The following is a 142,252-nucleotide window of genomic DNA, read 5'->3' on the forward strand; positions in this document are numbered from 1 at the left end:
TGCTGTCCATTGGTATATCATTGTCTCCATGTCCCACACCAAGTTGTTACAGGCAGCAGATGACATTTTAGGAAAGAGTTGAATGGATCCTTCACAGCCAAGTCCTACACACTGAATCTGACCTGGTGAGCCTTCCATTTTAGCTGTGGGGGGAAGGGAAATCCTACAGACCGGGGCAGAGACCCAGGAACTGCAAGGCATGGAGGGCACAGGAGTCTAGAGGGAGTGTGTGTGTGTGTGTGTGTGTGAGAGAGAGAGAGAGAGAGTGTGTGTACCCAAGGGGAGCTGGCCTACTGAGGCAGCGGCCTAGAGTCACAATCCTGCCGAAGCTTGTGTCTCAGGCTGATTCATGGTCCCATAGCAGGCCACAAACGTAAGCTTTTTGACTCCACTTACAGGCCACACCAAGCTTCTGCGTGCATCAAGAATGACATGGTACCTGGTGCCCATGTGTCTGCTGGCTCTTCTCTTTTCTCCCTAAACACCATCCTGCCTTTTCAGCAGAATAGAGCTTCTTCACTGCTTTGGGGGTCACTGATATCTTGGGGGCGATAATAAGAGACGATGCTGCCCATCTTTACTGAACTGAGCCCAGCGTGGCGCATGCATTATGTCATTTAATCCTCAACAGGTCCTGTTCTACACCCATTTTACACGTGAGGAAAGAGAGGCTCAGGCAAGTTAAGGACATGCTCAAGGTCACATAGCCCATATGTGGTGGATTCAGATTCAAACCCAGGTCTGGGGCCCCACAACCTGACTTTGAGCCACTCCCTGAATCGAGGAGACCTGGGATCCTCTCCTGAGTGGCTAGCCTGTCCCCCTCTGCACACAGTGGGTCTGCAAATACGCAGACTCCTGAAATTCCTGCAAGAAAGCCCAGAAGTGACTCCTTTTTTTTTTTTTTTTAAGATTATTCATTTATTTATTTATTTGTCATAGAGAGAGAGGGAGAGCGAGCTAGCACAGGCAGACAGAGAGGCAGGTTGAGGCAGAAGGAGAAGCAGGCTCTCTGCCCAGCAAAGAGCCCGATGTGGGACTTGATTCCAGGATGCTGGGATCATGACCTGAGCTGAAGGCAGCCTCTTAACCAACTGAGCCACCCAGGCGTCCCTAGATGTGACTCCTTAAGGGGTAAAGGGGCCCCAAAAGGACCTGGGGCTTTGTGTGTATGTTCCCCTTCCTGTGTCCTGACACGCAGGCTTGCTAGGTGACATACCCTGGTCTCTCTCCTCTGTCCCCAGAGGCTGAATACCCGGCAGTGGCCAACCCCCGTATCTGTGCCAGACTCAGAGCCGGGCCTTGCTACCCATGCAGTCTCATGGTATTCATCTGACCTCTCCCGGTGATTCCACACTCAGAGGGACCTGCTATTTCTAAAAAGATCAGTAATAACCACTAGGTTTGAATGGCCTGGACTTGTTTCTACTGGAGATGTGGTTGAGCTCACTGGGTCAGAGCAGGGGCCTGGCAGACCTTGTCACGGTCGGCAGGATAACCAGCTTTGGGCTTTCTGGGGAAGACAGCAATCCATCACAGGTTAGTGGGCAGTTTGAGGCTTCTTCCAAGTGGCAGTCTTGTTGGGCCTTTGAGGGGGTACTTCCTTGCTACATGCAGACTGCAACATTCCAACTCCAGCACCGATGGTTGGTTCCGGGAACCCCGCCACACAGCACATACAAGCCAGGGAGTGCTGGGGAGACAGGGGACCCCTTAGGGAGTCCTCTGCCACACCTGTCCCAGAAGGGGCAGTAGCCTGGTGTTCGGCAGATTGTGCAAGTACTTCCCCGGAAGTATCAAAAATGTGTTGACAAAACGCTGGGCCAAGTACAGGACATCAAAACCAGAACTAAGCTTCTGGAACCCTTTCCGGGGCACATCGCTGTGGGAACCCTAGACAAGGGTGGATTTTCCCCCTCCTCTCTGTACCTCCTTCCCCTTTCTCTTTTCTTCTTTCTTAAATCCTTACCCTTCTCCCTGCCTTCCTCCCTCCTCTCTTCTCCCTGCTCCAGGCTTTTGGGGGAGCTCCAGGGGCTCCAGGGATCCCTGGATAAAGACGGCGGGGGGGGGGGGGGGGGGGGGGGGGGGGGCGTGTGAATTTCTTCTCCACCCTCAGGGTCTGTGCTTGCTGCGCCTCCTCCCAGGGACCCCCACAGCCCTGGCCTCTGGGCTCTGCATCCCGCCAGGACAGCCTTTTCTAAACTCTAGGGCTCAGGCTCTTCCTGGGGCCAGGGCAGACCACCCGCTCCAACCGCGCGCGCCCCGCGAGTCTCCCGGGCTTACCTGTGAGCTGCGCGGCCAGGAGGAGCCAGAGCCCCGGCTGCATCTTGGCACGCCCCGGCGACACCTGGTCCCCGCGGCACGCTGCTGAGACCGTCCAGGCTGGCAGTGGGTGGGGAGCGGGGCGGGGCAGCTGGGGTGGGTTGAGGGAGGAGGGGTGGGAAGGACCGGACGGGGCGGGGGAGGGGAGGGAGTCCGGTGTGAGGTTGGCAAGCTCTGCGCCCTCATTCTCCCCGCATTTCCAAGGTCTCGGGTGCCTTTCCAAAGAGCACGCTAGAACCTTCCGCTTTGCTTTCCGGGGAGGAGGTGACACTGCTGTCCAGCGCCAAACAATGGCATGTATGTGACCTTTATGTGTATGTGCCAGTCCAGCCCTGGCAGGGTCAAGACTCCCCGCGACAGTTGAGGCCACTGAGACTTAGAGAAGTCAGGATCCTCAAAGTCCCACAGACGTGAAGGGTGGGGCTGGACCCTAATTGTGGTCACTCTTTTCTCTTCGGTCTTGCGTTCACCTACTCCTCCCTCTGCCTTTGTTTTGTTTTGTTTTAAACTTCTTTTCTTTTGGAGAGGCCCTCCGGCTCAGTGGTGCCTAGAGTGACCAAGACTGAGGCCTTGCCCTGAGAAGACATGAGCAGACATTTCTCTGAAGAAGATGTACAAATGGCCAACAGACACATGAAAAAAAAAATATATCACATCACTCAACATCAGGGAAATACAAATCAAAACCAGTGAGATACCATATCACACTGGTCAGATTGGCTAAAATGAACAAGTCAGGAAATGACAGGTGTTGACAAGGATGCAGAGAAAAGGGAACCCTCTTATACTGTTGGTGGGAATGCAAGCTTGTGCAGCCACTCTGGAAGATAGTACAGAGATTCCTCAAAAAGTTAAAAATAGAGTTACCCTACCACCCAGCAATTGCACTACTGGGTATTTACTCCAAAGATTCAAATGTAGTGATCTGAAGGGGCACTCAGGGTCTGTGCTTGCTGCGCCTCCTCCCAGGGACCCCCACAGCCCTGGCCTCTGGGCTCTGCATGTTTGATTCCATTTATATGAGATGTCTGAATAGGTAAATCCTGAGAGACCAGGTGAAGATTTATAGCAGCATGTTTATAGCAGCATGTCCACAATAGCCAAACTATGGAAAGTGCCCAGATGTCCAACAACAGATGAAAGGATAATGAAGATGTGGTGTATATAGATACATATATACATACATACACAATGGAATATTATTCAGCCATCAAAAAAATGAAATCTTGCCATTTGCAACCATGTGGCTGGAACTAGAGGGTATTACGCTAAGCAAAATAAGCCAGTTAGAGAAAGACAAGTACCATAATATTTCACTCGTATATGGAATTTAAGAAACAAAACAGATGAACATAGGGGAAGGAAGGGAAAAATAAAATAAGATGAAAACTGAGAGGGAGACAAACTGTAAGAGATGCTGAACTGTAGGAAGCAAACTGAGGGTTGCTGGAAGGGGGGATGGGGTAACTGGGTGATGGGCATTAAGGAGGGCACGTGTTGTGATGAGCACTGGGTGTTCTATGCAACTGATGAATCACTAAATTGTACCTCTGAAACTAATTTAAAAAAAAACAAAACAAACAAACAAAAAAAAAAAAACACCCAGATCTTGCCCTGAAGGGCGCACCCTTGTGAAGGAGGAAGGGCTGCTCCTTCAGCCCAGCCAGAGGCCAGAGTCTCCCTCAAATTCTCCTTGTTTCCATGAGCAAGTGTGAGGCTGAGCATACACAAGGCAGACAGCCCTGGTGTCTAGTGTAAGCTTTTTTTCCTCCTTAATTGAAATGAAATTCACATAACATAAGGTTAACCATTTTAAAGGATACCATCCAGTGGTCTTCACATTGTCATGCAACCAGCACCTACTTCTATCTAGCTCAAAAACACTTTTGTCTCCCCAAAAGAAATCTCTGTACCCATTATGTAGTCACGTTATACTTCCCCCCTCCTCAAATCTTCACCTGGTCTCTCAGGATTTACCTATTCAGACATCTCATATAAATGGAATCAAACAATATGTGGCCTTTGGTGTCTGGCTTCCTTCACTTAGCATAACGTTTTTGAGGTTCATCCATGCTTTGGCATGTATCAGTACTTCATTCCTTTCTATAGTTGCAGTATTCTGCTGTATGTATATAAGATGACTTGTTTATAGAGTCACCTATTACTGGACATTTGGGTTATTTGTACTTTGGGCTGTTGTGAATAAGACTGCTATAAACATTCTTGTACAAATACATATTTGAGTACTTGTTTTCAATTCTCTCAGGTATATACGTAGGGGTGTAATTGCTCTGTTGTATGGTATTCCTATGTTTAACTTTTTGAGGAACTGCCCAACTGTTTTCCATGGAGCTGCTCCATTTTACATCCCTACCAATAGTGGATGAGGGCTCTAATTTCCCACATCCTCACTGACACTTGTTACTTTTTTTTTTTTTTAAATATATCCCTTTTAGTGGCTGTGATGTGATATCTCATTGTGGTTTTAATTTGCGTTTCCCAAATGATTAACATTAGACATCTTTTCATGTGTTTATTGGCCATTTGTATCTCTTCTTTGTGTGGCTATTCAAATTCTTTACTCATTTAAAAAATTGAGTTGCCTTTTTTGTTATTGAGTTATAAAAGCTCTTTATATATTTTAGATACTAGATCCTTCTCTGATATACGATTTGCAAATATTTTCTCTTGTACTGTTGGTTGTCTTTTCCCTTTTAATGTCCTTTAGTGCACAAAACTTTTAAATTTTGATGAAGTTCCATTTAGGTACTTTTTTCTTTTGCTGTTCATGCTTTTGGGGTCATATCTCAGCATCCATTGCCAAATCCTAGGTCATACATATTTACTTTGATGTGTCTTTCTAAGAGTTTTATAATTTTAGCTTTTGTATTTCCATTGCTGATCTACTTTGAGTTTGTTTTCGTAGGTGTGAGGTAGGGATCCAACTTCATTTGCCAGCAGAACACTGTTTTGATTGCTGATGGGATGGTTAATTTTATGTCACCATGGTTAGGCCACAGATGCCCAGGTTTCTGATTAAACTTTATTTCTGGGTGTGTCTGTGACGTTCTTTCTGGAAGAGATTAACATTTGAATTGGTGTACTGAGTAAAGTCAATGCCTTTCCCAATATGGGTGAGTATCCTCCAATTCACTGAGGGCCTGAATAAAACAAAAAGGTGGAGGAAAGTTAGATTTGCCCTCCCTCTGCCTATCTGCCTGAGCTGGGACACCACACTCCTGGTTCTCTGACCTTTGAACTTTGACTGGAATTTACATCAGTGGCCCTTAGGCTCTTAGGTCTTCAAACAACACTGTCTGCTCTCCTGGGTATCCAACTTGCAGACAGCATTACAAGACTTCTCAGTCTCCATAATTCCGTAAGCTAAAAACCTTATAATACAGTGTGTGTATATATATATACACACACATATATATGTGTGTATATATTTATCAGGTATCCTATATATATGTGTGTGTGTGTGTATATATTCTCCTATTGATTCTATATCTGTGGAGATAGTACATGTAACTTTCTAATAAATTTTAAAATCAGGAAGTGTGAAAAAAATTGGGAAGTGTGAGTTATTCAACTTCTTTCTTCTTTTTAAATGTTTTTTATGGGTACCATAGTCACTTAAACGGATGCCTTTGGCTCAGGTCATGATCCTAGGGTCCTGGGATCCAGTCCTGCATAGGGCTCCCTGCTCAGGGGGTAATCTGCTTCTCCCCATGCCCCTCCCTACTGCTCTGATCTCTCTCGCTCTCCAACTAAATAAAATCTTAAAAAAAAAATGTTGTTTTAACTATTTGGGGCCCCTTATATTTTCGTATGAATTGGAGAATCATCTTCTCCATTTCTGCAAAAAAGCCTATTGGAATTTTGATGGGATTGCATTTAACTTGTAGATTGCTTGGGATAGTTTTGTCATCAACAATATTAAGTTTTACAATCCATGAACACAAGATGTCTTTCCATTTATTTGAATCTTCTTTAGTTTCCTTCAGCAGCATTTTTTAGTTTGCAATATAATATAGTTTGCAGTACAATATAATATAGTTTGCAGTATAATCTTTGACCTTCTTGGTTAAATTTATTCTTTGGTATTTTTGGAGAGGTTTCTATTATAAATGAAATTTAAAAAATTTTTCCTTTTTAGATTGTTCACTGCTGGGGTATAGAAACACAGCTGATTTTTGTGTGTCGCGTTTGTACCCTACAACTTCGCTGATTTTATTAGCTCTAGCAGTTTTGTGGTTTTTTTGTAGATTGAGATTTTTCTATATATAGGATCATGCCATGTGAGAGTAGAGATAGTTTTATTTTTTTCTTTCCAATATGAATGCATTTAATTCTTTTTCTTTAATTGTTCTGGTAAAACTAGCAATATGTTATTGAGTAAGAGTGATGAGAGTATGTATCTGTACCTCTTTGCTGATCTTAGAGAAGTTTTTAGTCTTCTATCATTGAACATGATGTTAGCTATGACTTTTCAAAAGTGTATTTTATCATGGTGAGGAAGTCCCATCTATTGTCAGTTTTCTGAGTATTTTTTAACCATGAAAGGGTATTGGATTTCATCAAATGCCTTTTCTGCTTCGACTGAGGTTTTTTTCATTTTGTTCTATTAATACAGTATATTGATTGATTTTCTTATGTCGAACCAACCTTGCATTCCTGGAGGGGGGGTCTCACTCCTTGCACTGAATGGAGACTTTCTTCTTGCAGGGCATATAGGGGGAAAGAGAACAAAGTGAGTAACCTCCTTTTGTCATTTCTTGTGTCTGTGCATTACTTAAAGTAACATTTGGAAACAAAGCTGGATGGAAAGAACAGTGGGTCAGGTCACAGAGCATCTTGATTAGAATAATTTCTTGGTTCTTCCAGCCTCCAGGCCTCGATTTCCTCATCTGATAAGTGGGGTTAAGATACCAGCCTTTTCCTACATAACTGGGTTGTCATCAAGGACAAAGGAAATCAGGGCTCTGATTTTTAAACTGTCAGTTGAATTTCCAGAAGCTAAGTTAGGCTGTCTCTGAGTGAGTAGGAACCTCTGGAAGGGGGCACGTTTTGTAAATTTATGGGAGCCTATGTTGATTGTCTCAACACGTAGTTGACGTGAAACAGTTACTGACATTTTGTAGGTGGAATTAGGGATGCCAGATGTTCAACAACTGTGGGATGGTACCAGTCAGCAGACAACGAATACTCCCACAACCTTCAAGATTCTCAAATTCTTTCCAGGCCTACATCAAGGTGAGTTACCTGCTCATCAGGACTCAAGCCCAGAAATGAGCTCCATTTTATATATCAAAAAAGCCTTCTTTTCTTTCAGTCTTTGTATCTTATTTGTATTTCATTCTCCGCTTTATCCTTAGTACCTGGAACAATAACTGGAATTTAATATTTGTTAACTGAATGTATACGTAAATGCCTATTTTCCTGTTGAGTTGTTTATATTTTCTTATTAATTGGTAGATACTGTTGGTCTATTAGGGCTCTATTAGTTGGGGCTCAATCAGAACACAAACCATTCTAGTAATTTAAAGAAAGAAAATTAAATAAAAACAAAATTAAACTAATAAAATGTTGTTAACTACTAAAACTAGTACAAGGAGAGTCTGAAACAGGGATTGACAAACTTTTTCTGTAAAAGGCCAGGTAGTAAATATCTTAGGCTTTGTGGAATATTTATGTATAACAATACAGAATACAAATCTCCACGACTTTTGTATTGATAAAATTTAAAATATAATAGTAGGGGCGCCTGGGTGGCTCAGTCAGTAAAGCAACTGACTCTGGATTTTGGCTCAGGTCATGATCTCAGGATTGTGAGATAGAGCCCTGAGTGAGGTTCTGGGTTTGGGGTGGAGTCTGCTTAAGATTTTCTCCCTCAGCCCCTCGCCCATTTGCACTTGCACTCACACTCTTTCTCAAATAAATAAATAAAATCTTCAAAAAATAATAAAAAATATAATAGTACAACCTTTGGAATAAAGTTCTTTAATGAGGAGAATGGGATCCATTCTATTCTAAGAATAGATCCATTAAGAACTATTCTTAGATGGGGGGCAGTACAAAAACAGGCAGGGGGCTTTGGACTGCAGACTGTAGTTTGCCTACCCTTGACCCTTGAGGGAGGTGAACATGGAAGAAAGAGAGAAACCTGGAAGAGGGTCTCCCCACATGACTGAGATCTGGACCGCTGCGGAGAGAATATGGAACGCACAGATCACACAGGTCACCAGGGACAAAAAAAAAAAAAAAAAATTGTCACATGGTGTGAACTGCAGCTACGTCCCACATACAAAGGCAAGGACTTGCTGCTAGGGGAAACCAGCAACCTCAGGAAAAGGAAGAAAAGTCCCTCCTGCTCCCAGTTTATAATGTCCCTCTAGCGCCCTCTACTGGCAGAGAATAACACCAAGGCAGCGCGCAAAGGAGACCAGTTTCGATTGTCCAGTTTCACAAAGACTGGCAAAGAAGCTGTTTGGAGATAAGAAGCAATAATTTGATAACTGACACAGGAGATATTAATACAGAGTGTTGCAAATATTTTTTGCCAGTGTGTTGCTTTCCTGTTAAAAATATTTATTTAAAAGGTATTAATCTTGGGGTACCTGGCTGGCTCAGTGGGTAGAGAGAGCAACCCTGAGATCAAGGGCTGAGTTCAAGGCAGGGTGTAGAGATTACTTAAAAATTTTAAAAATCTTTTTTTTTTTTTAAAGTAGTGGATACTACCTAATTCAAAATAGAAAAAAATAAACACTTTTAAAAGCCTGCGACCTCTGTCCCCCACCTACTTGGTTTTTGCCCCCAGAGCCAACAGTTCAGTGTATCTTCCTGGAGGTTCTATGCCTATATACAATACTTATCTTTTAATTTATTCTTAAAAAAATTTACAAAAAGATGTTCTGTTCTACAGATTTTAAATGTTTCTGCAATTACACTTATTATTTTTTCACCTTTATGGATTCTGAATAATGTATCTCATTCAAGAAGGCCATTCACACTCCAAAACTAATTTTCCTATATTTTCTCCTAATAGTTTTATACTTTAGCTTTTACACTGACATCATTAAGCCATCTGTATTTTATATTCGAATATAAACCTGAGGTGGGGGTCAAGTTTTATTTTCTTCCAAGTGGTGGTCATAGAATTGCTTCATCCAAATCATTTACTATCAGGGGCCCCAAATCCCCACCATCAGTAACAACTGCCGAGGATGGCTTCATCCCACAAGTCCCTCTCTTGCATGCTTTCTTTGCCAGGTTGCTGGGACCCTCTTCCCTCCTTTGTGATATCTTGGTGGCTCCTCTTTCTGTGTTTGGGCTTTTCCACACTGATTGGCTGCACCTTGGCCTTTTCCTTGTTCTCTTTATGGGAATCTCCATCCTCACGATGCTTCGTCTTCCCCTCTCCCAGCTCCTCCTTGTCGCATTCTCCTCTTCCCTCCTCCCTGAACCTTCTGCCCTGATCGCCAGCCTGATGAGCTCTGGTGGGATCCTCCTCCCAGAGGTGGCTGGTATCTTTCCTGCATTGTGCAGTATGGAGTTCAGGGGTCTTTCCTTGCACGGGTGGGCTTGGAAGCCACAGATTCTTGGAGAAATGGTCCTGTGTTTTCTGACAGTGGTTTAGAGATTCCAGTCTTTGCTTGGAGTGATGAAGTTTGGACCTCGGGGGTAACTGATTTTCTTCTGTTCTCTGCCTTGGGTGGGAACTGGAGAATGTGTGGGTCCTCGTGAAGGAGGGTCCCTGCTCCAGCATTAGAGGTCTGGGTGCAGTGTGGCCTCTGTCTTTGTACTCAGAATCTTCTGTCACCTTTCTAAAGCAAACCTCTGGTTGTAATCCTCTGGCTTTCTGCTTTCTAACATAATCCTCAAGTTCATGTTGAAAAGAGTCATAAATCTTAGAATTTTCTATTATGTTGACTATGGATGAATCTCTGCTAGGGAAGATGGAGGAAGAAATTTCTGTTAAATGTGTCATTTTGCTACAGATGTGTTCTTTGTCATTGAAGGGATAGGCTCTCATGCTGAGCGGTGTGAAGCAGGGCCTGCCTAGAAAGGTCTCAGGTGCTGGCAGAAAATGTCTGTATTGTGAGATCCATTTAACCTTTGAAAGGCCCCTGGAATTTACCCCCTGCCTTCCATCTTTGCTGCTCCCTCCCCTGACTGAGCCCCGCTTCTCTCACTGTGCTGCTTCAGGTGCTACAACTCAGCGAGCCTTCGAGCCTTCGTGCTCGCTTTAACACACCCTTGAGTCACACTCCAGGAAGCAGCCAGAGGAATTGTGTATTTTTTTCAGAGTCAGTCTTCCTTCCTTCCTTCCTCTCTCTCTTCCCCTCTCTCTTTCTTTCTCTCTCTTTCTTTCTGTCGGTCTGATTCTTCTTCCTATAGCCAAACCCCTTGGGTTCCCTATTGTTTTAAAATAGTCCTTATTAAGTCCCTGAGGCCACCCCCGGCTGGCCTGGACCTATCCTCAGTCTCCAAGCACCAGCCACAACTGCGGTCCCCCCTTTTTTCCAGCCCCTCTGTAACAGCCATGCTCCCTCAGGCCCTGAAACCTCTGCTCAGGCCCTTCCTGAGTCCTTACCTCAGCTGCTACTTTTCTCCACAGTCTGCTAGCTTGTCATGGCCCTGCCTGCTTCTGTGCCTCCTCTCTGCTTTGTTTTTCCTTCTGGCTTTGTTTTCTTAGTTGGGGTGCTATCTGTTAAGACAAACTGTTAAGACAGGCTGCTGCAGAGCAAACAGGTACACCCTGACCTCAGGGCCTTTGCCCTTCTCTGTCTGAAGCCTACAAAGCCCTTTATCTATTTAATCAGGAATGTCAGCTCTCACAGTTTCAATGGACACCCTCAACCTCTGGGACCACCCCTAGGTCCCTTCCCTACTCTGTTTTTCTCCAGGGCACTTTCTAAGACCTGATGCTGTGCTTTGAGATAATTGTGAAAATGCTGATTCTGAACCACTGGTCTGGGATGGGGCCCAAGACTCTGCATTTCTACCAAACTCCCAGGTGATGCTGATGCTGCTTGTTCCCAGGCTCCATGTTGAGCAGCAAGCATCTAAGTAGAATTTAACTTGGGAATCTGGTCTATCTCCAACCCTGGAATAGAAGTTCCTTACCATATCAAAATGTGTTTGACATAAAGTCAAGGCTTAATGCATACTGATGAGTATGAATCCGTGAGTGACGAGAGGCCCTGACCTCTCCTGACACTTCAGGTTCAGTGTGCGGGCCCACTAGGAAGCCCAGATCCAGGAAGTTCCCCCCTCCCCTCCCCACCTCTTCAGGTTCACACCTCAGCCACCGTCCCCCTCAACGAGCGCTCCAAATGCCACCACACGGAGCAGCAGACAAACGTGTTTGGTTCGCCTCTTACTAGGAACATACTAGTTTACTGAGAGAAATTTCCACATACAGATGCAACCTTCATCTCCTCAAGTTCGTAAGTTCTTGAGGTGGTGTAAGGAGAAGTCCTGTGGGTCCACAGGGAACAGAGGCCACTGGGCTAGAATCTCAAGAGGAAGTGAGGAGCCTAATGGAAAGTGTGTTTCACTCTGAGCTCCAGGAGAAGAATCCCGGCTTCCTCCTTGCTCAGAGGTCTCAGCAGCCCGGGGAGCCAGGAAACAGCAGGCCTCACCCTTTCCTTTGTCTTGGCTTTTGGGTTTTAGACCTCCTCATCCTATAGACCCAGGCTATCAGGAGAAACAAATCCTTTCAAGTTTTCAAGGTGATTCAGGAACACCTAAGCCAATCTTATCACCTTGGAATGCACTGTCCTGCAACCTAATCAACATTCTCCTATCTTGTTTGAAGTTTATTGTGAGAAAAATTTTAAATAAAATCCACCATCCTTAAATTGTAAAGTGTAGCACACATGCAGAAATAAAAAGCACAATGATTCATCACAAAGGAAATGCCCACCAACGCACATTCAGGTCAGTAAAGAGACACTGCCCACAGTCCAGAAGTCTGTCTAGTTCCCCTCCACATGTTAACTGTGGGGCACTAACTTGACCTCTGTGGTAATCTTGTCCTTCTGTATAGCTTATCACTTAAGACATCTCGAAATAAGGTAGTTTAGTTTTTTACTATGATTTTATTTATTTTTAAAAAAGTTTTATTTGAGAGAGAGTGAACATGGGGGTGGGTGGGTAGAGGGAAGGGGAGAAGCAGGCTCTCCACTGAGTGGGGAGCCTGACACATGCTTAGTGGACTGAGCCACCCAGGTGCCCCTTGTTTTTTTTTTTTTTTTGTCTGAACTTTACATAGGTGGAATCATACACAATGTACTTCTTTTGTTCAGCATACTTTTGAATTTTACCGCAATGTGTTCTTTTTCATGGTTGTATGGTTTTGCATTCTGTTGAACTACATAATCACAGGTCATGTATCCATTCAAGGACTTACACATGTTTCTATTCTAGTCTAAGAGCAGAATCACTGGGTGACATGGCATTGCTTATTCGGCATTATCAAACACAGTAACACCAAATATTTTTTGAAAGAGGCTCTACCAGTTGAAATCCTCCCGCAGAAGTGTTTGATTGCTTTTCATTCTTTCTAATGCTTAGAATGATCAGACCTTAAATTCTGTATCTCATTTTAATAGTTAAAGTAAAATTCAGAGTAACCAAAAGCAAAACAAACCAAAACCAAACACAGGCATTTCTTAGTTTCCAAGGATACCGAGTACCTTTTGTAATAACCACTGGCTTTTTGGATGTTTCTCTCTTGTGAAGTTCTGGTGGAGGTCTCCTGAACATTTTCCTGCTGCCTTTATTGCATTTTCCCTATATTGTGCCAATGAGCCCTTTGCTGGTTCTACAGGTGTGAGATCTCCCACTCTTTGTCTTGAATTTTCATTCTCCTTGTGGCATCTTTTGATGGACAGCTAATGATAACGGGTGAAATTTCATGTGCTTGGCTCTATTCTCCCCATTTGGAGGGGGGACCTTTGAGACCACCCAGTCCAATGTCCTCTTTTTCTGTCCAGAAACAGCCCATTACACCCTTTCCTATTAGACCAAGACTATGACCTCACTGTGCCCTTACGTTCTCTGCATATTCTTACATACACGCTGAGGTGACTCCCTCCTTCCCTTTAAGGTCTATGGTAAACCTGTTTTCCGCACTCTTGGCCCCTCCAGGAAGCCCCTAGATCCTGTGAAGTCCAGCCAGTACCCATCTGTCAGGTACCCCTACCCAACACACTTCCTCCTGATTCTATCCCAGCTCCCTAAATGGCTAGGGTTCAAACCTCAAACCTGGGAGGAGACAGGGCTGGCCTCCAGTGTAGCCTTGGACAAATTACTTTGAATGATTCTCAGTCTCAGCTTTCTTCCATGTGAAATGGTGGGAGCAATGGTGATGAGGGAGTAGGAGGCTGGCTGAGAACGAAGCAGGGGCTGGCACCTTGCACCCCCTCTCCACCCACGCCCCTTGGTAATATGTGTGACATTCCACAGGCATCCCTGACTGCCCTAAAAGAAGAACACATGGTTATCTTGCAGAGATCACAGTCCTGCAAGGCAGGAGTCTCTCTTGGTTTACAAATGTCCTTGAGATTTACAACAAAGAAGTTACCTTATCAATAGCCCAATTTCCAAAGATACATAACTCAGTTCCTCAAGCCCTAACGTCACCCTCCCCTCTATAAAAAACCGAAGGAGATGGAGGTAGAAGGAAAAGTAAATAAAGTTAAATTTCTTTTAAAACCTAAATCTCACTAACAAGGACGTTTGATAGCAGGAATGTAACATCCCACGAGGAGACTCCCAATTGTCTTTATGTTAGTGCCTCATTAGAGGGAAAGTGGCCTTGGCTTGATAGTAACCAGGCCTTCAATATCCTGACAGTCTTCTTTACCCCAATAGCCCTTCTGAACAACCCTTTGTCCTCACCTACCCAACTCCTGTGTATATAACCAGCCACTCCTCACATGCCCGGCGCAGCAGCTCTTCCTGCCCACGGGTCCTGTCCCTGTGCTTTAATAAACCACCATTTTGCACCAAAGATGTCTTAAGAATTCTTTCTTTAGTCGTCAGCTCCAAACCTCACCCCACCGAACCTGACTTAGGTTCTGGAACTTCATCAATGGCAGTTCCTTCTTTGATAGCTTTGGGGATGAGATGGACACCAATGTCACAAGCGCCCAGGCAGCATCCATTGTTATTAGGGGCTCTGGTCTCCAGGCAATCCAAGACACACTGGGATATCCGTACTGCCTGTGAGGGTTGTCCTTTTCTTTGGTTTGTTTCCTGTCCATTGGAGGTCCATACTTTATGGTCGCAGAGGAGCCTCCCAAGATGCTGAGTGCCCTTGGCAGCCAATGTTTCCAGGGCAGATAGCATGGGGGTGGGTGGCAGGGCAAAGACTAGAGTGCAGCCCTTCTCCTCCATGATTAGTGCACCCTCATATCATGGCCTCTGCTGCCGCATCCTTCCAGTTCTTTCACATGCTTTCCTCTGGCATTCTAGGTATGAGGACTGCTTACAAAGTACTGGATCAGTGTGCTCCAGCCTGAGGACTGCCCTCATGCCAGTCTGTGGAGGTTGTTTTTAATTATGTTGAATGTTTACATTGTGCCAAGCACTTTATATCCTCTTATTTAATCTTCACAATAGCCCTGCTTGGGTACATCTCTTATCTCCAGATTAAGAAACTCACCTAAAATCATGAAGTGTGTAAGTTAGCTTTTGCTGCCTCACAAACCACCCAACAACTTACGATTTAAAACAGCAAGCATTTATTTTTCACCATTTTGTAAGCTGGCCGGCCTGGCTCAGTGGGGGTCTGAAGGCCAAGGAACCTGGTATTTGGGGAAGAGGAAGAGTTAGTTCAAGGTCAACTGGGTGACGGAAACATGGCCACAAGTCTCTTATGATTCAACAGGGCCTGTACAAGGTGGCTGAGTAACAGAAGTAGCATGAAGGCAAGCAGGGGCACTTTCCAAATCTAGCTTGCGTCATATTTGCTGTTCTCCCTTTGGCCAAACCAAGTCCCATGGCCAAGCCCAGCAGTATGGGAAGGGACTACCTCAGGGGTGGCAAGGGGAGGGGGGGGCGGAATTATTGCTGTCATTGGCCCGACAAGAAATGTACAACATAGCTTATAAGTGTCCAGCTGGAGTTCAAAACCAAGTTCGTTAGATCTGAAAGTTCAAAACTGTCTTGGGAGTTATTGCCCAGGGTCTGAGAATCCAGAATACTTCATGCATTGCCTAAACAAGTCAACAGACTTTTGCATGCACACCTGTAACTGTTTTGCATATGTATATACATAGTGCCATTAATAGACAAAAAATACACCTCAGTAAACATAGAAGCGTTTGTTCTGCTTCATTGCTTGTTTCCTTGTTTAGAGATTCCAAATATATTTGATTTACTTTTTATCACCTTCTTGCAAGTCTTTTGTATTATTTTCCTTACTTTTTTTTTGGCATTATCTTCATTATTCTCCTTTTTACACTTTATATCCTTTTTCTATGTTGTCTCTACTCTCCTGTATTCTTTTTATTTCCTAAATGCTTTTATTTCCCTGTTGCTATTTTTTTCCTGTGTCTGTCAGGGTCATTGTTTTGTAATCACGTCTAGCTGAAATTTGATGCTCCATGAATATTTCTGACTGAAAAAATAGAATTACTTTTTTTTTCTTTTTGCTGCATTACATTTTGTTTTCCCTGCAATTAATAATTATTTTTCTTTTTCAGTTGTGTAATTGTCTGGCCATTTTATTCCAGAGCTATTTTTCTAGTTGACGTGCTTTTCTCAAAGCTTTCATTAATATCTTATTTCAGCTCTTTCTGAAGTGTTAGGGCAGAATTTTAATCTGTTTTGTGTCTGCCTTTTTTCAGTGTCTTCCTGTCAAAATAGTTCATAGTTCATTTTTCTCTTACAATATTTTATGCATGCAAGATCACATTTTCCTCCTCTTTTCCAAAATTTAAATGAAATGTATTAACCCTGACCAGTGGAAGGACATTTCTAAGGACAAGGGAATGGCCTGGGGTACCTTTCTCAGCTTCACAACTCAGGGCTCCCTCTTTGTTATTGTGAAGGGTGCCAAACATGGTTACTTCTCGCCTCTCAGGGCTAAGCCTGCTGCAGAAAATTCTGCTCTATTCCCTATTGGCCTCTGGGCCTTGCCTGTCAAAATACAAGATGTTGTATTTTGCTGTTATAGTCATTTCTGGGCTTTGCTTCCTCTGGAACCTTTTCCTGCTCCCTATTTGAGCCTACTCTTCTTCTTACTCCTAGTGTTACTTCCCTGCTTGATTTGGTTACTCAGCCTAGCAGGTTTTTTGTTTTGTTTTGAGGCAAGGTTTTGTCCTTCTGAAGGGAATGGTTGCTGGGGTCTTGCTGAAATCTTCAGGGTGTTGATTGCCTGGTGCTTCTGTTTCAGTTTTGCACTCACCAACTCAGAACCTGTGATGAGTTCTTCCAGTCTTGCAGTTCTTTTTAGACTTTTCTGGTTTAGTGCAAGGATAAATGATGGTTTGGGACAGGGCGGTGTCAAGGAAGATGCAGAGAACTGGACAATAGGAGAGAGAATTCGATAATTTAACCAGGAGGAATTACTGATAGGGTTGACGTAGGAGAGGAAGGGTTGAACACCTGATTCGGTGTTGTTCGTCACAGAGCTGGGGAAACTGGGTGGGGAGGAGGCGGGGAGGAATGACTGGTGATGAGGGAAGCAAGTACTCCTTTCCATTTCTAAGTGGAAATATCAACAAATGCAGTTGGATAGGAGTCTAGAACTCACAGAGAAGATCTAGTCTAGAAATAGAAATTTAGAGGTCATCAACTGTCTTACCATACGCCAGGTGGCTGAGCTAGCTGTCTGGCCTCTTCTTACAAAGGCATTAATCCCATTCATGAAGGCTCAATCCTCATGACCTAATTACCTCCTAAAGACACCATCTCCATATACCATGACACTGGGGATTAGATTCCAACATATGAATTTGAAGGGTGGGAAACATGTAATCAACAACATACAGGTAAGTTTAAAGCCATGGGCCTGGGTAAGATCACTTAGGATGTGTGATTGCAGAGTAGTAGGCTAGCTCTGGTCCCCGATGCACCATATGTGATGATGCACTTAGAGGTAGGTGGGGGAGGAGGAGCCAGGAAAGGAGCCCATGGGAAGGAGGAGCTCTTAGAGGTAAAGAAAATCGGGAGAATGTGGTGCTATGAAGGCTGGGGGAAGAGCATTTCAAAGAGAGATTGATCAACCAGATGGGAGGGCTGAGAGGCTGAGCTGAATACAAATAAAAAATACCCATTGGATTTGACAACATGGAGGCCATTGGAGACCTTGACAAGAACAGCTTCAGAGAAGCAGTAGGGACAGAAAATTAGGTGGAATAGGAGAAAGAGAGATGGAGAGGTGACCAAGTATGTGGACAGCAGGTGTAGACAAGGTTTGATGTGAAAGGGAAAAGAGGTAGCTGCAAGAGGATATGGCAGTGAAAGGAGTTGTTTTTTATTCTTTGTAAAGGGGAAACAGAAACCTGTCTGCATACTAATGGAATAATCCAGACCTGGAGAAGGTGAGAGGGTATAGGATCCACTGCATGAGGAGAGACTCGTTTTTAGTAAGAGCAGGGACACCTTCATTGTAATAGGAGGGAAGACCAAGAACCAAATTCTTGAGGGGAGTTCATAAATCTGGTGGTATGGCAATGAGTTAAGGCCCCTTCTGAAGGCTTCTATTTTCTCACTGGAGTGTGAGTTGAAGTCAGGAGCTGAGAAAGGAGGCCTATGGGAGGTGTGAGGAAGGGAAAGGTTTGAGGAGAGAGAATATAAAAGCGGTACCTTGGAGTGGGAAACTTACTAAGGAAACTTGATGGATTGGAGCTTTGTGGTTATTAGTTTAAAATAAAATGGGCCATCTACCTTCTCTCCCTCTTTCCTCCCCTTCTTTCCTTCTTTGCTATTTGGGGCCCAGGGCAGTAGGAGCCCAAGTAAGGTGGTGTGACCCAGAGATGGGCCAGGGCTGAGTAAGGCAACAGCTCAGCAAGGGTAGGGAGATTGGTTCATGCAGGAGGAAGGGTTGAGGGGGATAGATATATTGATATATTTTATTATATTTATATATCTTTTAGTGTACAAGCTAAAAATGTTTTTAGCAAAAATAATTCTGAAGTTAATATTAAAATTCACAACATTGTGAATGCAGACTTTTCATACCACAGAATCTTGTTATCCAAAGCGTATTTGATAATGAGGAAAATGAAGTTAAGCAACTCCCCCAAGTCACGTAACAATTTGATGTCATAGTTGAGATTAGAATTCTGGGATTCAGATTCACAGGCCATAGTTCTTTCTACAAGATACTGATGTTCAAATATTTGATATACTTATCATAAAAAAGGGAATTATCAGAATGAAAGCATCGGTTAGGAAAGAATAATCTGCTAGCATTTTATTTCTTATGAATTCCTCTCTTCAATTTCAGCTTTTTGGAAAAATTGTCATCAATAATAGATCTCTGTCCTAAAAAGTGGGTTTAAATACGAATGAGCAAGGTATAGTAAAGAATTTTTACAATTGCAAAGTGTGACCTACCCAAAAGATCTTGCCTCTTAAGTACAAACTGCTTAGTTTGATTTCTCTTCCACAAGAAAATCATTGTTGAATGGGGACAGATCATCAACACAGAACAACAAAATGCAGAAATTAGAACACTTTATTATAAATATTTCCAGAATATAAACTGATTTTGCATAAAGACTCTTTGAAACTTTAAAAACTATATGTAACTTTAGCTTATTATTATTATAATGAATTCCATTCTCCACTTTCCAATCTAGAAAATACACTGCAAGTTAAATCAAAAAGGGAAAAAAAAATCAGTCTAAATTGTATCATAGAGAAAACTAATGAATATAAATATACCTCATTCAAAACTAAAACAAACCCAATCAAGAAACTTTAAATTTTCCAATTTAAAGTAAATGACCTCCCAAGGGAATAATACTTCTACTATCATAGCAATGTGATGAGTAAAAGCAGAGCCACTCTCATTAAGGGAAATTACACCTTATACACGAAAAATGTAAGGATGCATGTAGAAAATGAGGAAAAGTAATTTCCGTGATGGAGAGTAAGCATATTAAATACTTCCTGTTCACTGCCTGTTGTTAGAAGTTCAAGTACCTGCTCACATGAAAAAAACTGGTAAGAACATGAACATCAGAAAACCAGGCCCCTCAGCTATTTTTTCAATTTAACCTCAGGAGAACCAACCCAGGAGCTTCAAAATCCGAGGATAGACTGGTCCCAAAGCATCTCCTCCTCTGTTCTCTCTTTACCTTGTTCCTTTTTCTCTTTTCTCCGCTTCCGTTCCTCTTTCTTAGAGGCTCCATCTCGGCTTTTTTTCTCCTTTCGATTCTTAAGCTTCCCTGTGCTGATCCTGTCTGCTTCCATCTGTGTTTTGCTGGTTTGGAAGTTCTTCTGTTTATCTAAATCTATTTCCTCGCAACCTTTTTTTCTCTTATGCTTGGGCCGCTCCTCCTCTGGTTTTTCTCTGCCTTCTTCCAGGTGCCTTTTCCCCTTCTGATGTAGCCGTTTATGATGGGCTGGATGGCCACTGGCACGGTTTGCTGAGGAGAGGCGACTGTGAACTCCAGATTCTACACTGTATGAGTTATAGTTATACTCTTGCTGACTAAGGTTCAGGGGCCCTGGTTTCTCTGAGAAATAGTCCCTTGTGAACTGACAGTAGCTCAGGGAGTCTGGTCTTAGCCTGCTGTCATGAGCTGGTAGCCACTGAGGTAAGCGGGTTTCCACTTTTTGTGAACTAGGGCATGATCTTGGGTAGGTCTGCCTGGTTTCAGAAGAGAGTCTTTGATCAAACATTCTATACCTTGGTCGGTAATCTGCCTCTTCTCTGTATCCACAGGTTTCCAAACAGTTGTCTCTCATCTTTCTGAAACAAGTCTTTGGCTCTAAGCCTCTGGCTTTCTGCACTTTGATATAATCTTCAAGTTCATCTTGAAAAGAATCATATGTCTTCTTTGAATGCTTCATTAGGTTGAGACCAAGGGATTCTCTGTAGAGAAGATGGGAGAAAATTCTTCTTACTAGATTATTTTATTCTAAATATCTCCTTTGCTCTTGAAGAGAGCTTCAAAAAACAAAACAAAGAAGCCCAAGCAAATTAAAACTGAATTTGGTATAAGTTAAATACCATGAAATTATATGTCAAAAAGGTGCAATAGGATAGTCAAATATTGGGTGCCTGGGTAGCTCAGTGGTTGGGTGACTGCCTTTGGCTTGGATCACGATCCTGGAGTCCCAGGATCAAGTCCTGCTTCGGGCTCCCTGCTCAGCAGTGACTCGGCTTCTCCCTTTGATCCTCCCCTTCTCGTGTTTTCTCTCTCTCTCTCAAATAAATAAACAAAATCTTAAAAAATAAAAGGGTAGTCAAATATCTCCTAGACCACTCAGAAGTAGCTTTTTCTTTCTCAGACGTGGGATGAAGGCAGAAAGGAGATGGAATATAGGGTTCTGTTGTATAGCTAAAAATTTAAGACATATAGGAATGTGTAGATAAAGACTACACATTCCTGACAAGTGGCCTGATCAAGTGCTCATATATTTTCTAAAGTTCTGATTTAATAAATTTCTTGTATATTGTTTTCTAAGAGAATTAATAGAACCATATAGAAGTAATTTAATTTCTAAACTCTTCCTTTTACTCAAACAAAATAAAATAAACATACATACTTACCTGACTAGAGTACTATAAGACTTAATGTTTACAAAATAGTTTGGGAATACTGGAAACTAGAAATTCACCTATAAGAAGAAACTACTCTTTTGTATACGGCATGAGAGAAGATGAGGGAACAGAGTTCTGTACCTTCTATATAGGGCTTGGATTTCATTCTATTACTTCTGATTGGTGAAGAGAGCATTCTAGAATGTCTTCTGCTTTGTTTTCTAACATAAAGTACTGGTGGGAGGGTTAAGGGAGGAAATGGAGGTGAGAGCTGAGACAGTGTCAGACTGACACAGAGAAAAGTTTCAGAAGAAATATAAAGTAGATACACTAGTTTTTTTGTTGGCATGTTTGATTCTTTTGGTGGGGGCAGCACTATTCCTGATTTATTTCTTTCCCCTCCCTCAAATTCAGAAAACACTTACTACAAGATGATGATGCCCTAGATATTTTTGGTGACTTACTCTGTCTCCAAAAATTAGGAGGCTGCATAATCCATGCAGAAGAGTGTATTTCTTCCCTTCAACAGAAATAAGCCTGACAATAGCACTCTAGAGTCATTAATGAGCAGTTATCTTTTCTGGAAACTTGAGATTAAAAACAATGTTTAAATGAAGCCTCATTTGGTGAGTCAGAAAATTTAGCTCCTATTCAACTTAAATAGTATAAAAATTCTAACTAGAAGAAAACAATTTAACAAATATTTGATTAAATATAGGTAAAAGATTTGAATAGACACCTCAGAAAAGAATATATACAAATAGCCAATGAGCACATGAAAAGATACCATAAGTCATCAAGTCAATGTCCATTAAAATCAAAATGAGATACCAGTATGAGCACTCACTAGAATGACTGAGATCAAAAGAATAACATTATCTGTGTTGGTGAGGATGTGGAACAGCTAGAATTCTCATACGTTGCTAGTTAGTGATGTAAAATGGTACAACCACTAACAAAAGTTTGGTAGTTTCTGAGGAATTTAAACATTTACCTACTGTATGATCTAGTTAGTCCATTCCTAGATACCTCCCTGAAAAGAAAAGGAAATATACATCCATACAAAGACTGATACATGAATATTCATAGCAATTTTATTTGTAATATCCCCAGAAAGGAAAACACCAAAATGATGATCGACAGGTAAATGGAACTATCAAATAGTGGTATATCCATACAATGATTTATTATCAGTGATAAAAAGGAATGAACTACTGATACAGTCAGCAATATGGATGAATCTCAAAATAATTATGTTGTACATATATATTATATACATATGTATATGTACACGTGGATCTATGTTGATGGTATAATTCTAAACTTTGTACATAATATATTGTACATAATATACACACATAATATATGTTTCCATTAAATAAAACTCTAGAAAATGTAAACTAATCTATAGTAAATGTAAACTAATCTATAGTAACAGTGTTTGCCTGGGGATCAGGCAGGAAGGGGTGGGTGGGATGATTATAAATGGTATCTTTTGGGGTCTGGATATATGTTTACTATATTGATCATTTGAAGGTATATACATCTGTCAAAACCCATCAAATTTTATATTTTAAATATGTATGGTTAAAAAAATAAATATGGTTTATTATATGTTTTTTTTTTTTTTTTTTTTTTTTTTTAAGATTTTATTTATTTATTTGACAGAGAGAAATCACAGTAGACAGAGAGGCAGGCAGAGAGAGAGGAAGCAGGCTCCCTGCTGAGCAGAGAGCCCGATGCGGGACTCGATCCCAGGACCCTGAGATCATGACCTGAGCCGAAGGCAGCGGCTTAACCACTGAGCCACCCAGGCGCCCGGTTTATTATATGTTAACTATACTTCTATAAACCTGCTTTTACAAAGTCACTAACAAGATTAAAAAGATGTTGATAACTGTTGAAACTGGATGATGGGTATATGAAGGCTCACTATCCTATTTTCTCTACTTTTATGTTTAAAAATTTCTGATGCTTTGTACCCACAAAGATGGCTAAAATAAAAAAAAGGCAGATGACATTAAGTGTCTGCAAGGATGTGGAAAATTGGTAAATTCATTCATTGCTTGTGGGGATGTAAAGCACACGGTTGTTTTGAAAAATAATCTGGACTTCTGGCCCTGTGCACACAGGTCTGAGCCTACCCGGAGCCAGGTAGATGGTCACCAGGAAGTTCAACCCCTTTGTGATCTCAGACAGCAGCAGAAACCCCAAATGCCACTTTAGTGCCCCCTTGCACGTGTGCAGGAAGATCCTGTCATCCCCACTCTCCAACAAGCTGTGGGGAAAGTACCTCTGCTCCATGCCCAACCACCTGATGAGGTCCAGGTGGTTTGAAGACACTATAAAGGTCAACAAATCAGCAAGGCTGTCCAGGTGTACAGAAAGAAATAGGTCATCTACATCAAGTGTGTACAATGTGTGAAAGCTAATGGCACAACTGTCCATGTGGACATTCACCCAAGCAAGGTGGTTATCACCAGGCTAAAAATGGACAAAGATCAGAAAAATATTCTTAAACGAAAGGCCAAATTTTGACAAGCTGGAAAACAGAAAGGCAAATATAAGGAAGACCTTATTGAGGAAAATGTAGGAATGAATATAACCTGTTGTGCAACCATAGTGTAACTGTAGATTTTTTAGCCTGGTATGTATTCTTTTGAAACTTCTCAAGATATCTCTATCTCTTGAATATTTCATTTCCTTCTTGTCTTCTTATTGATATATAGCTCTGTAAATCTACTTTTTCTGTTTTGATGAATACTTTTATGAATAACCACTGGAAATATTTCCTAATTAAAAAAATTAAGAGAAAGAAAAACAATATGGCAATTCCTCAAACATTAAACAGTGTTGCTGTATGATCCAGCAATTTCATTCCTAAGTACACAATCCAGAGAACTGAAAACCTTTGTTTACACAAAAACTTAACACCAATGTTCACAGCAGCAATATTCATAAGAGGTAAAAAGTAGAAACAACTCAATGTCCATTACTGCTGAAGGAATAAGTAAGGCACGGTATCTTCATACAATGGAATATTATTCAGCAATAGAAAGGAATGGAGTGCTGATACACAGTACAACACGGATGAACCCTGAAGGCATGACAAGTGAGAAAAGTGTCCCCATAGTCCACAGATCATGCAGAGATCAATAAAGAGGTGAATGGGAACTTACCCTTCTCAGGCTGAGAACTTGGTGAAGAAATCTGATCATAGTCACCCATTAATTGCTTCAGTTTTCTAGCATGAACTTTCCCCACATGGAGAGACTGTGCAACAACCAGGAAGCTAAAAACACAATGCAGAGATCCCCAAATCGATTTTTGTCTAATACTCTGCTCCCAGTCATCTGAAGCCAACTGCAATCTTGTTATAAAAATTAAATAGTTCAAAGTTTAGAATTACACCATCAACATAGATCCATCATCTGAAAATTCACACATCTCCCATTTCTTATCATCTTACTTCCTATAAGTCTAAAAGTTAGGCTAACTCTTTGAGCATGTATTTTACCCCTGAAAAACAAATAATATTTTGTTTTAGAATAAAGTGACCCCAAATTTCCACATCCAAATTTGCAGATAGACATTCATGATTTTTAGTTTATTTAGTCTCAACTAAGAGTGTACAAAGCATTTTGCTCGCTTCCAAGTCAGCTTCATAGAAATAATCCTATGATCTAGAAGATCACTATTTTCTACCTACCTCATAATGTGAAATGCTTTGCAATTCAAACTATATCCCTATTCCCTATACTCCTTTTATAAGGGGAACCAGGAAAGTTCAATATTTGTTCATTCAATGTGGTACCTATGAATAAAATAAAGGGGGGGTAAGATAGAAATTACATTAAAGATACATTAAAGGTAATATTTTCGATCTTTAAATAGACATCATTTCATATACCATCTCAAATTTTAATTTCCTGGATGCTTGCAAGGCTACATACTAGCTTTTTGCTAATTAGAATGAAATTTTAGTATGAAAACATTTAGTCAGCCTCTAATCTTGAATATGGTAATATATTTTTATTTAGTCCAGAAAATACCATTCTAAAAGAGAAGTTACTGGGTCACCAGTCTGGACTTTATTGAAAGATAGGACTAAGGGGGGGGGGGCACCTGGGTGGCTCAGTAGGTTAGGTGACTGCCTTTGGCTCAGGTTATGATCCCGGAGTGCTGGGATCGAGTCCCACATAGGGCTCCCAGCTCCATGGGGAGTCTGCTTCTTCCTCTGACCTTCTCCCCTCTCATGCTCTTTCTCACACACTCACTCTCTCTCTCAAATAAATAAATCTTTAAAAAAAAAAAAAAGGTTGGACTAAGAAATCTGGCCTTGGCATTTTTGTGTTTTACAGTAGACAATTTCAAAGCATGCAGTTTGTTTTAAGATAGTCTCTGATTCTAGCTATACCCCTAATGTCATTTGGGAATCACACAGAGGAACCACAAATCACTTTACCTGTGACAGGAAACAGTCCTCCACAGTTGGGACAAACATGATCACAAGCAAGGCTCACTAAACCAGGCTCAGATAACCCACTTGTCAAAACTATAGTCATGTTCACATATTAATTTCTAGAACTTTTGTTCGAAGCCTTTCTCACCAGAATAAATAATCTGTACCAAAATGACCACATTTATACTTGAGGTCTATGTTACTATCTAAAAGTTCTTAGGGGCGCCTGGGTGGCTCAGTGGGTTAAGCCACTGCCTTCGGCTCAGGTCATGATCTCAGGGTCCTGGGATCGAGTCCCGCATCAGGCTCTCTGCTCAGCAGGGAGCCTGCTTCCTCCTCTCTCTCTCTCTCTCTGCCTGCCTCTCTGCCTACTTGTGATCTCTCTCTGTCAAATAAATAAATAAAAAATCTGAAAAAAAAAAAAAGTTCTTAACAGCTGAAATTTATTTTATGGAAATTTAGTCATTTATAAATGTGATTATCAAAAATTGGAACATCAAAATTGTACTTCCTATGCAGCCATTTAAATGAATGTACAGTCTAGGAGAAATGTCCATTATATATTAAGGGGGAAAATGAGACCACCTATTTACCTATCTATTAAGTAATCTTAAATCCAATCTTAGTGTAAAAACACTCAACATACAGAACCAAAAAAACCTAAACATATTCATATATGTTTATTGTAAGGAGGAGTTAAAAGAACTGCTCTACAACCCATTTACTTCCTTTCCTGGGGCTGGGGGAGAGGGTAGAAGGTAGGTGACTTCTGGACCTCTGACTGAAGAGACCAATGATATTAGCTAGGAGAAAGGGAACTTATATTTGACATGTCCTTAGCAAGATGTCCCTGGCTAAGGATTATCTATAGTAAATAAATTCAGGATTAATGAGGCATAGCTTTCTGAAGAATGTCACGTAAGCTAGGAGGTATAAAATGGAGATGATTCATAATTTAAATACTCCCATTGGCTGAGGTGACCCTCATTTAGAAATCTCATGTTATTTTGGGCCAGAGATGAATGACCAATGTAGGAAAACATGGTTTGCGGAGCCATCTTTCATGTCCTAGATATCTCCGCTTCTTTAATAGAGTTGCGTGGTCCCTTGTATCCTTGAAATACTTAGTAAATGTTGATACTAGGTAATATTACTGATTTGTGTTAGTTTGATCTGACAGTCTGATCTTGTATATTGCAATATCCATAGGAAAAAAATCAGAAAAGATATACACTAAACTTAATGGGATTTGGGAAATGGGTTTAGGAAAGAAGCAATACACAATACTTAATATTTTGCTCTCTGAACATGTCTGTATTGTTTTAATTTCTGCAAAAGCATTACTTTGTAACTGAAAGCTCTATAAAAATTTAATTTAAATGTTCTACAGAGTATCTTCATATTAAGCTTAATTTTTAGTACCAGCATATAGATTAAAAAGGTTTGCTTAAAAATATTATGAGTTTGGGATGCTTGGGTGGCTCAGTTGGTTAAGCATCAGGGATCGAGCCCTGTGTCAGGTTCCCTGCTCAGAAAGGAACCTGCTTTTCCCTCTCCCTCTCCACTTCCCCAGTGCTCATGTGCTCTCTCTCAAATAAATAAATAAAATATTTTAAAAAATTTGAGTTTAAGAACTGTAAATCAGAAACACTTTAGAAACGATGAATATTTAAACATGTTTATTATATATCTCTCTGAATTATTTGAGTTGTTTTAAGGTATGTAACTTAATTACATATGACTCCAAAGTTAAAATGAAAAGCAAGCTATAAACTAGGAGAAAATATTTCCAACTCACATATCAGGCGAAGGACTTATATCTAGAATACATAAAGAACTTTTATGACTCAATAAGACAAATTCAAATTTAAATGGGCAAAAGATTTGGACATCTCAAAAAATAATTTATGTATATAAATATGACTTGAAACCCTACACCATCACTGGAAATCATTAAAATTAATAGGACTGAAAATACCTAATGTTGGTAAGGATGCTGAACAACCAGACTTCTCATATGTTACTAGCTAGAATTTAAAATGCTACAAGTTTACAAAGCAGTTTGGTAATTTCTTTAAACATTAAACATCTACCATATGACCCAGTCATTTTGCCTGTATGTATTAGTCCAAGAGAAGTGAAAACATACATCCACACAAAGACCTGTACATGAATGTTCATAGCAGATGTATTTGTAATAGCCCCAAATTGAAACAATCCTGTCTGCCAATAGGCTGATAAACAAAATACGGTTTATCTATACAATATATTTATTCTGCAACAAAAAGAAACAAAACAGCAATATATAGATAATATGGATGAATCTCAAAATCATGCTTAGTGTAATACACAAGAGTACCTACTGCATGACTCTATATTTGTAAAAAGTTCTAGACATGTAAACCAATCTATAGTGAGAGAAAGCAGATTAGTGGTTGTTGGGAACAAGAGTAGAGGGTGGGATGGATTATAAAGAGGCCAGAGAAAACTTTTGATGTTAACAGAGGTTATTGGTGTTTTGTTTACAATGGTTGCTTGGGAGTATACACCTGTCAAAAACTCATTTTCTTGTATACTTCAAATATGTGTATATTTTAAGTGTATCTCCCATCCAAGTACTAACCAGGCTGGACCCTGCTTAGCTTCCAAGATCAGGTGAGATTGGGTGTGTTCAGGGTGGTATGGCCGCAGACAGTAAAGTGCATCTCAATAAAGTGTGCCAGAGGAGCTTAAGGATCTTTAACAGATGTTTTGGAAAAAGGAGTAATTTTGCCTTAATTTGTTCAACTAGATTTTTAAAGATTTTATTTAGTTATTTGACAGAGAAAGATCACAAGTAGGCAGAGAGGCAGGCAGAGAGAGAGAGGAGGAAGCAGGCTCCCTGCTGAGCAGAGAGCCCGATGTGGGACTCCATCCCAGGACCCTGAGATCATGACCTGAGCTGAAGGCAGAGGCTTTAACCCTCTGAGCCACTCAGGCACCCTCAACTAGATTTTTAAATGTTGAGTTTATTTCCAGAAAAATCATTCACCTAACAAAGGCCAACTTATCTACACAGAACTACTGCCAATTTATGTCACTTAATCTCATTGCTCCTAGGGCCAGACATAGGGACTCTGGAGTCAGTGCTGGCACTTCTTAGCTATGTAAGCTTGGTTAAATTCTCAACCTTTTCGTGCTTCAAGTTCCTCATCTCTAAAATAAGGATATAATATATGCCTCAAAGAGCTGTTGTGAGCCTTAAGGAAATGAATACATATACAATCCTTAGAGGAGTATACGGCACAAGGTAGGTGCTGAATCAATGAGCTACTTTTATTAATCCTCAGGATTTCATCTATTTAACTGACATAGTGAAATATTCTCCCACTCAATTATTCTCATAACTACATAAAACCAAATAAAGGAAAGATTATAAGTAAACAGAGCAAGAGTGCCTGTCAGGAGTACCTAAATCTTTTTATTTCAAGCTAACTCGTGTTTCAGAGGGACTTCTTAAAAATGAAAACTGAGGGGGCACCTGGTGCTCAATTGACTAAGCGTCTGACTCTTGATTTCAGCTCAGGTCATGATCTTGGGGTCATGAGATTGAGCTCCGAGTCAGGCTCCCGGCTGCTTGGGATTCTCTCTCTCCTTCTGCCCCTCCCCCTGCTCTCTCCCTCTCAAATAAATAAATCTTTATTTTTTAAAAAAGATTTTATCTATTTAAGAGAGAGAGAGAGAGAGAACATGAGAGAGCACGAGCAGGGAGAGGGGCAGAGGCAGAGGGGAAAGAGACTCCCCACTGAGCAGGGAGGTTGTCCTCCAGCTTGATCCCAGGACCCTGGATCATGACCTGAGCCAAAGGCAGGTGCTTCACCAACTGAGGCACCCAGGCACCCCTGTAGTAAACAAATCTTTTAAAAAATAATAATAAAAATGAAAACAGAAGATTAGACTTGATCACTGTCCTTTGCGATTGTTCTAATTTTGAACCAATTCTTTGAAGATTTCAGTTTAAATTGTTAATGTGTGTCATGTACAATACTCAAAAGGGTATGGAGTATCAGGCAGAAACACCTAGGATACAAGCTAATTTTACCATTTATAGGCTGTATTAGGTCCCATCTTGAGTATTTTTTTAAGACATACCTTCTAGTATTTTTGAAACAAATCTAGGAAAATTCTGAAATCTTGAGTTCCTATTTATACTGCACATACACCACAAGCCTAGTTATAGATGAACACCCACAGAGTACTACTTACTTGCTCATTTAGTTCGAGAAAAGTACCATAGTGAAAAGAGCAAAAATATGGAATCTTTTATTTTGAAGAAATGAAACTATGTAGGTTATTCAGTAGCTGGAGGTTTGATCTTTTTTATTTCAGTAAAAATATGGAAAGTCATTGTGAAAGTTAAATAAATACATCATATATCAACTATTGTGTTAAATATGAAACACATGAGTAATATGAGTTACTCTTAATTCAAAATTGCCTAAAATAGCTTCATATCTTAATAAAAAAACTAAGAGCCACTCAAATTCTAGAACTGTCAGAATTTGCTACATTCCAACCACCCATTTAGAAATTGTAAAACTTGAACTTCTGCATTGTGTAAAATGTTTTTAATAAGTCTTGGGTTTGGTGAATAAATCAAGTGAATTTAAGTTAAAAAAAATCTAATAAAACGTTTATGCCCCACAAGCACATCATTTGTGTTGTGACATGGCATTTAAACATCATACAGTATGAAGGTCTTAAAAAATGTTTATTAAATATCTCTGAAGAAAAAATGGGCAAAATTAGGATGTTAATCCGGTTAGTTTTAGCTCAATTCTTTCCCTTTAAAAAAATACACCAAAGAACATGGTCTTACACTTTTAAACCTAATTCACAAAGCACTAAGAGATGTTTTGTATTTTTCCATTCTCTGCATCTTTTTCTTAGAGATGTTATGTAGCATTCTCTGTATTCTGTTAAAGCTATCTAAAAGTATTTTGGCTTTTTTTTTTTTTTTTTTTTTGGATGCAGCAGTAAATACTATTTTTTAAAATCTAAACTTACTAAATGTTTGTTGCTAACATTTAAAATGTTATTGATTTTGTATATGGGCCTTAAATTTTACCCCCTTGCTAAACTTGTTCTAGTAGCCTTTTCCTAGATTCCTTGCTGTTTCCTACATGTATGATCATATCATCTGCAAATAGAGACAGCATTACTTCTTTCTCACCAATCTGAACACCTTTTGTTTTTCTTTTTAAAAATATACTTTTAAAGATTTTTATTTACTTGTCAGAGAGAAAGAGAGAGAGCACACAAGCAGGGGGAGCAGCAGGCAGAGGGAGAAGCAAACTCCTCTGCAGAGCAGGGAGCCTGATGCAGGACTCAATCCCAGGACTCTGGGAAGATGATCTGAGCTAAAGGCAAGCACCTGACCCACTGAGCCACGCCGGTATCCCACCCTTTGCTTTTCTTGTCTGACTGTAAAGGCTAGGACCTCCAGTACAATACTGAATAAAAGTGGTAAGACTGGATATCCTTCCCTTGTTCCTGCTCTTGAGTTCTGCAATCTTTTAACATTACTACTATCTCAGGAAAGACTAAACAGAACATCCATTAAATTTAGACTAGGTAACTGATTCTATTACCTTAGCTATCTTTTAAACTATTTGTTGTCTTTGCAACAATTTTTTTACCTTTATTTATTTATTTATTTATTTATTTTCCTATTTAAGTGTTCTTTAGAAATCTTAATTGTAGTACAAATGCAGCCCTATGGGGAGGCTGGATGGCTCCGTTGATTAAGCATCTGCCTTTGGCTCAGGGCACAGTCTCCGGATCCGGATTAAAGCCCTGGATCAGGCTCCCTGCTCAGCGGGGTGTCTGTTCCCTCTCCTCTTCCCCTTGCTTGTTCTAATAAATAAATAAAATCTTAAAAAAGAAAGAAGGAAAGAAAGACAGAGAGACAGAGAGAGAGAGAGAAAGAAAGAAAGGAAAGAAAGAAAGAAATAGATAGATGCAGCCCTGTACCTGTCACCATCATACTCTTAGCTATGTTGGTTATTAACCTTGCCTTTTCAGGAAATGAGATTAGTATCTGATGTAGGAGTTTGCCAGGCTCTAGCTATTTTACACTAACACAACAATCACAAAAATAACTAAGGGTTTACTACTATGGTATATTTCCAATGATAAAATACCAAAAAATTAACAAAATCCTTAACTGGGAGTATCTCACATTTAATAGTTAACACATTTAATACAACATTTATGTCTTCATATCTAAACTAAGTCTTTTAACACCAATAAACATTAAGGACTCTATGGCTAGCTAGCTCAAGGATCATGCTTGTGAAGTTAATTTGACTTGGACCCAAGGCAGACATCCTTCATCAGAATGCCACCAAATGTATTCCATTCCTTCCAAAGGGCTGGTAAATGTGAATGGGTCTTAAAGGGGGGAAAAACCCCAATGCTCATGTCCTAACGTATATTTAATGAATATAGTAGGGGAAATCTTGTTAGTTGTTTTAACATGCTTAGTCACTATTCTCATATATGGACAGCTAATAAAGGCAACAAACCTGAAAATCACAAATAATCATTAGTGTCTCTCCAGACATCTTCCTCCCCAACCATTCTATCCAGCCGTCAGTTTTAGATTTACAACATAACATGCTCTGGTGTGCATGTAGCAAATACATCTTGAGCAGAGCACAGATTCACATAAAACAATGAACGACTTCTGATTATTCCAGGAGTCCTGGCTGATCTACATTTACACCTGCACTTTCTTCAATGTGCTTAGCCTGCTATCTCTTACCCATTTTAGAGGCTGTCTATTAACCTGTCTCTCCCACCCACCAAGGAGAATTTGACTGCCTTACACTACTATCCTGTATTTCCTCTGCAGCCATTTCAGACTCACAGACGGAAGTTGTTAATGTCAGAAATGGCAAAGCAGCCATGCCAGGTCTGGAGCACTTACCTTTACTGTAATTTGAGAGAGAAATAAACTTATTTATTATTATTATTTTTAAAGATTTTACTTATTTATTTGACAGAGATCACAAGTAGGCAGAGAGAGAGAGGGCGGGAAGCAATGCGGGGCTAGTTTCCAGGACCCCAGGACCATGACCTGAGCAGAAGGCAGAGGCTTTAACCCACTGAGCCACCCAGATGCCCTGAGAGATAAATGAACTTTAGTGTGTTTAAAAGAAACACTGTGTTTTTCTCCATTTTTCTTTCTTTTTCTAATTTCACTAACAAACATTACTCCTACCAACCTCTTTAAAAGGGCTGTACCTAATTATCTGTATATCCTTGTACTGAGCAGATAACTGGTACGTAGCAGGAGCTCAATAAATGTTTTCTGAATAAATGTCAACATGTTAGCTATTAGCTAGATTTTGTCATTTGATCCAGATCTCTGCTTAGTATCATGAAAACAAAGGAAAACATTTAGGCAAGTGCTATGTAAATGGGTTAATGATTCAATAAGGAGTCAAAAATATCCTTTATTCTAAAACTGAGTCCATTTAATTTTTTTTCTTAAAGAGAAGCAAATAAGCAAGAATTGTTTGTTGCAGTGTTGTTTTTACTGATCCCTCAGGAATATCACTACCAGGTGAAAATTTTTCTGTCAAAAATATTTGAAGAACATCACTGAATGAATTACAGTGTCCTGGAAAATCTTATGACAACTTCACCATAAATTCTATGTATATTTCTTTTCATGTAAGTCTGGTCATGTGGTATTATTTTTTGGTGACTGAGTTTAATTTCACAATTTCCTATTTGTAATCTTATACCTTGTGTACATTTCCTACTTGCCAATATTTAATCCTTACATCTGTTCATTATCAAGTCCAATACAGAAGAGCTCCCCTTAGGAGTGTTACAGCTATAGGTGAAAATGAATTAGATGTTCTTCAAATCAGTTTTAATTGTCCTATCAGGATCTTGAAAGTGACTGGAATTTTAGTAACTGGATACATGATAACTCTTTCATACCTTTTGGATGAATCTTCTGTCTTTTAAGAAAAAAATACTGGATAAGTAACAAGCAACAGATTTTTTTCCTACTTCTTATTTATGCACTATCTTGACTGGCAATTATTTAGGGCTTTTACAAGTATCTCAACTAAACATACATTGCCTCAGGGTGCCTAGGTGGCTCCTTAAGCATCTGTCCTTAGGATCTAGCCCTAAGGCTTAAGCCTTTGAAGCCTTGGGTTCCCTGCTCAGCAGCAAGCCTGCTTCTCCCTCTTCCTACTGCTCCCCCTACCTGTGTGCTCTGTCAAATAAACCAAATAAAATCTTTTTTAAAAAGTACTGATTCCTATCATAGTTCTAAAAAGTATAATATACCAAATATTAGTCATTTGTTAGATAGCAGTTAACTGAACAGTTAATGAAGGATATTTACCCAAAATAAAGTGACATGAGGTAATTTTTTAGGTGACGGAATTGTATCTTTCCAAATCCTAGTGAATGGTCTCAGTCTTAACTCAAGAGTTCATCACTCTTTTGAATGTCATCTGATAACCACTATAGGTTGAAGTTTCATGTTTTTATGAACTGCTGTTCTAGTACACCGCCAAATCAAGAATATCAATATAGAACTGTAAAGTCATTTCATAATTTTAATGCTGTCAAGGACCTCAGAGTTAGTTGGTGCAGAGGTCCTCAACCTTGCCACTACTGACATCTTGGGTAGGAGAATCCTTTGCTGGGGTGGAGGTGAGACGGCCCTGTCCATTTCAAGATGTCTGCAACATCTCTGCCCTATATCAAATAGATGGCAAGTAACTCCTATGCTCACTATGCCCTTTCTTCCCCAGTGGTGGTAACTAAAATGTCTCCAGAAAGTGCCAAATGTCTTCTGGGGTGTGGGTGCAAAATAACCCCTGGCTGAGACCCACTCAATTGGGCTAATCCAATTCTCTCTCCCAACAGATGACAAAACTCAAAAAAGAAATTTGGGACTTTGAGTTTGAAAGAAAAGTTTGGGACTTACTGAGTTCATACAGCTAACGGGCAAACTAACACTACAACCTATTACTTGTTAAGATTCCTATTCCAGTATTCTCATTATGCCACCTTTAAGTTGCATGGAAAGGTTACTGCTAGCATTGTGTGAACTGACGCTGTATAAAGTAACTGCACACATTCAAAGTCATCACACACACACAAAATGTCATCTGGCAAAAACTGTTTTTCCATGAGAAACTATTTCTAGGTCTTCTGTGATCTGGGTATGAGAGCCAAATTGAACTGTAGCCTTGACACCTATAAACTGCTTAGGCTTACTTGTTGGTAAGAGACAGTAAGTTTGGTATGAAAACAAATAAATCCAGATTTTTAAAAATCTCAGATGTCATAACCTAGGCTGACTGAAGACACTAAATCTAGTCTTCCAAAGGTTGCCTTCACTAAGAGACATTTAATAGAACAGCATTTGGTTGCAAATGAAAAATTCTATTTTTTAGTGTATGGAATTTATATAAGGTGCTTATAAAAATATTTTAAGAAATGTATACTTTTTCTTCTTCTTCTTCTTTTTTTTTACCTTGCCATTCCACCAAAGTGAAATATGTAAGATTATGGAATAGCACAGAAAAGTAGAATATATCAAGAAAGAAGGTGAAAACGAAATTATTTTCATGAGGTTATTTACTGATGTCTCTCCAGAAAAAAGGAAACTAAATTACTCTATAATATTTTGGCTTTCACCATCTTTCATTCTGGAGACAAAAAGCAACATAAGGCAACCCAGCAAATACTAAAAATTATGAAAATGAAGATGGTTAAATGTTTCACTGAGATCTGCAATGTGATCAAGCTCCACCATCTAGAATCCTCTCCAAAACTGCCTTACAGCCTTACCTCCTCGTTCGGAACAAGCAGGCTGTTCACAGGCATAAAGTACTTGTAAGAACTCAAACATCTGTTAGGTTGAGATGATTAAGAAAAAGCTTTTTGTGTTAGGGGAAACGTGTTGGTGAGAACTGTGAAAACTTGGGGCAGAAACACTCCTTCCAAACTCCTGCAAGGAACACTTGCCCAAATTTTAGCATGGCCTCCAGCAGCTTAAGGCTGAACCCCTGGGATGACCAGCCCCCTCCGGAGCTCCTGCTAGAAAAAGCTCAGGGCTGTCAAAATACATGTACTGTTTTTAGAGCCGACACCTGATGACAGGCCCCCAACCTCTCTTTTTGAGAGTGCTTAACCAAAAAGGGCTTTGGACTGTGGATCCTTCCAGTCTCTGAGACGGATGTGTACCTCCTCCAACTCAGAAGCGTCCTCCTCAAAGACCTGGAAGCCATTCTTTTCAAGTGTCATCACCAGGAAGGAGAGGCCTAAGTCGGGTCCCCCAGTGGCTGCGGGAGGACAGAATCCTAACTTCCTTCCGTGCCAGCCAACAGACGCTGCTGGCTTAACAGCATTCACAAGGAACAACCCTTTGTAACTTAACTTCCCTGACTCCTCTTCCACCTTTCCTCCAGTCCCTCATTTTCCCTTTAAACTCCCAGTCAGCTCTGAGCAAATAAGAACGGCGCTCAGCTCCTTCCCCTACTGTGTGGGCAGCTTCTGAATAAAATTTGTTTTTCAACGCTCTCATTAATGGCCGCTTTGCTGTCTTGGACACTGGTAGGTCCGTACTCAACTCTGGCCACTAACAAGAGGCCTATAAATCTAAGAAGCAGTTTTTCAGGGTGTTTCCCTCAAAAAGCCTAGAAAAACTCTCCAAAGAGGCGTCTCACAACTCTTGCCCCTCTTCTCCTCCCTCAGGCCCCCCGCAGTTTTAACCTCTCGGGGTACTTCCTGCTTCTCGGCGAAGTCCTGACTCCACTTCTGCCTAAGTACCTACTTTCCCGGATGTTGAATGGCACCCAGACGAGGTCTCCACGCTCGCGCGTCTCCGGCTCTTTCTCTCCTCATCTCGGAACTTCCTCATCAATCCCGCTACCCTTTCCCTGACAGTCCCAGGTCGGCTTCTACCTGGCCACCTCTCTGCCCCTTCAACCCTCAGCCTCCTGGGCGTGCTGAGGCGTCTCTCTCCCCTCCGCGCTCCACCTGAGGGCCGTGGCGCCCCTTTCCAGGAGCGGCGGGTGGTGAGGGACGCGGACGGACTCCGGCCCTCGACCCGGCCGGCCATGGCGCACATTCGGGGCGCGCACAGCCGTCCCTGGGCCGCGGAGTTGAGGGGCTGAAGACCGGGCCGCCCCCGCCGCCGGGGCGGGAACTCACCTTCTCTGAGGCAGGGGCGGGCGTCTACAACTACTGTTCCCCCTCCCCGCCAACGCCGCCGGCCGGGGAATAGGCCGGGGTGGAGGTGGCGGAGAGGCAGGGACAGGCGCTGCCGCCACCGCCGCCTCCGCCGCCGAGCAGGCGGGGTTAGAGGAGGAGGCGGAGACCCGGCTTCCTGAGGGGAAGTCTCCGCCACCACCGGCGACTGACTGGACGGCGCCGGCGCCATGGCGGCAAAGCGCGCTATTGCGGTTGCGCGGATCGCCCCACTTCCAGAGAGGGCCTTTAGCTCCGCCCCCTTCTCTCGACTTTTCCGGGGCTCGCCCCTCCCGGTACCCGTGTTCGTCGGCCGGGTGCTTTCTCGTACTCGTTCGAGGTCAGGGAGAACGGGTGCGGCGGGTCACCTGGGGTGAGTGAATCTCAAACCGACTGAGAAAGAAAAAACCTGGAAACCTCTGGATTCTTCCTTCAGAGTATCTGAGAAATACGTAATCTCCTTTAAATGTCTTTCCCTTGGTAGGGTCTTTAATGTACAGAGTTAGAGTAAGCCGAAGCCTTGGTCATGATACGTTGTCGTCATTGGTCCGTAAATGACTTTTTGTCTCGCCTCCTTCAGTATAAGCGTGTGTACAAACACACACATAATACAACCTCACCTCCTCTCATTCCCCATCTCCTAAAGAGAAATCACTGCCCCGGCTTGTCCTCATTTCCTTTTGTATATAAATCTTTATCACACAGGTGTGTAGCTAAAAAAAAAAAAACGTTTATTTTTGAATTTCCTAAGATTTAAATCTTTCTCTGTGCAGTATTCTGGAACTTGTTTCACTCAACACTTGGAGGATCATCCAAGCCGTTGCACGTAGGTGTCACTTGTTTCACTGCTGTACACTATCCCACCCATTTTCCTGTTGCTGGGCTTGTCTCCTGGTAGCTGTGCAAGTTTCTCTTGAGCAGACTCTCCCTTCTTGTCACACTGCCGTTGGTTAGTTTCAGGTGCTCATCATCTCTTAATAGAATCATGGCAACAGATGCCCAACTTACCCTTCTGACTTCACCAGTCCAATTTACTCTTCATTACTGCTGCCAAAGCGTTTTATCCAGAAGTCATTCCTGGCTCTCCATAGTCTATTGGAAAAAGTCGAATTAGAAAAGTACTCCTGGGCTTCTGTGCACCTTGATCTCATTATCTTCCTACTGCTGTCACCTCCCCACCCTGCTTTCACTTTATGATTTAGCAACATTAAATCTTTACTGATTCCTATAAATACCAAACTGTTGCATGACTCAGTTTATTGTGTATGCTGCTCCTTCTTCTGGAATGTCTACTCCCTACTTTCTAATGAACTCCTCCTCCCTCCACAAGTAAATTGTATCCTGAATTCAGCATTTCTCATTCATTCTTAATGTTTTTGTTACATATGTATCTATCCCTAAGTAACATGAAGTATTACTTTGCATGATTTAAAACTTTACATAAATGTCATTATACATACTGTTTATTCCCCTGCAACTTACTTTTTTCACTTAATTCTGTTTTGGCATGCAGATATGCTGAGATGTGAGGTTCTAATTCATTCATTTCCACAGCTCTATAACGTTTCATTGCATGACTACACTGTGAGCTATCCATTCTCCTATTGATGGACATTGAACTTGTTTTCCATTTTTGCTTTTATAGCTAGTGCTACTTTAATGTTCTTATGTAGTCTTGTGCACACATGTGAGAGTTTCTCTGAGGTTTATACTTAAGAGATGTTGCTGCCTTTTAACTAGAAACCTCAATAATACCCACTTTGAAGGGTATTATGAAAATCATGAGTAATGTTAATAAAGCACAATTTCACGCATTCAAACATTTATTGTTAGAAAAACCTTCAAATGTTTATGAAACACTGGGACATAAAGGCAATAGTCTGGTGCTTGAATGGTAAACAGAAAATGTGTGCTTCTGTAGCTCCTGCAATACCCAACTCATTGTAGTTGTCCGCACATAATGCTTTTTCTTTATCTCCACATCTCTGCTCATGCTGCTATGTTGGTGGGGCTGAAATAGTCACCTCCAGCTCTGGTTGTCTCCCTGCCTTCTTATCTTTGTCACCTACGTCTCTGAAGCCTTTCCTGACCTCTCAGGCTGCCCTGGATATCCTTTCCTCTTTGCTTCCTGTATCTCTTTCACCATTTTTACATGCTCTTCCATAATTATCTCTAAATGGTCAGTGTTCACAAGGCTTTAAAGACAGTGCTCACATTTATTCATCTTATTTCGGGGCACTGAGCACAGTGCCTGATACATGTGCTGATAAATGCATGTGGAATGAGAAAATTTAGGGATTCTTGGGAAGAAAATGCAGCCAAGGATTTCTTGGGGCCAAAAGAAGAGGGAGGGAAGCAAGCATGCTATTTTATTAAGAACACAGAGCCCAAAGAGTTTGAAATTTTGCCAGTGATGTAATTATACAGGATATAATGGACTGTTAAAGAGGAAACCTGCCTCTGTCATTATGGCATGTGAGTGTTAGATGTGCACATCTAGCAGATTTTCTTTGATTCTGTCCCTCTTAGTGATTATGAAATAAATGAATCAGCCAGTGAATGCACTTGAAAGCAATGAGCAGCCCCTGGCTTATTTAATGTTGCTAGACATTAAGTTATTATTAGTTTAAAGCAAACTAACTAAAATGTTGGCAAACATTGTCTGTAAAAGGCCAGATAGTAAATATTTTCAGCTTTGTGGGCCATATGGTCTTTGTTGCAAGTATTCAACTTCGCTGTTACAGTGTGAAAACAGTCATAGAAAATATGTAAACAGATGAGTATGGCTTTTTTCTTTTCTTTTCTTTTTAAGTAGGCTCAATGCTCAGTGCGGAGCCCGAACTCACTACCCCAAGATCAGGAGTGTCGTGCTCCACCGACTGAGCCAGGCAGGTGCCTCTAGTATGTCTGTTGTTTAATAAAATTTTATTTATGGTCACTGAAACTTACCTTTGATATAATTTCCATGTGTCACAACATACTCTTCTTTTGACTTTTCCCCCCAACTATTAAAGAAGGTACAAACCATTTCTTAGCTCAAGGTCTCAAAAATAATTGTTGATGCCTGGCAAAAATGAACCTTATCCCCAGGTACAAGGAGGTGGAATCCAGTGTTCTTTTACTAAAGAAATCTTGCAGTTCTCTTGATTTGCCACTAGAGGGGGGTCCCTTGTAGGTGTGTGGCCTAGAGAGCTGGTCTTTCCAATACAAAGGATGATTAGAGTTTTTCCGTAGTGTATGGTAAATGAGCCACTGCCATGTTAATGCAGGCTTAAAAACTGTTCTGGTGTTTCAGAATCATTCCTCTGGGTTTCATTTATATTGCCACCTTCATATTTATATTTATTCCTTCTTTGCATATCCAACTGAAGGGAACACAACCATTCTCAAGTCCTCTGAGATTATTTGCTCAAGGGCTCAGGAGGAAAATAATGTGAATACAGGTTGTGGCTAAAGATTTGCGGGCTGCAGCTTGGAATCTGGGAACAGCTGCTAACCAAGATACAGCTTAATAAGTGGAGCTCATATTCAGAGGATGCTTGAAGCCCAAGTGTTGATATATTTAAAACTCCAAAATAATCCCCATTCTTGGCCAATTCGTGTCACCTTCTTCTACCCTTAAGGTGCATGACAGGACCTGACATTACCCTGGTCCAGCATCTTCTGCAAGTTTCGTTATACCTTTTTTAGGGTGCGGGAGTACTTGATAGCCATAGTGACATTCTAGGCACGTATGTGTGGCCTGAAGTGCAAGGGAAGTTCAGCTGACATAGAGGTAAATAGAACCATAGTGGTTATTCCTGTCATCCTCTTGTCTGAAATCTCCCAGCTCAAATCTCTGTCCCAGGCAGGGAGTCCTCTGGCTTGAGCTGCCCCATTTTTCTCCCTTTATCAACACCCTTCTTCAGACACTCCAAAGAAAGAGACTGGATGGCTATGAAAATCATTAACAGTGGAAAAAGTTTCCATCTTCTTGGAGCAGGAAAGGGCTTGACAGAAGCATAGCTTTTAAGGACTGTGAAGCTCAAATCTGTCACGTGGTTATGTCTGCTCTGGCCCCGAGTTTGACCTCTGAGGAAACGTAGAATAAATCTGTTTTTCCATACCTCAGTATGTGATGTTGAAGAAAACTCATGTTCTTCCTGAATCTTGCCTGCTAAACATATCTCCGGTTGGGCAATAAGGAATCCTTCCAAAACTCTAGATGGGTTTTTCCTGATAATGAAGACCAGCAGTTCTCATGAAGGCAGTCCCACCACTTAGGGGGGCATTTTAGAAATTGCGTGTTGGGGGGAACTTCTGGTTGTGCCATGCTACTGGCATATTGTGTGTAGGACTGGGATCACAGAAGGGTTTGGATCCCAGTGGGAGGATCCAGAGGGGCGTAGGTGAGCAAAAATTTTTATATAGGATTTAGGTTGATGAGTAGTACAGCAGGGCCACATGTCCTCTACCATGTCACCAGCTAATAACTAGAGCCACCATCCCCTTTCTCGCTGATCCTGGCCAGAGATGCAGGATATCCTTAGAAGCAAGAAGCAGCCTTATGCATTGAAGATTCTTTGCCTGGCCCTCACAACCTCAAATATACAGATGTACATTTTAGGTGGGTGAAACTTTGATTGTAATTATAAGAGTCTAGAATTCTGTTTTATATGTAATCATAGAATCTTTTTTTTAAAAAGATTTTATTTATTTAAGACAGATTGAGAGAGTGAGAGAGAGATCATGAGAGGGGAGAAGGTCAGAGGGAGAAGCAGGTTCCCCATGAAGCTGAGAGCTACATGCAGGACTGGATTCCGGGACTTTGGGATCATGACCTGAACTGAAGACAGTCGCTTAACCAACTGAGCCACCCAGGTGCCCCCAGAGTCATTTTAATATAAGCTAAATCTTCCAGGAAGGCAGCCTCTTGTTAACTGAAGAATTATGCTTGCTTTCATTCAGAACCTAACTAAGAATCATTCACTATTTCAGAAAAATCATGTCACAGACAACTGTGCCCTGTGTGATATTTGTGTCTCCAGAATCAATCTACACTTTTAGCTGTTACTATCACAGCGATTCTACGTGGAGGTGCAAACATATGAACACGTTATCATGTGTTCTACTGCGGTTGTGCCTGAGTGTATACATAATGAGCTCACTGACATATTTAATTTACCATGAATATATATTATTTTATTATAAGCTGACTTTAATTTTATTTCTCCCTTATTAGGTTAGGGAAATGTTTTCATCCATTTGGGCTATAATAACAAAAGATCACAGCCTGGGTAGCTTATGCAGAACAGAAATTTATTTTTTATAGTTCTGGAAGCTAGAAGTTCAAGACCAGGGCACGGGCACAGTTAAGTCCTCATGTAACCGAAGTGCCTAGGGACCTCTCTGGAGCTTCTTATTCATGTGGGCTCCATGTTCATGATTTAAGCCCCTCCTAAAGGCCCCACTTACTAAGACAATTACCTTAGAGGATGAGGACTTTCAACATTTTGCAATTTGGGATGGGGCAGAGGGGAGTAAGATAAACATTCAGGCTACAGGATTAATAATTTATATTTTTTAGATATAAGAGCTAGTAAATTATATATGCCACTTCATTTCAGAGTAGCAAAAGGGTTGTTATATAATATTTATTAGAATGTGAAATGATAGTATTTTATATGTTTGTTTCCTGTTGTTGCCATAACAAATTACTTAGTGGTTTAAAATAAAATAAATTTATTATCCTACAGGTTGGAGGTCAAACTCCAGAAATGGGGTTCCCTGGGTTTAAATCAAGGCGTAACAAGGCTGTTCTCCTTCTAGAGGTTCTAGGGAGAGAAGCCATTCCCTTGCCTTTTCCAGTTTCTGGAGACTACCTGTGTTTCTTGGCTCATGAGACATCCCTCCATCTTCAAAGCCAGCAATAGAGTATCTTCAAACATCTCTCTGACTCTGACCCTCTTGCTTCCATTGTTATATCTCCTTTTCTGACTCTGACCCCTGCCATCCTCTTATAAGGATTCTTGTGATTCCATTGGGCCCACCTGGATAATCCAGGATAATCTCTCTCTCTCTCAAGATCCTTAATCACATTTGCAAAGTTCCTTTTATCATGTAAGGTAACATAGTCCTGGGTCTGGGGAGTAGGACCTGGACATCTTTGGGGGCCTTTGTTCGGTCTACCACACTTTAATATAATACTTGCTCTGATAAGGTTGACACTCGCAGATATAAATAAAGCATTAGGTTTGATGCTCCCTCTCTTTCTGACTTGGGGCAGCTAGATTGCCATCTTGACCTTGGCTGGGGCTGAACTTGTTCCAGGGGTATGGTGTCTAGAGAACAACCTAATCCCTCCCAGGGTGAGCCACTGGCTCCTGAGTGAAGACCTGTGGCTGCAAGGCCCAGGCAGTGTGGGTCCATTTAAAGTTGTGGGTCCCACTGTGGGTCCAGTGTGGCTTCATTTGAAGCTAACCTGGATTGAAGAGCTCCTTTTTAATCTTTTTTTATTCCCCCTACCCCATTGAGAACATGTGATGTTTACTCTCTGGGGAACCTAACTTGATTTAATTAAATTAATTAATTGGTTTTATTAAAGATTTTATTTATTTATTTTTTTAAAAAGATTTTATTTATTTATTTGACAGACACAGAGCACAAGTAATCAGAGAGGCAGTGGAGGGGGGAGTAGACTCCCTGCTGAGCAGAGAGCCCCATGCGGGGCTTGATCGGGGCTTGATTGGGGCTTGACTGGGGCTTGATCCCAGGCTCCTGGGATGATGACCTGGGCCAAAGGCAACTGCTTAACTGACTGAGCCACCCAGGAGCCCCTTGTTTTGGTTTTTTTTTTAATTGAAGTAGCATTGACATGCAATGCTATATTTGTTTCAGGCATACAATGTAGAGATTTGACAACTCTGTATGTTACCCTATGCTCATAAGTACAGGTACCATCAGTCACACAACACTATTACAGTACCACTGACTGTATTCCTTGTGCTGGACCTTTCATCCCTTTGACTTATTCATCCCATAACCGGAGTCCCACATGTCCCTTTCCCCTTTTGCCCAGTCCTCCAGCCCTCTCCCCTCTGGCAGCAACCAATGTGTTCTCTGTATCTGTGGGTCTGTTTCAGCTTTGTTTGTTTTTTTAGGTTCCACGTGTAGGTGAAATAATATGGTATTTGTCTTTTCGACTTTATTTTTTAAGATTTTATTTATTTATTTGACAGAGAGAGACACAGTGAGAGAAGGAACACAAGCAGGGGAGTGGGAGAGGGAGAAGGCCCCCCCCACCCCCGCTGAGCAGGGAGCCCTACCCAGGGCCGGATCCCAGGACCCTGGAACCATGACCTGAGCCAAAGGCAGACACCCAATGACTGAGCCACCCAGGTGCCCTGTCTTTTCAACTTTGATATCGGCTGCCTCGTAATCAAGAAGAGTGGCAGTTAGGGGCACTTGGCTGGCTCAGTCACTAGAGCATATGACTCTTGAGTTGTGAGTTTAACCCCCACATCTGGTGCAGAGTTTACTTAAAAAAAAAAATACAGTGGAATTTAAGTCAATGGACGTTTTAGAATTGCCCTCCCCATGTCCTCATTCCTAGGAAAGAAGAAAGAGGATGTTGGTGTTTTGGGGGGAGCAGATACATGTTTCAGGGAAATTTGATTAAAAAAATAGAAATGAGTGTTTTCTTTTTCAAAGTCTGCCTCCTCTCTCTAATACAGCCTCCACCAGCATATCTGCATCATCAGGGAGCTCCCAGACCTCCATGCCCTGGGTGGGGGTGCTGTGGGAGCACCAGATAGTACTGGAGAAGAGGGATGCCTCCAGGAGCCTAAATAGTACTGTTATGTATCTGCCAAGGGGGTTAGTTTGGCATCTGGTATATTCTGCAAACAGTCTGCCTATGGGGGAGGAGGGAGGGAGACAAGGGGTCCATCACACTTGAGAAGGTATAAGCCTGACAGCTGAAAGTTCCCAGAGCAGCAAGCATCACCTCTTCTCTTGGACCATTTCAGCTGTCTGCTTTGGATTGACAGAGGCATCTGGCTGCTAAAAATACCCTACTGACCAAGTGCTCCCTATTCCAACTAAAGCTGAGTACAACCGCCATCCGGAACTGATCTGCTTCTTGGAAAGGAATTTTTCAAAGTTTTCAGTCCCCATTCGAGGGGCACACCAGCCCATGGTCATTTCTGCCTTGTCAGCTTTGCTGGGTGATGAATAGATCACTGTCATCTTGCCTGCCCCATTCCCACCTCCAGGAAACACGGCAGAGGGGGAGGTGAGGCCCCAGTGGCTGAGAGGGGGTAGGGAAGGGGAGGTGCTTGTCCATTTATAGGCTTGCTCTTTGGGATGCTGAAGGTGCTGAAATAGCAAGGACAAGGGACTTGGCTGAGTGTGAAATACCCACCGAGCGGCCTAAAGGACTCTGAGATGACAATAGGGAGCATGGAGAACGTGGAGGTCTTCACTTCGGAGGGCAAGGGCAGAGGTCTGAAGGCCACTAAGGAGTTCTGGGCTGCGGATGTCATCTTCGCTGAGCGGGCTTATTCCGCAGTGGTTTTTGACAGGTATGAAATGTGGGGCAGTGTTGCCTTTTCTCTGTTGGTGTGGGTCTAAAATCCTTTGCTCTCAAAATCATCAGGGAAAGGGATAGAATCCATGTGATTATTTTTAACAAAATGGCACTTCTGACAGCTGTTGCCTGGCATCAATTTTTCTGCAAAGAGTCATTGCTAATGTGATTTACTCTGGTCCCTGAACAAAGGCTTTGGGGCACTTTTTCACAGTCCCGTTGAACTTGGTTGAGTGGGTGTGCTGTATGTGGGAAGGGCAGAGAGAAGGGGAATGGAAAGGTGGGTGTGGTGCTGTAGGAAACATTTTCTTACAGAAGGCTCCATATTTTTAGCTTCTTGAGTAAAATCAGTATATTAGAGCATAAAGTAATTGCAGAGACTTTAAAAAATCAGTTGTAAATACACAACACTGGAATCCATTTACATTTGAAAAATTAGAGTATCACCAATGAAACTGAAAGCCCTTTTTATGTCTCCCACCCCTAACCCCAGTCATCTCTGTCTTTCCTCAGAGGTAATACCTGTTACGATTTTAATGTGTTTCCTTCAAGAATGTTCTTGTACTATGATACACGTATATCTGCATTTATCAGAAATGTATAGCTGTAGTTTGTCTTTTTTTTTTTTTAACAGAGGTGGTGTTATACTTCAAATGTCATTCTAGAACTTACTCTTTTTACTAAACAACATGTTTTAGATATGTCTATGGAAACTCTAAGTCTATAGATAATTATTTAAAATCCTTGAAGATCTGTTTCTTTTACCCACGTGTAGATCTATCCATGTTGATCCATATGCTGTGTGGATTGCCAGTTTTAACTGCTGCAGATATTCTACCCTATAAATACATGAAAACTTATCTATCCACTTCCCTTTTGAGAGACATTTGGTGGTTTCCAGTTTTTCATAAAAACAAACATTTCTGCAGTTAAAATCCTTGACCATGCTCACTTGTACACGTGTGTGGTTATTCTTCAGGATATATGGCTAGAAGAGGAATTGTGCCATAAAGAGTGCTATTTCTATTTTAATAGGCTCTCCAAAGCACCTGCATTAAATTTACATCCCCATTTTTCCACAACCATGTCTCTACTTGACTACCAAACTTTTAAATTAGTATTAAATCTTTATTAAAAAAAAAAAACCAAACTGCCAAGTGATTAAATTATAACAATATTCTCCAAGCCCAAAGTTGGGGTGATCTGTCTGACATTAGTATGGTCTGAATCAAGATGGCCTCTGACAATCTAGGCTTTGTGGTTGGCTGAGTGTACTTACCATCCTGAGAATGGGCACTGCTTTTCAGAGATAATTTGATTAGTATTCAGATTTTCATTTCTCCTGTGTAAGGACCTTCAGGGAGAAGGCAGTGAATGGAATATATGGCTGACTGTACCTGAGGACTATAAGGGGGCTGAGGTGACAGTAATACCTCTTCAATGGGAGCTTATCTTACTTGATTAATTTACATGTGTATGTTTCATGGCTGGAGATGAGTGCACTTGAGGAGTCATTTGAATTTGGAATTAAGACTGAAAAGCTGGGAAACTCTCAACTCTGATCTTGGTGCTACCACTGAATGGTCGCATTGCCTTATATAGGATACTTCCATTGGTGCCTCCAGTTTCCTAATAGCCAATTAGTATCCCTTTTAAGAGTGTTTGGAGTTGGGGCACCTGGGTGGCTCAGTGGGTTAAGCCTCTGCCTTCAGCTCAGGTCATGATCTCAGGGTCCTGGGATTGAGCCCAAGGTTGGGTTCCCTGCTCAATGGGGAGCCTGCTTTTCCCTCTCCCTCTGCTGCTTCCCCTGCTTGTGCTCTCTCTCTGTCAAATAAATAAATAAAATCTTAAAAAAAAAAAAAAGGAAAACTAAGAAGAAAAAATACGTATCTTCACACAACATTGTTGTATATGTCCTTCCAGCTTATTTTAAAACATAGGTTTCATTTTTACTACACAGCTGGGATCTTATTATAGAAACAATGATGTTTTACATTTAATAATTTAGCTGCTTCTTTGATACTAAGTTCCCTTCATAATATAGTATTTAATGGCTGCCTACCACTTCCTTATGACTGAACATTTGGGATGTTTACATGTGTTTCTTACCATAAATAGATCATCATTCATTTGAAGTTGTAACTACAAAACAACTTTAGTGTACATTGAGATAACATGCTAACAAAATGTTATATTACTATTATAATAATAAAAACTGAGATTATTAAGGTAAATGATCTTTAAAATGATTGAAAAAATCTAGAAGAGATACTTTTAAAAAGTGATTTTTCCCAAATTTGTCCCTGCAAAGATAAAGGGGCTGCTCTTTGGGTGTACTGGGATAGCCTGGAGAGGCAGCAAAGGAAACCTTTGTCCATGATGTTCTCCCATTTTAGCCTCCTGGTGAGACTCAGCCGCTGGAGAAGAGAAACCCAAGTGGGGAGGTAGGACTGAGTGACTCACAGAAGAGGCACATTCTAATCCATGTTATTGCAAGCCAGGCTTTCTACCCTACCCTCCAAACATAAACAGGAGGAAAGATTTTATTTTTAGTTGAGTGCTATATTAAATGAAAATTCTTTCCAACAATACATGACATATATTATATGTATGAATGTTATGAAACGTAACAATAAATGAACATCTAGGAAACATAATAAATGAGCACCCATGAAACCATCATCCTGCTTAACTAGAGCATGCCATTATATTGCATCTTTATCTTTCCCTATCCAATCCCCGGCTTGTCACAAAGGTGACTAGTATTTTGAATTTTATGTTATTATTCCCTTGGCTTTTGACTAATAGTTTTATCACATGTGTACCTATTCCTAAACAATTTATAATTTAGTTTTTGTGTTTTATTTTTGATCTTTGAAACAATGGTATAATATCACATATGACTTTATGCCACTTGCTTCTTTCACTCAATGTTAGATTTCTTATTCATCCATATGGTTTTGTGTAACTGAAGTGTCGGTTTGTACCACACTTTATTTTTCTATTCTTCTGCCATTGGTTGCAATGGACATTTTTAAATTTTATTTCTTGGTAAACAGATACATAATGTGTGTATCCTAGGAGTGAAAATTACCTGATCATAAAGTATGGGATATTCAGCTTTAAAATATAATGCCATAGTGTGTGAGGCTGTCTTGCAAGTTTGCCTTGTCTTGGTTAGGATGGACTTAGTTTAGCATTAACAGCAACAATCCAGGCCCTTATAATATAGTCCTTAGTCTGGTTAGGATCTTTTGAATTTTACTGGTTGGAAAAATAGGTGGTCTCCTTAAATATAAAGGAGCAAGAATAAAGTAGAGACGGTCTTTTCAGGGCTGGCAAATATGTAATACTTAGACTACTGAGATCCCTTCCAGGTATAGTTAATCAACTGGGCAACTCCTTCCTGAACTCCAACTTAGCCTAAGGAATTTTCCTATCAGGGTGCTCCAAGAAGCCCTTACTAATCCATCAAAACTGGCATTTAAAAGAAGAGCTATTTGCCATCTCTCTTAGGGGTCTGACTGGGTGTTGGAAAGGGATGAAGGTGAAGTAGGTGGGTAAGATCAATGTACCAAGGAGCTGTCTTTCATGGGCACGGTCTTTTAAAGTGGATGAACCCCCAAGGGTGGTAGATGAACTGCTAGTTGCTCTCGACTCCTCGTGCTTTCTACTCTGAGTGTGCCCAGTTTTCGGGAGGGCTTTAAATACCTTAGCTTGGGTGATCCTGCTTATTTCTACATGAGATTGGACTAATCTGGGAATTCATGGTCTTGCCTTGTTCAGATTTTTAAGCTTTTTTATAAAATACAGAAATTATAGGAAAACCAAAGTAAGAAAATAAAAATTCTCTGCAACCTTAACATTCAGAGAAAACTACTGTTAATATTCTGGCATATATCCTTATGATTGTGATTGTTTTGTGTTGTTTTAAGTGAAGTATAATTGACTCCTTACAAATGTTTTATGCAGATATGATCCATATCGAATATTTTCTTGATCCTAATGATTTGTAGGTGAGTGGTGGTGGTGGGAGAAACACTACCCTGAATGTATACCTTGATCGTAAAATGCTTCCCTAAAATTAACAGACTGTATTAAAATTTGGGGGGGGGCAGCTTATTTTACAATGAAAGGAATATGACACATAGTATTTTATTAATTCTAGGATACATATTTAATTTTGACATCTCTGAAGTCATGATGTATCCTACAATCTGTGGCTCATGGTTTAATTGGGAGCATTTGTTTGTTTGTTTCCTAATGGCAAAAAAACGATATATTTAATAATTGACAGTATCTTAGATTCAATGTAATTAATGTACACATTTCTTCCTTTCCCAAAAGTGGGTTCTTATGTAACTTCTTTATCCTAAAATATGTTGTGAGCAACTTTTCAAACCATTATTATCCTCCTAGAGCATATTTAATGACTACATTGTATTCCTTTTATTGACTGTTACGTATCACTTCAGCATGGTCCGTATTTTGGAGATCAAGGTTGTTTCCTCCTTTTCCTAATAGATCGTTCCATACATCTCTGATTATTTATTAAAGATAAACTCCTAGATGTGTTTTGTATTCAAAAGACAGTTTTAAGGTTCTTAATATAGTTTTCCAAATCACCCCCACCAAAGAGGATTATTATACCAGTTTTCTTCACGAGCGATACAGCATTTGCCTTCTTATCCCAGCACTGGCCAACACAGAGAGCTTTGACTTTTGTATTTTATATTTTATCTATAAAAACTTTTTTAGTATTATTTTGTTTTCAATCTTTGTATTATTAGGGAGGTGAAAGGTTTGTAAAAAATACATTTATTGATGATCACCTTCCTTCTTTTGTGATTTGTCTATTTTCTTTTGATGCCCTCATTTGAAAACTATATGTGTAGCTCATATAGAGGTCATAGTTCATTCAGAACTTCAAAATTGGTTGACTCCTTCCGCATCATTTTGATTTATTACCTCTTTTGATTATACCTCTTTTGTAATTCTCAGTTACTTCTATTTTAATTAATTAATCAACGTATTTATTTATTAAGTACACGCCATGCCCAGTGTGGAGCCCAATGTGAGGTTTGAACTTAAAACCATGATATCAAGACCTGAGCTGAGTTCAAGAGTTAGATGCCTTGGGCACCGGGGTGGCTAGTCAGTTAAGCAACTACTTTTGGTTCAGGTCACGATCTCTGGGTCCTGGGATCGAGCCTCATGTTGGACTTCCTGCTCAGTAGGGAGTCTGCTTCTCATGCTCTCTCCTGCTCCGCCTTTCCCCACTGCTGGTTCTGTCTCTCAAATAAATAAATAAATAATCTTAAAGAAAAAAAAAAAAAAAGCATTGGATGCTTAACTGAGGCACCACCCAGGCACCCCTTGTCCTCAGTTACTTTTGACTTTCTTTAATTTTCATGTCTTTTATTTTTTAAAAACTATTCATTTTTCTATCTTACATATATCTTTTAAAATGATATCTAAGCTTCTTTTAAAGTTTATTTTTATTTTAGTTACTTATTGTCATTGCATTCTTTCACTTTCCTTTTTATAGCTTATTTAGGTCGAGGGGAATGAGAAGATAAGTGGTTTTAGCCTTAAGAGCGACTCAGGCGTTCAGCAAGTTAAGGCCTTATCTTTTTTGCTGCTTTGTCTTGGAAGGACTGTTCCAGTTCTCTGAAGTAAAGCCTCCATCCTTTTCAAACTATAAAATCAGTTGGTTAACCTAGTTGACCTACAGACCAAGGTCCATGGGACACGCCTTACCACACTGTGAATAGAATTGTATCATTGCCATCACCATCATCATTTAAAACAAAACCCACAACCAAATAGATTCAGGGCCAATCTGGCACAGAATCAGATTTGACCAGGATAGGAATTTGAAACATGCTTTATAGTAATATTGGAGAGCTTCTTTTAATAGCCATCTACAAATAATGGACTGTTGTTTGGAAGAAAGAGGGTTCTGAACTTTTTTTTTTTTTTTTTTTTTTTTTTTTTCAATTGACAGAAGTGTGAGAACCAAGCACCCTGAGCAAAAGTTACAGAGTCGTATTTCGGGTCAAAATGAAGTGTGGAAGGGGTAGTGCTGGTTAGAGTTCAAGCCATCTAAGAACTAAGTAGGCCCTGGAAACCTTTACCTTTAGAGATACCTACCACAATATATCAAAATGTAGTTTTTGCTTACCATTTTGGAATGGAGTTTTATAACTTTGCTATTGGAATTGTTATTAATTTCCATTTGGCATTTTTCATTTTTTGTTTGTTTTAAGAAAACTTTAGGACTATTCAAAAGTATTATAAGTCCCAAACCTTTTCCTAGGTCACCTATAAGCTTAGGCCTTTGACACTGAGCCTCTATTGCCTAAACGAGACCAGGGCTGCCAGTGCTGTCTGGAGATAGAAAGGCTATTTTCAAGGTTGTGTTGTTCCTGATGGCAACCTGGCAGAGATGATGTCCATGAGGAGTCAGGCAATAGAGGGTAATTGGGTCATTTGGCCCTGACGATCCCCTCTAGCATGAGATTCTACGGGTTATATGATTTCTTCAGTACATGTGAAGGACTCCAGTGCAGCACCAGAGGGGTGCTCAGCTAATATAGAAATGGAGCTTATTCTGATTATTATTTTATTTTAGCATTAAACACAAGAAAGGGCATGGAAATGGTTCTCACAAGCAGTTCTAGGAGCCAAAAATACTATGTAATGGTTCTTTTTTTAGCAATCTTAGACATCATGAATTTAGAGCGCATCTAGCTTTTGGGTTCATGGATCCTTAGCTAGGGAGAGACCTGTATTTAGAGGATCAAAGTTTATGTGGATGTGCATCCATGCTTTCTACTTCTGGAGAGAAAGTCTATAGCTTGCATCACTTTTGAAATCACTTTCAACCCAGAAGAAGGTTGAGATCCATTGAGTTTATTCAATCCTCTCTTACAGATTGAGAAACAGCTTAGTGACGTGACAGACCATGCCCACGTCATACACAGACAAATCATAGGGCAGGACTGAGATTCCTGGGATCTTGTCCAGCCATCACTTTTCACTGTGTTGAAAAGTGGGGTCCAGCATTGCCTACTTAATTACTTCTTTTCTTGTCCGTCCTGTTAATAATATTTAATTTTAATACAAGAAATGGTATCCGTCCATCAGTTTCAAAACAATCAGTCTGGTTCTGGGACCTGAGAAGGGTTAGATCCAGAAACTGATTAGATCCAGAAACTAATAGGTAAAAAACAGGAATATACATGTGATTACCCAGGAAGAAAAGTGCTTGTAATAATGAACCAATGTATTCCCTTCCTACCATTTCTATAACAAATTACCACAAATTTTAGTGGCTTAAAAACAAATTTTTAAAAAGATTATTTATTTATTTGACAGAGATCACAAGTAGGCAGAGAGGCAGGCAGAGAGAGAGAGAGAGGAGGAAGCAGATTCCCTGCAGAGCAGAGAGCCTGATGCGGGGCTCTATCCCAGGACCCTGGGATCATGACCTGAGCTGAAGGCAGAGGCTTTAACCCACTGAGCCACCCACGCACCCTCAAAACACTAATTTATTATCTTACACTTTTGAAGGTCAGAGATCTAAAATGGGTCCATAAAGCTATGTTTCCTAGACTTTTATAGTTTCTTCAGGCTTCCTGTATTCCTGGGCTCTATCTTCAAAGCTAGCAGCATAGTGTCTCCCCCCCCCCCTCCGCCCCCCAACCTCTTGCCTCCTTCTTAAAAGGAACCTTGTAATTACATTGGACCCACCGGGATACTTCAGGATTGTGTCCCCTTCTCAAAGTCCTTAATCTTAATTATATCTGCAAAATCCCTTCTGCCATGTAGTATAAAATATTCACAGGCTCGGGGTGGGGGGCTTTTGGGAATTTTAGGGGGGCCTTTGGGGATTTTGGAGGGCTATCATTCAGCCTATCACAACCAATAAGATGAATTGCATATTAATCCAACTCATCACAGAAGATGTTAAGAAGGATCAAAGATAGGGGCACCTGGGATGGAGCCCCACATTGGCTCTCTGCTCAGTGGGGAGCCTGCTTCCCCCTCTCTCTCTGCCTGCTTCTCTGCCTACTTGTGATCTCTGTCTGTCGAGTAAATAAATAAAATCCTTTAAAAAAGAAAAAAGAAGGATCAAGGATAGTGCATTCTTTTAAAAGATTTTATTTATTTGACACACAGAGAGAAATCACAAGTAGGCAGAGAAAGCTGGGGAAGCAGGGTCCCTGTTGAGCAGAGAGCCTGAAATGGGGCTCATCCTAGGACCCTGTGATCATGACTGGAACTGAAGTCACTGAGCCACCCAGGCGCCCCAAGGATAGTGGATTTTTACAAAAAAAATTTCTATAAATAGAAACTGAACTGGATCCTTATTCTGTTGCAAGAGTTGAAAGTGCCCAGGAGATCATGCATTCCTGTATAGGAAAAAAACAAAGTTAAGAACATAAGAAAAAGTAGAATACTTTAAAAGAAATTAATGTCAGTCAGGCTTTTTTGAAAATTAAAGCAGTTAGGAGCTTCAGGTCCACTGGAGACAGCTGGGCTTTTAGCTACTGTAATACTATGTAGGCCTGTGGGAACACTGGGATTAATGTGGCTTAAACACCAACACACTGTGGCCTTAAATCTGATAACAGCTGGTAGGGTGGGTAGTGAGGACAACTGGTGCTATAAATGGAAATCATTTAATAAAGGGATTAGGGAAATTCCTGAACAATTAGTTCAGAAAATGAATGAATCATTGTTTGCTATTCAACTTACAGTGTTAAACATTTACACTCAATGTTCAGAAAATAAATGAATCATTGTTTGTTATTCAATTTACAGTGGTTAAACATTTACACTCCCAGTGTTGAGGATAACCATAGCAGATTTAGAAATATGTCTTTATTTTGTTTTATTTTTAAGTAAGTTCTACACCCAACATGGGGCTTATACTCACAACCCTGAGATCAAGAGTCACATGCTCTACTGACGGAGTCAGCCAGGCACCCTTACAAATAGTCTTCAGGGGTGCCTGGGTGGTTCAGTGGGTTAAAGCCTCTGCCTCCGGCTCAGGTCATGTATAGTCTCAGTGTCCTGGGATCCAGCCATCGCACTGGCTCTCTGCTCAGCAGGGAGCCTTCTCCCCCACCCCCCGCCTGCCTCTCTGCCTACTTGTGATCTCTCTCTCTCTGTCAAATAAATAAATAAAATCTTAAAAAAAAAAAAAAAAAGAAAGAAATATGTCTTTAGTTTGGCATTTTTAGTTGCAGAGACAAGACACAGTGAAATGTCACATGACCTGTTATAAGCTGTATTGCTAAATTTCATGAAATAACCCTTAGATGTGGAAGTTTGAGAATAATTGCTTTTTCGTTATAATTAGATCCAGGTTGTCCCCACAGCAATGTCATCTTCAGTCATGTGCATCTGAAGATGTGTTTTGAGCATGGGAAGTGGGGCGCGATCACAGCCCCAGTGTGGGAAATGCAGACAGGTCCAAGTGGGGTGTGTGAACTTCATCATGTGAGTTGTGGCAGAGAAAATGCTGAGAATTGCTACTTAACTAAGGAAGAGATGTTAAAAAAAAAAATAGGCAATACCTATATCTGACCTAAGGAAGTAGTATCACCTAACTTTTTATGCTGAAGTATGTAGAGTACAGACATTAATCCAGCGATGCCCCATGGGCTGACATGGGCCATTTAAAAACAACATTAAGGGGCGCATGTGTGGCTCAGTGGGTTAAGGCGCTGCCTTTGGCTCAGGTCATGATCTCAGGGTCCTGGGATCAGGTCCCGCATCAGGCTCTCTGCTCAGCAGGGAGCCTGCTTTCCTCTCTCTCTCTCTCTGCCTGCCTCTCTGCCTACTTGTGATCTCTGTCTGTCAAATAAATAAATAAAATCTAAAAAAAAAAAAAATAAAAACAACATTAAGTAGATGGCATCAGGAAATGAAAAATGAATCTCCCAGCCCCATGTGTGTGTTTCCACTCTGCAAAAGTCTTGAGCGGCTCCCCTTTGCCTGCAGAATAAGGACGTACTACTGAGGGTAACATTCCAGCTCTCCTTGTGTCTGGACATTGTTCCAGCATTGACCCAGCAAATTACAGGTCATTTCCCAGTGTGGTGTAGCCCATGATCTTGTCAGATAGCTACTCCTGTCTCCTCCACATGCCTGTGTCCCCCATGTGGATGCCTTGACTCAAGCCAGTGCCTCTCCATGGAAGAACTTGACATTCTCTGAGTACAAACTCAGCCCATGTTTAGTGGGTTCCCTCACAGATGACCGACTTCCCAGATTCCTCACCTCCCCTACCTCAGTGTGAGTTCAGTCTCTCTCCCTTGAACCCTGCAGCAAGTTGCCTGCATTCCTGGATGGCATGCCTTAGGCATGCCCTACATGTGTTTATGCCTCAGCTCAGTCTGGGGACTGCTCAAAGGCAAGGTTTGTCTTGTTTATCTTTTTTTTTTTTTTTTAAGATTTTATTTATTTATTTGACAGAGAGAGACACAGTGAGAGAGGGAACACAAGCGGTGTGGGGGGGGGGTGGGAGAGGGAGAAACAGGCTTCCCGCCAAGTAGGGAGCCCAGTGCGGGTGTCAATCCCAGGACCCTGGAATCATGACCTGAGCCGAAGGCAGACGCTTAACCACTGAGCCATCCAGGCGCCCTTGTGTCTTACTTATCTTTAAGGCCCTCTGTTACCAAGCTCAAGGCACAACACACAGTAGATGCCCATAAAGGCTTGTGAAAGGATGGTAGAGTGGAAAGAACAAGGAAGCAAGGAAAGAAGGAATTGAAAATATTGTAAAATCCTCTGGGTACTTGAGGGGTAGAGTATTCTTTTTTTAAATTTTTAAATTTTTTTTTTTTTTAAGGGGTGGAGTATTCTTTAAGACATGCCCCTTCCCCTCCATTTTTGAGGGAAGAGCCCCTGGCAGGGTGACAGTTTTTAGGAGCCCAAAAAGCCAGAGTAGTTGGTTCAGTCCTTTCTGGCTGTTTCTGGAAGCCTTGTCCACCTTGCAGGCACCTTCTCTTTGCATCTATCTGTCCAGTAACTAGTTGTTTCCATACAAGGAGCTGAGTAGCAGCTGCACGTCCAGCCTCTTGACTCTGACAGATGATATAACCCAGGACAGACTCCAGAGCAAGGAGTGAGTGGAACCGGCTGGCCAGGGCAAAGCATGCTCAGGGCTGCAGGCAGAGCCCAAAGGTGGGCTTTGGCACCTTCCTTTGTCCTCTGTGCTGGGCGCAGTGGAGGCAGCTGCAACTCCTATAAGCATAATATCCCTGGAAAGACTGTGATCACTATTCTAAAGGGTTGCTGTGAAGGTTTAACAGAGGAGAATTGCTTACAACTTCTATTTGAAAATTGCAGAATGTTGTGAAAAGGGGAGTTACTATTCTCTAGAAGCACTGGAAAAAGGGCCTCAGAAGAAAAATGGGACTTCCCAAAGGTCTCCTGGCTAAGGCTGGCTGGAGGAAGCATCTTTCTCTTGGAATGCAAAAAGCGGTTTTGGACTTCCTGTCTTCTGGATACTCTCTCTCTCACTGGGGAAAGTATGTAGGAGGGAGGTATTTCTGTTAGAGAATTACCTGCCTCTCCTACAGGGGTTCCCCTCTAGCTGGGAGGTCTTCCTTGCTGGCAGCTGCCTGAGAAGATGCTGGAGGAGAACAGGAGCTCTGAGATCCCCTGGCCTGACCTCCCCACATGGCAGATGGGCTGGTGGACCAGGCTGACAGCTTCTGAGCCCTCATCTTGTGCAAGGCTCACTGAACTGGCTCTTTTACATTTCATTTCATCTTCAAAATCACTCTGAGAGTGGTGGGATTTGGGAACTTCTTTATAATTTTCTTCTTGCTTGAATTTCCTAAAATAGTTAAGCATGTTTCATTAACAAGTAATATTCATCTGTCTAAAAGATTTCAAGATCTAGGTGTTGTTATTCCCATTTTCACATAAGGACACAACGACTCAGAGAGTTTAAGGTACCTGCTTGAGGTCACACAGCTGGTAGCTACTAGAATCAGTTGAACCCAGCTCTGACTGACTTCCTGCCTTCCTGACACTTCCATGCATACCCTACGGGAAGGAGCAGGTTTTCTCCCATCTCTACATTCCTGTTACTCAGTTACAGCTCAGCATCACCCAGGAACTTGTTAGAAATGCAGAATCTCAGGCCCCACTGCAGATCTACTGAATTGGAACCTGAATTTTAACAAGGTCTCTGACGATGTATATGCACACTATGTTCGAGAAGCCCAGCTCTACATCATACCCACCCCCTCCTCCTTCCCGGTTCCAGTCTTAGGGCTAAGCTTATTGGCAGGTGAGGTGTTGGAGAGAAACATCGGCTTCATCCCAAGGAGATTTAAATTAGGAGATAACTCACAATGCTTTTCACCAGGATTTAAAACTTGACTTTAGGGGTGCCTGGGTGGCTCAGTAGGTTAAAGTCTCTGCCTTTGGCTCAGGTCATGATCGCAAGGTCCTGGGATCAAGCCCGACATGGGGCTCTCTGCTCAGCAGGGAGCTTGCTTCCTCCTCTCTCTCTGCCTACTTGAGATCTCTGTCTGTCAAATAAATAAAATCTTTTAAAAATGAATAAATAAAACTTGACTCTAGGCCCTAGAAAACTTGTAGGATGGATTGTAAAACAAGTGTGTGAGCCTGTAGAAAACAGTTTGGATAATTTGGTGGCTAACATCTGGAACCTACTATGAGTTCACTATGAGAAAAAAAAAAATCATTTCAAATTAACACTCTAACACCTGGTCTGGAGTGAAGTTTTTATGCTGCAGCACGGGACCTCTGTCTCTAGCCTTCTCCTGGTCAGAGTGGTTGTTAGTGACTTAGAAGGCACAAGGGGCTTTCCACTAGAATTTCTTTTGGACATTTTATAGCCATCATTTATGGCAGGTAGATTATTCTGTAATTAGGCCCCATTAGAAGTGTAGTAAGTCAGTTCATGGGATCCTGGAGGCAGGTTCCAGGACAGATGTATTGCCTCCCTTCGAGCCAGGCTAAGAAAATTTGAGCTTTATAAGCAGCGTAGACCAAGGAGAGGGCAATGCCAGAGGTCCATCCCTGGGGCAGACCATAAGGGTGTGTTGTTTAAACAGAATTTAAAAACAATAACAAAACTGACATTTAAAAACCTAACTAAAAGACTTGGTTTTAATTATCAGTGTGCATCAGTAATTCTAAACAATGTCAAGGATACAATACTCTTCTTTGGTGGGGAGTGGGGAGTCTACCTTGGTCTCAGTTCAAAATAATTGTTTTTTTTTTTTTTAAAGATTTTATTTATTTATTTGACAGATGGAGATCACAAGTAAGCAGAGAGGCAGGCAGAGAGAAACAGAGAAGCAGGCTCCCTGCTGAACAGAGAGCCTGATGTGGGATCCCAGGGTCCTGGGATCATGACCTGAGCTGAAGGCAGAGGCCTTAACCCACTGAGCCACCCAGGCACCCCAAAACAATTGTTTTTTCATAAACTTCAAATTAGCACGTTTTAAAATCACTTACCCAAGTGATCTTGTTACCCAAGATAACAAATTATCTTGTCCAGAGGTTAAGCCAGAGGACTCTTCAGTCATCTGGTCGACACCTAACACCCATGTCTTCCACCACGTGTTTGTTGCAAGAGCAAGTTCTTAAGGTTCTCCATTGCTTGGCCATGGTTCATGTCTCCAGCCCCTGTGCTACTACGTCCTCCTGAAGTTTAAATATATTAGAAATAAGTGGAGCCCACAAAGATGAAGCAGCAGAACTTTTCTGTTATTCTAGGTGACCACCTGGAGTTTGTGGTTCTGTTTAAAATGTGAAACTGAAATAGTGCGGGAACTGCAAAGTGTAATATTTAGTAGGTGCAAATTTCAGTTTCCACATGAAATATGTCTATGGATGTGAATATATCTGTATGAATAAAAATATGAGGATATTATACTTTGAGTAGTCTAAAAATATCTAAAAACTGGGCGTAAAATGCTAGAGCAGTCCCAATGTGGGGTTGTTCCCTGATAGCACCCCTAGAGCAGATAGGCATGGAACTCCATGTGACAAGTCACAAGTGACAGCCAGCATGATCATGCTTGCTTCTCTTTCTTCTCTTACTGTTTCCCTTTCTTTCCTGCCTTGGGTTTGTATTTCTGTTCTGGGTCCTGAGACCCCAGAAGTGGGCATCTGCTCCTCCTTCCTCTTCCCAACCTAAGACTTGCTCTTAGCCCTGTATCATCTACTGATAGAAGTGATGGCAGAATGAAAGTTCAAAGTGGTCTGGACCATTTGGAATACTATCAGCTAGGGATAAAGGGGAAACCCCCCACTTCAGGTTAAAAAAGTTCAATGTCATGAAGAAATTTTGGGGAGTGTTGGATAGGTTCACTGTCTTGGTCATGGTGATGGTTTCACAGGTATGTGCATATGTCTGAGTCTATAAAGTTAAAGATTTTGGATAGGTATGTCAGTCATACCTCAAAGCTATTTTAAAAAACACAGCATTGTATAGACACATTGGGGGAAGCTTTGACTCGCCGGCAGCACCTTTAAGAAAACTTGGGAGGTTCTGGTGTCTAGAATTGTCATTTGATCTTAAATAACTGTGAATTTTTTTTTGCTGAAAGAGTTAACTGAATCACAATATTCAGATCCAGGAAATGTGATACTGTACTCTATTCTGGGCACCATAATGCTAAAGCACTGTGACTCACCATCCACCTTTGAGTGACCAGAAAACAAAATTTGGAGCCTCATTGGGATCCAAATTACTTGGGTTCTTCAGCAGTTCAGTCTCTGCTGATGAACTTCATTCACATGCCTGCCAGAGAATGCTATCTTGACTTGAGGCAGATGTGAGAAATTTATAGCTTCCCATCTCTAGGGCTTTGTTGACGCCATTAAATGATCAGGGTCCCTGCCCGTGTGTTCTGTTCTGCTGGAGCACTTGTGGTAGATGACCTTCTCAAGCAGGGAATACCCTCTGCAGCATAGCTACGATGGGTGCAGATTCTTTGCAATTCTAAATATGCCAGTGTAATTCTACCCTTCCTCTCTCACTGGGAAAGCTTAAGGGATCGCAGAGGAGGGAGGAAGACATTATTATGGGGATACCCTTGAACCTGCTCTAAACTTAGAAATAACCACTAACCTTCCATGCCTGTGAGTACTTCATGGTTAATAACAAATTATTAGCAATGCACCTCGTAGTAGTTGGGGACACAGTGGTGTGTTGAGTTGGCAACCCAGAGACTGAAAACTGTACTTTAGGAAACCCAGGACCTAGCTTAGAGTAATAGCCCATGCAGTGCCCTCAGCTTGGCTCTCTACCTGTCTGTCTATTTCTGGATGCTGTCCTGGGACCATGGGACCTGGCCTTTGGGCTGTTGCCCTGGCATTGGCCACTGGATCTTGCTTGATTGCCCTGCTGTGTCCACCTTCCTTTGGCTGCAGGGACCCACTGTGGGCACACTGAGACCAGAATGGGATTGTTGAAGGGACTGGAAATATTTAATGTTGAAAGGGGAAGTGAAGGGGAGTCACGCCAGTGGTCTTCAGATTCTGGAAGCACTGAGCTGCCCAGATCTGTTCCATGGGACAAGGATCTAGAGAGCCCAATGAGATGACAGGAGTATGTTTCTTGGGAAGGAAATTTGAGCCTATCATGAAGAGGAAATCTGCTATAGTTAAGACTGGCTAACAATGGACTAACTCTTCTTGGAAGCAGTACTCTTTTTTACTATGGGAATTTCAAAAAGGCTCGGTCAGGGATGGACACAAGGGATTTCTGTACTTGTATGTTTTATTGAAGTTGTTTTTTTTTTTTTCAGGCTCTAGAACGTATGATTCTAAAAACCCCTATTTTCCTATGCTTTTGAGATCCCTCTTTAGACTATAACTCCAGCCTGAGTTTACATACCCATTTTCCCCGGGAAGCTCTGTGCTTCTGTGCATACTGCTGAACTTCTTTTCATCATTTCTCTACTTCAGGGGCCAGGATTTCTTTTCCCCACATTGCAGAGATACTGAGATATTGCGCATCATATCAGATTTCACTCGCTCTGGGTGTTAGGTTATGTCTTGAAGTACGTTTCCTTCATGCTAACTATACCCTTTTCTGCCTGAAAGACAGCTCCCACCTGGGAGACGCACAAGCTCTCTCTTGGGAACACTGGGGGCTGGGAGCATGGGGTAAGGAAACTCATCTGCCTATGCCTCTCCCCCTCTCCTCCTGAGTGGGCAGGCACTAACTTCCTTCACTGCCACTCACTCTCTGAGCCAGGAGAATACAGTGGATGACCTGAGTGACATCAGTGACCTTGTAATTGTTACTCTTGCAAAACGCACAGAACTGACATGTATCACGATGTGCGGACCCCATTTTGTGTAAAATGTATCATGTTTCATGTTCCCTCATATTGTAGATATGAGTTTTATTCTTCAGGGAAAGGGTCACTGCATTTCAAGAATGAGAAGTTCATGTCACACAGAGCGTTCCCTCCCTCCCTGTGGTGCCAATGGCCTGTGGCTTTTGGCAGGGGGACCATGAGGAATTTCCACCCAGTCCCTTGGCCTGGAAGACTTCCTGGGCTCCTCAAGTGTCTGTTCAAGTGTGTTCCAGGAACAACCCATGGGTCCACTATCCTAGCCTCCTTATGCAGGTTCACTCACTCTGACGGCTTATGTATTCCCAGTGCCAACCAAATAGGGGTCATAAATCTACACTCGCTGAGTTAAATTGAAAGGTTTATAAAGCAGGGTGCAATAGTATCTCCCACAGGGGGCCCAATGTCTAGTGCATTCCTTTTCTGTTGTGACACCCCAGTCACCTGTTTCTCCCTCCATTTCCAGCCTGGTTAACTTCGTGTGCCACACCTGCTTCAAGAGGCAGGATGCGAAGCTCCATCGCTGTGGACAGTGCAAGTTTGCCCACTACTGTGACCGCACCTGCCAGAAGGATGCTTGGCTGAACCACAAGAATGAGTGTTCGGCCATCAAGAGATATGGGAAGGTGCCCAATGAGAACATCAGGTCAGAGCTGGGCCTTGGGGGTGGTACTTAGGATTCCCAAATGTCAGGTGGGGAAAGGCCTTAGTAACAAGCATTCCCAGGCCCAAGGAAGCCAGGCTGTGTGCAAATCAGGATAGAGCCTCAAAGAGACTGGAGAGGGGCACTTCTGCATCTGGGAGCCCATCTAGACCTGGATGTCTGCAACAGCCATTCCAGTCCACAACCACTGGTTGGAGCTGGTGGCAGACCCTTTCTCAATGGCTCTCCGATGTTTAATTCTTTTTTAATTGACCTGCCAATGTTTAAAAAATTGGGAAAGGCCACATTAAAAAAAATAAGGATTTCTGGTTTCTATTTTTCTTTTTTTTTTTTTAATTTTTTTTTTTTTTTTTAGGGATTTCTGGTTTCTCTTGAAAAAAAAAAATCTCAAGATTTAGCCAAATGAGCTAGAACTCAATCGTAGCAGCTGCCTTTAAAAAATGAAGAGCTTTTTAAAAAAAAGCTTTTATTTAAATTACAGTTAGTTAGCAGAGAGTATAGTATGAGTTTCAAGTGTACAATGTAATGATTCAACATTTCCACCCGTCACCCGGTGCTCATCACAACAGGTGCCCTTCTCAATCCCCATCACCTACTTTTCTCCATTCCCCTCCCCACTGCCAGTAGCCATCAGTATGTTCTTCATGGTTATATAGCAGCTTATCCTCAATCATCAGATTATGGAAGCAGCCCATGTGTCCATCAGCTGATGAACGGACCAGGAAGATGCGGTAGATACACACACACACACACAGAGAGTAATACAATATATACATATATTGTGTGTATATATATATATATATATACACATATACATATATGTACAATGGAATGCTATATATATATGTATATATATAATGGAATATTACACAGCCATAGAAAAGAATGAAATCATTTGCAATGACATAGAGCTAATGACTATTTTTTTCAAAGAGTATTATCCTAAGTGAAATAAGTCAGAGAAAGACAAATACCCTCTGATTTCACTCATATGCAGAATTTAAGAAACAAAGCAAAAGATCAAAGGGAAAGAAAGAGAGAGGCACGCCAAGAAAAAATGCAGAGCTTTTTAAGCACCACAGCCCACTAGTCCCTGGGCTTGTGCAAACTGCCCTCTATCCTCATTATACGGGAAAGGCATTTGCAACTGTTACTGATGACCCCGGCGGCTAAGGCCAGAAATATCAGGGTCTACACTGCCAAGTAGGGCTGCGGGTTGGTGCTGGGAAGTGGAGAGCAGAGGAGAAGTGGAAGGTGAAATTGGGAGCATTTTCACCAGGTTTGTAGGGTGTGAAGTTGAAGTACAGATTGGAATGATCATATCCTAGAAATTTTTAAGAAACTACAAAATGAAATGGCTCAGTCAACCTTCGCATCTCCCTTAGTTTCATCTGTTGAACTCCTGCTTCTTTAAAAAAATTGTCCTTTTGGGGTGCCTGGGTGGCTCCTTCATTATGCATCTGCCTTTGGCTCGGGTCACGATCCCAGGGTCCTGGAATTGAGACTCACATGGGGCTCCCCGCTTGGTGGGAAGCCTGCTTCTCCCTCTGCCTCTGCCTGCTGCTCCCCCTGCTTGTGCTCTCTCTCTCTCTATCTATCTGTCAAATAAAGAAATAAAATCTTTAAAACCAACCAACAAACAAAGTACTCTTTTTCAATTTTATTTTACTTATTTTAATTTTTTAAAAAGCTTTACTGAGATATAATTGGCATATCAGTTTGTAAGATATTTAAGCTGTAATCATGGTGACTTGATATATGTATACATTGTGAAAGGATGCCACCCCCCATCTAGTTAATTAACACGTCTATCACCTGACATATCCTTCCTTTTTTTTTTTTCAAGTGAGAACTTTTATGTTCTACTCTCTTAGCAGATTTCAGTGATACAATACAGTGTTATCAACTATAGTCACCATGTTTTACATTAGATCCTCAGACCTTATTCATCTTATAGCTGAACGTTTGTGCTTTTACTAAGCCTCTCCCTGTTTCCCCACGCCCCAGAGCCTGGCAACCACTTTTCTCTGTTTCTGTGAGTTTAACTTCTTTCTTTCTTTTTTCTCCTTCCTTCCTTCCTACATACCTTCCTTCCTTCTTTCTTTCTTTTCTCTCTTTTTCTCTTTCTTTCTTTCTAAGATACTATATATAGCAGATACCATGCAGTTTTTGTCTGTGTCTGGTTTGTTTCACTTAACATAATGCCCTCAAGGTCCATCCATGCTGTGTTAAGTGGCAGGATTTTCTTCTTTCTTGGCTGAATAATATTCCATTATATATGTTTATTGCATCTTCTTCATCTTTTCTTCATCACCTAGGTTGTTTCCCTATCTTGGCTCTTATGAATCATCCTGCAGTAAACATGGGAGTGCAAATAGTTCCTCACTATCCTACTTAGTCTTTCAAGCCCAATGTAAATGTTACCTTCCGTGATGGGGAGCTCACTCACTTATCTGCACAGTCCCAGTTGTTAATATCTTCTGATACTGAGTCGAAATCTTTTTCCCATTTGTTTTTACTCTCTGAGCTCTGTGACCCTTTCCCTAATATTCAGAGGTAACAGACACCCAGCCCGAACCTTATTTTCTCCAGTGCTGTCCTGAGCTCTGTGTGGGGATACCTTGGTTCCCAAGCACCTGGGATGCCCAGCAGGGCATCTTTGCAGAAATAACTCTGTGATCTAAACAAGAGGAGAAGCAGGCCTGTTCTTTGCCAAGGGGGTCCCTCAGGGGATGGATCTGCCTTAGGCCACCAGACCTGCAGGTGCCTGGCCAGCATGCATTCAGTGAGTAGCTGAGAGTTGCCAAATGTCCCTCAGTCATAGGCTTCATCTTGTGATCAATTAACATGGGGACCCTCACTGTACTCAGGTGCACCCCTATCTCACTCAATGCCCTGTGCTCTCTAGAACTCCCTCCTGTCCCACCTTGCCTCCACTCCTCCTCCAGAACCCTATGCCCCAGCCAGACCAGTCCCTCCCTGCTTCCTGCATATGCCCAGCCTCTGGTTGCCCCCGATAACATTTACATAGGCCTTTGCTTATACTGTTTCCCCACCTGGATTGTCTTCCCACTTCTCTCTCTAAGCACTAAGACTATAAGTTCACACACATGTGGACATCCAACATGTTACTTTGTCTTCCAAATACCACTTCAGGGGATGTGTATTATCCCTCTTGTGGCTAAGTTCAGGGAGGTTCAAATGAATTGCCCAAGGTTATACAGTAACTTGAAACAGATATGAACCCGGGCTGTTAGACTCCTTCTCCAGTGCCCATCTCAGTGAGCCATACTATCAGTAGAGACCAGGCTGCCATAGCTCAGTGTCCGCAGACCCCTTTCATGGTCTCAAAGACCCCATGAGCCCTGGTTCCTGCCCACTTCTCTACCCTATTTGCTCTGTACTCCTCACTCCCTAGGCTCCAGCCACTTTGACCTTCTTGCTGTTTCTCCATCATGCCAAGCTCATTCCTTCTTCAAGGTCTTTGTGCCCACTGCTCCTTCTCCCTCTGCCCAGAGCCCGCTCCTTCTGTTCATTCCATTTTCAGCTCCGGGGCTCCCCCTCCACGTCACCTCTTCTGATCACCGTGGCTTCCCTTCCCCCAGCCACTCTCTATCGTATGACCCTATTTTATTCTCTGCATAGCACTTAGCACTAGTTTCCATTTGTAACTTGGGTCCCCCCCTCTATGAAAAGCTCCATGATTAAAGAAATTCCGTCTATACAGTTCAACACCGCCTGGCACACAGTAGGTAGTCAGTAAATGCATCTGGAACAAACGACTGCCTCGGGACATCCCTAACTCTGCCCCTGTCCACAGGCTGGCGGCCCGCATCATGTGGCGGGTGGAGAGAGAGGGCACCGGGCTCACCGAGGGCTGCCTGGTCGCTGTGGATGGCCTGCAGAACCACGTGGAGCACTTTGGGGAGGAGGAGCAGAAGGAGCTGCGGGTGGACGTGGACACCTTCTTGCAGTACTGGCCGCCCCAGAGCCAGCAGTTCAGCATGCAGTACATTTCGCACATCTTCGGCGTGGTACGGTTCCTCGCGACATCGCAGGGGCTGGGGGCGGGGGGTGGGCAGTGGCGGTGACTGCTGGGATTGGTCTGCCAAGACCTCTTCAGAGCCTGCAGGGCAGAGTGGGAGGGGAGGCCGAGAGAAGGAATGGAGGGGACAGAGGCCCAAAGTAAAGAACTTTCACCCTCTTCCTTCCTTCCTTCCTTCCTTCCTTCCTTTCTTTCTTTCTTTCTTTCTTTTTCTTTCTTTCTTTTTTTTTTTTTTCTTTCTTCTTTCTTTCCTTACTAGGAAGTCATTCCCTCCTTCTCAGAAGCTGGCATCTCATGCACAAACTATTTGTTATCTCCAAATGGTAGATTTGGATAGAAATTTACCCTCTTGGTTATCTGTACTTTCTACTTTTTCTCCTGTTCGCATTGAAAACAAAGACCCAATCACTACCCCTTGTTGTCCACTGGTCACATTGAAAATGAGATCATTCCTTTTCCCAGACATGGTGGACAGGGTAATGGAAAGCCTGGAGCTGGGGGCTGTGGACATCGAGGAGAGGAGAGGAAGGACTTTTGGGGAGTGCTGTCTTGGAGCAGCAAAGCCAGACCTCTTGTAGCCATAAGAGTCTAAGGGGTAGTGGAGGCTTAGGCCATACAACACCCCCACCCCTACACACACACAGACACACTAAGGCAGAGCAGGGCAGAGAGAGAGAAACCAAGATAGAGACCAGAGAAGACTCATGTGAGACCCAGATACAGGAAAAGGGAAGACTTCCCAGAAGCAACATTTCTGTTTTTGGCCTTTGTAAAGAATACAACTACCCCAAACTTCCAAGGTGGCCTTGCATTTTAGCAAGTACCACCGAGGTACTCCCCCCAGGGTGCTTATCTCGAGGGTCCTTTGGAGTGACCTAGAGAATAGGAGACTCTCTACGCATCCCCAGAATGCGACCGAGTCTTCTATTTTGTTGAACTCTCAGCAGCCAGGATGGTGTTCTGTCCCTGATCTATGCATGTTAACTGACTCTTTCATCTTTTCCTCTGGGTAGATTAGCTGCAATGGCTTCACGCTCAGTGACCAGAGGGGCCTGCAGGCGGTGGGCGTGGGTATCTTCCCCAACCTGGGCCTGGTGAACCATGACTGTTGGCCCAACTGCACCGTCATATTTAACAATGGCAAGTGAGTACGTCTTTAACTGGGGATGGTGTGATGGGGATGGGGAGACCTCACAGTGTTTTCTCCACTTGACCTAAACCAAACCATGGAACCTGCACTAGTATGGATTTCGACTGGGCAGCAAATAGAAATCTCATTCTAGAATCATAGTGGATAGCAGAAAGGTAATGAGGAGGATAGCAAAGAATTCCACATGGGTAATTTCTGGGTCTTTACGTGTTTCTTGAGGCTGCCTAGATGTGTTAGGTGAACCTCTGACTACTGCTTTGAAGCTTGAAGCCTGGGATTATCTATCTAGAGGTCACTGCAGAACAGCATCAGCTGAGAAGGGGCTGAGGCCGAGCATATATTAGTCAAGGTCCCAGCAGAAATCAGAAGGCACGCTCAGAGTTTACCCAAAGAGAATTTAGTAACAGGACAATCTACAGAAGTAAGGGTAAAGTTTAAGAAACTAACAAGGAATGGTGAGAGGTCCAGAGTCTAGCAATAGTATGAAACCATTACTGCCTCTAGACCTAGGGGTCAGGTGTACCATATTGTTCCTCCAACTGGTAAGAGATATAGCCATGGGAGAAGTTCCTTTCTCTACCCCCAACCCAATAGCTTGGCTTACTGGTAAAGAAAGCTGCTGCTGCTGGAACCATTGCAAGGCAGAGAGGGAGCCGGGTGACTAAATACCCCAACCTCTCTCTCCTCCCACTTTCTGATCTCTTCCCATTGGCCAAACTCCAACCAGAAGCCAGAGAGCAAAGGACCCTGAGTAATGAAGCCCTTTAGAAGCCCACACCCTTCGCCCCACACTCCAAAGGCACAGATCAAGGGACAGAAAGACAAAGAATATGTCTTGGGGGGCACCTGGGTGGCTCAGTGGGTTAAGCCTCTGCCTTCGGCTCAGGTCATGATCCCAGAGACCTGGGATCAAGAGTCCCGCATTGGGCTCACTGCTCAGCAGGGGACCTGCTTCCCTCTCTCTCTCTCTGCCTGCTTCTCTGCCTATTTGTGATCTCTCTCTGTCAAATAAATACATAATCTTTAAAAAAAAAAAAAAAAGAATATGTCTTGGGGGTGGGCACAAGTGGAGAAGTCAGCAAATAGGAAGAGACCCTATTGTCCATGGCTCAGGGCTGGGGGGATTTGGGGGAACAAGACCTAAGCAGTATTACTTATTTTGCTCTTAGAGATGAGATAAGCTTTTATGACAGATGCAAGTCAACTCTGAGCCATCAACAGTGAGGAGATTTCCTTTCCCAAAACTTCCTGGAAACCAGAGACAGTGCTTTCTGGTTTTCAGTCAAGAATCAAGCCTAAACCCCAGTCTATCAGGGCCTCTGATTCCCCCATTCCTTCCTATTTCTGGAAACAAGGGCCTGCATGACACCAGGCTCTCGAGCAAGTAAGAAAGTCACTCAAGACAGAGAAATTTATTTGGGACCCAAATGGTGATTTTCCCGTGGCACTTGCAGTTCCCTTCTTAAGCCTCTTGGGGTCACTGGCGTGGACCTCATGGAATCCTCCTCAGAGGAGCTGTTGTCCCAGGTTAGCCTGGTTGGATCAAATCCAGCCACGTATAGGGCTGGCCTTTCAGGATGTCACTGCCCCAAGCCATGGTGACCCAGGGCTCCCCTTGTGACATGTGACAGCCATAGGAACCCGGGAGCCCTTTCTTCAGGTCATTCCTGGTGTCTGTTCCAGCTTCTTTGCATCCACTAACTTTGAGCAGCCACATTGTACCTGGCTTCTTGGCTGTTGTGCAAGAGAATGTAACAGCAGTCACCACCCAGCTGTCTGCCATAGTGGAAAGAACCCAATTCTAACCCGAAGAAACTTTATACATGACCTGTGGGATCTAACCAGTCTCCATACACAGTTCACACAGTCCCCCAAGATAGACATCAGAGAGGCAACACTTATTCAGCCAAGATGCTTGTGAGTGGGATAACAATAGCATCCCATTACAGTTTTGGGCACCTACTTTGAAATGCACTATCTCATGGCAACTGCATTTCCAGGTTACAGTGGAGCATACTGAGCCCAGGAACGACGAGGACCTTTGAATCCAGAACTTTTCATTCCAGAGCCAGTGTGCTTTCCGCTATACCAGGCTGCGTCTGGTCGAGGGAGCCCTGCTGGATGGGGCTGGGATGTAAAGCTGGTTGTCCTGGCCAAAACTTTGATCGCACTAGCCGGGATGCTGTGCCCCCTTGCTAGCTGTGCTGAACTAGCCAATGGTAATGATTCCCATTCGGGTGTCTGTTTTGTCTTTCAGTCATGAGGCAGTGAAATCCATGTTTCACACCCAGATGAGGTGGGTCAGTCTTTGCAAGCATCCCTTCTCCTCTGACCCATCTCCCTCACTTGCCTGGTTTGCTGGGCCCACCCCTTCCCGAGACTCCGTGGCTGCTTCTCGGCTGTAATGTTCTCCTGTGTCCCCAGAGCATTATCCTTGCTGAATGCTGTATTTTAAATGCATATATATGAATCATCGTGTTCCTCACCCACCCACTCCCTGCTGTGCCTTTGCTTTCCTTTGCTTCTTTTCTTCCCCATCTTTCATGCCTGACTTCTCTCACTCCCCCAGCCCCAAAGCATGATGGTCCCTTCTAGTCCACATCACCTTAGCAAAGCCCACACTGTCCCTCAAAGTCCTGCTTATCATAAAAGGAGGACTGCTGATGTTATTGACCTACTAAAGAAGTGTGTTTGTTTATAACCCCCAACTTCCCACCCATACTGGCTTCTGAAAATAGCCCCTGTAACTGTGATAATTTTGATAAATATTTATTCACACTATTCTGTTTACTGCTTCTGGACAATTGTGAATTAGTGTTGTAGGTTAGATTTTGCTCTGACTTTTCTTAATGACAAAATAACCCCAGATGGGTCTTTTTTCTCAGGTTTGGTTTAAAAGGACTTGAAATGCTCTTTGGATTAAGAACCAAACTCTGTGTGGGAGTTTGGGCTCTGGGAAGGGAGGGGTAGGAGTGGTTAGTGCATTGGAGTCTGTGTTGGCCTGCGTCACAAGTGACTTTAGATGATTTCCATCATTCCCTGGGCATTTACTTCCACATCTATAGAGCCAAGGTCAGGATGAGACGTCTCTAGGGACCTTCCTGGTTCTAAGTCTCTGTGGCTGTGGCTGCATTTCTAATCTCTCCAAGAAATGCTTAAATAAATTGTCCACGTGTGGCTCAATTAGTTGAGCCCTAGAATTGCTGGGCATTAGAGACGGAAGAGGGAGAATGGAGTGGTGCTCACTGTTTATCCCCTGATCCCCTTTCCAAGTAAGGTAAAATGGGGCACCCATATTTTCATATTTAAGTGACATTAAATTAATTTGGCTCTGGAAATTCCCTTAACATGATTGAAATAATTTGAAATACTATGAGACCTTGCAAGAGTTGGCTGAGCCATGAGGGGACACAGAGCTGCTAGAAATCCTAAGTCGCCCAGCACTGGATCACTGTTGAACATCACGACGGAGCCGTGCCTGGAGAAGGGGTTATTGGGGGCAGAACTGCTGACTTATGCCACCAGGACCAGATGCCAGAGATCCACACTCAACACTGGCCCAGGAGTTGCTCACATGGAGCTCTTCAGAATATCAGCAGAGCCCTAAAATGAAGGGCTTTGGTGCATCTCCTTTCCTGCGCATGGCAGACCCAGGAAGCAGATGGAGGACGGTCCAGGGAGAGCAGTGTGGTGAGGTGAAGCATGACTGGCACTTGATTCTGATCTTGACTGTTGCCAAGGTGCTGTGGGACCTCGGGGGAAGTTCCTTCCCCTCGGCCTCCCATCTGGGAGACTGCGCCCTCCCTTGTGAAATGGAGAGGTTGACCCCCTTTGTTGCAAGCAATCAGTAGCAAAATGCACAGGGATAATTGCAGCATGGAAGCAAGGTATGGTTTTGTGATCTCTACCCAGAATCTATTTAATTGGATTTCCAATCAATTAAATAAGTGGAGCAGATTTGATTGTTGATAAGTAGAGCAGAATTATCCACAAAACTATCCTTTAGGTCACATTTTCCCCTTTTGGGAGGAAAATGGGAGTTTTCTCGAGCGCTAGTGGAAGTGGTCTTTGAGACTCAACTCCTAGAGACCTTGAAGAGCAGAAAGCCTCTTCTGATGTCTGACTTCCTTTTTCCTTTACCCTGTCCAGGATTGAGCTCCGGGCCCTGGGCAAGATCTCGGAAGGAGAGGAGCTGACAGTGTCCTATATCGACTTCCTTAACGTCAGCGAAGAGCGCAAGAAGCAGCTGAAGAAGCAGTACTACTTTGACTGCACCTGTGAGCACTGCCAAAAAAAGCTGAAGGATGACCTGTTTCTGGGGGTGAAAGATGACCCAAAGGTACATGCAGCCCTGCCACTGGGGCGAGTCCACGAGGCTGGCGTTCACTGCTAACTGGCGCCCCCTGGTGGCTAGTCCGTGGAGAACCAGCCTGTAACTGTCCAAAAGGTGTTAATGGGGGGTGGACGGAGCACTGATAACAGGTCCCAGCTAGTGTCCTGGGGCCACCCCTTGCCAGGAGTTTACACTGGGAAGTTGCTTGGTTTTCTCATCTATAAAATAGGAATGATAACACCCAGTAGACGGGGTTGTTAAGAGGATCGAACAAAATAATATATGTAAAGGGAGTGGCATATAGGATTGGCACTGAGTAAATTTTAGTTCCTCTCTTTACCCTTTTGCTGGTTAAGTAATGCTGAGAATTTCATATATTGAGACCAGATGGGCAAAGAAACTAGTTGCCTGGTTATCACAAAGGTATTCCTAGTGCCCTGGGAATGGGTAATGTGGACATGGGGCAATGTGGAGGCTGGCTAACAGGCTTAACTCCTGAGTAGCCTGTTGTCTGGTTGATGGTGAGACCATTGAGCAGCTGAAGGATCATGGAGGGGATGTCAGGAGCTCAGCTAAGCTGGTATACCAGCAATGGTATCAACGAAAGACTTAAACTGGCCACCTCCTGTTCTGTTTTCCCCCATGGAAGGGAGCACAGGTGGAAGTCAGGGCACAGATGTGGGGGGTCTTCTCACTGCTGGGGCGCTCAGAATAAAGGGCTCCATCACTTTTATAGACCCTGAGGTGGGGAGGGTGAGGGAAAGGGTGTGGGGGAAGGGCTAGGGGTGGAAAAGTGCTGGGTACTGGGCTGGAGTGAGAGAGAGAGTCTTCAGATCTCCCTCCTCCTCCCTTGTAAGGCCTAGGAATGAAGGCCCCTGGCTGGGAATGAAATTGTGCAAGGAACATGAGCAGCAGAGGGCTGGACTCCCTTCAGAGACTGTCCAGAGGGCACTTTCCCCCACAGGCATGCCAGGTAGAGCCTTTATAATTGTGGTCAGGTCTGAAAAATTACACATAGGTTTTTAACCGGGAGCTGGACTCCTGTGGGGAGGCTTTCTGAGCCCCTCTCTATAGCCCACAGGCCACCAGTACACTTAAGATACAAATACACAAATGTGCTTCTTAGCTTAACTTCTGCATTGTATGTGTGAGCAGAAGTTTGCCTCTGATTAGAGCAAAGACTAGGAGCAAAACTGACTTCTAGGTACAGACAGTGGGGCCACTCTCAATTAATTTGTTACTCAAGGCTATCAGTGCTAATGTTCAGATAACACTATTTCCCCACTTGATTCATTTCTCTCATTCATCCTCTGGCCATTCTAGATTTTTTAAAAAATTTTATTTATTTATTTGGTGGCAGGAGAGAGAGAGTACGAATAGAGGGAGGAGCAGAGGGAGAGGCAGACTCTGCACTGAGCAGGGAGCCGGACATGGGACTCCATCCCAGGACCTTGGGATTGTGACCTGAGCCAAAGGCAGACACTTAACCCACTGAGCCACCCAGGTGCCCTGCCACTAAGTTATTTTTATTCTTAGGATGTAATATTTGTTACTCTTTGTCCAAACAGTTCTACTTCCAAGAATTTACCAGAGTGACTTATACATGTGCACAAAGGTATGTGTATAAAGAGATATGTTGCAGCATTGTTGAGAACAACTGAATAAAACCTAAATAATCATCAATTGGGAAAATTTAAATTAAATTACCTTGCAGTCACTCAAACCAATGAGGTTAATTTTTGTGGACAAATATGGAATGAGCTCTTTTTTTAAAAAAAAAGATTGTATTTATTTATTTGACAGACAGAGATCACAAGTAGGCAGAGCGGCAGGCAGAGAGAAAGAGGAAGAAGCAGGTTGCCCGCTGAGCAGAAAGCCTGATGTGGGGCTCGATCCCAGGACCCTGGGACCATGACCTGAGCTGAAGGCAAAGGGTTAACCGATGAAGCCACCCAGTGCCCCAATACAGGATTTTTGTTTTTCACAAATCAAACGTTCTATATTCTGGGAAATGTATACTGGTATGTGTATGCAGAGCACGGAACATAGTACCATAGGAGCTACAGGAAAGAATAAGCTCCTGTGTCCACCCTCGCCTGGACATTCTAGAACCTGTGGGAAAATGTGTTTTATCTGCAAAACAGCCAGTCTTCCTTCCTGATGTGTGGCCCTGGGTATTTGTTTCATAACTTGCTCCCACAGTTACTTAATTTTTTTTTAAAGATTTTATTTATTTATTTGACAGAGAGAGATCACAAGTAGTCAGAGAGGCAGGAAGAGAGAGAGAGGGGAAAGCAGGCTCCCTGCTGAGCAGAGAGCCAGATGCGGGGCTCAATCCCAGGATCCTGGGATCATGACCTGAGCCGAAGGCAGAGGCTTTAACCCACAGAGCCACCCAGGTGCCCCCCCATTACCTAATTTTTTGTTAAGAAACCAGACTCTTTTCTCCCTTCCGAAGTTAAATGTATGTGGTAACCTGGATAAAAATAAAAACCAAATATTTTTAAAAATGAGAAAATAACACTGCATTGTAAAACATTCCCCTCAACTGTAGCTTTGGAACCTCCCTGTTTAGGTTGCTTGGGTTTTTCTTTTCTCTCTCCCCAGCCCTCACCCCTTGTTTTCACAATAGGAAGGTACTAGTTTTTCAAGGTTGGGGAACCAGCGTCCCTCTTTTTTCTTCTAGCTCTTCTCCCTTCAGTGACTCCTCCCCCTCTGCTGACTCCTCCCCTTTCTCCTCTAGTCTTCCTCTGGCTCCTCTTCCACTGTCATTGCCCCCTGCTCCAGTTCCTTACTCTTTCCCTCCTGGTTGTCTATTTATTTTGTGTTTATAGGGAGGGGAGTCTCTCTCTATAGGGTTCCTTAAATCCTAGCTGTGGATCATGCTTTCCTCTTGCCTTTACTCTGAAAAGTGGAGCCAAGTGGAACAGCCCCATTTCCTTTCTCAGAATAGCTTTATCACATGTTGCACATGTAATTAACAAGCTTCTAGCCAGGTTGTTTTGAGAATCTTGGCAGTTGCCTCCTTGAAAAAATTTGATTCACTTCCAGAGCTTGAAGTAACACTCTTCCTTTCAACGTCAATCGAACAAGACTTTTTATTAACATCTGACCACTTGGTATTCTCCAATTCTACCCTGCAAGCTATCAATTACTACAGAAGATTCACTAAGAATTTTGAATTTTAAAGATAATGGAACTTAGATTAGAGACCAGTGGTCATAAACTAGATTGAACCTATGAGCCACTGTTAGGGCAACAAGCTATGGATGTTACCAAAAATCTAGGTTTGGCAGACTAGTGTTATACTTCTAGACTACCAGTTACAGAGCTCTGTACAACCAGATGAGACGTGGACACCCTTTTACTTATGTGCTTGATTGAAATGAGTTTAGGAAAGTGAATATGCACCAAAATGACTTGTCTATAACCAAGACAAGGCCCAAGTCTACAGAAGACTAAGTAGCACTCTGGGACCAGAAGATAACCAGAAGCCAGAAATCTCAGCCATATTAAAGATCGAGACAAAGGTGAGATCAGGAGTGAGGCCTGTGAGCAGAAGTAACAGCAGCGGTGGCTACCTAAGTGGTTGGAGTCAGGCCGTGTGACAAGGGCAGGTAGATGTGCAGGATTCCAAGGAGGCCAGGTACAGAGGGAAAAGAGGATAGTCAAAATTGTAGGGACAAGAATTTCAGAGAAGCCAGAGTAGGTGAGGTGAAGAGAGGCCTAAGTAGAAAGTCCATTCCTTTAGGAGATCCTGACCCAGAAGTAAGCCGTCCTGGCCAGGGCCTCTCGTACTATAAGGTGGACCCTGCCACACTGGCTCAGGACACCTGGGAAGCTGAGGGAAGATCCCGGTCTCCATTTCTTAAGGGAGTATGTTTTTAAGGGGATGAATGCCCATCCTCCTGTTACTTTTTGATAGTGTGGTGAAGGTGACCTCACAAAACAATGTAGGCAGAAAATCTAAATGAAACCTCTGACTCAGTTCCTCATAGTGAGAAATTTTGAAAACTGGAGAACTGGCTAAGTAAATTAATTTGGCTTTATACAGTGGAAAACTCTACAATTAATCGAAGTGGTAATGTGTTTTTATATTGGTATGGGAAAATATCCATACCTACTGAGTGAAAGAACAGACTATTGACAGAAATCTGGTACACTTCCAGTTGGAAGAACTATCTGCGCTGTTGGCATATACACACATGCCTGTGTACACCTACGGAACGCAGTTCAGCCAGTAGGTGCTGATAAGGCCGTAATCGACATGCTTCCTGTTTATGGTCAGTGTCTGTTGATTGGTCAGTGCCTTTCCTGGCCAGTTGTTAAATATTTTAAATATTATGCCTATATGTATGCATTGGAAAATGTTCCTCGAAATGGTGTGGTCATTGTGGAGTGGATTCTAGGAATTTCTATTTTTATTCCCTACTTTTTTTCATATGTTTTGATTTTTTACAGTTTCCATCTATCAGTTTTGTGGGATCCAAATGAATAATGAAGTATTTTCATTTTGGAAAAAAGTTTTATCAGATATGCCTAAGGAAAAAAAACCGGGGGCGGGGGGAAGAAAAAGAAAAAGTTAATTCCAGAAAGGAGTTTCTCATATGGACAAGCACAGCAAGTAAACTTTTTCTTTGGAAATTGAGAAGTTTGACATTCCTTTCTTCAAAATTGTGATGCCTTCATGGGCTTCTTAATTGAGATACCTCTTTCCCTGAAAAGCAAAACCTCATTCTTTTAAAAATAAGATCATTAAGGGGGTACCTGGGTGGCTCAGTCTGTTAAGTGTCTGCCTTCGGCTCAGGTCATGATCCCAGGGTCCTGGGACTGAGTCCCACATCAGGCTCCTTGCTCAGTGGAAAGCCTGCTTCTCCCTTTGCCTCTTGCCCTGCTTGTGCACTCGCCCTCGCTCGCTCTCTCTCTCTGAGACATAAATAAATAAATAAATAAATAATCTTTTAAAAAAGTAAGATCACTAGAGGGGCACCTGGGTGGTACAGTTGACTAAGCATCTGACTCTTGGTTTCGGTTCATGTCAGGATCTCAGGGTCATGATATGGAGCCCTGCATCAGGCTCCTTGCTCAGCACAAAGTTGCTTAAGACTCATTCACCCTCTCCCTCTGTCCCTTCCCACCTCAAATAAATGAGTAAATCTTAAAAAAAAAAAAAAATCACTAGACCACTCAGGTAAACGCTATAAGCCTAATGAATCCAGATTTCACAGAGACAGCTGACAAACTCTCTTATGATATAACCTGGTCAAGACAAAGAACTAGGAACTGGATGCTAAGATACTTCAGAAGGATCTGAATGCCCACAGCCACAAATCCTCCTTTTAATAAATTCCAGTGGCAAACTGGAGTAGGATTCTTTTTGGTCAAGCCTTAAGCTTCAGTCCTCAGCTCTGTGCTGGTCAGTATGTAAATCGGTGAGTTGAGCAAAGACTAAAATGCAAGGGCATATGTGGTTGACTTGAAGTGATGAGGAACAATGGGAAATATTCAGGTGATAGGCTAAAAATCCAAAATGCCAGAGAAAATACCACAGAGTTCAAGGTCCAATTCGGCCCTGGGGTCCAAAAACCCAGGCGAGAGTGCAAGGTGGGGAACGACTGGCTGCCAGCAAGGCTCTGGGGCTTGGTCAGTGGAAAGTGTCCCTGAGTCAGAAGCTTGATGAGGGAGCTGCAAAAGCTGTAGGAATCTGGAGCTTCCTGTATGGAAGTGAAGCATTCAGAATGAGGAAGGCCTCCATCTTGCACGACACTGAATGTCAAAGATGGCGACTCTGCAGAGATGCAATGGGTTGCTTCGTGAAGGGGGGTTCTAACTCATCGTCCCTCTCTTTCCCAGCCGTCTCAGGAAGTGGTAAAGGAGATGATACAATTCTCCAAGGATACCCTGGAAAAAATTGACAAGGCTCGCTCTGAGGGTCTGTACCATGAGGTAAGAATCCGTTTTTATAGGGATGGGATGGGGAAAAGAGCAAAAAGGTTCCTTGGTAAGCAGGGCAGTGGGGGGTGGGGGGTGGGGGGAGATGGAGTCGGGTGGAGATGAGGAGACGACCAAGCAGGTTGTTTTTCTGGAGGATGCCACTTGGTTCGGACTGTGACTCTTCTTGTCTTCAGAGCCTCCTCGAGGTATGTTGTCAGGGACTGTTCAGCCTACTGAAACTGGGTCTGGGGAGAGCACAGGCAGCCTGACAAATGTCCCTGGGGGATCTGTGATAGCTCAGGTTGGCATCAGAGGTGGAGGAATGGAGTGGCAGTGGCTTGCTTGCTTTTTCATAATGGAATGCATGTCCTGGCTACAGTTTTCAGTCTCTACTGAGTATTCAGTCCTGGCTTTCAAAGAAGCAGACTTATTAACTGTCTGTGCACTAGAATCATGGAAAAGTCCTGATACGCAGACACCAACCCAGGACAATTTTATCAAAATCTCTTGGGGTGGAACCCAGATGTCAGGATTTTTAAAGCTCTCAAGTGATCTCAACAGTCACCCAAAGTTGAGACAAACCACCCCCTCTCCCCCCTCCCAAGTAAACACTGACCTGCAGAGCATTTCATCAAAGTCACCAGGGCAGCCTGCTGGAAATGCACAGTCCTGTGTCCCACCCCCTCTGATTCATCCAGACTGCAACAGACTGCGAATCAGTATTTCGTTTCCAAGCTTTTTAAACATCTCAGGCATGTAGCTGGGCTTGGAAACCACTAAGGGGTGGCAATGTGAGAGATGAATGTGTGTTCACTTCTGTCTGCTTGTCCTTTATCTTCATCCTCCTCGTTTACTCATTCATTGCACATTTAAAAAAAGATTTTGTTTGTTTATTTGACAGACAGAGATCACAAGTAGGCAGAGAGGCAGGCGGGAGGTTGTGGGGGAGAAGCAGGCTCCCCGCTGAGCAGAGAGCCCAATACCGGGCTTGATTCCAGGACCCTGAGATCATGACCTTAGCCGAAGGCAGAGGCTTTAACCCACTGAGCCACCCAGGCGCCCCATCATTGCACATTTTTGAGCCCTTAGTGGGGTGACCAACACAGATCTGCTCCTTGCTTCCCGGGAGTTCTGTCAGGTGGGGAGATGGTCACATCAATGGGTGTTTTTGTACAATGTGGAAACCCTGTGTCGGAGGCCTGACATAGGGGCTGGAGCAACCAGGAGGACTGCGGTGGTTCCCTCTCCTCTTCCTTGCAAACTAAGCCGGGCCAGGTGGAGGGCTGGACACTGGCCCCATGGGTTGAAGAGGATTGTCTTCGAGATGAATGGATTGTGGGCCCACATTTTGTCACACCCCGACTCAGTTGCCTCATGGGACTGGGAGAATCTCAGAGCAAGTTTAGCTTCTGCTCATTTGAAATGGAAGAAATCATGTGGCATTTCTCTCATGACAGTGGCAAGGCAAGAAGAGAACAATGAGCAACTAAAATCCAGAGACCATCTGACTTTGTAGGGTCAGCCTAAACCTGTGTAGACACATGAGTCAGGCAGGAAAGCTTGACACTGAGCTGACTGGTGTCAGGCGTGTCTTATTCCTCACCAGAACCAATGCGACACCCTCCTGGTGGGTCTCCTGGCCTCCTGGGAGCCTCTCTGCCACTCATGTTGTACACTTTCCTCGGAGAATGATTGTCCAACCTCACTGTGCATAAGGACCACTCAGGGGCTTGTACAAACTACGGATGCCTGGGACCACCCCCGACCCGGTCTCCACACAGCCCCAGATACTTGGTTTCACTTGGTCTGGGGTAGGGCCCACACACCATGCCGTTTTTAAAAAGGTCTGCAGGTAATTCCGGAGCCCCACCAGGGTGGAGAATCACAGGAATGGTTGTTAAGATAAAGCATAACTGCTTAGTTTGAATTTTTGCTCCATGTTTTACTACCTGTGTGACTTTGGCCAAGTACTTACCCTCTCTGTGCTTCAGTTTCCTTATCTGGCAAAATGGGACTATTAGTAGTATCTATGTCATTGTACTGTTGTGAGAATCAATCAGTCCATCAGTCTCTCCCTTTCATAACTTTCTGCTCCCTACTGATCATGAGAACACCTCTCTTTGCTTGTTGCCATGTCAGCCACATCTCCCACGGTTACCCTCTTCATCCCCACTCGTAGCAAAATAGGACTGTTTTGTTATTCAGATCACAAACTTGGGCTTTTCCACCCCTGTCAGCAATGTCCTGAGCCTTAAAAGAAGGGGTGTCCAGGGTTATGGTGATGCTCCCCTGCGTGAGGGCAGTGGTAACGGACGGGGCCTGTGTCTCCTCCAGGTTGTGAAATTATGCCGGGAGTGCCTGCAGAAGCAGGAGCCAGTGTTTGCCGACACCAATCTCTACACGCTGCGGATGCTGAGCACTGTTTCCGAGGTCCTCTCCTACCTCCAGGCCTTCGAGGAGGCCTCCATCTACGCCAGGAGGATGGTGGATGGCTATATGTAGGTAGCAGTGCTGGGTCTCAGAAAGTACCCTGGAATGTGTCTATTTCAGGGATGGCAAATAGACAGCACACGCGTTGCTACTTCCCCTTCCTGTAACTCACCCAGGCATCAGTAATTGATTGTGGTTCTCTCTATCTTTACGACTGAGCATTTTTACCGCAGTACTTTGAGTAGTAATAACCAGATCTTCAGGGCTGGTACCTGCAATGAAACCTATCTGTCATCTCTGGTCTTTCCCACATCCTCCAGCTCATCTATCACTTGGGCAGCGGCTTCTGCTTTTGGTTTTCTTAAGGCTAAGTCCCACTTAATTTAAGTGCTCAGAAAGGTTTGTCTCTCCAGCAGTCAGCATAGGCAACCTTTCTTTTATTAATGAATGAATGAATGAATGAAAGAATGAATAGAAGAGGTGTTAGCCAAGCCTGCTTTCACATTATAAAATGCAGAGCCCCTGCCTTCTCTCTGCCAATGTCTTCTCTTGCCTTCCATGTCCACATTGGCATGTGACTTTGTATCTTTGGCCAAATGAGTAAGTTGGCACAAGCAGGTTCCCTTTTTTTTGCGAGTATGTTATTCATAAACAAAAGCCAGGAAAATGGTGCAATATGCTAAAACTATTAGGAGGGTGCCAAGGAGGTGAGAATACAGTTCTGTCCCAAGAAGGACATTCAAGTTCTTTTTATTCCCCTGAACTTCCACTTTCCAGGAAGAGGGCTGGGGTGTCCCCGAGAGCTCCTCTCTTCCTGTTTTCCCGTGTGGAGTCCTGACTCTTGCCCATGAGGACTTGGCTTCATGACCCAGGGCAGAGTCTCAGTTCCCACAAGCCTCACCGTACGGGGTGTTTGGTAACTTCTCCCCTTCTCTGTGGCTCAGTCCCTGCTCCATGGGCTACAGATGCCTCCCGGTGCTGGGGGGAGAGCAGATGGACCAAGTCAATGAGGGTACTTGGTAAGTTGTCAGATGCTGTGCAGAGGTAAGGAAGGTTGGGATTATCTGTGACAATTATTTGCTGTGTCCCCACAGGAAGCTCTACCACCCCAATAATGCCCAACTGGGGATGGCTGTGATGCGGGCAGGGCTGACCAACTGGCATGCTGGTAACATCGAGGTAGGGCACGGGATGATCTGCAAAGCCTACGCCATTCTCCTGGTGACCCACGGACCCTCCCACCCAATCACCAAGGACCTAGAGGCAAGTAGCATGTCTGGATTGGGCCTCCTTTTCTGGTCCGAGCTCTCTCTATAGATGGGAGCTGGGTTCTAGACTCTGCTTTTTGGAAAGTCCATAGATTGCCCACTGGAGCAGAAGGAAATTCAGAAATGCTTTAGACCACTTGCCTTGTTTTACATCTGAGCAAACTGAAGCTCCTGGAAGGGCCTAGCCTGGCCATGGTCCCATGGCAAGTGGATGGCAAAGTTGAGGTTCGAAGCCAGAGATGCACCAAGCGTGGACAGAGAAAGCCCACCCAGCAGTGTGCGTGCACCCTTGTACCTTGCAAGATGTGCTGTGCAGAGTGGAGCAGGGGAGCGCAGGCTCTAGAGTCAGACTGTTGGGATTAAACTCCAGCTTCACTCCTTTCCAGCTGTGTGAGTGCAGACATGGAATGTGTGCGCCTCAGTCTTCTCAGCAGTAAAATGGACAAAAGGGTAGGGGTGTGATAAGGGTTCCATGTGTTAATGTATGAAAAGCACTCAGAACAGTGCCTAGCAAGTGGCATGCTCGTAATAATTGCTGTTTTCCTTTGTGCTTTGAAGGGCTGGTTTGTTTGAGGGTGATGGACTTCAAAGGACTGTCCTCAGTCAGTACAGTACAGGGAAAGAGGATAGATTTTGGTGTCATAAAATGTCTGAGAAGACTAACTTTATGCCTGGTATACTAAGCTTGACTGCTGTATCCTCAGCCCCTCAGTGATGCCTGAGAAATAGTGCTTGAATAGAAATGTGGGAGCCTGGGGTTTTCTGTATGTCACATACTATACTCTTCCTGGTCCACTGTGAAGTATGAAGGAATCTCACCTACTTTATGTACGAGGAAACTGAACCCTGAAGGGATTGTCACTTGCCTAAGGTCCCAGAATGTTAGTGGGGACCTGTGTGCAGGATCCAGGGCTCAAATCTAGGTCCCCTCTGGTCCGTCCCTGCAAACAAGCATTCTTTGCCAAGAACATTCCCTCGAGCGACTCTCTCAGGCGTCTAACTCCCTCTTCCTAACAAACCAAGCCCACTCCCAGGACATTAAGCTCCCAGAGGATGAGTGAGTGAGTGTGTGTGTGTGTGTGTGTGTGTGTCTGTGTCTGTGTCAGTGTGTATGACTGTATGTGTCTGTATGTGAGTATGTTTGAGTGTGTGTGAGTGTGTCCTCTGAGCGTGTGCAGCTGAATCTCAGTGACTGGGAGTCCTTTACTCTGTTGTCTGCCCTTTACGAAAGGACCAAGGTAGGTCAGAAGCCAGCATGTCCCTATGGCCTGTTGTCACTGTATGTGGCGTATCTGTGTCCCACAGGCCATGCGGGTGCAGACGGAGATGGAGCTGCGCATGTTCCGCCAGAACGAGTTCATGTACCACAAGATGCGCGAGGCTGCGCTGAACAACCAGCCCATGCAGGTCATGGCCGAGCCGAGCAGTGAGCCAACCCCGGCTCTGTTCCATAAGAAGCAGTGAGGCCCTGTTTGGTGGGGGCGGACTCCATGCCTGGGGAACTGGGGAGACATTCTGGAGGGAGTGGGTTTCTGGGAAGACCCTGGATGAGGATGTTCACTCTTGTTGCTGTGGGAATGTACTGTCCTGTGTTCTCAGGTCAGTTTGGTTCATTAAACTTAGTTCAGTTCAGCTGAACCCTATCCGAGCCCCGCCTGGCCTGGCTTATCCTACCAATATTTATTGGGAGGAAAGCCCTAGGGATAAAGAAGCTTCAAGCGTAGCTGGGGAAGTGAAATGTAAACAGCTAAAGCAAAGTGTAATAAATGCAGCGGTAAACCGTATGGGGGGCGCAGTGGAGGGCATATGTCTGGTATGTGGGAGTGTGTGTATGCATTGGGAAGGGCATCATGGAGGAGGTGACATTTGAGGCGAGGGTGGCAGGGGCCTGGAGCCTCAGGAGGCTGCTCACTGATCTGCATTATCTCTGGGGCTGCTGGTCTCATTCAGGGTCTGGATTACTCAGGTCTTATCCGACGAGGATGGGTGACATCGGGCTTCCTCAGGTTAGTTAGCATGGAACTATGAAGAAGGGGCCATGTTTGGACCATTTAGGTTCTACTTGGAGAATCAAAACCTCTTAGTAAATATGAGAATGAGGTGAATATGCAGAAAGAGGTGTGCCTTTGCCTTAGCCACTGGATTCCTCAGTTTAAGGTCTGGATTGCAAGTAATATTCGGAAACTATTTCTAAAATACCCAGAAAATGTCTCCTTCCCTCACCTTCACTGCCAAGCTTTGATTCCCTGTGATGTGGGTGCCACTTGGACAATATCTGAGATCTTCCTGGCCATTGGCCAAGTAGGATTGAAGTTGTAGCAGGATGAAGCTGAGGGAGAAACTTGTGCGATGGGTCTTGGGTTCAGCAGAATTGGTTTTGGGGAGTTTTATTTGCTTACATGTGCCTGGATGGTCTTTACCAGCTTAGACATCATCATAGGCCCTCAGTAAATTTCTGTTCTTAGTAAGGAATAATTGTGATTTCCCTTGCTTAATTTCTTTCACTGCCCATGCCCTGGGATCTCTGCTCTCTCACCAGGAAGAGTGTCTAATCCAGACTCTGCATGCCTAGGTTAGGATCTCCTTGGTGATGTGACCCACTTGCCATCATGTCCCGAGAGGTTGCTGTGGTTTCCACCCAAGAGTGAGGGTCTTGGAATCAGCCAATCTAGTTGTCCTGTTATCTTCTGGAGTTCTAGAATTCTCACCAATGTTTTAGGGGAATCCTGGAGCAAAGCTGTCCATTAGGGGTTGTCACCAAGTTTTCCAAACCATGACCCCAGAGCTCTAGCTACCATCTTGAAGTGATCCCACCAAGCCCCATATTTGTCACCTCTGCCTCAAATGTTAGTTCCTCCATCTCCCACTTCATCCTCAGAACCACCTCCTGCCTCCCTCTTAACCTCTCCAATGGCTCTTCAAATATGCCAAAAACTGGTCCAAAGCTCTGTGAGTGTGCTACCTCTTTGCAGAATACTCATGCCTGGCATTCAACTGTTCTTCAAGGTTATCCCCTTCTCTAGAAGCTTTCACAGGAAGACTGGCAGTCTTCCAAGCCTTCATTCTAATAGGCCTAGAGATGGCACCAGCATTCTCCCAGGAACCCAGAGCACATTCAAATGATCACTCTCCTGCCTTCCTGTAAAGCCGCCCTCCAAGCCTCTTCTCTTCTTTGTCACCATCCTCTGTGTACCTCTCTGAACACAAGCACTTCTCCACACTCCTTGCCAGCCTTAGCTGGCCTTTGGGTGCAGCCTGGAAGTGTTTCATGTGCCCCTCATTGGCTCTCTCTCCCTTTTGCCCAGTAACTATCTCAGCCCTTCACCTCTGCCGTCTAGTCTTGTGCTTTCAGCAGAAGCTCATCTCCCGCTTCGTAGAGAAACAGAGGTCTCTGATTGGACGCCCTCAGTTCTCTTCCCACATTCATGCACGTCTTGTCTGTCTTGACCTTCTTTCCCTCTTTCTCATGTCAGTGGAATGGGAGCCCCTCTCCTCCCACAAAACTAACTCTCCACCTGTGTCCTGGACTCCTCTGAAGTCCTCGGGCCTTACTTCACCTGTATTTCCCTCTCCACCCTGGATCCAGATTGTTCCTCCATCCACTGCCTTCCTCATAAACAAACATGCTGAGGATTCTTGGATCATAATCTTCACAGCTGAGTATGTTTTTTAAAGGACTTGTCTCTCATAGTTATTATCTGCCTTTCTTCACTTTCCATTTCTTCCTGAACCCCCTGCAGGCTGGCTTCCTGAACTCCACTAATATGGCTCATACAAGGTCACCTCTGGCAGGGTAGCTTCTCGTCCGTATTTGGCTTCCCTGCATCAGGTGACACTCCCAACCCTTGATTTCTGGGTATCATTTCCTTGTGATGATCCTCTGATGTCCGTGGTTTCTCCATCTTCTTCCCTAACCCTGTTTCTCTGCCTGCCACCGATACATTGGCGTTTCCTGGGGTTGGGTTTGTTCTTTCTCGTCACTCTTGGATCGTCCTTATCTCACTCTGCACACACTCCCTGCATGAGCCCGGCTAGGCCCTTTGTTGAATCACTACCTTGAGGCTGATGTTCTTAACTCCCTATTCCCAGGCCTTGCTCAGGAGCTCCAGCCCCACATGCTCTCTCGAATGTTCTCCAGGCACATCACACTTGGCACATCCAAACTGAAACTCTTTCTCTTTCCCTTGTCCCCTCTCCCACATCTGTCCCTCAACACCCTGCCAGGAACACCCGACTTCTGTTCTAGTCTCTCACTTCCATTGCATCCTAGACACCAATCTGACCTGCTCACTCCTGGGTCCCTGAGTGACTCATGTTCTCCTGGGCCTCTCTTTGAGTTTTGAACCATTCTATCTAAAATATCTGTAACCTGCCAACTCCAGTTCCTCTTTCAACATCCAGTTAGGAAATCACCCCTTCAGTGAAGCCTTTCGCCAAGGCCTTAGCTTTTGCTGCCTGCCTGTCTGAGTCTCTGATATCACCTTCAAACCCCCCACCAGAACATTCTCCTCATGGCATCACAGTTGCCTTTTTACTTATCTGCCTCCTCCATCAGATTGTGAAGAGAAGCCGTGTCCCTTTAATTTTTTCCTATCCCCAGAACCTAGCCTGGGTCCTGGAATATAGTAGGTGCTCAGTTAATGTGTGTTGAGTGAATGAATAAGTGAATGAACTTGCTTATTTCAGAGCAGAAGAAACATAAAACTGCATATTTTGAGTTTTTATGTCGTAGCAGTCAACAAAGGCCATTAAATCATCTGTATTTCCAAGCAAATGTGTGTGGCTTCTTTCTTTGTGACAGTCTATTTAGAGCAGTGCTGTCGAATAGAACTTTCTGTGATGATGAAAATATATTGTGTCTGTGTCATCAAATATAGTACCCACTCACAACATGTGACTAAGCTCTTGAAATGTATCTAGTGTAAGTGAGGAACTGAATTTTAAATTATACTTCATTTCAGTTTAAATAGACAATGTGGCTATTGGCTGCTGTAATAGACAATGCAGTTTTAGAGAATAGCATACTTTTAAGATTATGGACACTGAGACCAGTGACGTTCCTATGTCAGCTCTCCTGATGTCAGCGGGATGACGATGTAGGACTGGTGATTTCACCCAGGCCTGTTTCCTCATTTCTACCTACCACACAGATTTGCTGTTGTGAAAGCCCTTTGAACAATGCCTGGCCCATCCTAAGTGCTCCAGGGGCACTCCAGCCATGCTTCTGTCGAGGATCCCTCCCCCTGCAGAGAAGGTGAAGGTGGAGGGCAGACAGGAGCAGCAGTGGGCGGCCAGCTCTGGAGAGCCGACTGTGCCCTTCTCTTCCAGACTCCGCATTCAGCACCATCACGTTGATAGCTCGATGTTGGCCATGGTGGGAATATTTATACTGGGGCAATCGGCTTAACTTTAGAAGAACACATGAATTTTGGGGAGTTGTCCATCTATAAAAATGGAGTTTGCTACATGGAAGTAACAGAACGAATAACCCTGGGGTGAAATCTGCATTCTGAAGCTTGTGCCCCAGGACCATGACTAAACAATCTAGGACCTCTGTCTGATTCCTCCCCTTCTGACTAGGCCACCGCTCACTGCACCACCAGTGTGTCGACAGACCCCTGTATTTAGGGCCCGATACAGCCACAGCTTGGGCCAATGGCTCAGGGTTTTCTTCTGTAAGGGTGCAGGAGGGAATCAGGAGAGCTGGGGCACACAGCAGAGAGAATGACGACACATAGGAGGGCAGTCAGCGGTGCGAGCTCCCGGCCCGAGGTGTGCACATGGTAACACGTGGTAACATCCAGGGCACGAGGATGAACAGCCCTTCTGGAAGCTCCCTTGCCCACTCCTGGTCCTGCATTACAAATCACCCAATACGTTTGCATAAGGCCCCCAGGAGTACGTCATCAGTCTTGGAGAAGCCCCACACACAGCACAACCGGGGGCTGGCACGTGTGGTCAATAATCTGGCATGAACTCGTCCTCCTCGTCAGCACCCCAGCTCCGCTTGATCTGAGAACAGTCTGGTCAAGGCACAGGACTATGGTTTCCCAGATGTCCTTAGGGGCCTGTGGCCTGTTGTTGTTGTTTTAAGCCACCTCAGTGGCTTAAAATAACACAGATTTATCATCTGACAGTTCTGGAGGTCGAAGTTCAAAATGGGTCTCACATGGCTAAAATGGAGGTGTCAGCAGAGCTGGTTCCTTCTGGAGACTCTGGGGGAAGAATCTGTTTCTTGCCTGTTCCAGTTTCTAGAAACTTCTTCGAGAATGCCCACACTCCTTGGTCTGTGGGCCCGGTCAGCAGCCTCATCACTCCTCCTCTGATCCTCCTGCCTTCCTCCTTTACTTACCAGGATACTTTGGGCCCACTGGGATGAGCCGGGATAATCTCCCCACCTCAAGGTCTTTACCTTAACGAGTCTTCCCTCCCTTGCATCACATTGCAGCCACGTGCAATCTGCCTGCTTCCTCTTCCTCATTCACCAAGATAGGGGTTGTAGGTGCTCACTAAGTGAACCTCAGTCCTGTCTCACCGCCTTCCTCTGCCCGCCTGTCCCAGGCAGGTGTGGTGTGTGTGGAATCCCGCTAGAGACCAGGCACCTTCCTGGGTATGGCAGAGAGCCGGGGACGGTGCAGGGACCTGTAACTTGAAGCATCAGAGAGCATTCCAGATGTGTGGTTTGTGTCCTTCCGTGGCATTCACATTTAGCCTCATAGGCTGGTTCTTCCTCCTTAGGCACCATCTGGCATGTCAGGGTGTGTTTCTTGTGGGAAATTTTGTCTTGCTCACAATGGTAGGTGTTCAGGCCCTTCATACTGCTCATGGCTGAACTTATCATTTCCCTCCAAACCTCCACCAGCATCCACCTAGTTCCCCAAGATCTGGGCTATTATTATTACTTTTTAGATTATTTATTCATTTCACAGACAGCACAGTAGGCAGAGAGGCAGGCAGAGATAGGGGGGAAGTAGGCTCCCCGCCGAGCAGAGAGCCCGATTGCGGGCTCGATCCCAGGACCCTGAGATCATGACCCGAGCTGAAGACAGAGCCCAACCCACTGAGCCATTAGGGGCCTCTCTCTCCTTCACCCCCTGTAACGGGCTTCTGAGCCAGTCTCTTCAGCCCAGCATCTCTCCAATTCTGAAAACAGTACCGATTCAGGCTCTAGAGACTCCGCTCTGCACAGGTCACAGGAGGTTGCTCAGGACAGGCTGGCTGAGGACCCAGCCTGGACCTATGGTGGGGCAGCATTCCCCGACCCATAATGGGTGTGCTGGCAAATATTTAATAACAGTGTTGAGAAGAGCCCAGATATGTGACACGTGCTGATTTTTATGAAATACATACATACCCTCACCAGGGCCAACACTGAAGCTACCGAGCTGTATGTTAAGTTGGGAGCTGGTTCTAGCTGATTCCCGCATACCTCTGGATGCGACCCAAGCTAGGCAATTGGGCTCTTGGCAGGGCCCTTCTGAATTGGAGGAGGGAGAGTCCCTGCTCTTCTCTGGGAACACAGCTCTCAGTGTGTGACCTGGGAGGTGCTGCTAGTGGTACTCACTGCTGTTTGGAAAGTTCTGGGAGAACCTAAATACGTCCAGAGAGAAAAAGAATGGTATAACAAGAGAACGATTGGTAACATTGTTGTAAGACTTTGGACCCACCTGTTCTTTCCACTTCTGAGTCAGTGAACCCCCTCTTCACCCCACCCGACTTTAATTTTAGCCTAAGTAAGTATATATATATTTTTTCTATTTGGGACTGAAGGAGTTCCCACTGTGCTGGTTTGTTTCTGTTTATCTTACATCTCATCTCCACTCATCTCTGCCCTGCTCTGTGCCCAGAAGGCTGATCTCTGCTTTCTTGTTCAGCCCATGGGAGGACCCAGTAGAAGAAGGGAAGACGGAAGGATGGAGAGGTGGCATGTTACTCCCCATAGCAACCCCCCTTTCCTGCCCCCGCTCTGCCTATCCAGGGTTCAGCTCCTGTTGGGTAGCTCTCCAGTGGCTCCAGTGCTCAGTGAATTCAAGTAAAGCAGTTCCCCACGTAGTGCCTTCAAGCCTGTGGTTGGTAATGGCTTTCAGTGGTTGCTCGTCCCTGGGTGCCTCACCTACCTTGTGGGCTCCCTTTACTCAAACCACACCTGTGTAAATAGTGCCTCCCTTAAATTCTCATCAGGAGAACCCTTTTGAGTGAGGCTTATTTCCTGCTGATACATCCCTGACATATATCCGTCCAATGCGCTTCTTACCTCACAGGCAGTGCCTTGGTTCAACCCCCCACATCTCTCATCTGGGCCATTGCCACAGTCTCTTAATGGAGCCTCTGTATTCAGCCTTGACCCTTCTCATTGGTCCTTGACCCCATGGCCAGAATAATTCTCTACAATGCATTTAGTATTATGTTATTCTTGAAGATAAAATATCTTCAGTGATTGCCCACTGTCTCCAGGATCGAGTCCAGACTGCTAACCAGCGTGAAAGAATATTCACGAAAGAGACTCTGTGTCCTTTCTCTGCCTCATCTTTTGCCAAGTCGCCATTTATACCATGCTTCCTGGCCAGGCAAACATCCTTGAACACTTTGAGAGTCAGCTAAAATGTCTGGAGCTTGCACCCACTAGGATCACAGCAGGGATCATACTGTTGCCATGATGGATTAGGGATTCATCTCCACCTCCCAGGACCGCAAGTCTCCAGGGGAATCATTGTCAGAGCTTAGCACTGCCCAGTCCTGATTTGACTGAATGAGGCCAGGTTGTGTGGAGAAGATACACTTAATTTGATTTCTCCATGTCTACCCCATATTGGCTCCATGAAATCCTAGAAAATCATGGATGGCCAGTGTGCCTCTAGTATATATAGAAAAAGTACTATGAAGATTGAATATTGATTAAGTTAGACACTCCCCCCAAATCACTTTCTTTACCCTAACGGGAATTAGTTTTTTAAGAAGAAGATAATTGGAAAAGTCTACATTTGCATGAATATAGATGCCGAAACTGGCTCTTTACAAATTAATGAGCACTTGTAGGTACAGAGTGTGCTCTGTCGTTGGGATGCCCACAGGACAGGTGGAGAGAAGGGAGCAGGGTCAGGAGGGGAGGGGGGTCAAGGCAAAAATAACTGATGTTATTAACTGATTAACTGATGTTAAACAACAGCTGTTTATTCAATTTATTTAAAATTGACTTCAGGCCCAAAGTTCTCTGGGCACCTATACAAAATCCAAATGCAGCATAAAATTAAATTTATTTTTTGGTATAAACACACAAACAATCCTCTCCAAAAGCAAGACTTGTTCCCAGGAGATCTCAGTTAGGAGGAGGCTTTGGGAATGTTTCTACAGGCTCTCTGCTCAGTGGGGAGCCTGCTTCCTCCTCTCTCTCTGCCTGCCTCTCTGCCTACTTGTGATCTCTGTCTGTCAAATAAATAAATAAAGTCTTTTAAAAAAATATTAGTGGGTATTGTTAAATGGCACACCACACAGGCTGTAACAATTTTCATCTGTACCACTGATGGGAGAGTCATTCCTCATATCCTTCCAAACACTCCCTGTTATCAACCCTTTCACTTTTTACTAGTTTTATTTGTAAAACGATATCTCATCTTACCTCCCTCCTCCCTGATTACTTTGAGACGCAGCCTGCTTCATACTGTGAATTACGCATTAATATTCTCACCCCACTTCCCACTGACTTGCTCGGCTTCTTACTGGTTTTGATAACCTCTGTTAAGTAAATCACAAGTATTTTCTTCCACTTTTTTGCTTTTTTTGGAAACTATGTTTATAGTGTCTCTTTTCATGCAAAACTTTGTTTTTGAGGTAATAATATGAATCAATCTTTTCCTTTGTGGTTTTTGCACCTTCTTTAAGAAGGTCTATACATCGATATATACTTGTTTACCTACAGTATCTATTTTTAATATTTCCCATTTATTTTCTTAGTTCTTTAGTTCATCTGGAATTTATTTTTGTGCATGGTATGTTGTAGTGTGCTATAGGATTTTTCCCCTGTATCCCCTATCTCTGAGTTCTTACTGAAGCTCTGAAACTCTTTCCTTAAGGGTGCCTTAGTACCCCAAATTATGGTTCCCCTTTTTTCCCAAGACCCTGCTCCACACAGGAGAAGGAGGGAAAACTTATGGTAGATACATGGATAGTGCAAGGCAGGAAGAATTTCATCCAATAGAGCTGTGCTGATAAATGCCAGAGAGAGGGAAAGAGCACTTTCAGCGGTATAATTTAGGAAGCCTTCTTGAAGGAGGCAGCAGTTAAATTGCTGGGGGAATGAGAAGTTGTTTAGTGGAAAAGGTTGCAGCTAGATAGGGTGGGACAGGCTATAATCATGCAAGGGTCAGCAACCTACAATGCTTGGGTCAGATCCAGCTGCCACCTGTTTCTACAAGATGTGTGAGCTAAGAATGGTATCCAGTATTTAAATGGTTGAAAAAAAAAAACAAAAGAAGAAACTGTTTTATGACATATGAAAATAACATGAAATTCAAATGTCAGTGTCCATAAATAAAGTTTTGTTGGAACACAGCCATACCCACTGGTATATTGCCTGTGGCTGCTTCGTGCTCTAAAAGCAGAACTGGGGAGTTGAGGCAGAGACTGGATGGCCCACAACACTGAAAGTATTTACTCTCTGGCTTTTTACAGCAGAAGAGTCCCAACCCCTGTTAGAGAGATCTGAAGGTTTAGGAGTTTGACTGTTAATGTGCTAGGCAATGTTGTAGGAAGCATTCTGATCAGTGCTGTTTTTACAGAAGATGGCTGTTCATGGAGATTGGTAGATGGGGTGGGGGGGGGCATCCAGTTCCTTGCCTGTACGGCTGACCGGGAAAGGTCATTCCAGGGTGGCTTCACAGCCACATCTCGTGTTTCTTGTAGGATAACCTGAGTGGGCAGCCTGGGGTCTGCTATCAGGGTGAGGATCACCCTTTGGACCTGACCCAGCAGGTTAGAACATACAGATCATCAAGATATACAAAAATATAGATGATCGGGGCGGGGGGGCACCTGGATGGCTTAGATGGTTAAGTGTCTGCCTTTGGCTCAGGTCATGATCCCATGGTCCTTGGATAGAGCCCCGCATCGGGCTCCCTGCTCAGCAGGGAGCCTGCTTCTCCCTCTCCGTCTGTCTTCTGCTCTGCCTACTTGTGCTCTCTATCTCTCTCTCTGTCAAATAAATAATAAAAAATAAAATAATATACACATAGGTGATCAGGGCCCATTGATACAAATAGCACCATCATTGACAAGCCATCAAGAAGAAAAGATATTTTTTTAAAACAAAGTTTGCTTTATTACATTAATTTTACACAGTAAAAGAATATGAAGTGCAGACTTGTTTAAATTCTCTTGCTGACTCTCTTGAAGACAATGTCACCCAATGTCATGGTCTGAAAGTAAAAAAAAAAAAAAAAAAAAATCATAAAATGTTCATCTGATGTTCAGTTGTACAAGGTAATGAAGGCTACAAAATCATCCCAAATATGCTAGCATGTGAAACAACCCAAAGATTTCTCTGTTTTCTGTTAGATCAGAGGAAGGGTGGGCGATCTTTTCTAAAATCCCATGCCAAGTCTTTCCCACTTCACTTCCTCCTATGAAGAACTGTCCTGCCTTTTAGTGAATGCCTTTCTATATCGATGGCTGTGAAAGCAAGACCGTCCAAATGAGTCCAGTTCAATCCAATTTCTCGAAGTTTCATTGAGTGCCTACTATGTACCAAAGGAGCCCTTTAGCTTCAACAGCAATGGAATGGAATGAAAATATCTAGGTTTGAACCCTGGTTCTATAGCTCATTAGCCGGATGGCCTTGGACAGGTCAACCTATTAAATCCCTCATCCTGCCTCCCTCACAGCTGAGGGGAAGATTAGGGGAGCTATCAAACGCATATCCAAACAGACAAAAAGCCTATCAAAGGACTTTGGCCGGGACTGAGACCAGGACAGGCTCATTTCCCTCCACCCTGCCGGTACCTCCTTCCTGCTGTGCTCTGAATGTGCCTGGCAGGGGTGGGGACAGCATGTTTCCTTGCTGACCTTCACACTCCCCCTAGTTGAGGGATTTTCCCACTTGAACAAGGAGTGGTGTGACAGACCCCTGGGTAGCGTTCTGCCTTCTGTTACTCCCCAAAGCACTTTCTGGGGGCAAAAAGGATCCAGAGGACCCTCCTCTTCTGCTAGAGAAACACTGTGCTATTCACCCCCAAATCAGGGACAGGACATGGCCGACTCCCAGGCACCAAGGAGGATTGCCCATCTGGAGAGTGCCCCTCATAAGCTACCGTAAAATTGCTCTGAATATGATTCTCCTTGTAAAAGCCCGTGAGCAAGCCTTACGGCTCCATCGCGGTGGAGACTGAGAAAGGTGGGTCATGCTGGTGGCTCTGAAGGACCCTGTCTCTCCCTGTACCAAGCACCCACTTACCCATCCCATGTGGGATGTTTGTTTAAATTCTTTTGCTGACTCTCTTGAAGACAATGTCACCCAATGTCATGGTCTGAAAGTAAAAAAAAAATCATAAAATGATTTTTATGATCATAAAATAGGGGGGAGGCTAGCCCGCATCCACTCCAAGATGGTCCCAAGTATATGAGCCCACACCATCTCTGACGGGAGTGGCTCCCTGTAGGACTGCACAGCACACAGCTGTGGATGACAGCCCCCGCTCAGAGGAGCCCTCGTTCTGCCATTTCCTGGCTCTTCGTTGCCTCAGTTTCCCCCCTTAGAAAAGTCAGGGTGGTGGGAAGATAGAGATCATGTGTGTCAACTGCCTAGTACATCATGGGTCCTCAGTAAGTGGTAGCCAAGGTCGAGCACAGGAAAGGTGGTGGGGGAGCTGCACTTCACCCTGACTTCTCCCTTCCCCTCAAGCATGGGGAGCCACCAGCTCAGAGTGCCAACTCACGTTGGTGATCACGTCGCCATTGAGTTCGGTCACGGACTTGATGCCTTTGAAGGTTGTCACCAGTTTATTGTCACCTTCCATCTGGACCACCGCCTGCAGGGGAGAGAAGAGATGAGCTGTGAGGAAAGTCTGGGGAGGGAGCAGGACTCTTGCCTGTAACACAGGCTCCCCCCTCCCCCCCAGGTCCTGGCTGACAACAGCCAAGCCACTTACATACCCCAGTCCTCTGGATTAAAGACAGGAGGTGCATTTGGGTGGATCAGTGGGTTAAAGCCTCTGCCTTTGGCTCAGGTCATGATCCCAGGGTCTTGGGATCAAGCCCAGCATTGGGAATCTCTGCTCAGCAGGGAGCCTGTTTCCTCCTCCCTCTCTCTCTGCCTGCCTCTCTGCCTACTTGTGATCTCTATCTGCCAAATAAAATAAATAAAATCTCTAAAAAAATAAAATAAAAGCTAAAGAAAATGCCAGGGCTCCTTTGATCAAACTTTTAATTTATGGTACGTGAACTAGAAATGAGTGTAGGACACCTAAGTGGTCTCAAATGCAGGCACTAAGATAAAACTGGAAAATCCCAATTCTCCAACTGATGAACAGAGGGAATAGCAAAATTCCAAACACTAGCTGGTTGGGAGAACACCTATCTAGCTGTGATATGTGTTCCTTCCAGCACATTTTATTGCGTATTGTGGTCTCTTTTTCGAGGTTTATGCATCCAGGAAGAGACAGCAGAAACCCAGCAGGAAACAGAAGAACCTGGACAAGGTTAAGAATGTACCTCCAAGATGGACAACTGGAAAAGGCCTGTGGTAAAACCCACAATGGCCTGCCCCTTCCTACAGGCATATCAAGAGAATTTCCCTCCTAAAGTTTATTACACATTTCCTGGCTTGTAATGTCATATCCAGGGAAGGAGAAATAAAAGTCTGTCAGTAGAGGTAAAAAGACCAACACGCTGAGGCCAAGGCACAAAGTTGTCGAGAGTGGGAGGGGTGAAGACAGCTGCTCTGTGGTGTTGGCTGTGCTAGGCGTGTGGAGTTTCCCGGGGAGGAAAAGAAGTCTCTAGTGGGCACCCCACTGCCTCTGATCTCTCTGCCATCATCTTCTGGCCATTTCCACAGCTCTCAGGGCACACCCTGAGCCACAGCCCAGCAGAGTGATGCTGCCCTGCCCACTGCCTTCTGTCAGGGAGGGGAGGCTATGCCCATTTTACAGATGAGGTACCTGAGGCCAGGGGCTCAGTGACCTCTGAAGGCTTGGTCTGAGGGCCTGCCCAGGGCCTTGGTATTCTGGTGTTCTTGGTGTTGCCAGCACCTCCTCCAGGAATTCTCTGCCCATGACCAGAAACTGTAGGCTCAGCAAGGCTGGTTTACTTTGGGCTCAAGGATGACATCGCAACAAGAAGGGCATCCCTGGAGCTTCGTTCCTGAAGCTATTCGGTCTTTCTGGCTCCTACCGCAGAAGTGGAGCCACAGATAAGGTATCCGTGGTGGGAACTGTGAGGTGGGAGCCTGGCAGGATGAATCCCTAGGACCAGGTTCAGGGAAAGTTCCAGAAGCAGAGAGTGGTGTGAGGGGGCACCTCCTACCTTGACCTTCTCCCCAGTCATGGTCTCCAGCTCACACTCTTCCCCCAAGGTGAACTCATTTTGGATCACTTTGGGCCCCGTGGTGATGGTGAGCTTGAAGTGCTTCCCGTTCTGCACAATTTCTGACACCCCCTTGATGTCTTTCCCCTTCTGGATGAGTTCGTCAGGCAGACCTGGTGGAAATCATTTGAGGTTCAGAGATGAGCAGAGGTGGGAGCTGCAGGGCGGCGGTCACAGAGAAACTCTGTGGCGTGGAGTCAGACAGGGAGGGGCTGTGTCTCCCCAGAGGCCAGAGGCCCGGACTGAGTCCTGTGAGCAACATGGGCTTGGGCCTCTGAAAGGAAGGGTCAGTGTCCTGACTTGGCCTGACCTGGCGGTCCACTGTTGGGGGTTATAAAAGAAGACACGCCTGTGTCCTGAGGAACCTTTACTCTAACGAGTGCCCTGGTTCCCGCTCGCTCTTCTATCTCACACCAGACTTTGCTCTGAGTATCAGTGTTTCATTCCACACCCAGAGTGACCACACAGTTTGTGTTCTGGCCAGGTCCCTCCTGAGAGCGAGAGGGGGAGCTATCAATAATATGCCAGGACAACGCGGGCCAGCCGGGACAGCGCCCGGCGATCCTGTGGCCACGGGTCCCCCCTTCGGCCTCTGCTGTCGAGGTGCAGGGGGACTTCCTTGCCCTGGGACAGACCTTTACACCTTTCAGGGCACAGGTATGCTGTTCTACGAAGTGAGGGCCCCGTGTGTTGGCAGTAGGGGTAGAGAGTCCTATGGCCTGAGTAAGGGACTCGCAACGGAGGTGGCGTGGCACCCTGTAGGAGAAGAGCCTAGTTCTCGGCTAGCCCTGGAGGTCCTCCTCCCTCTGCCTCTGCTGTCTTCCCCACACTCTTCCCTGTTGGCACCCTTCTGTCCCACTGCCCCTTTCCTCATAGGATTCCCTCTGCCTGGAGCATGCTCCCTCACCCCATCTCCTAGGGACCGCTTGCTCACCTGACAAGGCCCAGCCGAGGCTCACCTTTACCGTGAGCAAGCCCCCCTTTGTGCCTTCCCATGAGCCCCTCATCCTTCTGCACATGACCCTGGGGGGGCACAGAGGAGTAAAGTGGGGTCTCTGGAACCAGTATCCACTTCGTATCCCAATGCAAATGCTTCCCACCTGGGTGACCTTGGTCTGTATTACTTAACCTTTCTAGGCCTCAGCTGTCTTGACTGTGAAATGGGAATGATATTACTATCCAACTCAGAGATTTTTGGTGACGATTCAATGGGGTATTGTATATTAAGGGCTTTGCACAGTGTCTGGCAGTGAGTCAGGTTAGGAGGTTAGGAAATGCTTTACTGCATCTCTACTTTTTTTCCATCTCTAAACTGTGACTTGGAAATGGGACTCATTTCCAAGTTATCTGTCTCCCTGGTATCCATCCAGCACAGTGAGCAGCATGTGGTTGGCCTGAGTCAACGTTTGTTAGAAGAAGGAATGAATGAATGAACGAACAAATGAATGGATGAGTGAATGGGGGAGGGAGGTCACACAGTGAGGGACCAGCAGAGATTGCCTATAGAATGGCCTTGTCCAGTGAGTAATAGCACAAGCTGCAAATGACTACAAAAATCCTATGCATCACATGGCCTCTGGTCTGTGCAAAGCCTGGAACCTTCCTCCCATCCCCGAATCAAGACTCTGATGAGCCACTGACAACAGGGCCAGACCCTCGCCGCCATGACCCCCACCCTTGGTGCCCAGCCCAGCACTCACCAACGGCCTTCATGAAGGCCTCAAAGTTTTCCTGGCTCTGCAGCTGGTACTTGCCGGAGAAGTTCATGGTGGCGACAAGGCTGGCTCCAAGCGGATTGGCAGCTCTGCTGGCTGGGCTGCCCAGTGTGGTCTGATTTATAGGGGGCTCCTTCCGCTTCGGATGTCGGACATAGGTCAGCCGCTGTCGACTCCTTTACGGCCAGGTTCAAACATTAACTGCTAAGAGCAATGGTCAATGATAAAAAAACAGGATTAGAGCAGAGGTTTGCTCTAATTCAGTAAACATTAGTGGCTGTCCATTAACTGCAAAGCCCTAAGTTCCTATAGCCTTTAATGTGCCAATCCTCCGTTAAATGTGCGTGTGTGTATGTGTATGTGTGCATATCTGCACACGTATGCATGCGACTGTGTTCCCAGAGATGTGTGCTTATAAACGTATGTGTGTGCCCATATCCATGTGTGGGCTTAGATCTAGACACAAAGAAAAATGCCGAAGAATGCTTTTAAACTCAAAACTTCTCCTTATTTACATAACCTTATGATCTCTTCCATCTTTTTTTTTTTTTTTTAAAGATTTTATTTATTTATTTGACAGAGAGAGACACAGCAAGAGAGGGAACACAGCAGAAGGAGTGGGAGAGGGAGAAGCAGGCTTCCCAGGGAGCAGGGAGCCTGATGCGGGACTCGATCCCAGGACTCTGGGATCATGACCGGAGCCAAAGGCAGACACTTAACGACTGAGCCACCCAGGTGCCCCATCTCTTCCATCTTTATCATTACACAAACATAATATTTACAAAGCTGTCCTAAGCCCCTGGTGCTCTTTCATATTCTGGGATTCCTCTTGATAATTCCAAGCTCTGCACTGTGAACATCAGTCTCCATTTAAGGGTATCAAACACAGCACTGCTTCCTGAAGGGTAGGTGGGAACCACAGAAACTGGGTGTGCGGAAAGTGAGAAGTATTTTATGAGGCAGAGACGAGGTAGGAGAGAGGAAGCAGGTAGTCCCAGCTGGGCCAACGAAACTCATCCAGGGAGTGCCATGCCCCATGTTTGCTTTCTCGCTGCTCCCTCTGCCCTTCCCTCCCCTTCTCCACTTGCTCACCTCCTCTAGAAATCCTCTGGGCTCATAGGGCACTTTGTAAATACCCATGGTCCAGATCCTACTGGGGTTATTTCTCTATGTTTTCTTCTTCGTTTCTTCCTTGGTATTCCCAATACGTAGCACCTCGCAGGTGTCCATGATAGGTCAGTAAACAAAAAACCATCAAAAGATAATGAGGCCATGGATCTCCTTGTTGAAGGAAAATGAGAAATATGGAAAATTAGGTTGGCACAGCCCTTCTCATCACTGCATCATTGGGGCAGGGCAGTCGGGATCAGGGTGTGTGTGTGTGTGTGCGTGCGTGTGTGTGTGTGTGTGTGTGTGTGTGTTTAACCAGGCAAGTGCATAGATGAGACTCCAGCGAACAGGGCTGGCAGCGGGTAAATCTGGGACCGAGAGCCGGCTACTCTCTTCCCACCTCTGTCCACTCTTTCTCCTTCCTCCGAGGTCCCGTTCTGCCATTCCAGCCCGCACTGGGGTAGACGGTGGGAGATTGGTTCTGTCTCCTGGACAGGGCTCTCCGCTGCCAAGGGACCCTGTCTGTCCTTACCGGCAGCACGATCGCCAGGATGACTGCACACTCACTCACTCAGCTGCCAACATTCTGGGCTGCCAGAGCATCTGCTCTGGAAGCCCAGCAACCCTCAGGTTCTGGCTGTAAAGGAGTCAGGGGACACATGAGTATATGAGGGCTCGTCCCAGGGACACTGACCACAGGAAGACAAGCCGGGGGAGCACAGCGCTAACACAAGTGTATCGGTCCGCAGGAGAGCCATGCTCTTTATCTCCAACTCCCTCTCAGTGCTGTGGGAGGGGAACCAGGGAGTGGGTGTGGGGTGATGGGCACGAAGACACCCCCAGTGGCAGTAAGGCACGGAGAGCTTCAGGAAACTCCTGTTGCTTTTGAAGCTGCTTATTTGCTGTCAACTGAATCCCCAACCATCCTTCCTTAATTCCCTCCCCAACCACCTCAGATGCTTTCGTAAAACGTAATTCATAAGTGTATAAGGTGGTGACTCACAGACCTGTACCCCTGGGGCTAATAATACATTATATACTTATTAAAAAATAAAAAAAGTAATTCATAAATCAGGACAGGTGCAAAAGGAACATGATGAAGGGCTGAGTTTCCTTTCTGGATGGATGTCACGGAGATGAGATAGCACACGTGAAACCATACAGATCTTCCTTGACTTACGACAGCGTTATGTCCCAATAAACCCATCATGAGCTGAAAACACCGTGAGTGGAAAATGTGTCTACAACACTTAACCTACAGATCATAGCTTAGCCCAGCCTCAATTGCACGCGCTCAGGACACTTACATTAGCCTGCATTGGGCAGAATCATCTAACGCCAAGTCTATTGTATAGCCAAGTATTGACTGTCTCGTGTAATTTATTGACTACTGTACTGGAAGCGAAAGACAAAGTTTACACGGGTACAGTGTGGCTGTAAGTGTATTGATTGTTGACTCTTGTGATCATGTGGCTGATGGAGCCAAGGCTCACAGTGGCTGCCCAGTATCTCAAGAGATGATCGTGCTGTGGATCATTAGCCATATCATAGTCACACCAGGGTAAACTCAAAAAACCCTAAGTTGAATGTAAATCAGGGACTGTCTGTATCAGGAAGCAGGGTGTTTACAGGATCACGGTACGCCTCAAGGATCCCCCAAAATCTTAGCGAGGTCTTTGGAGGAATTCAAACAAATTTTACCCAAATCCCAGAGTGCCATGTGATCCCAGATAGTACTGGGTGGCACAGACTAATAGCCACAGGCTGTTAGCTGGTATGTGTCTGTGTAACGACTGCCGTGGCCGGACTAAATTCAAATCCCAACCGAGACCCACCCAACCCCACCTCACCTACCACCTCGCCAAAGAACTTTCCAAACACCTATCAGGGAGCAAATCAGTAGGAACTTGCCTCAATGAGGAGTTTGGGAGTTTTTAAAGGAAATGGTGATGAGGAGACTATTAACCCTCTCCCCTGTGGCCGTGAAGGGCTCAATTTGGGAGACTCTTTGGGTAGTGCCACAGGCACACCATGTTGTCCCACGTGGCCGCTGCCGCCCAGCATCTCTCCTCGGATGAAGGGATACCCGGGTCCACATCCAGACGCTCTCCCCTTGACCACAGATGTCACAGGACCCACCCCACGGCACTGCTCTCTGGGCTTTAAGGAGGAGGGTGGGAAGGAAGGCCATGAATTTGTCTCCTTAGGGCGAGCGAGCACCCATCCCAGAGCCCTCTCAGGAAGGCTGGGGGGTTTCCTCCTTTTCTGGTGTCCGACTCCCTCCAGACCCTTCTCCCTGGCCCTTCACTCCCTCCCTAACCAGCCCAGGCAACACGGGGGCAGGAGTCACTCCGAGGCAGCTCAAGAGGCAGGCACAGTGGCAAGACCTGCCACTTCTCTCTGCAAACGGACAGCCTGACAGACACGAGGCAAGGACCTCTTCCTCTTCCTCTTCTCAGGCAATCTGCGATGGCCTCCTTCGGGCCAGATTTTTGTGTGTGAGGCTGGAGGCCGAGGAGGTTAGTGGCCATTTCAAAACTTAACCCTTGTTAAGTAGTTTTCCGTAAAATTAGGAGAGGGTAATGACATCTCCTGCCCACAAGCCAAGCAAACACAAGAAGAGATAAGCTTAACTGCAATGAATGACAAAGTTCAAGTGGCTTTCAAGAAAAAAAAAAAAAAAAGACTCTCCCTGCATGGGAACAGTTTTCAGTTCTAAAAGAGTAATGTCTCCCCACTTCCCACTAGATGTCCTCTCTCCTCATGCTCCCTACCCAGATGAGCAAGGGGTGGCGGGGGGAGAAGAGGTGACTCATGCCTCTTGGTAAGCAGAATATGCCTGGCATTCTTTGAGGTCAGGCCACTCTCCGGTTGTGTCTGACCCTACCACGTCGGCCCACTTGCCTGCCTCCAGGGTGTGGCTGGAGGTGCCCTGAACTGCCCATTCTCCTGCTAGGGAAAGGGCTCTGGAGAGCAAGGAATTTGTGGTTTGGGCCCAGATTTCTCTACCTGACCTGAGATCCTGGACAAATCACTCAGCCTTCCTGAGCCTCCACGTCCTTATCTGGGAAGTGGTCATTTTCTGTGAATGCCCTGTGTAAATTGTCGAGTCCTTCAGGAATGTGAAGCCCCTATCAGAGGGGATCAGAGCTCTTTGCACTGGCTTTTGCCAGGTGTCTCAGAGCTCTCTCTAGGTCACAACCGATTTTTATGTTTGTCTCTTGGCTTGGGATCAAGCTTCTTCCCGTCTCTCTGGGCTGGTGGGTAGTGTCTTCCATCCCTGGTATGCTAAGGTGCAGTGGCCTACCAGGGATCTGAGTGCCCACTTCGTGTCTTTTGGGGGCCCTGAGGCCTCATTGCCTGCTCCGGGGCGTCTGGAAATCCACACTCTCTGCCCCCCCACCAGACAGACCTATTTCCAGATCACCCCAAGTGACCCAGCCTCGTTGCACTGTTTACTGCCTTTTCAGATCCGTCTGTGCTTCGGACACTTGGGGATTTTTCTTTCTTTCCTTCTTGTGACCTCACTTCTATTTCTGAAAAACTGTTTTATGGCTCAACCTGCACCTTTTAGTCATGTTGAGGGAAGAGTTTGCCTTAGTTCCTTGGACCATGTTGTGGGACCTGGAAGCCTTGTGTTTTTATTATGTGCTGTTTTAAATCCTTTTTGTGGAATTTCAGGATGTACCTACTTCAACAAAAAATTTTATTTTATGATTTTATGATTTTTTTTATTTTATTGGTTTTTTTAAAAGATTTTATTTATTTACTTATTGGACAGAGAGATAGAGCACAAGTAGGCAGAGCAGCAGGCAGAGGGAGAGGAAGACACAGGCTCTCCATGGAACAGGGAGCCCGATGCGGGGCTCCATCCCAAGATACTGGGATCATGACCTGAGTGAGCCGAGAGCAGACACTTGACCGGCTGAGCCACCCAGGTGCCCCAACAGAAAATTTAAGAAGACATACTTTTTTTTTTAAAAGATTTTATTTATTTATTTGACAGACAGAGATCACAAGTAGGCAGAGAGAGAAAGAGGAGTAAGCAGGCTCTCTGCCCAGCAGAGAACCCAATGGGGGGCTCGATCCCAGGACCCTGGGGTCATGATCCAAGCTGAAGGCAGAGGCTTTAATCCACTGAGCCACCCAGGCGCCCCTAAGAAGACATTCTTAAGCTTTGCTTTTCATATGTGTATTCTATGTCTTTGATCCTTGAATTTCCTTAAAGAAACCCCTGTTGTTCAGGGATGCCTGGGTGGCTCAGTTGGTTAAGCTGCTGTCTTCAGCTCATGTCATGATCCCAGGACCCTGGGATCAAGTCCCCCATCAGGCTCCTTGCTTGGCAGGGAACCTGCTTCTTTCGCTGCCTCTGCCTGCCACTCTGCCTACTTGTGTGTACTCTCTCTGACAAATAAATAAAATCTTAAAAAAGAAGAAGAAGAAGAAGAAGAAGAAACCCTTGTGTTTACATTCCCTTCTAGGGCCAGTACCTAGAACGGAATCTGCCTTAAAACCATCCAATATCCTTAGTATTTTTTGAGGTCTGCTTGCTTAAAGAAACCAATGGTGGGCGGGGGAAATGCAACTATGGTAAACAAACGTTGTAGGTGGTGGTTTGCACTATATTAAAAAAAAAAAAAAATCATACCACACAGATTGCCCTGAATAGTGTACTCAACTGAATGTCCTTTTACAAATAACTTTTAGGAATATCCTTGTTGTGGAAAGTGAGACCTTCCTATGAGTTGCGTTAAGGACCCCTGTGAGTTCTGCTTTACTGTGACACAGTAGATAGAGGGAAAAATCCTGTGGATTCCATGGCAGGCAGTGGGGAGGATTTACAGGCTGATGTAATCAAAACAGAACTCAGAACTTAACTCTAAGGCTGTTTATAAGGCTCTTATTTTGTCTATAAAGCTAATAGTGTTTGCTTGTCCTGTATGCCTGTGTCCTCGTGTCCCTTGCCCTCTGAGGGTTGAAAGGTAGCCCAGTTGGCCTCAAAGTCAGCCTGATGCTTCAAAGAAAAATCTTTTCCAAGCGATCCTTGGCCGCCCTGTCACCCTCACCTTCCACCCTTGCATTCTCTCTGCTTTAGAGCTGTGAGTCAGCTCTTTGGACCCGGGAAGTCCACTCCACTGACATCCCAAAGGCTCAGTCCATACTCCCTCCCCATACAACCTTCCTGAGGTCTCTGCTTTCTCTGCCCTCCTAGACCAATGTCCCCAGCGCCAATTTCTATTCTCTTCCATTGGTTCTATTACAGTCTTAGTGATAAAACAATAGCTTCTATTAACTGAACACTAAATAGGTGCTTTTTCTGTACTATCTCATCACATTCTCAAAATAATACTATAAGGTGTCATTATTACCATTTTTCAAATCAGAGAACTAAAGTATGAAAAGGTTAACCACTTCCCCTTATACAAATAGGAATTTGCCAAAGAGGAGCATAAGCCCAGTCTGTTGGACTCCAAAGCTTATGTTTTTCGATCTTTATTATTTTGTATTAGAATTTTAAAAGGAATATCTTGGTTACTTTCCTGAAAATTCTTCTAAACCAGAGCTTAGTGTTGCACCTTTCATGGAGTACGTGTCTAGAAAATGTTGGTAGGACAATAGTCCAGATGTTGTTGACCTCTTCAGTCATTCATGGTTGACTGACTATTGGCTCAGAAGTGTCCTCTTACTCTAGACCAAATAGCCTCACCATGCAGGTGCATGAAGAGAGAACTCAATGAAATAAAAGATCCGGAGGGGGCTGTTGGGCCCTTGTGTTTGGTGGAGATGCAGGGCAGAATATATGTCACTAAATTCTAATTCCTTAAAGCTAGCATCTGCAATTCTTTCTGTATTCAATTTCCTAAGCTATCCCAAGCACACACCTTGTGCTCAATGGTGATCGTGCCCATCATTCTCTCCCCTCCTCCAGGGTAGCCTTTCCCCAGCTTCTAGCCCAACAAAGCCACAGGCATCAGATAATTTATCTGTTTCTTGGGTATTTGCTCAACAAATACCCTGACCTCCTTTGTGAAATTTGTGGGGTGGGGGGGTTATGTTTTGAACCTACAAAGGAATTCACTGTAGGAGGGAGCATGATGGGAGTTCAATGCCTTTGGTGTGGGATGAAGTTTGAAGAAAACTTCAAAATGTAGGGAATGATTGAATTAAGAATAAGAAGGAATTTTCTGGTCAGGGAAGGAGTCAAGATTCATGAAAGATTGGCTTCCATGAATTCCGAGCAAAGCATGCAAAGGCATAGAAAAAAAGGCTGTTGCTGAACAAAGCATGAGATTTAGAGAGGAAGAGAAGAAAAGGGAATGGTCTCTGTAGGGGACCTGGGGATGGGAGCCAGAAAGAGAGGCTGCAGTTGGGTGGTGAAGGGGAGGCTGAATTGTATCCCTGGACGAGAGTGTGTATATACCCAGAATGGGGTTTAGATCAGCACAGGTCATGAATTTAGATGGTACATGAAAGACCACTTTCATATTAATATTAACAGTTATGCATTGAGTCTAATACAGATTAGAAAAACATGCACCAGCTTAGGACCTCATAGATGTTATTGGTTAGGACAAGGGCTAGTTGTTTCTGTTTTAGGAGTAACTTAGAGAAAAATTGTACATAACTCATAGGACAGGAGTCTGGGACAGAAAGCAGATTCTGCCCTGGGCGTTTCAAATGAGGAAATTTAAAGACAGGAGACTGGTCACTGAGCTGTTGGGGAATCAAGGTTGTGAATACGCTGGGGCTGGGTTCCAGAGATCGGCACTTGCTTCTGCAGGGTTGGAGATGGCTGGTGTCTTCAGTTCTGGATCCGGTAAAGTGGTGCTTCCTTGGCTTGGATTCAACCCCCAGGCGGGCTGCTGGAACCTAGACCCAGTGCATTCCTGCTGCCCAGCAAGTCTGCCTCTTCCTCTTGCCTTCCATTACGCCTCTGCTTGGCTCGTCCGCATGCCCGAGGTCCGGACAGGAGGCAGCAGAGTTCAGAAAATGTAGCCTGTAGACTCCGAGTCCCTAAAATACAGAGCTGAGTGGTAATTGAGGGCGAGGGGCTGAGAGACAGAGGCAAAACCCTAGCACAAGGGACACCTGCAGATATGACAAAAAAACAAAAACAAAAACAAAAAAAAAAACAAAACCCGTGAGGCTGGTATGCTAGTGACAGCATTTTGGATATTGCTGTGCTAGGGGATGGGCGGTCAACAAAAGTTTTAAGCAGACGAGAGGTGTGATTGTGATTTTAGACAACTACCCTGGAGGAGGAAGGAGATGAGGAGAGGTCTGGAGATGGAGAAATGGGTTGGGGAACTCCTGCAAAAATTGTGGGAAGAGATGAGGAGGACCTGATCTCAGGAGGAGGCGGGTGGGTGGGAAGCGGAACACAGTTGTGCAACTGTAACTGAGAGCGTTTGGAGGGTCCACTGTAGGGTGGGGGGGAGGAGCTACAGATGCCTCCCCATGGCCCTGCTGCAGACCCATGCGTCCCTCCCACATATCCTTGTAGCTCCATCTAAGACCTCCTGAACACTCACTGTCACCAGGCACATGGGTAGGAATTATCCATTTTCGCAACACATGAAAACCCATTTTTAGAGATGAGAACTCTGAGCCATAGAGAAGCTAGGGAACTTAAGCTCTTCCCAGGTGAGAAACACAGGAAAGAGCCAGGATTCAAATGCACAGAGTCTGGCTGCACAGCCCAGACGGGTGTCATCAACGCAAGATAAAGAGTCACACTCCAGCCTATTTCCCAGGTGCATCCCGATTCATAGGGACCCACCTACCCTCACCGACTTCCCAGGAAACTTGGGCAGAAATCAGGGCCAAAGGATTTATTAATGTCAAAATCGTTCAGATCTTCTTATTAATACTGGACCTGGGTGTGAGTCCACAGTGGAGAAACCATGCTAAATCTTTCATCAGGATGTTTCCCACAAACGTTCTCCAGACATTTGGGACAGCCCCACCATGAAGGATGCCTCCCCAAATGCTCTGTGGAGTTTTGGAGCCTGCCTAGGTAGGTTTCCAAGAGTGGTAGGTTTCAAGCCTGAGGTATTCCCCAGCACTGTCCCTAAGCACAGGGATGTCCAAGGCTCCTTTTGGTCTGAGGCTAAAGGGAAAATCTTGGGGCTCCCTGAATTATTCTCTCTTCTCTTGGACCTCAAACTCTGGTGAAATTATTAACTTTTAAATTTTGTGGAAATCTGAATAAGAAGTAAAGTTTTCACAAAACACCAAAACCCCAAAAATTTCAACTGGTTACTTAGAGTGTATTGATCTCTGACTAGGAGGATTTCAACTTTGAGGAAATGATAATCATAATATTAACCCAGGAGAACAATGATACAAACAGAGGGTTTAGGTTTGTAATGACATTTCTATTTCTGTGTTCTTTTGTTTATTATGTGTAACTTTCTTGAGGGCAGGAACTGTGCTTTGATGTGTATCCTTACAAAAGCTTAGCAAAACCCCTGAGGGAGAGTAGAGAGCTTTCGGGACCTGCCTGTGGGATGACCAAGTGAACGGATAAGAATAAAATAAGTGTGGGGCAAGTGGGGTGGGGGGCTCAGTTGGTTGGGCACTCTTGATTTCGGCTCAGGTCATGATCCCAAGGTCGTGAGATTCAGCCCCAGGTCAGGCTCTGTACTGGGCACGGACCCTGCTTAAGATTCTCTCTTTCCCTCTTCCTCTGCCCTTCCCCCTGCTCGTGCTCTAAATAAATAAATAAAAAAACAAATAAAATCTTTTTTAATAAAAGGAATAAAATGCCACAAACCTTGCCTACAGGTGACAAGTCTTCTGGCATTTGCCTTCTAGCAGGATCTTCAATTACACGGGGAACAAATTGCCTTGCACAGAGCGGAGATGTGATTAGAGATCTACGAGAAAAGGCATCAGGTTTGTTTAAGCAATATCTTTATAAATATTTCATAGAAATGCTACAGCCCACTGCCCTTGAAAAATAGCATGAGGAAGTTATAGGAGTCCATGATGTGGGCAGAGCTCATGACATGCAGACTGTCCACTGAATGGAGGGATTGCCCCATCTGCTGACACATGCGTGTGTGTGTGTGTGTGTGTGTGTGTGTGTGTGTGTGTGTGTGTGTGTGTGTGCGTTTGTTTGAGGGGTAGGTACATTTTTAATCACATGTCCAGCTCTAGCCCAAGTTTCTCCTTTGACCAAAGCTTTTGACAATTTGGTTAAATTTCAACTAAATATTATTTAACTAAACTACCCCCTTTGTAAGTCAGGGCCCTGGAGTCTGTCAGCTTTCTTTGGCTGTGTTTGCTGAAAATAGCTCTGCTAGGAGTTGTTTTCCAAGATCAGGGCAAAGTTATCAAAGGGCTGTACTGGCCGTGTTATGCGGGAATCAAACTTTTATGAGAAGTATGTGTGGGCCTGAACGCTACCAGTCTGATGCCTCAAACTGACTCCTTTATTTGACTCCTTTTCCAAATAGGCCCAAGTGGACCAACTCTTGACCCTGGTTTTGCTTGATATTTTTCATTGTAGTTGGGGAGACTGATTCAAAGAGAATCCCGATGGCCAAAGGTTAGGATAAAATGCCAGACAATAATCTGTACAGTGTAGCTCAGCTGGACATACAAATCTCCAAGCACCCCTTGGGTAGGCAAGGTGCGTACTACTGCTTCCGCTTCACTCAGAGAAAACTGAGATCCAGAGAGGGAAAGTGTCTTGTCGGGCTGCACAGCTAGGAAACTGCAGAGAAGGCAGCCCTTTTGGGAGTAATGCTAGAACTGTCTCCTCTGTGCCAGAGATGCCTCTCTTTGCATTTTCATTCTAAAATGCAAAACAACTTTGTGTTTTAATGAAGCATGCATACTCAGAGTTTGGAAATTTCTCTTTTAGTCCATAGCAGCAAGTTTGGCTACCAGACCAAAGACCTAGAGAAATCAGTGTGTGCCACACTACAGGTGCTAAAGAAATATTTATTGAATGAGTGAGTGAGTGAATGAATGAATGAACAAATGAGGTTTTACTACCGTTTCAGAAGCCTCCATGCTGCTGCAACAACACCCCCCAGCCTTTCCTGTGAGCTCAGCTCAGGCGCAGGCTGAGCCCAGACCAGAGCTGCTGTGGGAGGAGCAGACTTCTTGGCTCCCAGGGTCGGGTCTGCCCAGGCACCACTGCTTCTGGGCCACCTTGGCTGCTGCTCTCAGAGCCAAGCTGAGTGCCTAGCCCTGCCCACTACCCCCCCTTCCCACCCCCGCCACCCTGCAGGCCTCTATGGCAGCGAGTGGTTTTGCTTTTCAACCTTGCCCTCTGCTTCCACACACAAGTGACACACACTGCCCTGCCCGGTTTCTAGTGTGAGACATTTCTCCCTCAGCCTCAGGGGTGCAGATCAGGACCAAGTGATGGGTGTCCCATAATCATAGAAAGAAACTTGAATCCACATTATCAGAGGAAAGAAAAAAACCAAGGAGACTTCTGTACTTCATTATTAAAGTGTGACTTTACTTGACTCTTGACTCTACTGATAGGGCTGAACGTGTTGCTGGAGGCCTGTCTGAAGCATCCTGGATCTCCCCAGGGGGTTCCTTTCCTACCTTCTCCATCCCCTTTGGAAAGCCCCCACTAGCCCTGCAAATTAACTACCATCCTTGCCATTCAAATCTCCAGCAGAGATCGCTACATCCTGGCTTCGGAAGACCACTCCAGCCCCCAAGTGAGCATAACCAGCCTGCCTTGAATTGTACCTTGAACCATTCACAGAGCCAAACTGCAGCCTTTACCCCTTGGAGAGGGTCCCAGCTTCTTACTCCCACCTCGGCTCCCAGTCTTTAACGAACATGAGAACTAGGCATTGCCATCCATGGAAAAAATGGAAGGATTTGTGGGCCATGCATCATGGTTTGCTGGCTACATCAGCCTGGGTGGAGGTGCGTCAGCTTCTCTGACCTCAGTTTTCCCATTTGTAGAATAAGGAGCAATTTCCTTGTTCACTCATTCAACAAATACCTATCAAGCATTTACCTCGTGCCAGGACTTTGCTCATCCGAGATATTAACACGTTGCAGCCATTGTGCCCCAGGACTTTGCAGAGCTTTGATCCTCTCATGAGTCAGCAGGGCTGTCCCTTGGCTTGGCTGAGGGGATTTTTTTTTTTTAAGATTTTATTTATTTATTTTACAGAGAATGAGAGAGCATGAGAACAGGGAGTTGGGGAGGCAGAGGGGGAAGCCAACTCCCCACTGAGCGGGGAGCCCCATTTGGGGCTCAATCTCAGGACCCTGAGATCATGACCAAAGCCAAAGGCAGACAGTTTAACTCAGATGCTTAACTGACTGAGCCACCCAGGTGCCCCTGCTGAGAGGATTAATGGAGATCAACCCTGTGAATATCTTTGTAAAGGCTCTTTGGGGGTTGCTATGCAAAGCTGAAGGCGTGGGGACAGGGAGCTGGGGAATAAGCAACTCACTCAACCTTCCCGAAGCCTGTTGTTTCAATGGTAAAATGTGGGGCTAAATATACTATAGAGATCAAATGGTCTAGACTCTGCTTTTATGGATGATGGTAAAAGGCCAAAAATGTTGAGAGATTGACCCAAAGTTCCAGGGCTCTTGTGTGGGAGCTAGTATTCGAAACTTAGGCTCTTGATTCCGAATCAGAAATGTCTCCCTAGGGGCGCCTGGGTGGCTCAGTGGGTTAAAGCCTCTGCCTTCGGCTCAAGTCATGATCCCAGGGTCCTGGGATCCAGCCCTGCATTGGTTTCTCAGCTCAGCAGGGAGTCTGCTTCCTCCCCTCTCTCTGCCTATTTGTAATCTCTGTCTGTCAAATAAATAAATAAAATCTTTAAAAAGAAAGAAAGAAAGAAAGAAATGTCTCCCTACACCATGCTTAATAATGCAGCAGACACTTCGATTGTATCCTAACATCTCCTTTGCTAATAAAACCCAGCCTTGTTCAAAGGGTACTGTACTTTCTCTTATGTGGAGCTCTGTGCAATTCTGATAAATCGAGTATTTTCTATACTTAATGTCTGTGGCTACATCAATCTACAGAGATTAGTCATCCTTCCAATATTGCGCGATCCCATCGGATGCACATCCTCTTAGATTTTTTAATAGAGTTCAAACAATTTAAAAATTTCCCCATGGAGGTACCCTATGTTTTATAAAGTCAATTCCTAGATGCTTTGCGATTTTTGCTGACATTGTAGATGCACTTATATTTTCTACCGGATTATTGCTGGTATAGGTAAATGCTTTTTTGTTGTTGTTCTTGTTGGCAGAAATCTTGCAACTTTGTCGAACTATTTTATGCTAAAAGACCAATTTTTTAACAGCTCTATTGACGTCTAACTGACATGTAGTGAACTGCTCATATTTAAAACATATAATTTGATAAGTCTGACGTATGTATGAACCCTTAAAACTATTACAACCATCAAGTTAAGGAAATATTCGCTACAGTCTAGGTTTTCCTCATGGCCCACTGCAAATTCTTTCCTCACTTCTTGCCACCCACTGCCCCCATTCCTAAGCAACCACTGATCTGCTTTCTGTCACTGGGTTAGTTTGAATTTTCTAGAATTTTGTATAAATGCAGTCATACCAGATATATGGTTTGTTTTTGTCTGACATCTAATTGAGTATAATCAAGTCATACCATAAATAACAAAAACCCCAAGACAAACACAAAGAAGGCATAATTTCAGACGGAACAGTTGATAACCTTATTCTGCTACATTATATAACCTGTCACCATTTAACAGTGGGAGACTGAGCCTGGGAATGAGAAGAGGGGGACAGTAGGCTGACGCAGGACAAAGGTAAAGCAGGCAAGTCACACCAGCCTTGCATGTATGGCCTCTCCTCCAGGTGGGGAGGATGATGGATGGCGGTCAGGAGTCCCTTGCCAGCTCACATGTCCCTATGAGTGGCCCAAAGCTTCAGTGGCCCTGAGTTTGCTCTTCCTATCTAAGAACTTGGCCCTGTGACCTTTGACCAGTTGGCCATGTGCCACCGATTCAATTAATCTCACTGAGATTAGGGAAGCATCTGGAGCCAATGGCTCCTTTGATTAGGCCCGAAATGGTCTGAACTCAGCACTCATGCACTCATTCTAGAGGCCTCCGATGGCCTCTAGATAATAGGCAGAACTGTACCCTGGCTCTGGTCTGGATGAAAGGTCTTCTCAGGTCTGACAAAGATGACTGAAGACTTTTGGGCCTCACAACTGCACGGGTTGTCCTCCCCCTTCCCAGAGCATCTGAGCCCATGAACTGGATGAGGAATGGGCACCATGGCCATTATCAAATTCATTACTTATCTAGAAAGACTTTTTTTCTCAGATCTGAAGGAGAAGGGTACAGCTGGGGCCCCTTCCCCAAGCCGACTCTTCTTAGAGTCAGCTTTTGATTAAATGCAACTCTTCTGAAATGTTCTGCTTTCTTATAGCCCTGGATGTCCTTGGTCGCTCATCACTCCCAGGAGGGTTGGCCATCAGTGTCTTGGTCAAGGTTGGAGAGATTTGTATCTGCCAAGTTAGTGACCAGCTCTTTGATCCCATAAAATGCAGTGTGAGGTGCCCATGCAATGCAGAAGACCACCCTCAGGCAAGGACTCCAAAGTTACTGTCCGAGTGGGAGTCCTGCCCTCTCTCCCCAGCTAGCCTGCCCACAGCCTCCAGAATCCAGATCAGCCTCAAACATCGGAACTAAAAGGAACACGTTCTTGGAGAATTCTTTCCAAAAGACTGTAACTAAAAATTTAAGGGACCCCAAACAGTCTAGGAACACGCTAAAATTATGTGCAACATATACTGAGTTTTTCTGATAATGCTTTAATTAGATTCTCAACCTTCATCTCTCAAAAAATTCAAGAAGCTCGGAACTAATTCGATCCCTTGCTAAGATGGGGAGACAAAAAAGTGGAGTGGTTGACTCCAACTCCCACAGTGGGCCTGGAAGAGAATTTGGGGCTTGGCTCTATCCCGCTTTCTATCCTGCTCAGAGTCTAGAGCAGAAGTGCTCGAAGTGACGGTCCTCTGAGCTCCAGTATCAGGTTAAGCATTTAGATATCTGGGCTTGCTACAGGCTGGCTCAGAGTCAGAGAGTGGGGCCGGAGGTTTAGCAAGTTCCCTCAGGGTTGTAGGGCACACTAAATTTTGAGAATTGAGGACCATCCCTAGGGGTGCCTGGGTAGCTCAGTCAGTTAAGCACCTGACTTTTGATCTCAGCTCAGGTCTTGATGTTGGGGTCGTGAGTTCAAGCCCCACAGTGAGCTCCACACTGGCCGTGGAAGCTACCTTAAAAACAATAACAACAACACAAAAACCACACTTAAATGGTAAGATAATGAGACTACTGCAACCACTTTCAACTCTTTTGGCTTTCTTTTCCGGGCACTTTTTTTTCACATTTCTAAATAACACTGTTTTAAGATCTTTCCTTCTCTTATCTTCCTTCTCTCCTTCCTTTTTCAGTCATAGATATTACCGGCTAAGTTATTATTGTGGGTGATGAGGATCGCGAGCCCTGTTTGGTAGTTTCCAACTGTCCATTTGGGCTCACCCCTGCCATTTCTCTGGTTGATGAATGTTCTAGATGCAGAATTGACAAACCTTTCACCGGCCACAGCAAGTCTATCCTCCTCTCCCCTGCTGGATGCTGGAGAGGGGCCGTGGTCTTTGCTCGGTCTTCCCTGCCGCCTTCCACTGCTGCTCTGAACCCTCAAGAAATCTGGAAATCCTCCTTAAAATTCTTGTGCCTTCTCTCCGGGCACATGTGGGTAAGAGAGGGGATCTTTGCTTCTCCTGGGCTGCAATGCCAACCGGCTGCCTCTATGCCACCAGCCCTAAACCCCAATGTAGGCTTCATTCTTCTGCCTGCACACTTTTTCCTCTCTATCGTTTTCCCAATTCATGTGAAGTTGATAGAACTGTTCATAATTTTTTAATGTGTTGTTCTTCCATTTGTGTTCATTTTTTTAAAGGTCATTCCATAAAGGCACTTGCTCGTGGAATAGCCTCTGCTTCCCCCATTTTGACGGTAAGCATCTGCAAGGCTGAGACCATCAGTCGGCTGCGACTCTCCAGCCCTCGTGCAGTGCTTTGCATCTAGCAAATGTCTAATGCATGTTTGTTGAATGAATAAAATTGTCCTGCAAAATATCTGCCAGTATTCTTTAAAATATAGTTTCCCTAAAGCTATGAAACACAGAGACAATGCTGGCTTAGTTAATAAGAAATTTTAATCCCATCAAAAGGGGATTACTGGACATAAACCAGGTGACTTTGGAGATGAGGCTCCCAACTCCCCTTTAACATCTGTAAATCATCAGGGAAGTCCAACCTATCTTCTGATTCTAATATATCATAAACATTTCAGACAACAGCCGCTTTCCAATCATCATCTACTTAGAGAAGCTGGAGGAACATGAGAAAGTAATAGAAGATGGTGTCAAACGGAGGTCACCAAGGAAATTAAGTATAGCATCATCAATGTGTACACCTGGTACCTGGCCAGGAAGTAGGAAGGACATAGTAAGAAAAGCTCATTCCCATGAAAATTCCAGTTTACCCATTTTCTCGAAAACCTGGAAGAGTAATTTCAGTCTACGGTGGAGAGCAATACTCTTACTATTTGCTTGATTTTTCAATCCTTTTAGGCACATGAATATATATGCCATATGCAATTTGATAAATTAAAGTTAAAAAAACAAGAAAGAAAAACCAGAAAAATCCTACTGCCAGTCCCAGGAACGCACCACCACTCCCAATTAGCTCACCCAGAGGATAAACCACAGCGGACTCCGGACTCCGGGGCTGACTTAGCAATAAAGCAGCATCTCTGTGACAGCACTTTTGACCCAATACTGCCATCTAGCGGCATCGAATGAGACACTATGGTTCATGATGGAACTAGCAAAGGGAGGTGGTGTTCTGGGTGTTGGTACCAAGCTAAAAGAGGAGAGAGCCAAACGCTCTGTATCAGCCAACTTCCTACCTGGTATGAATGGGTGAAAAGAAGACCTCTTCTGTTCTATTTATAGCTTCAGACCTGAGTCACAGTGCTGGACCAGGGGTCACCTCCTCCAGGAAGCCTTGGGTGTGACTCCTGAGCCCCAACTCTTTGTGCTGAGTCAGGCCTGCACTTTCTTTCCTTAGAGCCTTGCTCCTTTGAGCTGTGAGTGTCCCTCTCCCGCTGCTCCCCAGAGTATGGGGTCCTGAAGGGCAGAGGTCTTGTTTCATGTCTATAGCCTGGCCCAGAGCCTCCTACTCTGTAGATGCGCAAGACATATGGACCATAATTATACACCAGACATCATATGTACAATTATATATAACTATTGTACAATTATATATAACTATTATACAATTATATATAACTATTATATATAACTAGTGAATTATATATAATTCATTCATAAAAATGAATGAATGACAAAGTAAATGTTTGTCACCTTCCTAATGTCAGCTCCAAGAGAATGAGACATCACTCCTCTTAAATCATTTTCTAAAGGCCATGGCTGTTGTAATACTCTGACCATATCCTCCTTCAGGAAGAAAGAGCTTTTTCCAAAGCTGCTGGGAACCACGGGGAGAAGGCCTTCTGCCCCCAGCCTTCTTCGGGGATTGTATTAGCTGAAGACACAATATTAGACACTGATTGTACCAGCCTTGCCCAAGGTCACACCTCCTTCCGAGGCAGCCCTGTCCAATGACGAACCAACGTGGGAGGGCAAAGGCCCACATTGACAGAATCACCTAATTCCTGAGGATGCCCGGGTGCTTCTGAGGTCTGCCCCCTCGGCCTCTGTCTCTTTCAAGCCCCGAGCGACATGTCCCATTTCTACACCTGAGGAAACGTGCTGCACTGTTGAGGGTCCCCACTCCTTTTCCTACTCCTGTCAGGCAAGATCAGCTCAGTATCACCTATTTTTAATGGAGTCTGGGGCACCTGGGTGGCTCAGTGGTTTGAGCCTCTGTCTTCCGCTCAGGTCGTGATCTCAGGGTCCTGGAATTGAGCCCCGCATTGAGCTCTCTGCTCAGCAGGGGAGCCTGCTTCCCTCTCTCTCTGCCTGCCTCTCTGCCTACTTGTGATTTCTCTCTGTGTGTCAAATAAGTAAATAAAATATTTAAATGGAGCCTGTGTGGTGAACCACTCCCCTTGCCTCTGAGCCCCTGTGTGACTCTCATTGTCTCCTGGTCCCCGCGCCTGCCTTCCTTCCCCTGAGCAGGTGTTTTCCCGACTCTTCTCTTGAAGTCCTGTCGAGAAACAGAGTCCTCCCAAGTGTTCAGATAAGTACTGCCCATCTTTGCCTCCCTGATTGTGATTCTACTTAGGAAAAATCTTCTAACCCAAGGTGGGTAAACTTTTTCTGTAAAGGGCCTGCTTCTAGGCTGTGCCAGCCATGCGGTCCCTGTTGTGGTCTCCCCACTCTGCTGTTTTCAGTGCAAAGACAGTCCCTACAGGACTCAGGTGGGTAGGCACAGCTGGTTTCCAGGAAAAAGTCATCTCAAAAACACACCACGGACCAGATTTGGTCTTGGGGCCCTAGTTTGCTGATTCCTGTCCTAAGTAGTCAACATGTGCTCCCAACCTGGGCTCAATCTACAGCTAGCCTGCCTGACTCGTATTTCTTAACCCCTGTCCTATGTTATCTCGGGCTTGTTCCGTGTGACCCAGACCTGTGCTGTCCAAATGGCCTGTCCCAATACCTGTGCCAGCTTGAAGCTCACCTGTAGTTTTCTCTTCACCTGGAGTAACAAATTTCATGCTGACCTTAACCTATTGGGCCTCTCCCAAATTTGTGGAAAACCACATGTAACCACACGCAAAGTAGCATGAGTCAGTAAGGAGAGTTGACTGCTTTTCCTCATCCATAGCAGGGTGGTGGTAAGAACTCTGGGGCCTGGAGGCATCGGGAGGAAGGAAAGGTATCCGGGTGCAGAGAGGGCCGGGCATCTCTGTCACCAGGGTCATGGCTTCCTTCCTCCTTAAGCGAATATTTTACTGAACACACATATCACATGGCAGGCACTATTCTAAGCCCTGGGGATAAATCAGGAGAATGGAACAGAGCCAGTCACTGCTCTTCTGGGAGTTTCCATTATGGTGAAGAGAAACCAAGGGCCCTCCACAGTGTCTGGGGGTGATAAGTTTATGCAGAAGAATAACGCAAGGTAGGGGGATAACGAGCATTGCTTTAGACCGAAGGATTATGGAAGCCCTTTCTAATTAGGAGACCATGGAGCAGAAACCTGCCTGCCTCTCTGGAAAGAGCATTCTGGGCAGAGGGAAAAGCCAGTGTAAAGACGCAAGATGGTGTTATGTGTTACTTGGAGGAACTGCCATTGTGGTTAGAGCAGAGAGAGCAAAAGGGAGCGTGTAGTGGATGGAGTTAGACTAGTTACTCCCCTATTTCTCGCTGCCCGTGAAAAGGAACGGGTGCTCAGTTTTTCCCTAAATATGAACCCAGGCCCATTGTCATGAATGATGCCATGCTCTGTATTAAGATTTCAGTGGCCCGTGCCTGAGCTTCTGGGCTAGACATTTTCAGGTGTCTGAACAAGAGCGATTTGCAACATCGCATGACAAGCTTTCTATTGTGTCGCTCTTCCTCACAACCCATGAGAAGGTATCCGCAAAGAGCTCCTTCTCTACCACGGCCCAAACCCTTCTGCTATCTCCCCAGCTGCCATTTGCTACCTTTCTTCAAGGCAGCCTGTTAGTGCCTCACTCCCCTTGAGGTTTTTTTTACAGCCATGGTCAAAGACAAAACGTCTCTAGATGTATCAGCAGACCTGTTGAATCAGAATCACCTAGGCCACTGGTTAAAAACAGAGATCCCTGGGCGCCTGAGTGGCTCAGTGAGTTAAAGCCTCCACTGTCAGCTCAGGTCATGATCCCAGGGTCCTGGGATCAAGCCACACATCAGGCTCTCTGCTCAGTAGGGAGCCTGCTTCCCTTCCTCTCTCTCCACCTGCCTCTCTGCCTCCTTGTAATCTCTGTTAAATAAATAAATAAAATCTTTAAAAAAAAGAAAAGAAAAGAAAAATGGGTTTAAAAAAACCCAAAAAATAAAAACAAACAAACAAAAAAAAACCAGAAATCCCTGAGCTCCTCCTACTGATCTTCTGGAGCAGGAGTTGGGAGATTGAACCCAGGCATCTGCATTTTAAACAAACTTTCTGGGTACTTGCTACTCAAAGTGTGGTCCTCAGACCAGCAACATTGGTCTCACTGGGAAATTGTTAAAATGCAGACTCTCCACCATACCCCAGATCTACTGAATTAAAATCTACATTTAAGAAATGTCCTCAGGGGAAGCTTTTGGCTGTTAAAGCTTAAGAAGCATAGGGCTAGATGATATTTATATGTCCTGGAGGGTAAAAGCTATGGATCTAACGCTCTCAACAGGTGAGAGTAAGTATTCTCAGAATAGGGTCTATGCTCAGATTGAAGCCCCAGGCAACGGTTGGTTCAGGTGTCTGAACAAGGGCGATTTGCAACATTGGTTGCAACATTGGTTGGCTCCCCCAGAGGAAGAATCTTACGCAGCTAGCTGCCGGTTCCTTTTCTACATTCAAGACCACTTCAGTCCATGCAGATTCTCTCGTTCTCAATGCATTCATCTGCCAAACGCGTGTTCTCACCCTGTCCTTGCTGACCATGGTGTCCCAGGGATGGTTAGCTTGGCCACCAGCTATGGAATTTGTTATCGGGCTCCAACCAACTTTGGCAGGCTGGCCTTTGCTAAGTGAGTAACCAGTGACATTTAGGTGGCTGACAACTGAAGCAAGTCAATTTTGCTTTCTATGCATCGTACTCATTCGTTCAGTAGGCACACATGGAGGGAGGCTAGGAATTGTCTCGGTGCCGGGGATAGAGGGGCGGGAGCCACCCCATAAGGTCTGTGTCCTCAGAGAGCTTCCGTTAGAATAGAGAGGGGAGAAAACAGCCAATGAGCTCAAGAATGTGACACAGGGAGTGCCGTGAAGACAATGCAGTAGTGCTGGTCATTAAGGAGGGCACGTGTGGTGATGAGCATTGGGTGTTACAATGCAACTGATGAATGGTTGAACGCTACATCAAAAACTAATGATGGATCAGAGGTTGTCTAATTGAACATAAAAAAAGAAAAGACAATGGAATGGGGCCCTATGGTGGTGGCTGGGGAAGGGTGAGCTCTGAGAGGGTTGCTCAAAGGCCATCTACTCTCTCACACCTAGAAAACAGTTGTGGCTGTCACATGTACCCCAGCCCACATTGATTAAGAGCTTCAGTGGGTGGTGCTGGGCCCAGGATCTTTAGACACAGTGGTGAGTGAGATAAGGGTAGATGGACAGGAAATTGAACAGCAACAAGCAAGAGAACTTCAGAATCTGGTCAGTGCTATAAAGAAAGTAAGGATAGTGGGAAAGGGAGAGTGGTCAGTGAGGGTTCTCCGAGAAGAGGACTTGAGTGCAAATAACTCAGGTGTGAGGAAAAGCCAGTCGTGGAAGAGACTGGGAACAGCATTTTGTCAGAGGGAATGGCAATGCCTAGAGATACGAAAACACTTGGCTAGTTCTTAAAGGGGAGAAAGCTGAGTGCTGCCCCGTCATCACGGTAGGTGAAGGTTGGAATATTTCAAGGTGAGGTTGGAGAATTCTCTCAGGCCACATGGGCTCAGAATTAAATTCTAATAGTGACAAGAACTACTGAGGATTTAATGACTAGGGCACTGGGAGTGGACCTGATGCCAAGAGAGGGGATGGTGGGTTGGGAGGGTAGAGGTACCCGTGGGCTGGTGGGGAGAAGATGGAGGTGGTGGCACGTGGACCAAGGAGGTCAATTCTGTGGGCACAGCCTAGAGTCTGCTGATGGATTGGATCTGGGGGATAAGGGGAAAGGAAAAATGAAGTATTCCTATTGAGGGTTTTTGGCAACTGAGCCCATAAGGGGCCATCCATGGAGAGAGAGAAGGGTAGGTGGTGGATGAAGGGTCTGTGTACAGCATGTTGTACTGAAGATGAAACGGCCATCTTTCCATACTCTAGTTTTGTAATGATTCTTTGTCTCACTCGCCCCCCCCACACCCCTCTTTTTGGGCTTCTCTTTCATCCTATCAGTTTGTGATAGAAGATACTAGCAGTTAGGGTGTTGTTTGGCTTCTAGCTTCTAGAAACCCTGAGAAACCAAGGTTTAAACAAGTTGAGTCCAGGTCTGGGTCAGCTGCTCAAGGATGCCACCAGGATCGTCCTCTATGGTGCAAAGTGGCTGCTGAGCCTCGAGGTGTTGGGGAAAAATTCTCGATGGACATTTCATAGTTTTGCCTGGTCCCGGCTTTTCTGTACCAAGGGTATGTTTGACTAGCAGAGGACTGGGAACCTGGAGATAGTGTCTCCCTAAATATAGGGACCTCCAGAGAGATTTAGAAAGTTAAAGCCCTCTCCTTCTACATCTTGGAGACATTTCTTACATTCTAAGGGAATAAACCTAGCCATATATCTTCCCTCTTGCCCAGAGGCTTGATTAATGAGTCACCCAGGGGGCAGATGTGCCAATGGCCTAAGAAACTCCGAATTTCAGGGTTCCTCTACTGTGATGCCAACCCCACTGTATGTACAGGTTTAACCCAGTTCTCACCATGTCCTCCCCTGGAGGTTGGGGGTTAGGGAACTGGTCTAAGATGCTGCTCCAACTGCTTTTGCCAGGAATGATCAGCTGTTTGATCCAGAAAACCTCATCTCCTATCAGTAGATATATGTCAAGTGTGACAGGCTAACATTAGCTTCCAAGCAGGGTAACATCTCAGACACTTCACGGTTTCCGACTTCACATCAGGCAACCCATCTAAGTTCCAGGTGCCCTTGCTAGTTGGGTCTATTCCTTACAAAAGCTGTCTTGGAACCCTTCCCAGGATTTCCATCTTATAACTCATTGGCCGGAACTTGGTCACTTGGCCACTTCTCAAGGCAGAGAAGTTTGAGGACACATGTGAGTTTTCTAGCTGCCCATCTTGCCACATCAGAAGAGAAGATGAGCGTGGAGGTTGGTCAAGCCTCTCACAGCCGTCTGTCCTGGGATGTTTGTAAGCCTGCTCTTACACTGCCATCTTTCCCAGGTTTTCATCATTTCTCATTAATGGAAAAACTCGTTTCCAAGTTCCAAGCAACTTATAATTGTGCCAGGTTGGGAAGGAAATGAGAGGTGGAATGGGGAGACCTAGGGGGAGTCCCCGCTGCACTGCTCTTCGGTAGGCTACCGTCTTGCTGAGGCTCAGCCCCTGAAAATTGGGAATGAAGTGGTGGGGACTGGGAGAGTCTATGAGCTGATATAGGTGAAGATTCTTAGGGCACGTGAGTCCTGGCTAAGAAAAGTGGAAGAGCAAAGGGCAGGTCCTGCACGCGCCAGGCAGCGTGGAGCCAAGTCCCCTCCCGGAACAAAGCAGGAGCCTGCTGCAGTGACGTGATGTATACAAGTCCACAGAAAACTGGCACAGGACCTCACATCCTGACAGCCAACAATACCCACGACCGCTGAACTGTACAGGCCGTTTACAATTATTACCATTCTACGGAAATAGGCAGAGCACACAGGGTCAGTCTGGACAATGGTCTTGAGATAAGGGAAGATGAGTCTAGGCTTTTACTTAATTCTGCTTCAGTGGAGATAGTTGGGTAGGCAGGATTTCCTATTTGAACTTGGCATAGATGCTTTCATGCGTGCAGAGCGTGAAATGCTTAGCACGGGCCAGGAGAAGGAAGAAGACACATATCCATGAGAAATCAAAATCCAGCCCTTAGGACAGACATCTGTTGCGGATACCCACTCCGCTCTGATGACCGGAGAGCAGCACCTAAAGGCACAGCAGCTAGGGAACTCTGTGTACTCTTGCCCAGTGGATTCTGCAGGTTTCTCAAAACCTGGGAAGTAGAACCAGATTATCAGGCTGTTAACAGGCATCTCTGACCTGCCTCAGTTATGCACCATTGACTGCTCTTCCAAACAAATTCAGCAATGGAAGAAATTTATTTAGAACAGTAGCAAAGAATGCATAATGAATACACAGAAGGAACTTCTAGCATTGAAAAAGTCTTGGTGGTTCTTTCCTGAAATGATTTCTAAAGCAGTTTACTGATTGATTAGATCACGTCTGAATCAGCACCACTCTCCTCTTGTTTTGTACTCTCATTGGGAGCAACAGGCCGCTTCTCAGGAGTCAGTCTGTCCCTTCCGGCCGGCCGTCGGAGTTTTTCTCTCTGGGCAGCTGTTTTGGTTAATGCGCCTCGATTCCTAGCCAATCAGTTTTTATATGTGTGTGTGTGTGTGTGTGTGTGTGTGTGTGTGTGTATGTTGTGGTTTTTTTTGCAACTTTTTAATGTTATTCACAGAGTATTAATTTCACCCTCTCAAGTGTAGAATTCAGTATTTTTAGTATATTACAAATTCGCGCAACCATCCCCACTAATTCCAGAACAAGCAAATCATCCCCCAAAGAAACCCTGTCCTCCTCTGCAGAGTCATTCCTTATTTTCCTCACACAACTCCTTACAGCCACTCATCTCCTTTCTGTCTCTGAGGATTTGCCTGTTCTGGACATTTCATATAAAGAGAACCACACAAGATGTGGAGTTTTATGTCTGGCTTCTTTCACTTAGCAGAATGTTTCCAAGTTTCATCCATGCCATAGTATGTTCATCCACACTATAGTATTTCTTTTATGGCCAAGTAACATTCCACCTCAAGGATGTACCACATTTTGTTTATCCATTCATTTGTTCGTGAACTTCTGGGTTGTTCCTGTTTGGGGGCTGTTATGAATAAGGCTGCTATGTACATCCGTGTTCAGGATTTTGTGGGAAGATGTTTTTGATCCTCTTGGGCATGCCCTGAGGAGTGCACATCCTGGGTCTTCTGGAAACTCTTTAACATCCCTAGGAAGGGCCAAATAGTTTTCCAAAGCAGCTGCTCCAGTTTACCTTCCCCCCAGCAACAGGTCTCTGTACATGTATGAAGGTTCCAAATATTCCACACCTCCACCAGCACAATCTTTCTGATGCAAGCCATCCTCGTAGCCATGACGTGGTATCTCATACAGGTTTTGATGTGCCTTTCCCTAATGACTGATGATGTTGAGCATCTTTTTATGGGCTTGCTGGCCATTCATAGCTCTTCTATGGAGAGGTGTCTCTTTAATCCTTTGCCCATTTTTAAATTACGTTATCTTTTTATTATTGAGTGGTAGGAGGTTCTTACATGTTCTGGATACTTGACTCTGATCAGATTTATGATTTACAAATCTATTTTTTTTAAAGGTTTTATTTATTTATTTACGTTAGAGAGAGAGAATATGCATGCAGCATGAGCAGGGGGAGAAGCAGAGGGGGAGGGAGAGGAGGAGGGAAGGAATTTCAAGCAAACTCCACACTGAGCCCATGTGGGCCTCGATCCCACAACCCTGAGCTCAAGACCTGAGCCAAAACCAAGAGTTAGATGCTTAGCCACCCAGGTGCCCCAATGTTCTCTTATTCTATAGATTGTCTTTTCACTTGTTTAATAGTTCCCCTTGATGCACAAAAGCTTTAATTTTTTTTTTAAGGACTTTTATTTATTTATTTGACAGAGAGAGATACACAGTGAGAGAGGGAACACAAGCAGGGGGAGGGTGGGAGAGGGAGAAACAGGCTTCCTGCTGAGCAGGGAGCCCCATGCACGGCTTGATCCTAGCACCCTGGGGTCATGACCTGAGCCGAGGGCAGACACTTAACCGACTGAGCCACCCAGGTGCCCCAAAGCTTTAATATTTTATGAAGCCCAATTTCTCTCTTTTTTTCTTTCGTTGCATTTGATTTGGGGGCCATGTCTAAGAAACCATTGCTAATCCAAGGTCATGAGGATTTCCATTGTTTTCTTCTAAGAGTTTTATTTTTTTAGTTCTTACACTTACATCTTTATCCATTTTGATAATTTTTGCATATGGTATGAGGTAGGGGTCCAAAGTCACTCATTTGCATATAGATGCCTAATTATCTCATCATCATTTGCTTCGGGTCTCTTCTTTCTCCACGGAAGAGTCTTGGTACCTTTGTAAAAATCAGTTGACAGTACGTGCATGGGTTTCTTTCTAGACTATCAATTCTCTTCCATGGATCTGTATGTCTATTCTGATGTCAGTTCTACACTGTCGTGACTATTGCAGCCTTGAGCTAGGTTTTAAACTCAGGGAGTGTAAGTCTTCCACTTTGTCATTTCTTGTCAAGATTGTTTTGGTTATTCTGAGTCCCTTGCATTTCCATGTAAATTTTAGGATCCACTTGTCTGTTTCTGGGGGAAAAAAAAAGATAGTTGGGATGATACTAGTCAAGTTTTTTCTTGATAATTTGAGACTATTTATTTGAACCCCTTGTTCCAGAGTCAGGAACTCGGAGTAATGAAGGTAACTGAGAGTATGTGAGCATAAATACTAACCACCCCATCTCCTCAACCACCAGACACATGAAGTAAAACAATGGATTATCAGTTTAGGGAGTCAAAATGCTCTGAGAGACCAGGCGCGCCCCGTCTCTGAATGCCCTCTTTTCTCCCCTTTGCCTGCTGCCCTTGCCCCACCAGAACTCCAGAGAAAGTCTGAGTGCTGGCCTGTGGCCTGCACAAATGGCTGGCGGGCTTCCGGCAGGTCACGTGCTCCTCTGGTAGCCTGGCTCCTCTGTGCTCTCTAACCTTTAAAGAGGGCTCTGGCCCCTAGCTCCCACATCCCACCACAGGGAGACCATAGTAAACCGTCTGTGTGCAACGTTTTGTAGAAGCCTCTCACAGCTGGCTCTCTAGGGACACATGGAAGAAAATAGCACCTCAAGGGGCCCTGGGGCTCTGCTTTGAAGCGTGTTGGCTTCAAAGCCACAGACAGCTAAGCACTCTAATCCGTAAGGTCAAAAAGCAAAATAAGTACATAAAAGCAATTTTTAATCTTATAAAAACTCAACGTAATCTTATAAAAACTCAACGTCGGTCCTGTGTAAAAGTCTCAGGGAATTCCACATTGTTGCTATCCTGTTCGGCACTCCGAATTCTGTCCTCCTTCTCGTAGGCCATGCAGAAGTTTTTCTCTTCCAGAGCCACGTTGTTCTGAATGTCCTGGGCAGGGATTCCTAGTACATTAAACCTCTTCTTTCCTCAAGCCTTTTGCTCCTCCCCTTTCTGAGGGAGTCAGACGGTTTACAAAAACTTCTGGCCTCCCCTTCGCTTAGAGAATAATGAACTCCTGAGACCTCTGTAAGTCTGGCGAGGGGCCTGAAGGGAGAGCTCTGTGGAAGGTACTTTTGGCCTCCCAGGGTTTTTGAGACTCTATCCTGGTTGGTGATGAGCATTGGAACATATATGGCTGCCTCTTAGGGCATTTTTTCCAGGTGCCTTAGCCTCCCTGGCCTTTGAGTGATAAAGTTTACCTGATACAAGGAACAGATACCCTTTGGGAGGTCCTGCCTGGCCTGGACCCCTCTCTAAGAATGGCTCCCTGGCTTCTGGGTGAACTCCACGACAAAAGTCCATCAGCTGAACAGTCAGACTCTCTTTCTGGAATCTGAGGGCCATCCAGACTGGAGTCAGTCAGTAGCATGTATGTGGGCTTGGGTGCCTATGTCCAATGAGCACACAGGCTGAGGTCTGGAGAGAGGTGACTTGAATAAGCAGAGACCACAGGTTTAGGAGAATGTCATAAACGGGAGGAAGAGAGGGCAGTCATCTGGCGTCCTCTGCCCCCATGAGTCCCAGTTGTGTTCACTACGGGGACCAGGCCCAGTAGAGAGGCAGGAACCAAACCTTAACTGACACCAGTTTAGCCTCTCAAATTTTGCCTCCTAAGGGAGTTGGGACCCAGGAGGATGGATGTGAATCCAGAGGCATTTGCCGTGTCCAGAGGACGTTTTCCCAAGTGTCTTGCTTCTGAACCAACTGAGCCACCCAGGCACCCCCCACCAAGTGCCTTGCTTCTTTAAAAACAAACAAACAAACAAATAAATAAATAAACAAAGTGGGGGAGGATTTTTACTCTAGAATAGATCTGTATTTCCTTAAGAAGTGTTTTCCTACGAAGAACTGTCCGGGCTTAAACAATGCCCGGTATCCCCGCGGATTCCGAAATCAGGATGTACCAGCCCTAGGGTCTGAGGAACAAGGAGTTCATCCAGAAGTCTGATTTTACAGGTGAGAAGCATGAAGCCCAAAGAAGGGGTTCTTCCCTCCATCTTGTCCTGTTTTCTAATCGGAAAAAAAAGGTTCCAGGGCGGCGGTGAAGGTGAAGAGACCCAATGTCAGTGATTAGCGAGGTGCCTTAAACACGTGCCAACTTAAAACACACACACTCGTGCCCAGTGAGGGGTGAAGGGCTGCGCTCCCGCTGGCACCTCTTCCCGCGCCGCCGCCTCCCGCGCTCAGCCTCACCGCCCCGCGGTCCTTGTCCCTCTCCCGGCGGAAGCCCGACCCCGCCGCCGAGGCCAGCGCGCTCCGCCCCGCCTGGGCCCAGCCAGCCGCCTCCGGGGCCGCCCCCCGCAGCCGCCCGCGCCGCGGACCCGGTAATCGCCCCCACCAACCCCCGGCCCGGGCAGCCCCTCCGGCTCCTCGCGCCCCGGGCGGCCGATCCCCGGGCTTGGAGGAGGGGAAGGCAGGGGAGGGGAGGGGAGGGGAGGGGAGGGGAGGGGAGGGGCCCCACGGAGCCTGCGTCTCGGCGGCCAAGCTCCCCGCACACAGGCCGGCGGCGGGGCCCCTGCCCCCGTCGGCTTCCGGGGATCGCGTTTGGGGGTGGGGGGCGGTCCTCGGTGGCGGCTAATCTGCGCTCTTGAACTCCCGGTTGACTTTACGGCGCGGCTTGTCCGCCTCCCCGCCCCTTCGTAACCTCTTAGCGGCGGCGCTCTGCCCGCGCTCGGAGGAACCAGGGCGGGTCCAGGGTTTCCGAGGCTTTGCGCGGTCTGTAGGGTTTCTGCAGTACCCGGGAGCCCGAAACTGAGAAGTCCAACGTGTTTTCAGAGGCCGGGAGCGTGCCTTATCCTGCGGGCCTTATCAAAACCTCCTTCCCTGACCCAGGGCCTGGTTAGCCGGAGGACTGGTGCCCGGGGACCTTAAGCCGGGGCCTACCTGAGACCGCGGGGCGGGGGCTCCGCCCCCTACAGGGTCTGTGTGCTATCAGTGGCCAGTTGTTCAGGCCCTCAGCCTCAGGCCCTCAGGCCCTCCTGCCCTGCCCCACTTTTTGTCAGAAAATTTCTTTACCTGCTAGCCCTTCCTGAAATGTTTCCTGGCCTTGGGGCTTTAAAACCAGAGCTCCTGGAATCACCTCCAGGGGCCAGAGAAAGGTATTCAGATTGTAAGCTCAGCTCCTGGACCTGGCACCTGGCTCCTGAGACCCTAACTGAGGGGGCACTGGGACCAGAGTTAGGCCTTGGGCGCCCTTGGACGTTCCGCTTCCCATAACCCCAGAGTCCTAAGCCCACACAGGACCAGTTAGCCTTGGCTAGACTGTCTTAAGGGTAGCTTGCCTGCACTTCTAACGATTCTAGGATTAGGCCTAGAGGAAGGGCACTGGTTCTCAACTAGCATGACCAAACCATTCTAGTTTGTTTGGCATTGATGGGTTTTCTTGGGACATGCTACTTTCAGTTCTAAAACTGGGAAGGTCCCGAGCAGAGTGGGACAAGTTGGTTACTGTCTTCTTAACCCTCACTGCACAGTAACATCACCCATGGAGTCTCTCACATAGAGGTTTTAATCTCATTGATCCAGGGAGGGTCCCAGATAGGAATAGTTTCTTTAAAGCTCCCAAGTTTCTTTAAAACCTCTCACATAGAGGTTTTAATCTCATTGATCCAGGGAGGGTCCCAGATAGGAATAGTTTCTTTAAAGCTCCCAAGTTCTTTAAAGCCTGGGTGGCTCAGTGAGTTAAAGTACCTGCCTTCGGCTCAGGTAATGGTCCCGGGGTCCTGGGATCAAGTCCTGCATCAGGCTCTCTACTCAGCAGGGAACCTGCTTCCCTCTCTTTCTGACTGCCTCTGCCTACTTGTGATCTCTGTCCGTCAAATAAATAAAATCTTAAAAAAAAAAAAAAAAAAAAAAGCTCCCAAGTTAATTCTAACAAACATCCAGAGTGAGGAACCACTAGGTTATAGGCAACATTGCTGTATAACCGTCAAAAGTGGTTACTTTTTTAACAGAAGTGGACCCAGTCATCTCTCAAAAAGGTGCCTGACCAGCTGTGGTGGTCCTCTCTTTATCAAGAGGGCTATCAAAATGGCGCTTGCCTTATTGCTATGATCTTTTCCCAGTTCCCTTATTCCTCCACAGTGAGGACCAAACTTTCTCCTTTCCTTACATGACTTGGCAACTCCTCTCCCAAAGTCAGTGAATTGGCCTCATTTTCACTGGAGAGGTCATGATTTGGACTGTCCCAGAGGAAGCTGGCTTGAGACTCGACAGGGCTCCAGTCTCTCAGACTGGGATGCTTACCCCCATGAGTGGTGGTCCAAGGGCTAGCTGAGGGTGCGTGTACACTTCAGCTTTTTCCTGTGGGGTACTGAGCTTGGAGATCAGGTGCCTTTGGGACTGTTCCCTCTGCAGGCCACCAGGATCATGTGGTACGTCAGCACTAGGGGGATGGCCCCACGGGTCGACTTTGAGGGGGCCCTCTTCTCTGGCTATGCTCCCGATGGCGGTCTCTTCATGCCCGAGGAGCTCCCACAGTTGGGCATAGAGACACTGCGTCAGTGGAGTTCGCTCTCCTACCCCAGTCTGGTAAAGGAGCTGTGCACCCTCTTCATTGGTCCTGAGCTCATTCCACGAGATGTCTTAAACGGTGAGCATCCCCAGCCTCCCTTCTCCCACCTCATTCCCCTGGCAGTCCATGCCCCACCAGAGCTGCAAATCCATTCCTTAACCCCTTGGAGGTTTCTAGTCCTATTTCCCAAATGTTGGAGATTTTTTCCCTCAGATTCTAGGATCCCAGAAATGGCAATATTCCCAGAGAGTTTATCCATTCCACCGTCCATCTCCAATGAGATGAATGCCATGGTGATTTGCATAGAATGTTTTCCTTTAGTTTATTTTTCAAAAACCTCTTTAAGGCTAGAGACTTCACCAACATCCTGAGATGCTTGAATGTTGGGCTGTTTCCTACCTGTATATAAAGCATGTGGACCCTCAGATGACTGTTCTGTTTCCTTGAATGGTAATTCCAGAAGGGACTTGGAGAGTGTCCTGGACCAACTCCTCTCAAGCTGGAATATGCCCATCGATTTCCCTGGGGATCCTGTTAAAATGCAGATTTTGATTCAGTAGGTCTGGGGTGGGCCTGAGACTCTGCATTCCGACCAATAATACTCGTACTGCTGGTGATAATGCTGCTAGTGATATCACTGGTGAAATCACTGCCAGTGATAATACTAGTGCTGCTGGTCCATGGGCCAGATATGGGAACGAATCCACAATGTGGTGGTGAGAGTTCAGGGCTGGAAGAAGAGGACCACTCAGGAATGTGGTCTGATGGCACTGTTGGCATTGCCCAAGCTCTTATTAGAATTCTCTGCCTTCCTCAGACCTTCTGAACCAGGATCTGCATTTTAAGGTCCCAGGTGATTGGCTTGTCAGTTAAAGTTTGAGAAGCACTACCCAAGATGGACTTGCCTTGGGCAGGATTATATGTAAACCAACCCTAGGCTCTGGTATCACAGGTGTGAAATTTAGTGCAGCAAAAACAAACAACGTCTGGTCTTTAGGAAGGAACATTAGAAGAGATGAGACATGGATCCGTTTGTTGCACAGTTGTTGAATTGAACCTCAGCTGGCGTGCATGCCCACAAGACATCCAAACGATGCGTTTATAAAGTGAAAAATGGAAGTCTTAGACTATTTCTCTTCTCTGGGGGACATCACTCAGATGTCTACAAACAGAGTGGTTCATGTCTTTTCAGACTTTTGCCTAGGATTCAGTAATTCTATTCATCTATAGTCTCCTTTGGGGTAAACGTTTCCGGTCTCGTATTGGGTAGCAGGAGAAAGAAACTTGACCTTCAAAGCATAGAGAGACAGGGTGGGGTTGGGGGGAGAACCGGAGAACCTGAGGCCGAGCTCAGGCCTTCCCCCGCTATTCCACCTCTCTCCCCGCACAGATCTGATCGACCGAGCCTTCCACAGATTCCGCCACAGAGAGGTGGTCCATCTGTCCAGACTGAGGAACAGGCTGAACGTGTTGGAGCTGTGGCATGGGGTCACGTACGCATTTAAGGACTTGGCCCTGGGCTGCACAGCACAATTCCTGCAGTACTTTCTGGAGAAGAAGGAGAAGCACGTCACCGTGGTTGTAGGTGTGCATCGTGGGCACTAGGGCCAAGCCCCATAGGCACCCTGACATGCCAGTGTCTACCATAGGGTGCTCCGCATGGATGGCTCGAGGAGCATGTGTGACTGGTTCTTCTAGAGCAGGATTTGTCATCCTTTCTGTGCCGTGGACCCCTTTGTCAGTCTGGTGGAGGCTACGGAACCTTCTCAGAATAATATTTTAAGTACCCAAAATATGTAAGATTACATGGTACCCAGTTCACAGAGGCCTTAGTTTCTGTCCCCTGGTCTCTAGGAGGTAAGTGGACCCCAGATTAAGTACGAGGTTCCAGCTCTCCAGGTATCTGAAGTAGACATTGCCTCTTTCCTTCTTTCCTTTTCCATTGCCCTTGTTGTACAGGGGAGGGTTATTTTTTCTTCCTATCCAGGAACATCTGGGGACACAGGAAGTGCTGCCATTGAGAGTGTTCAAGGAGCAAAGAACGTGGACATCATCGTTCTGCTGCCCCAGGGTCACTGCACGAAGATCCAAGAGCTCCAGATGACCACAGTGCTGAGGAAGAACGTCCATGTGTTCGGAGGTGAGAGCTGGGATGGAGGCTCCAGGGAAAGCGTGGCCGCCTTGAGGGTGTCTGTTTTAGGAGATGGGCTGGAGTACAACTGGACAGGCGATGAGTTGACCATCCTTCCTCCTGCCTTTTCTCTGCCTCTCGCTTCCTTCATCAGTCATGAGATTGTAGCTTGGCTTAGCTCTGGGCAAGCTCTTGGCAACACAGTTTCAGAAGCTATTGGAGGGGACAAATGCACAAACCGTTACTGACGGTATAACCCAAGAAGTGGCGGTTGAACACCAAACCCCAAAGAACACCATTTCTGTGTGGGTTCACCCTACTGGTGCCATATATTCAGGCCGCCGCCAGACCCACAGCCTGAGCCAAGTGACTTGGGTTTTGTTACAGAGCCCTGAACTTCAGTGGACGCAAAGACATTCAATGATAATTTTAAAAGAATGTGCCCTTACATGGTAACAGCTCATGCCCTCCATTATAGTCTAGAAACTACTCAGTCAGGCATTTGGTTAGCAGGTGTGGGAAACTACTCAGTAGTACCCACTGGGCATCTGTTCTGTAGAAATCGAGACTCGAGAAGGACAGAGGGAGCTTGAGGGGAGCCGTATGTGCTTATTTCCACTTTTCACACCTAGCTAGAACCCAGGTAATCTCAAAGTAGGGATGGGGGTATGAGGAGTAGGGGGTCTTGGTGAGGTTTTGTACACTGTGGCCCGGGAAAGCTGTCCAGGAGGCCTGGCCTGGCTTGGTCACTCACTTAGCAGGAGAGCAGTTGGTGGCAGGAGGCATTCCTCCTACCCCTCACCCAGGCTCCTTGTATGACCCGTCAGAGGGTGCTTTTCATAGAACACGGATTTTGTCAAGGAGCAAAAGCATAGGGCAGACAGACCTTACTCATGGGGGTAGTATGAAAATCCTTTGTCCATGAGTTCAAAAGTAAGCCCAAAGCCCCTTCTACACTTTTCTTTAATAAGGACCTACACGTTCCAGTGAAGAGTTCTGGGTTTAGCTAATGCAGGTGTTGGAAAATCTTACATGTCCCTTAGCTTTGGTCGTTGCCCATATTTGGCTGCATTTTCCCGTGCTCATTGCAAAATTTGGATGTGTGATATCTGGGCTCCCGAGAGTCCCTGTTACGCCCTAAGCGCTACGATTGCTAGTTATAGATCTAGGACTATTTTTGCCTAGAATTGAAGCAGAGAATAACATTTTGTACATCTGTCCTGCCACCTACTCCCTTCTTGCCTTATACTAGGTATTGGAGGGCTTTTACACGAGGACTCGTGTGTAAGCTCCGTTACTGACCATGGAGCAGAGAACAGTGCCCACTTGCAAAATAGTAGGAGAAATGTGGATGGTCATGAGTGCCCTATGTCATAAATGTTTTCTTGCTGGAGCCCAAGGGACGTTTCTGTTTTATCCGTGTTCTGAGCTTCAAGAAAATAAGACAGCGGACTTTACATATATTAAGTTTTGTTCCTAAATAGACCTGTTCTGGTCCTTTCTTTCCTTTCTGGAATCTTCTCATCTGGTTTCTAGGAGGATGGGTGTTTTTTCCGGAGCTAAGAGTGGACATGTCTTTTCTCTTAGACCAGGGAGCTCAGGGAGTAGGGATGGGCCACCTGGATTGCTGTGAATTGGACACTGAGGTTTTTTTAAAGATACTAATTTCCAGATATATTTTGTATTGGGTTCTTCTTAAGCACAGAATAATAAGCAAGTGCTAGTTATACATTATTTAGGATACTTTTGGCTGGAAGTGACAAAAAATCTAACTCTGACCAGCTCGAACAGAGTATTTTCCAGCTTATATAACGAATAGTTATGTAAGTCCCCGAATGGGTTCCTGAAGAGTCTGTTTAGCCATCCCTCAGCAGAGACCCAGGTTATCTGCATTCCCTGCTCTGCCTTCCCGGTCCTAAGGCTCATCTCTCTCATGGCTTATGATGCTTACTTCAGGTAACTAAGTCTCTCTTCCTGGGGCTCCTTCTTAAGAGCAGTGAATCTTTTCCTAGAACCCCAGCAAACATCCCTCTGGTGTGTGGATCTGGGGTTAGCCCCATAGCCTCATTGCCGATAAACAGTACAAAGTAGAATGAGTAACAACCTTGGGGCTTACTCTGGCACTTCCCTCAGTAAATCTTAGCCCTGTCTTTCAAGTTGGGATCAAGTTTGGTGGAGAAATAGACCCAGCTGTCGGATAAGAGATCAATATTGGCTTGGTGGCTGGTTGGGCTGGACTGAGGAGGGCAAGTTGGACTAGTAGCCAACTCACCTGTAAATTGACCCAGTAATTCATCCATAAATTAAACCGTGCCCACACCCAGCTCAGGGAGGAAAGGTCCATGCCAGCTTACCTACCACGTGGGAGCAGAGAGCAGGATGCCTCTCTTTGATCTAACTGAGAGAAGGGCAGAGCATATGAGAACGGATAGTCTGTACCCCCAAGTCCTGGTAAAGGACCGAGGAGTAAAGAAAAGATCGGCCTCTTGCCACACCATAGCCTCAGAAACCATCTCTCCTTGTTCCTAGAGAGCGGGGCTAGCGGGCATGGACTCCAAGGAGGAGGCCTTTTCCCAACATCCCAGAAGGTTGACGGTTTATGTCTAATTTTATGTAATGGTAGAAATGTTGGAAGTATGACCTCAAGAATAATAAGACATGGTTTCTTTCCTTCAGTTGCTTAATTTCAAGTCTAGAAAGCTAGGCCACGACATGGGAGAGCAGAAACCAAGGCTGAGTGAAGGTCCCGGCTGGGTGGGCCCAGTGCGGGAGGGCCTGCTTGCAGGCAAGTGCCGACTGGGGGTTCTCCATGCTCCTGGTAGCTCCCCTCCCCTCTCTCTCCTGACAGTGGAAGGCAACAGTGATGAGCTGGATGAGCCAATCAAGGCTGTGTTTGCTGACGTGGCTTTTGTCAAGAAGCACAATCTGATGAGTCTGAATTCCATCAACTGGTCCCGGGTCCTCGTGCAAATGGCCCACCACTTCTTCGCTTATTTCCAGTGCGCGTCATCCTTGGACACCTACCCTCTGCCCCCCGTGGAGGTGGTTGTGCCAACAGGGGCTGCCGGTAATCTAGCAGGTAAGGAGGCCCTTGGGCAGAGATGGTCTTTCCAGAAAAATGCCCATAGCCCTCGTCCTCCCAGCTGCCCTTCGGCTGCAACTGTGAGGAGACCGTTCTAGTCCTCGCTCTGAAGGTGACAGGCAACCACGCAGGAGAAGCCCCCAGCAAACCTCCCCATCACTCGCGGGGAGGACAGCTCGGCTGCTCGCTGCAGGAGGGAAGGACGGGCTCTAACCCCCCTCAGGAGAGTGTGAAGAGATACGGTCAAGGTTCAGCTGCTCTGCTGGCCTGCCAGGGCCTGCTTCCAGAGAGGCGGACTTTGTTCCCGGCCTCAGCCAGCGGCCTGCTGTGAGGGCAGCCAGCACAACATGTTCCCACCCCAGAGTCCCTACCCAGAGACCGCGTGAGGTGGAAGAAGGTCTGGCCCCAGCAGAATGGCCCTGGGGGCAGTCCCTTAGACGCAGCCGCTCAGCTATAAAAGCAATACTGGATAGCTTATCATATCTCTCAGGGCTCCCGTGAAGTGCAAGTAAGATCCTTCACGTGTGGGCATGAACTTTGCAAGGGCGCTGCGCCGTACCTTTGCGTGGCCATGAAACCACCTTCTAGAATAAGAATAAGCATGTCTCCAGCACTTCCTATGCATCAGGCGCCCCTCCACGTGCTTTTCACGGATCAACTTACTTAATGCTCACACGCATCTGTGAGGACGGTACTGCTGTCTCCACTTAATGAAGAGGAAGTGGAGGCACAGGGAAGTTAGCCAGCTGGTCCCTGCTTACACTCCGGTTGGGGACACAGCCAGGATGACCACCCCTCCAGAGTCTGCATCCCCTTGTGAGCTTCCGAGGCTGCCTCCTCAGCAGTGACCATTTCGGATGGTTCTGTAGGCGGCATTGCTTCTGATGGGCTCCAAGGAGGGCTTCAGTGAGGCTGCAGAAGCAGCTCAGTGGTCCGGGGGCTTCCTGACTTCCTGCACTTCCACGGGGTTGGGACCGTCTTTACCACCCACGGTGGGGAAGCGCACTGAGCTCCCCATTCGCATCAGCCTCCCGTGGATGGTGCCACCTGCACGCATCCCAGGGCCCACCACAGTGGCTGGCACGAAACAGATGTTTGCAGAGAGCGCTCCCGACCCTCTCTGTTCCATCAGGAACTGGCTGTGGAAATTTAAGCCCCTGGGCCCTGGTGAGCGTCCCTTTCTCCTCCGCCATACACAGAAAGCGTGATGTTTACAGGCGGATCAAGTGGAAAATAAGAATGTGAAAGTGCTTTTTTGCAAAAGGCAGAGTGACGTTGGGGTGGGGTGGTGATCCCCAACTCCTCTTAACGACCCACCAGAGAGGAACCATTCATGGAAGTAGGTAAAACCTTCCTAAATGACTACCTTTACAGACTCTCCCTCTCCCAGGGTGAGGAATGCTTTGTTTGTTCCATGCGAACAGGAGCTGCTGGCTGGGTGGGCCGAGGGCTCTGGAGGAACAGGGTGTCCAAAGGGGCCTCTGCTAGAAGGCTGAGTCTGGGGCTAGCACGTGTGCCACCCAGCAGGCTTGGGGTGGGTCCTTTCAACTTCCCAGAACCTTCATTTTCTCTTCTGCAAGGGATAGCGAGCAGGTGTGCCTGGTGTGTATGTATGTGAGAGAGAGAGAGGAAGAGGAAGAGAGGTGGGGAAACATATGGGGGTGGAGAAGAGTATCGGGATGGTAGCATCTCCTCTTCTTTCCTGTGTGTGTGTGTGTGTGTGTGTGAGCTTTATTGTTATATAGTATAACTCATAATTTTATGTATACATATATATACACATACTATACAATTCACCTGTTTAAAGTGTACAACTGAATAGTTTTTACTATATGTCAGATTTGTGCAACCGTCCCCATAGTCAGTTTCAGAACATTTCCATCACGTTGGAAAGAAACCGTGTTCCCTCTAACAGTGACCCCACATTTCCCCGCATATCCCCAGCTCTAGGCAACCACTGATCTATTTTGTCTCTATCAATTTGGCTATTCCGGACATTTTATAGAAATTGAATCATACAATAAGTGACCTTTTTTTAGCTTCTTTCACTTACTGTTTTCAAGTTTCATTGACATTGTAATCAGTACTTGGTTCCTTTCTGTGGCTGAATAATACTCCATTGTATGTAAACACCACCTCTGTTTATCCATTTATCATTATTGGACATTGGGATTGCTTCAGTATCGTAACTATTATAAACAATGCTGCTGTAAACGTTGGTGTCTAAGTTTTCATGTGGACCTGTATTTTCATTTCTCTTGAGTATGCATACCTAGGAGTAGAAGTTCTGGGTCACAGAAAAAAAAAGTCATAACTTTTTGAGGAACGGTCAGACATTTCCAAAGCAGCTGCACCATTTTGTATTCCCATCATTTGATATTCCCAACCCAACGCAGCATGGGAGGGTATTAATTTCTCCATAGCCCCACCAATGCTTTGACTCTAGCTATCCGAATGGACATGCAATGGTATGTCTCTTTGACTTCGGTTTCTAGTTCCCTGATGTTGAGTATCTTTTATGTTCTCACTGGCCATGTGTATATCTTCTGGAGAAATGTTTGTCTCAGTCTTTTGCCCATTTTTAAATTGGGATATTTGTGTTTTTATTGTTGAGCTGTAAGAGTTAGAGTTATTTACATATTCTGTATGCCAGTCCTTTATCAGATATAGGATTTGCAAATATTCTTTCCCATTCCGTGAGCTGCCTTTCCGTTTTCTTGATCATGTCTTTTGAAGCACAAAAAGTCTTCAAAGAGCACCAAAGTTTCTTAATTTTGATGAAATCCAATTTATATAAATTTCCTTTTATTTCTTGTATTTTGGACGTGATGTCTGAGAAAGCTTTGGTCCTCTCCTCTCCTGTCTTAAGCTGGGTGCCTTGCTCAGAAGATGGGCCTGCCCATTCGCCTGGTCGTGGCTGTGAACCGCAATGACATCATCCACAGGACCGTGCAGCGGGGAGACTTCTCTCTGTCCAAGGCCGTCGAACTGACCTTGGCTTCAGCCATGGACATTCAGGTAGGACCTGTGGGAAAGTGTGCGCTTGACCCAGGATGGTGGGGTGGTAGGATGGACAAGGGCTGAGGTCCGTGGGTTCCTGGCACCCTGCCTTCCTGCTCAGGTGCCCTACAACATGGAGAGGATCTTCTGGCTGCTGTCGGGCTCTGACAGCCAGGGGACGAGAGCCCTCATGGAGCAGTTTGAAAGGACCCAAAGCACGAGTCTACCCAAGGAACTGCATGACAAGGTCAGTCACCACCCACGCACCACAGAGAAAGCAAAGGGTGCAGCCGTGAAACCCAACTTGGGTTTGGAGATCTGGTTAAGGGAAGAGGGGACCTGTTTCTTGAGCACCTGCAATGAGGCGGGCACCTCTGCAGTCACTTTCCATGGATTAATTTATTAATGAGGAGACACAGTAGAGAGCATTGGTTCAGAGACAGGGCCCGTTTCTTAAATTCTGTGCCTCAGTTTCCTCATACGTAAAGTGGGGCTTACGAGAATGCCTACCACTGTTGAAGACTGAAGTCAAGTAATGCCCATGAAGCACTTTGTATACTGCCTGGAAATATAGGGCTTGGTACATTAGCTATTATTATTTCTATTTATTGTTGTTGATTTTCAGCAGTAGCAACAATTGGCAACATTATCCTCTTGAGCCTTCTTTTTAAAAGGAAAAGGAGAAATGTTATTTCTTCAGAGTGATAGGAATCTAGTTGGGAAGGGTTGCTTTTATCTTATTTTATTTATTTATTTATTTATTTATTTATTTATTTATTTATTTTTGAGAGATAGAGCGTGCGTGCGAGTGGACGGGGGCTGGGGGAAAACAAAGGCAGAAGGAGAGAAAGAATCTTACGCAGTCTCCATACTCAGCACGTCATGACCTGAGATCATGACATGAGCCAAACTCAAAGAGTTGGACCCTTAACTGACTGAGCCACCCAGGTGCCCTCGTTGATTTTATTTTAAATGCAACCTGGTGATGATCTACTTATTTTGCCTTGAGAAAAAGGATTTTGTATGTTGACATTGCCTTTAAGTTTCTCTACCACGTCCCACCAAGTCGTCCAGACTCTATGTCCAGGGACCAGGACCTCAGACCTCACACCAGCTCTCATCGTTACGAAGTTCTCTTTGTTGAGCTGGGATCACCTCCTTTCAACTGAACTCTGCACGGGGGAGCCGTGTGATTCCCATATTTGAAGAGAATTTCCATTTCTCCGCTGAGTCTTCCCTGTCCCTTTAGCTGTCCCTTATGTGACCTAATTTCACCTAGCCAATGACTGTCTTAAAGGTTGTTTCCAGAACTGGATATAGTTCTCTGGCCTTAGCCACCTATGCACACCGGAGTGGAATTTGGATGTTTCCTGTGACACGCACTCTGTCTTCGTTGGCGCTGCTATAATGAAGTAGAGACTGAGTTGGCTATAACCAATAGGCATCTATCACTCACAGTTCCAGATGCCAGAAGTCTGGGATCAGGGTGCCAGCATGGTTGCATTCTGGTGGGAGCAACTTCCATGGAAACGGCGGACAGTCAATGTGCTGTCATAGCCTCACATGGTGGAAAGGCATGCAGCTAGCTCTCCAGCCTCTTCTTATAAAGACACTAAGTCCATTCACAAGAGCACCCCCCCCACCACCAATGACCTTCCCAAAGTCCCACCTTCTGATACCATCACACTGGGATTCAGTTTTTCACATATGAATTTGGGTGGGGTAGGGGGACACAAACATTCAGACCATAACACAAAGATCAACTTACTCGGTTAATGGTTCATTCTCCTCATGTAAATGAGGTGCTCCAGGAGCATAGTCACCAGATCCCACCCTGCTTCATTCTCTCCCTGGCTGTACAAGACTGTGCATCTGCTGGAACAGCTGTCACTCACTCGTTCGTTCTTTCCTTCCTTCCTTCCTTCCACATGTGTCCTGTAACCAGGAACCATGCTATGTACTAGAGATAAACAAAGATAGAGAAAACACATTCTCTCTCCACTGGAAACCCTAATGGGACAGGTAGCTGTACAAAGGATTTATGGCACTTGTGGTCTCTGCTGTATGCATATATCGGCGGGTTGATGGGCACATCGATAGCACACAATAAATTTTCAGAGAATGATCCGATCAACCCTCCCCACTGAAGGGGCCGTGGGAAGGGGGAGTTCCTCTATCTGCTGGTTGCAGGGAGGCTTCCTGGAGGAGGCATGACCTGGGCTGAGTAGGAGCTCACTGGGTGAGCTCCATTGGGTAGGAGCTCATTGCACCCACTGGAAGGGTTTGTACCAACGACAGGGCACTAGGAATGTTTGAATGCCCTTAACCTTCTGTGTTTTGTCCGTTTGTTGAACAAAACTATATACAAACTTGCTAATTCATGAGCTAATCTGAACTAAATTTATGGACCTGAAACTCAAAGGATCCTTTCCCAAAGCTAAGGGAAGCAACTTAAAACTGGGAAACACGGGAACCAGATTTTTCTCTGAGCTGAAGTTGAGCAACTTAGTCTGGAGATTCTTTCTGAGTGTCTGGTGTTGGCTGCCTGTGTTATGTAGTGCATTTTGGCTCACTTTCCCGGGTACCTCCTGGACTCTGATTCCCACCCCTCTGACCCTGGGACCTGTCAGCTTTCAGAGGCCATGACATCTGAGTCCGTGTCAGATGAAGCCATCACCCGGACCATGAGTCGATGTTGGGAAGAGAACCAGTACCTGCTGTGCCCTCACTCGGCTGTGGCTGTGAGTTACCATTACCAGCAGACTGACCAGCAGCAGCCCAGGTACGGGCCATGAGTGCTTGGGTCACCGGGGTACTCTGGCTTTCGGGGAGCCCTCCTCTTCCCCAAGCAGGGGAGGCAGGAATCTGCACAAATGGTTTTCACGAGCAGGAGCTGTGCCCTGAGAACTGTGGTCCCAGAGGAGGGTGTGTGACAGCCCTCTGGGGGGCAGCCACGGAAAGGTGATGGTTGAGCTGGGTCTCCCACAAAGAGGAGCAGTTTCCCTGGCAGTGTCTGCAGAGATGAGTTCAAGGTACCCAACATCTGCCTCTTTCTCTCTCTTCCTTTCTTTGTGCACCACCCTATCCCTACGTCCCCTGTTCCTTCTCCTCTCCCCTCCTCGCCTCCTCCTTCCCTCATCTGTCGGTCTGGTCTCTGGCCTGCCCTCCTGTTCCCACCTGCCCCACCCCACAGCCTTCCCCGGTGCTGTCTGGCTCCCGCCTCTGCAGTCAAGTTCCCAGAAGCTGTCCTGGCTGCCGGGCTGACCCCAGAGACCCCTGTGGAGATCCGGGCCCTGGAGTTCAAGGAGACGCGCTGCACCCCGATGCGGAAGGGTGACGACTGGACGCTGATGCTTCGGAGCACCATTGAGGGCCTGAGCTGGCAGCAGAGGGCTCATTCCTGAGTGCTCCGGAATAGCCGGGCTGGATTTGACTTGAGTCAAGTTGCTCTGTTGCTCTTGTATCAGGGTCCCCTGTTCTGTGAACCCAGGGCGGTGTCACAGCACCACTAAATAAAGTCAAAGTGCCTCCATTTCCATGGGTACCTCCATAACTACGCTGTCCCAGAGAAGTCATACTGTCCGTTCCTCTGAGACTATGACTCCCCCACTCCCCTCTCCGTGCCTTCCACCCTGCCTCTGGGACAGTCCTTTGATGAGTCGTGGTTCCTGCAAATTGTTGACCGTGGAGTTGTCCCTCATCAGCCCGGATGGACATAAGGGCTCCTGATTCTGGCAAAATCATCAGCAGTAGCTTTCCTAAGACGTTTATTCCCTTCTATCCTGTTTTATGGTTTTCCACATTAGACATTACCTCCTCATCTTGAAGCTTCTTGAAGACAAGAACCCCTGTTTAACACAATGGGCTGAAACATTTTGGGTTGGCCTCTATTGATCAAAACATTTTAAAAATTTGTTCTCCCAACATATGTATACTAAAATATATATAAGCCACCCAAACCATATGCTAAAATAAGAATAGGAATAAAGGACTAATTAATGATAAAAACCTACATTGATCTTTCCTCCGCATACTCTAGTGGCTTGTCTTGTGGACCCATCTTTGACAGTTCTAACTGAGCTTGATGCCTGACACATTCTGTAACCAGCAGGAACTGGGGGTGCGGCATCCCTGTGATTGTCCATCTGCCCCAAAACTGTGTGGTGGTTCTCAGAGTATGGTCTTTGGGTCTCAAAAATGCAAACTTCTGGCCACCTTCACATGCAAATCTCTGGGAATGGAATGGACACCTGCAGTTCTTTTTTTTATTTTTTAAGATTTTATTTATTTGACAGAGATTACAAGTAGGCAGAGAAGCAGGCAGAAGGAGGGTGGGAGCAGGCTTCTTGCTGAACAGAGAGCCCAACGCCAGACTCCATCCCAGGACCCTGAGATAATGACCGGAGCAGAAGGCAGAGGCTTAACCCACCGAGCCACCCTGAATAATGTTCTTACAAATTCCTTGAATAATGGGTGCCTGGGTGGCTCAGTTGGTTAGGCGACTGCCTTCAGCTTGGGTCATGATCCTGGAGTCCCGGCATCGAGTCCCATGTTGGGCTTTCTGCTCGGCGGGGAGCCTGCTTCCCCCTCTTTCTGCCTGCCTCTCTGCCTACTTGTGATCTCTCTCTGTCAAATAAATAAATAAAATCTTTTAAAAAATGCTTATGTTCTCAATGGGGAAGGCAAGGGGCACCTTTGGAACACCCGTGAGAGGGGAGACAGGCACAGCATGGAGGGAGTTTGGGGGCCACTAGAGGACGCTGTTGCTACCATTCTGAGGGCCGCTGGGAGAAGGCATCCAGCCTCCAGAGGCCTCTTCCCAAACCCTGAGGTCTAAAGGAGCCTGTCATCCACGTTGATCCTGCCTGTCATTCCCACAGCAGAACATGCCGCTCTACAGCTCAGTGATGCCCGGGGAGAGAGAGAAGGCAGAGGCTGGAAGACACCCTCCTACTGGGAAATTTGTCATTGAAGCATGGCATTCAGTACAAAGAGGGAAGGGCAGGAATGTTGGATGCACAGGAGGATGGACAGAACATTCCTAAAGGAATGACAATGGCCCTTACAAGCCAAAGCACAAGGCAGTTTCAGAGACACTGTAATATCTACATTAGCAAGCAGGATGGAGCCCTAGGGCCCCTTTTATCCACTAGGCACGATAGGTCTGATGCTCAGGAGTCACAATACATTTAGAGGCCTATGAAAATGTTTTCGTTTCTTTTAAAATCAAGAACAATGACTACAATCCAGCTTTATACCAGCATACTTGTATAGGAGAATTTTTAACATTTGTGAGGGAGGAAGAAGGCCAAGGAAGCAAAAGTGCCCGGAAGTCACCACATGGGCCTGATCAAAGTTACTCTGTGCCAGGCAA

At 45.0% G+C, this 142,252-nt stretch overlaps 5 protein-coding genes and 1 pseudogene across 11 annotated transcripts in view; 3 read left to right on the forward strand and 3 right to left on the reverse strand.

The window, feature by feature from the left end:
• The window catches only part of CD8B (CD8b molecule), a 15,234-nt gene extending 12,831 nt beyond the window's left edge, over window positions 1–2,403 (reverse strand). The window contains exon 1 of the mRNA XM_004742369.3: window positions 2,284–2,403. Within this exon, the coding sequence (XP_004742426.1) occupies window positions 2,284–2,326 (43 nt within the window). The 5' untranslated portion in view covers window positions 2,327–2,403. The remainder of the gene's footprint in view (window positions 1–2,283) is intronic.
• A 16,600-nt stretch (window positions 2,404–19,003) lies between these two features.
• Window positions 19,004–36,986, reverse strand: KRCC1 (lysine rich coiled-coil 1). Of its 4 annotated transcripts, XM_004742372.3 has the most exons (4): window positions 36,756–36,984; window positions 24,768–24,872; window positions 24,238–24,350; window positions 19,004–20,386 (listed from the first exon to the last, which is right to left on the reverse strand). In XM_004742372.3, exon 4 carries the CDS (start codon window positions 20,362–20,364, stop codon window positions 19,591–19,593), a length of 774 nt encoding a protein of 257 aa, XP_004742429.1. In that variant the 5' UTR covers window positions 20,365–20,386; window positions 24,238–24,350; window positions 24,768–24,872; window positions 36,756–36,984; the 3' UTR covers window positions 19,004–19,590. The 4 variants fall into 4 exon arrangements, with proteins under 4 accessions (XP_004742429.1, XP_004742427.1, XP_012906683.1 ...); XM_004742370.3 differs by lacking the exon at window positions 24,768–24,872; XM_013051229.2 differs by lacking the exons at window positions 24,768–24,872; window positions 36,756–36,984 and adding an exon at window positions 36,376–36,734.
• Window positions 23,217–23,686, forward strand: LOC123391788 (annotated as a pseudogene).
• Window positions 36,987–44,867: 7,881 nt separating the features above from the next.
• On the forward strand, window positions 44,868–86,325 carry SMYD1 (SET and MYND domain containing 1). Of its 2 annotated transcripts, XM_004742375.3 has the most exons (10): window positions 44,868–45,352; window positions 62,194–62,373; window positions 66,212–66,425; window positions 67,450–67,580; window positions 69,844–69,882; window positions 71,736–71,925; window positions 77,773–77,865; window positions 80,188–80,351; window positions 81,378–81,546; window positions 82,857–86,325. In XM_004742375.3, exons 1-10 carry the CDS (start codon window positions 45,216–45,218, stop codon window positions 83,013–83,015), a joined length of 1,476 nt encoding a protein of 491 aa, XP_004742432.1. In that variant the 5' UTR covers window positions 44,868–45,215; the 3' UTR covers window positions 83,016–86,325. The 2 variants fall into 2 exon arrangements, with proteins under 2 accessions (XP_004742432.1, XP_004742433.1); XM_004742376.3 differs by lacking the exon at window positions 69,844–69,882.
• Window positions 86,326–92,841: 6,516 nt separating this feature from the next.
• FABP1 (fatty acid binding protein 1) lies at window positions 92,842–97,977 on the reverse strand. Its single transcript, XM_004742378.3, has 5 exons — window positions 97,823–97,977; window positions 96,063–96,235; window positions 94,478–94,570; window positions 93,997–94,069; window positions 92,842–92,962 (listed from the first exon to the last, which is right to left on the reverse strand). The coding sequence occupies exons 1-4, from the start codon at window positions 97,887–97,889 to the stop codon at window positions 94,019–94,021; spliced, it is 384 nt and encodes a 127-aa protein (XP_004742435.1). The 5' UTR covers window positions 97,890–97,977; the 3' UTR covers window positions 92,842–92,962; window positions 93,997–94,018.
• Window positions 97,978–126,293: 28,316 nt separating this feature from the next.
• THNSL2 (threonine synthase like 2) lies at window positions 126,294–140,410 on the forward strand. 3 transcript variants are annotated; one of them, XR_006606457.1, is made up of 10 exons: window positions 126,294–126,476; window positions 128,509–128,743; window positions 130,056–130,250; window positions 130,653–130,805; window positions 133,645–133,875; window positions 136,748–136,896; window positions 137,000–137,125; window positions 139,509–139,660; window positions 139,769–139,910; window positions 140,107–140,236. XR_006606457.1 is itself a non-coding variant. In XM_045079123.1 (9 exons), the coding sequence occupies exons 2-9, from the start codon at window positions 128,521–128,523 to the stop codon at window positions 140,280–140,282; spliced, it is 1,440 nt and encodes a 479-aa protein (XP_044935058.1). In that variant the 5' UTR covers window positions 126,296–126,476; window positions 128,509–128,520; the 3' UTR covers window positions 140,283–140,410. The 3 variants fall into 3 exon arrangements, 1 of the variants encoding a protein (XP_044935058.1); XR_006606456.1 differs by having other exon boundaries at window positions 140,072–140,208; XM_045079123.1 differs by lacking the exon at window positions 139,769–139,910 and having other exon boundaries at window positions 126,296–126,476; window positions 140,072–140,410.
• The last annotated feature ends 1,842 nt before the right edge of the window (window positions 140,411–142,252 follow it).

Source organism: Mustela putorius, unplaced genomic scaffold (assembly GCF_011764305.1).
Source record: "Mustela putorius furo isolate JIRA1106 unplaced genomic scaffold, ASM1176430v1.1 tig00000281_pilon_pilon_pilon, whole genome shotgun sequence".
In the NCBI taxonomy this organism is placed as follows: Eukaryota; Metazoa; Chordata; class Mammalia; order Carnivora; family Mustelidae; genus Mustela; species Mustela putorius.

Coding starts and splice junctions, on each gene's coding strand:
- THNSL2 (XM_045079123.1), top strand. CDS start 128,521: ATGTGGTACGTCAGCACTAGGGGGATGGCCCCACGGGTCGACTTTGAG. Junction 130,806..133,644: donor GAACGTCCATGTGTTCGGAG/GTGAGAGCTGGG, acceptor CTCTCCTGACAG/TGGAAGGCAACAGTGATGAG. Junction 137,126..139,508: donor CCAAGGAACTGCATGACAAG/GTCAGTCACCAC, acceptor GGGACCTGTCAG/CTTTCAGAGGCCATGACATC.
- KRCC1 (XM_004742373.3), bottom strand. CDS start 20,364: ATGAAGCATTCAAAGAAGACATATGATTCTTTTCAAGATGAACTTGAA.
- FABP1 (XM_004742378.3), bottom strand. CDS start 97,889: ATGAACTTCTCCGGCAAGTACCAGCTGCAGAGCCAGGAAAACTTTGAG. Junction 94,571..96,062: donor TGACTGGGGAGAAGGTCAAG/GTAGGAGGTGCC, acceptor TCTCCCCTGCAG/GCGGTGGTCCAGATGGAAGG. Junction 94,070..94,477: donor ATGGCGACGTGATCACCAAC/GTGAGTTGGCAC, acceptor TTTTACTTTCAG/ACCATGACATTGGGTGACAT.
- SMYD1 (XM_004742375.3), top strand. CDS start 45,216: ATGACAATAGGGAGCATGGAGAACGTGGAGGTCTTCACTTCGGAGGGC. Junction 66,426..67,449: donor TTTCGCACATCTTCGGCGTG/GTACGGTTCCTC, acceptor TCCTCTGGGTAG/ATTAGCTGCAATGGCTTCAC. Junction 71,926..77,772: donor GGGTGAAAGATGACCCAAAG/GTACATGCAGCC, acceptor TCTCTTTCCCAG/CCGTCTCAGGAAGTGGTAAA.